Below are 144,179 nucleotides of genomic sequence, written 5' to 3'. Positions count from 1 at the left end.
CTCAGAGCAAACCCAAGGAGAAGAGCGGCAGCCCCTCAGTGTGTTCCACACATAAGGAATAGGGCAGGGCCCTGAAGGCCAATTAAACTTGGCTTCTCCAGACACTGCAGCTTTTGGTGTCCTGGGCTCAAGATCTGCGTATCCCCAACTTCCTGCTCTCTGCCTTCCTCCCCTGGAGATGCTGATTCAGAGGGTCTGCGACAATGGGGCCAAGGGATCTGTGTTTCACCAGTATCGTAGAGGACTCTAGCATCAGGCAAGTTTGTGTATCTAGGGTTGATGTGTGGATGGGGTGCAAGCTCACCAACACTGCAGCCCCCCATCCTCCAAGCTAGACAGGGCCCTAAGAACCAGGTCCCCAGGCCGCATCAGGACCACACCGAGCTCATCTGCCTCAGGCGGACAGTGAGGGTCTCTATTTCACATGATTGTTTGCAGGATTAAATAAATAGCATATGTAGTGTGCTGGGCACCAAGGAGGAGCCCCTAAATGTGGTTCCCTGCCACTTCCACCTAAAGGACCAAGGCTGGCAGAGCAAGCAAGCTCTTCCTACACCGGCTCGGTATCCTTCCAGTGATCCAAATTATCTGAGTTGTAACCCAGCTAACAAGGCAGATAAAGTGCTTTTTTCTTTTATCCAATTGAAGTCTACTGTTCTTCTACAGATTCCTTGCTAGGAAAGGCGCTGGGAGGCTCTAGGACAGACATTTCTGACACTTTCCAAAGAGTTGGCCCACTGCGGCAGGATGCAGGCATCTCTGGCCTAGGAACTTACAGCCTTTGGTGAGGAAGGACACAGCAGACTGGGGCAACAGAGATAGGCCTCCCCAGAGGAAAGGCACCTCAGCCTCCCTCCCAGTGATGAGCTAATGGACCAGAGGATCTCTGAAGAAGGACGACTGTGACCACCATGCCAGGGACAGCAGCCTGAGGCAGGTGTGGCCCAAGGAAGGCGCTGGGAGGCCTGCCCTCAAGGAGCAAGAAGTGCCTGAGAGGAGGACTGACCTTCCCTGAAGGTTATTCCTGCACAGGATGCAGGAGAGGGACAGCAAATACTGCTCCTCTTCAGACAGAGAACCACAGAGAGTGTGTTCTGAGACTGACGCCCAGCCTGATCAATCCCACTCAGGACAGGAGTCCTTCCTCTGTGTGGCTTCAACACCTTTGGCCATAGGGAGCTTGTCCCTCATGAGGCAGCCTGCTGCCTGAAGACCCTCTCTGGGGGAATTGTGGGGTGGTGATGGGCCACCCCCATCCCCAGCGTGTGAAGGGCCACAGGGTAGCTCTGCTCTGTCTACATGCATGCAGTGCAGGGGGCTCCAGGCTGTGACGAGAGAAGGGGAACCTACAGGAAGTCTCCCGGCTTGCATGAGCCCAGGCCTCAAGAGAGAAACCCCTAAGAGAAGTCCCTATTTCCTATTTCCCATGTCTCATGGTCAACAAGAAAAGATCCTCCCACTCTCCTTCCCTCCCCCCACCCTCCTTCCTGTCCTTTTCCTTTCTCTTTTTCTTCCTTCCCTCCCTGCCTCCCTCCCTTTCTCACTAAACATTAGGTAAAGTCCTACTCTGGGCTCAGTGTTGTGCTGACTGGGGTCCTGGAAAAGGTGACCAGAGGGGCTCCGCCCAGGGATGAGACAGACGGGCCATCGTGACGACGCCCTTCTGCTGCCCTCTCACCGCTTTACAGAGCACTGTCCAAGTGAGGCCCGGGGGTGCTGGGTGCATTCACTCACAGGCCACTGCCATGCTCACAGCCCTCCATTGCCCCGAAAGCAAAACGGAACCCCTTGCAGAGGCCCTGCTTGACCTGGCCTGCCTCCCTGCCCGCCCGCATCTCTGCCCCAGCCACCCTGGCTTCTGGTCCCTCCAACACGAAGCTTCCCGGCTCAGGGCTCTGCCTCCGCTGTCCCTTCTGTCGCTGCCCCTCCTCCTCCAGGCCCCGCCCCCTCCCCTTCGCTCTCCGCTCTCCGCTCAAAGGACATCTCAAATACAGGGCACCCTTGGCTCCTGTGGCCGGAAGAGAAACCCCGTCACTCTGTCCCCTGCTTCATTTGTCTTCATGTCACTTCCCAACTTCCTGATCCGTATTTCTTTGGTATTATTTCTCTTCCCCCCACTAGAACACCAACTCCAAGGGAGTGGAGCTTTGGCAGCTCTGTGCACTGCTGCATCCCTAGATCCTAGCCCAAAGCCCGAGTGAGAGGTGGTGCCCGGAAGTAAGTGGTGAATGATGGGGGAAGCGTGGGGTCTTTGCTAGATCTGTCTGCTTCAGTTAACGAAGGGGGATCCCTGACCTGCTGCCCTTGGGCTCAGCAAACACATCCTGAAAGTCCAGAAAGCCTCATTCTTTGGGAAAATGAAGGTCATGATACACATCCAACTGGAGACGCTGGGCAGCAGGATCTTTGTCCAGTTACTTCTGCTTGAGCCTCAGTTTCCTTCTCTTTAAAATGGGAGTAATATCGTTTACCAGTGATGGAGGTCCAAGCCCCAAACATGTATGTGTGCTTGATTCCCCAAATTCACAAAGAGGAGAGCAGATGTGTCATTCATTCTCTGGGAGAAGATGGAGCTTCAGAAAGGGTATCTAACTTGCCTAAAGTCACCCAGCTGGTAAGGGGCAGGGCCAGGGCGTACACCCAGGGCTGTCTGACCCCAAGGCCATGCTCCCCTGTGTACTTGGATTAGAATGGTGATCTACCTAACAGCGAATGTCACAAAGACCATGTGCTGTGAAGCACAAAACATTTTGCAAACACAAGTCATTATGTGGATGTTTTAGAGTTCTAACTCTCCGAGAAAGAAAGGACTAACTTTATTTAGATGAGCCATTCTTTCTTTGGATTTTTGGAAATCTCAGAATCCTAACTGGGTCCACTCTGTGGGCACTCAGCCTCCTTCTTGAGGGTAATGGGGATGGGACTGGGTTGGGGGGGGAGGGAAGAGGGGGCTCTAGCCCAAGGGTCCCTCCAGGCACCCTGCTGACCAACCTTCAGGCCAAGAGGACTCTCAGAACAGAACCTAAGCCACATGGAGATTTGTCCCTTCATCCACTGCCCTGGAAACAGCCATCAGGGGGACCAAAGATTGAACTAAAAGGACTAAAGCCCACACCAGAGTGGGGCTAAAGATTCAAGCACCAATAAATGACATATCAGATAAAGGGCTAGTATCCAAAATCTATAAAGAACTCATCAAACTCAACACCCAAAGAACAAAGAATCCAATCAAGAAATGGGCAGAAGACATGAACAGACATTTTTCCAAAGAAGACATCCAAATGGCCAACAGACACATGAAAAAGTGTTCAATATCGCTCGGCATCAGGGAAATCCAAATCAAAACCTCAATGAGATACCACCTCACACCAGTCAGAATGGCTAAAATTAACAAGTCAGGAAATGACAGATGTTGGCGGGGATGCGGAGAAAGGGGAACCCTCCTACACTGTTGGTGGGAATGCAAGCTGGTGCAGCCACTCTGGAAAACAGTATGGAGGTTCCTCAAAAAGTTGAAAATAGAGCTACCATATGATCCAGCAATTGCACTACTGGGTATTTACCCCAAAGATACAAAAGTAGGGACCCGAAAGGCTACATGCACCCCGATGTTTATAGCAGCAATGTCCACAATAGCCAAACTATGGAAAGAGCCAAGATGTCCATCAACAGATGAATGGATAAAGAAGATGTGGTATACATATACAATGGAATATTATGCAGCCATCAAAAGGAATAAGATCTTGCCATTTGCAACGACGTGGATGGAACTGGAGGGTATTATGCTGAGCGAAATAAGTCAAACAGAGAAAGACATGTATCATATGACCTCACTGATATGAGGAATTCTTAATCTCAGGAAACAAACTGAGGGTTGCTGGAGTGGGGGGTGGGGTGGGAGGGATGGGGTGACTGGGTGATGGACACTGGGGAGGGTATGTGTTCTGGTAAGCGCTGTGAATTGTGCAAGACTGTTGAATCTCAGATCTGTACCTCTGAAACAAATAATGCAATATATGTTAAGTAAGAAAAAAAGAAGAAGAAGAATGTAGCAGGAGGAGAAGAATGAAGGGGGGGAAATCGGAGGGGAAGAAGAACCATGAGAGACGATGGACTCTGAAAAACAAACTGAGGGTTCTAGAGGGGAGGGCGTTGGGAGGATGGGTTAGCCTGGTGATGGGTATTGAGGAGGGCACGTTCTGCATGGAGCACTGGGTGTTATGCACAAACAGTGAATCATGGAACACTATATCTAAAACTAATGATGTAATGTATGGGGATTAACATAACAATAAAAAAATTAAAAAAAAAAAAAAGATTCAAGCACCAATGGAAGGTGGAGGAAGGGAGCCATGGGCCACCAGGGGTGCTGCACAGAAGGGAAGAGAATGAATATGTATCAAGCGTCTATTTTCAGGCAGGTCCCAGAGGAAATCCTGCTTGCATCACTTACTAGCTGTGGCGCCTTAGGCAAATCATGGAGCCTCAGTTTCCACATCTGTAAGCTGCGCAGAGTTTTTGTAGGCATTTCCTAAAGTTGTAAGATCATCTCTGCAGAGCTCACGTCATGGTGTCTGGTACCCAACACATGCTCAGAACATACTGGCCATGTGGTGTCACCAGCTACTATGACACTCAGGGCACCATGTCCTTGTCGCCTGTCCTCATACCCAGCGGGAGGCATCGGCACCTGTCCACCCCTCCAGCAGGAGCCAGAGGGTCCCACGGCCTCTCCCCTCCTGCATCTAACCAATCCCAGTTCCTGCTAGCTTCGCATCCTGTTTCTTCACACCCATCTTGAACTCTGCGTCCCTCCACCACTGTCTTCACTCATGGCCCGACCTCCACTGCCACCATGACATGAGGAAATCATCTATTATAGATGAAGAGTCAATATCCTTACTATACAGAAAACCTCTACCAGTCGGTAAGAAGTCAAGACCACAAGGAGGAAGCCATTTCCGCAGGAAAAATTGCAACTGGCTAAAAGGCATGAAAAACAGTTCAGGATGACCAGTAATGGGAAAAAGAAGTAACTTTAAATGAGGATATAGCAAATTTTACCTTCCCATTAAAGATATGATCCTCCTAGGGTAAAAAATGATATATATATCTAACATATAATATATATACTATATACAGAATATGGTAATATATTTACATAACCTATAATATATATTATATATATTCCACTAAACTATTAATTCTGGTTATATTTGGGTTTGTAATTAAGAATGACTTCTTTTCTTTACGGTGATTTTCTATGGTTTCCAGATAACTACGGATTTATTTCATACTCTCTTCTCTCTCCACCTCCTGCATCTCTCCTTCCCTCTTTCTCTCCCCTCCCTCTTCCCTTTCCCTCCCCCTCTACCTCCACCACTGTCTGCACACCGTATACTGCTCACAGCTGCAGCCAAACTCAGGCCCCTCAAGGCTCTTATGGCCTGGTTGGGCCTGCTGGTCCACCTCTAGCTCCTGCCTCTCTCCTCTCATTGTTTCCTCACAGAAACCACAGTCCTCACAGTCCCCAGCACACAGTAGGCTGCTTCACTTCTACACCTGGCCAAACACCACCTGCCCTTCAGAGTCTATCTGGCGCCTTACCTCCTCTGTGAAGGCTTCGCTGGCCCTTCCCCACCGGCCCTCCCCGTGCAGGGACAGTGTCAACCCTTGGCTCCCAAGCATACACACAGCCCCTCCCTATGGCATTGTGCCCCCTGTTCTGCTGCCCATACTCTTCCGCTTACTTCTCCCTTCCCCCCAGGTCATGCACTTTTCTGGGCAGGGCCAAGAGTCTGTGCATCTGTGTGTCCTCTGAGCTTACAGCACCTGCCACCTAATGAGGTGCTCAGGAAATACTTGGGGAACTGAAACGAACGTGACCTTTGGCCTTGTTGGCAGATAAGTATGTATTATTACTCTCATTTAGAGATGAAGACATCAAGCTCAGAGAGGTTAAGTAAATTGCCCAATTTCACACAGGTCAGTGGAAAAGCTTAGAGTTAAACACAATTGTTTAGGACGGGGGAAGGTTTAACCTTAAGCCTTAGGGTCAGGCTCGGAAGCGCCCTCCTCTGCTGTAGACTTAATAGGTACCAAGACACACTTCAGGAAGCAATGGAAGGGAGGGAAGAAGGGTGGCTAAAATAATAGTAATAGCATCTAATAAATTACTGAACCCATGCCCAAGGCACTGTCTTAAACACTTGATATATCTCAGTTCATTTTAAAAACCCTATAAGGAAGGGAGCATTACTAGCCCCATTTTAGAAGTGAAGGAAAAAAATAAAACACTGAGTCATGGACAAGTTTAGTCCCTTGCCCTGGTCATTGACTCAGCATCTGGACCTCAGCAGTCTGGCTCACAGCCCGCACTCAGAACTTAAGCCATGTTGCCTGGTGGCAGGGACTACCCCACTGAGGCTGCAGAGGCCACTGTCATGCCACAGGATGGTACTAGTATGTTCCAGGACCGGAGCTGAAGTCCCCACATTGGTGACTCCTCCATAAGATGAGGGGTCCCTGCCCAGGCTCACAGCTCCTCACAGCTGGGTTGCTGGCTCACAAAGCAGGCATCTCTGAGGGCTGACGAGGGGCTGGGTGGGAGCCACTTAATAATGTGAATCAAGGGAGGAGGTGAGAAACCAAACCGCCTGGGCCGATGCTGTGTCAGGCAAAAACCCACCGCATCCCGCTGAATCACACTCTGCGCTGTGTGCACAGAAACCCATGCTCAGAGAGGGAAAGCTGGTGGGGCTGGGCCTTGGACCCAAGGCTGTCAAATGGTTCCAAATAAGTCGCAGACTGGTCCGGAATAATCCTGATCTCTCGGAGAATGGTCTGCTCTATCCTCTGTCTCCTAAGCCCTGGGCTGAGTTCTGACGGAGGTGGGGAGAGATGCTAGCAGTGGGAACAACACTGGCTTGGCACATGGGAGGTGCCAGCCCCTGCCACTGTGAATGGCCCCCTACCCCAGCCTCAGTTTTCTTATCCATAAAATTAGATGGCTGGATGTGAAGTACTGTCCTCAGCTCCTTTTCAGGGCTAACACCCTATGCGTCAATGTGATTTGTGCTACCCCTGTTCTGTGCAAATGGAAAGACAAGACCAAGCACCTCCATGCCGGGGGCTGCAGCAGTGAATGTGCTCAGTGGACATGCTCACCCCCGTTGCAGGATGGACCTCGCTGACCTTGCTTTCCTCAAAGACAAGGCTCTGAGGACTGAGTTAATGGATGCAAAGTCAAGTGTACACCTATCCGAACACAAATGCTTTGTATTTCCATGGGAACAACATGCACCAACACCTAATCTGGCCAGTGTTAGGCTCTGGGCAACCCCACAGGAAAGATACTGGTAAGACCTGCCCATTTTGTAGATGAGTACAGTAAAGTCCAAGGAGGTTTAGTGATTTGCCCAAGGTCATGTTCATGCTAGATGATTCTTGACTGGCTTAATTTAATAATGATGTTCCAGAAATGGACCCCATGTGATGAATCAAAATTACCAGGGAGGTATGGAGTTAGGCCCAGTTGGCATGGAGCCCCGGAACAGTACCAAGTGGTCTGCTCAGTGGAGGATGGGGGCCCAGGCCTCTCTGTGGCAGTCATTCCTCAGTACACCGTTATGCAAGGCCAAGCTTCCCAGGTAACAGGTGTTACCTTGAGTCACACAACCAGCAGTCAACAGGTGGCCGACCGGATCCCAGACTGTCTGGCCCCAATGTTGGGGTTGCTCCTCTCCGCCTCAGGAGGGGTCGGTCCCTAGAGACCAACAGTTTTTGTTTTTGTTTTTGTTTTCTCCTGATGAATGGCCTTTTCCCCCACTGGGGCTGCTGTGGACCCCTACCCACACTTTCTAGAATGGCATTCTGTGACCACGGGTGGTCTCCATGACAACCAGAGTTTTCCCGCCACCCCTGCCACCAGTCTGCGCCTCCTCTCTGCTCGCCCGGGGCCCCCAGGGGTAGGCCAGCGGGGCTGGCAGGTGGCTGAGGCTGCAGGATGGAAGTGCTCTCAGAGCAGGGCGAGGAGGTGCTCTAAGTGACCTCTGTGCAGCTCCATCCAAGGTGTGAGGACAGGGGAAAGAATCTGCCCGGGGGGGGGGCAAGGGTGGGAGGGGAGTATGATGCCCCCACTGCCCAAGCTTCTGGACCCTTCCTCAAACCCCCATGGTCTGAACATTTCATGTTAGTGCCTTCAGGCCTCAGTTGTGTGCACCCAAGACCAGACACCTGAGGCCCTTCTCAGTTCACTCTGTTTGCCCAGCCCTGGAACCTACTAAGTGCCCCCAGCTAGAGGTTCACGCCCCCTGCCTGGGTCAGTATCTGGCACTTTTATCCCGGCTGCCTTATGCCCACCTGACTGTTCCCACTCAGTGCCCTTCTCATCTGTCAAGAGCCAACACAACTGAGTCCTATGACATGCATACCACCAGTCAGGAGCTTCCCCAGTCCAGGACCATCTCCACCCTGTGCGTAAAGCCTTGTGTATGGGGTGGTCTAGACCAGCCAGTGTGGCACCCTCCCAGTCTTGGGAGCACCCTAGGGGCCGGAACTCTGGGTCACTGCCACTCTGGTGTCCCCACTGGAGGTCCAGGGCCTGGCACAGAGTGCTTGGTGAATAGTGAATGAATGAATGAATGAATGAGTCTATGAATAGAAGGAAGAGAAGAAGTGGGTGCAGTGGTGGGGAGGATGAACAAGTGAGGAAGGGGGAGAAGGAAAAGGGGGGTGTCTTGTACCCCCTCTACTTACCTAGCCGGGCGCGGAAGCTTCGAACCGTGTTGCCCCCTCCCGGCCTCGCGCCCCTCCGACTGTATTTCTCATAAAGCCGGAGCATGTGGACAGCGACCATGTCTTGGGCGCCGGGGCCCAGAGTGGCGGCAGCCTCCCCCGGGGACCGCCAGGGGTCTTTGATCCCAGCCAGGCCATCAGCGGCTGCAGGCGGGGCGGACCGGGCGGACGCCTGGTGGCTGCCGCCTGCGTCCCGGAGCAACAGCAGAAGCAGAGGCAGCAGCGCGAGCAGTTGGGGCCCCGGTCCCGGGCTCGTCCGAACAGGGCCACGGGCCATGGTGGGTGGCGGCGGGGATGGGTCGAAGCCGGGGAGGAGGAGAGAACGCGCGGGCGCACCGGAGGGCGCGAGGGCGCTGGGTGCCGAGATCCGCGCGGGGCGCGGAGTGGAGGTGGGCGGGAGCCGAGCGCTCCGGTCCGTCCGCGCCGCCCGAGCCCCGGGCCAGCGGTCACGGCCGTCCGGAGCCCGGTGGAGCCGAGCCAAGCCCGAGCCGACGCGACGCCCCAGCGGACTCGCGCAGCGAAACTTTGCAGCCCACAGCTGGGCCCGCTCGGCGGGTTCGAGGGGCGGGGCGGGGCGGGGCGGGGCGGCCGGCGGCGCCCTCGGGGGGACCGGCTGTGCGCCCCGGAGCACGCGGGGCCGCCGCCGACAAGGCAGTGCCTGGCCCGGCTGCGGTGTGCATGCGCCCGTGTGTGGCGGCGGCGGCGCGCGCGCGCAGGGCTCTGCGCCCGAGTGTGCGCCCAGGAGTGTGAGGGGCGTGGGCGTGGGCGTGGGCGTGGGCGAGCGCGCTCCCCGCGCCCCTGCGGAGAGACGGAGACCCAGGACCCGGCCGGCTCCTGTGTGTCGGCGCCGCAGCCTGGCCAGGGTTGCGCGGGGGCTGGGGCGGCCTTGGGAGGGGGGCCCGCCTGCCGGGTTGCCCCTGTAATGGCATGTGATGACTATGGGGTTGCAAGATGACAGCTCCCCCGTGAGGACCCGAAAGGGGATGTGTGTGCGCCCGGTTGCCTCTGAGCCGGCATCCAAAATGCAAGAGTGAGGGGAACACGGACCGTCCCTGGGCAGCCTCTGAAAAGAGAAATCCTAACCCCAAAGTTCAACCAACCCAGGGCAACTGGAACAAGATCCACATTAAAATTCAGAATTAGTCCATAAACTGACCCTGTATTTGGCAACAATGATCCCAGTCGTTGAAGAAGCACATCAAAGGTCTGTATTAATTTTTGGACATGTAGCCACCAGGATTGTCCGCGGTGGCGGGGAGGGGGGGGGAAGGGTGTGGTTTCAAATTGCCTTACAAAACCTTTCCAAAGCGTCAGGATAGAAGAAGAGAAAGCAGTAGTAGCTTTTCCGAGGTTTCACAATAAAGTGAGGGTACAGCGAATCCCTGGCCCACTTCCCCTCCGCTTAGCCCTGGGGCAGGAGGTCCTGAACTTCATCATGCCTTTAGTGCGGTTTCTTGTCCATGGATAGAATTTCAGGGGTTCTGCGAACTTGGATGGGGAAAATTTACATTTTTATTTTCAATAACCTGTAACTGAAACTTAGCATTTCCTAATATTAGAAATGCAGGCAACCAACCACAGGGGTATTAACTATGCCTGTGACTTCCATGAATTAATAAAAAGGCAGATATATTGCTATGTTGCAAAGTTATTTTTCACAATATTTGGATAAGTTTATTTTAATGTAATTGGCTTTCTTGGTAATATTGTATATTAAAAACATTCTTTTGAAAGGGGGTCCACAGCTTTCATCAGACTGAGAAAGGGGTCCAAGGGCCATACAAAATATTTACAAATCCTTGTGAGGGAAGGAAAGGACCTCTTCAAACCCATGTTCTCCCAGAACTATCTAGGATACTGCCTAGGCTACATTTCAAAGGACTGTTTGCAAACTTGTGAACACCCTGTTCCCTTTATTTGGTAACTCTGGGCTCGGTGAGCCAGAATCGTTACTTTTCTTGGAGGGCTCACAATGCAATAATTGAAAAATTGCTGGAAAAAGCTTCTGTTGGTGTGTAAAATACAACCTATTTGTAATTCTTTTTAAATCTTGCAGTGTCCAATTAGAGGTTATCCTATTGAGAGCCTCTGAACCTCAGGCCTGTCTCATTTGGAAAACTATAGAGAAGCATTTTATTTATTTCGATAATTATCTCACATGGCATTCAACTTCCCGTTAATGTATATCCCATTTGTTCTGTGAAACAGCTCTCAAAACTGCTTGCCTGGAGGTGAGATGATCAAGTCACAGTCTTAGACTCGATGAATCTGTCCTTATAAATGATCCGCACCGACTTTTATTGCTCCCTTTCCCCCACCCCCACCCCCACTCCCCTCCTTCTCCATGTGCCCCTCACTTCCCCTCTCCCCTCCTCTCCCCTACTCCCCCAGAATGCCTCTGACCTGTACCGGCTGGGGGTAACCTCTGCTCATGGGTAGTTTTGTCTCTGCTGGGGCCATACACAATCGAGGCCTGTGAAAAGGAGGGTTAGTCTGCAGGAGGCCGGGACAAGCTGGGCTATTCGGGATCTGTGTCCATTAAAGCCTTCTTGCTCTCCTTAACTCATTCCCCCTCCATTCAAGCCAGCCTGAGGGTCAGGCTTTAGCCAGCCCTAAAACCTGTAGGGTACAGATTCTCTGAATTGTTGGGAAAGAATTAAGGCATCAGCCAGGGACGGCTAATATTTCTTGCCTCATTTTATTGCTGAACAGCGGGACTGTAAAGTCTTGAACACTGGAGCACTATGGTCCCCTTTCATGTAGCCGAGATGATGGGATAAAAATGTGTTTGGTGAAGCAATTCAGATTACCACCGGGTCACATCCTCGCTGGCTCCCAGCACGGCCTGCAAACAGCATCGCCGAGACAAGAAGCAATCGCTGTGCAATTCAGCTCATGCAGAACAGTGTTTCTAGCGTGGAAATGAGGCTAATTGTGGAGCTTGCCAATGAGAATGTTTTGTTTTTAATAGCTCAGGCTGTAGCTCAAAATACGAGTTGAGATGGCGGACTCAGGACACAGTCCTGAGAGCTGTGAGTTCTGACAGCTTCCTCCTAAAATGATCGGGGTCCTGGGAGTGTCATACACTATTCTTACCAGGAGCACTGGGGTCTTGGACTTGCCAACTGGGACAGGAAGGGCTCTCTCCAGAGAGGTGAGGGGTTTTTTGGGGGGCCTTAGTCTTCCAGGTCTCTCTGCTGCACACCCTGGGTTCCTTACACTCAGAAAACCCCAAGGAAGAAGTGAAGAAGCTCAATCGTTAGGAAGCCCCATGCCTGGACAGTTCTGAGAAGCACGCTCATTTGCTTTCCTCCGAACCTCTCCCCAAATAAACACCCCATGAAATGTTCCTGAGCAACTGTCTCATGATATTGTCCAGGTAACTTGGGGTAGAGTCAGTTCTCAGCTCTCGCTAGCTCTGCCACCAGCCCCATTGCCTCTTTGGAACCCCAGCAGCTTCCCGTTTACATGAGAAGGCTGAGCCCTGGGCTCTGTTTCAGCTCCAACACTGTATACCTGGGTCTGTGGCCTCATGTCAACCCATTCTTGGAAGTGAGAGAGTCAATGTGACCCTTTGGAGTCAGTTGAGACTAGGTTTGCGTGCCTGTCTTCACCACTACACGCAAACTGTATGGGGACAAGAGCGAGATATTCTGAGGATCATTAGTAAGGGTTTAGCATGAGATTGTACTAAATAGCATTGCTCCTTGTTACTACCCTTTTATTTCTTGTGTGTTCAAAAGAGATTGTAGCCTATTTGAAGTGGACCCAGACGCTGGGAGATTTGGTGAGAGGTTCAGCCCAGCCTTGCTCTACAGAGGAAATGCATTTCTTAGTGCACAGTGCCAAGAGTTAAAAAGAAAAAGAAAAGAAGGAGAATGTTTCCATGATTGGGAAGTCATAGACCTCTACTGGCGGTATCTGTGGGTCCCTGTCCAGAGGTTGGGGGGGGGGAGATGACTGACAGCCCTTCATCTAGGCTTCCAATGCTCTTGGCCCTCAAGGACAAAAGAGATGTGAGCAAGTCCCTGTTCCCATTTGGGGTATGAGCTGTGAAAAAGCAGCTGAAGGGTTTGCAGGGACGCTGGAGACAAGAATCCCAGGGCCTCCCCAGGCCGCCGGGCCCGAGTGTAATAAATCTGCGAAATAACAAGCACAAAGGACTTTATAATCAATGACAGATTTTATTTTTGCTCTGGCAAAATCCATCCGTGGAGCTAACATTTTATAGGGAAATAACTACCCACTTTGTGACTCCTTCTCGGCCCATATTCTCTTTCTTAAAGTCGGGAAAAGCTCGGAGAATCAAAGTCAGCTCCTCCGAGAACTGTGGCGGGAGAAAGCATGACTTCCCCTGGGCGGGAACCCAACCTTCCCGTTACTTCCTAGGGTGGCTCGGGCCATTCATTTCTGTTTTGCTAAAATACCCGTGACATGTGAATAAACCAGGATTACAGAACATTGTCTCGGTCAGTAATCTGAGCCGGCATGGGCTCTGGTTTGATGAAATATGGTGCTCTCTGAGCAAACATGGGAATTGGTATTACTTCTCGTTAAAGCTGAACAGTGGGACTATTTAGAACTGATGCATGAATGCTGCACTGTGGGGAGTGACAATTTGAAGGGAGCCGATTTGGGGGAGGGGGCCGTGGTGTGTGTGAGTTGGCCAGAGCAAGGCAGTTAGGAGACGTCTGCGGGGGAGGCAGCCAAAGAGACACTTGGGAATTAGGACCCCCTTCGGGGCTGCCTGGGCTCCTGACAACCCCAAAATAATCCTTCTTAGAACCTTTGCAGGAGGGACAGAGCCTTACATCCTTGTCCTGGCATTTGAGCCCTTCTGGTCTGGCCTGACTGTCCCCTCTGTCTTGGTGGACGTCTCTCCAGTCTCTTCCCACCAGTTCTCTCGTGCCCTGGATTCAGAAGGACCCGCAGTCTCTCCATACAACTGCTAACCGCCTCTGGAGTGGCGCTGTGCTGACCACCTAGCACCCCTTCCACGACCTGGGTGCTCGTTCCTCTGGCTGCCAGGGTGGTGGTCTGCTGCTGGCCCACCGCTGAGAACGTCTCCAGGGCCTGCCTCACCCAGAGCTGTCCCCTTCCCTGGGACAGCCCCAATGCAGCCACTAGGCCCTGAAGGGTGGGGAGGCCTGATCCCCTAGCCCCGAGGCAGGACGGCTCTGAAGTCTCCTTAGCTCCAGGATTTGCCGTGGGCTCTGCCAGGGTCCCTGTCGCAGCCATATCACATTTGCCTTCCTGGTCTGATGAATCCCAGTTTCCACAAGCACATTCCCACGAACCTCTGCATGCACAGTTCTATCTCAGAGTCTGTTTCCCGAGACACCTGACCTATGATAGTTGGTGCCAGGAGAGATCTGAAGAAGTGGGCTCTAATATGGGACCCGGGAGCAGAGCTCTCTACTGCCTGATGGCAAAGAGGACTCTCTCATGGCAAAGAGGACTCTCTCTGACTGGTGTGGCTAGAGTCCAGATAGCCCTTGGCGTGCATAGTGGGGAACCCCAGGGTTTAGTAGCTCAGCTATTGAAGGTTCAGGGAAAGTGATCATTATAAAGACAATGGAAAGGGTTGGCTCCTGCTGAGTGAGACGGATTCATGGGAGATAGATAATGAAAGGTTGAGGGTGATCAATCACTAATTTAAGCCAAAGTGTGCAAATCAGAGAGCCTTCCCAGCAGCGCATAAAGAGCCCCTTGCAGGTGGTGCGGCTGAAGATCAGGCCCAAGACTTAAAAATGAAGGTAGCAGAGCTCAAGTGAGGGTTGAATTTTCAACCCCAGCAAGTCTGTTATGCCAAAGTCCGGGTCCTAGTTGGGAAGGAGTGGGACCCTGAGACTTGGGATGGGGGCATCTTGGTTGATGCCCTCGAGAACCTTAAAACTCTACCCCTACTCGCATGCTCTGGGCCTGAGGAAGTAGCTCACACTCCCCTTGCTTGAAGAAGATGCAGATATAACATGTGTCCCTTTCGTAATCTACCCATACCTCCCTTCCTGGCTGCCGGATGAATACTGGGGTCATGTCACCACATGTCACCACATGTCACTCAGCCAGGAGAGTGCTGGGAGCACCAACAGGGAAAGGTACTATAGATTGGAGTGTTTTAGTACAGAGTCAACATGCACCAATAGAACACGATTGGAACTGGATCTTGGGGGTGCTGCATCAGGGGGGGATATAGAGTTGGATAGGGGAGCGCTTCTCATTACAGAAGCACTGTCCCATGCTACAGGATTTATACCATGGCAAGGGCCCCAGTAGATGGGGCTAACATGCTTCTGGGTTGGCTCTTGGATGCTTGGGCAAAGCAATGGCATGCACTAAGTGAAGTACCAGAGACAAGTTGCCATAGTAAATGATGGGGGAACAGAGGCCGCAGTAGAAGTAGTATATAAGGCTAGAAAACCACAAGCCTAAGTGTTCCAGAGAAGGGCTTGGAGGGCTCTGCATTTCCCAAAGTGACAAGGAATTCAGCAGTGAGAAGAGCACCAAATCATGAAAAAGCTCAGTGATGGCTGTTCTCTGTGGGCTAGGGCTCAGGGCAGGAGATGGCTCTTAATGAACTAGGGTCTCTAGCAGAAGTGGGACAAAAGGATCCCCAAATAAGGGAATGCTTAACTGTCCAAATTGAAGTGAACACAATTTTCAAAACGAAAGGCATGTTTGGCGTATTGTTGGAGTGCTTAACTTACCCGGAGCTATGAAATACTTACTAAAACACAGAGGCCCTGGGGGGACAGATAGATGGACAGCGATCCCCAGTATAGCTTAACTTGTTCAATCAATTTGTACAGTCAAAACTAAATGAAGGATGGATGAACGAGGCTGAGGGCAGCTACCCCAATAAAAGTCACACTCCCTTGCCTAATTTCTGGACGTAGACCAATTTTTAGGCCACTTGGATGAGAGAGGCTGGGTCTCCGGGAAGAAGGAGCCTGCAACAGCACAACAAGGATGAATGGTGATGATTTCTCATCCTTCCCCAGAGGGACCTGTGGCCATTTACTCAGGGAACAACTATACTTGGGGGAAGGGAAGCATCCAGACACTTCAAGGATGGATGGACACAAGGTCCAAGTTGACATTCATACTGGGTGCCCAAAGCATAATTAGCCCTCTGTTAGAGTAGAGTTTTATGGGGCCTAGGCAGGAAATGGATCCTGGTCCAGCCCAGCTCACTGGGCCCACGGTCTCATGCAGTAGCCACCTACCCAAACCTCAAATGCATAGCTGGAATGAACATCCTTGGTAGCCTCCAGAATCATATTGGTTTCTTAGTCTGGAGCGTAAAAGACACGGTAGTGGGGAGGCAAGTGAAAGTTTACAGTAGAGAAGCCCAAGTGGGGGCCCCTGAAATTGTTCCCTCACTCCCGCCCTGGCCAGATTAAAAAATCAAAATCAGTATTGTGTCCCAAAGATTAGTATCCTTCTTAAAAACATCAAGGATGATTCTTCACCAGATTGGTCCCTACAGAAACCAGACAGATGCTGGAGAATGACAGTGGACAGCCACAAACTCAATCAAGTGCAGTGTTAATCACCCCAACTGCAGCAATGATGTCTCAGCCATAGCTCAGCTAGAACAGATCGACGTGGCCTTGTGTACAAGGTATGCAGCCTTTGATCTGGTGAGTTTGGTCCTTTCCATCTCCTTCAAGAACGACTTAGAAGCAGTTTGTATTTATGTAGGGAAGGCACCAGTATACATTTACTGGTATGTGTATTTCTTTCTTTAGGGCCATGTTAACTCTACTGTCTCTGTCACAATAGATCAAATGGACCTGGATCATCTAGATATTCCACTGAGCATCCCGTTGTCCCTTTGTATTGATGACATAGTGTTAATCAGATTGAATCAGTGAGAAGTGGCAAGTACTTTGGAGACCTTGTGCTCCAGAGGGTGGGATATAAACCCCATGAAGATTTAGGGGTCTGCAACATCAATGAGACTATTAGGTAATAGTGGTTTGAGCATGCTGGGACATCCCCTCCAAAGTAGATGACCCATTATTGTATCTTGCACTGCCTATCTCTGAAAAGGCAATTCAACTCCTGGTAAGCCTTTTGGGTTCTGGAGACTACAAATTCAGCTACTTTGACCCAGAGGGACACAGAAAGCTTTCAGCCTTGAGTGGGACCCGGAGCAGAAAAGTTTTCCGTAGCCCTACTGCTTAGAACATACAACCTATCAGGGCCTGTGGCATTAGAGGGAACTAGAGGAAAAACACCGTGTGGAACTGAGGGCAAACCCCAAGAAAAGCAATGTTTTGGAGCAAGGGCCAGCCATCTGCAGCCAAGAATTATCGGCCATTTGAACAGCTGCTCCTGATTTGTTGCTGCCCATGGGTAAGGGATAGAAAGCCTAACCATGCGACATTGGGTGATCATGCAACTAGAAGTGTCCATCATGAGCTACGTTCTCTAACCTCCACCAAATCATGCATTTGGGTGGGTGCAGGAGGAATTCTTCAAAGATGGAAGCGGTCCATCTGAGATTGGGCCCGAGTACTGAGTAGTGCCAAGGGTTTGACAAAGCTGCGTGAGCAGGTGGCTCAGACCTCCGTGCCACCCACCACTGTTGCACCGGTCTCTCTCTTTCAGTTCACACCTGTGACCACTTGGAGTGATCAGCCGATGGAGAAGGAAAATGCCTGGGCTTCGTCCATGGCTGCGTAGGCTTGGGTTGTGGGTACCAACTGAAAATGGATTCGAGCTGCCCTGCAGCCTCACTCAGGGCTGGCCCTGAAGGCCAGGAATGAGAGGGAGTCCTCCTTATGGGCAGGGCTTTAGGGGTCCCAGCTGGTCACCACCTTGTGCAGAGGAAAAGTGACCTAAGGTAAGAATGTAGGTAGATTTGTGGGCGGTGACAGATGGCTTGGTTGGTCAATTGGGGACCTGAAGAAAACAGACTGTAATATCAGGCATAAAGAGGCCCGAGGAAGAGACATGTGGATAACGTACAGGAGGGGGCAGGAAGTGAGAAGACCTTCGCACTGTGTGTCAGCGTCCGCCAGAGAACAGTCACTGTGGAAGAGGCACGAAACAGCCAAGGAGACAGAACGGCTTGGTCACTCGACGTCAGCCGGCCTCTGTCATCAGTCACCCCAGTGCTGGATAGTGGGTGCATGGACAGTGTAGCCAGGGCAGCAGTGGGGGCTCTGCACACCGCAAGAGCCTGAGTGCCCACTGGCCACAGCCCGTGGCCCACTAGGACACACAGTGCTCCTGAACCCTTAGCTCTGGAGGTCCTGGCACCCAGGGGAGGATCTCTTCTACTAGGGCCACATAGCAGGATTCCCTTTCCATAGCCAGTGACAGGTGCTACCCAATCCCTCCCAGCTTCTGTGCTTAGAGGCCAGTGGGGAAGGATAGGAGTCACCATCCTGCACAGGTAATCAGTCCTGTGCTGTCACACACTGGGGCAGAGGGGCTCTGTTCAGCACCCAGGTGACCCAGTGGGACATCTCCTGGTAGTCCCTGCCCAATTCCGATGGCAAATAGCCACTGGCAGGAGCCACAGCTTGAGAAGGACATGGTGGTCTCTTAGGGTGAGCATCTGGGTCACCCCGCCAGGCAAGGCCCTAGCCCAGCAGAGGTGCTAGCTGGGGTGCGAAATCATGTAGAATGTGTAGTAGGGGAGGAAGATGATGATTACCAGTGGTCCTAAGCCAAGCTAACCTTCCTTATCCCTGTATCCTTCTTATAACGTTTCCCAGGACAGGAGACCACACAAAATCCTGGGAGCAGTTCCCAGATAGGGTAGAATTATGCTAAGAAGCAAATGGACGCAAGCTCCTGAGAAGGCCGACTGTAGATGCTATCGTGCTGCCCAGACCCCCCTTCAGGACCCAGCTCCTTATTCCTCCTGCTCTCCGGAGCGCCGTCCGCTGCTGGCCCACTGCTGACACCCTCCCCAGGAATTGCCCCAGCGGCCTGAAGAACTGTCCCGCCCCTGGTTATGCCTCTTTATCTCCAGGGCCACCTGTGTCCTTTGGCTGGTCCACGTGATGCTACGAAGGCCTGGGTTCCCTTATCTTCACCTGGGACACTTTCGAGGGGCCATCCCAGCTCCAGAGGCCCCCATGGGAGCAACGGCAGCCCCCACTGTATGGGCTTCCCACTCACCTTTGCGCTCTGGCCAGCCCGCCTCCTCACCCCTCGCAGGCCGTGTCCCCGAGTGCCTACTGCACTAGCATCCAGCTCTGCGCCTGGTTCCTGGGTGGCTGGACAAGACACCACCATCCTCAGGCGTCCACAGTGCCGCCGTGGGTCCCCGTATATAACAACGGCTTGCTTTTCATTCCCTTTCAGCCCTTAGAGGAAAAATATTTTTCCTCTCTTATTTCCTTAGCACCTCTCGCAGACAGACTCACTAATTCCTCTTTTTAACAGAGAAGAGCAGGCCACAGGTTCAGATCTGGGAACGTATAAGCCCAGGTAGCTTTTATTTATTTTTATGGTTTACTTCTATTTATAATAAGGAATGCAGATTTTCTACTTATACTCGAGACAGAAAAGTTCTGTTTAAAGTAAATTTAAGTCAAAAGGAGTGAGTTGGTTTGAAGAAAAAAATACTAAGTAAATGGTAGTTGTGGCAGGAGCGGGGAAGGTGGTTTATTGAAGGTAGAAACGTGGCAAACACCTGCTTCTGTGGCGTCTCGTGCGTGGGGGGCCACCCCTCTGCATCCGGTGAGTAAGGGCCCCACAAGAGCCAGCCCCACGACTCCATTCTTTGTGAAGTCCTCAGGCCCTGCATTAGCAGAGATGCTGTGTGGAATGACCTGCCTCCATGTCTGATTCTGCAGCTGGTCAACAAGGGCCTCGAGTGCCGGGTCTCTCTCTTATTCCCTGTCCTCACACCAGCACCCAGCGTGGGCTGAGACCCCGGGTAGGTGTGGTGGGCAGAATTCTAAGAGGGTCCCAGAATTCACCTCCTGTGTGCATGTCCTTTATAATCTCACCTTTTGGGTGGGGGTAGGGCCTTTGGAGGAGGCATGTAATTCCTATAATTAGCTTTCATTATATGGCAAAGCTAAAGAGATTTTGCATATGTAGCAAAGGCCCCAGTCATTTGATTTTGAGATGATTGACAGGGAGATTATCCCAAGTGGGCCTGCCTTAATCAGGTGAAAGCCCTTTTAAAAAAAGCCCTGGGCCCAGGGTGCCTCGGTGGCTCAGTTAGTTAAGTGTTTGACTCTTGATTTTGGCTCAGGTCATGATCTCAAGGTTTTGAGATGGAGCTCCAAGTCGGGCTCCACACTGGGTGTGGAGCCCACTTAAGATTCTCTTTTTCGGTCTCCTTCTGCCCCTCCTGCCACCCCTTCCCCCCACCACCCTGTGCTCTCTCTCCCTCTCGCTCTCAAAAGAAAAAAAAATTAATTAAATTAAATTTAAAAGGCCTGGGCCCTTCGCAGAGAGAGAGCGCCTTCTGCTGGCCTTGAAGAAGCAAGAGGCCATGTTGTGAGGAGGGCTGTGAGGGAACCAAGGGGAAGCTCAAGAAGCCAGGGGCAGCCTGGCTGACAGCCAGCAAAAGAGCCGGGAACTCAGTCTCCCACCACAAGAGGATGGGAAGAGGCCTTCAAGGTCCAGAAAGGGCTGCAGCCTGGCCAGCACCCATGCGGCCACCCCAGAGACCCCGACTGGAGGACCCAGCGGAGCCATGCCAGACTCTGGACCCGAGCTAAAGCCATGAGATCATAAATGTGTGTTACTTTAAGCCACTGCATTTATGGAAATGCAACCATAGCAAGCCAGCCCAGCAAGCAGCCTTGGGAAACAGTGGCTGCATGAGCAGAGGAACTGGGCAAGTCTCTGCTCACCAGCCTCCGGTCTGTCTTCGGATTGCTGGGCTTTTCCCACCAGGGGAAACGGGGTAAGTGAGAAGGGAAGGTTAGTGTCTGCAGTATCCTGTGAATTGCCCCCTGAGCTTGCTTGGTGTAGATGAGGAACGGGCCCGAGCATTGCTCTCCATCATTTCAGAAGGGGCCCTCTTAGCCCCACCCTTGGGCACTGGCCCGTGTGCTCACTCCATGGCTCTTTCTGGGGAAGACATCCCAATCCCATCTCTCCCCCTGGCCTGCCCCCCTCCCCTTAAGGTCTGGGCTGGGAGTGGAATGTGCCCACCACCACTCTTATGGACCCTCCGAGGATGGAGGGCCTCTCCCTCACTGCGCCAGCCAGCCCTTCACCCTTGACCTTCAATTTGAGCACCCAGGATGGTCTGCCCTCTCTGGGACAGTCCCACCCTCCACCATCTACCCTGCCTCCAGCCAGCAGCACTGGACCTGCCCCAGGCCACCTGCCAGTCCCCACCCTGGGTTTCTCAGAGCCCCACACCAGGCCCGGGCCACTGGCTCCTAAGCCCGCCAGCCTCACCCCAGCATCTCCTCTCTGCTCGTCCCAGCAGGTCTCACCCCTTCTGCATGTGCTCCAGCTCCACAGCTGCCCAGCCTTCCTTTCCTGAATGAAGAACCCAGCATCTACACCCCTGAGGACACTGAGGTCCCTGCAGTGGCCAGCTGCAGTGGTCTGCCCACATGGCTTCTCCCTTTCTTGACACAGAACTCTGCTTCCTGTGGAGGAGGGCCGCCCCCCAAACCACGCATGTGGCTCAGTGGGCCTGCCTGTCTGAGAGGCCGCCCTCTGGCTATATCAGTGGGTCCAGCTCGTGACGAGCCAGTCCAGCACCCGTCCTGGGCACCGTGAATCTCAGGGAGGAATCCCAAACTGGGTCAGTCACTGTTGATAGGATGTTTCTGAGGGGATTTGATGGGATAAGCCCCATTTGTCAGGTTGCTCAGGTGGAATGACCTTAAGGCCAGACCTGGCTGTTGCTGCCATGTTCGCTGTCACAGAGAGATGCCCGTTTCTAACAGAGGAGACCCGTGCCGGCTGAGGGAGGAGGAGGTGGAGAGGGCAGAGATGAAGACAGGAGGGGAGAGGAGGATAGTGATCTATTCCTGCGTGACAAATTACCCCCAAACTTACAGTGGCTTAAAACAGTACACACTTAGCTCAGAGTTTCTGTGGGTCGGTCATCTGAATGTGGCTTAGTCCAGAGTCTTTCTCGAGGCCGCAGTCAAGGTGTTGGCTGGACCACAGTCATCTCGAGGCAAGTAGGGCAGGATCTGCTTCAAAACTCCCTTATGAGGCCCTTGGCAGGACTTGGCTCCTCGTGGGCTGTTGAGCCGAGCGCCTCTGGTTCTTGCTAGAGGCCAAGCTCATGCTTCTCTGGCGTTCCTCTACTTCTCTTTCTGGATGCCTCTGACCATTCCCATCCTGCATGTCCACCCAGACCTAGGTCCGGATCTCAGGTCACCTCTTGCTTCTTGTCCCCATCCCGGCCTTACCCCTTTCACTCCCCTCCTCCTGGACAACATAGTAATCCTCCTCATATCAGATTTGACCCCGTCACTCTCCTATTTATAAAGCATTCCTTGTTCCCCTCACCCCTGGCACAACAGACCCTCTCAGGCTAGTCCTTCCACACCTCCCGCTTTCCTCCACACCCTCTCTTCTTGGCACCCTGGTTTTGCTTCTCACCCCTGCCTATGCCCTTCATTCTCCCAAGCAAGACTTCCCTCAACCTAAAACATCCTCCTGCTCCAGACCCACCTGTGCAATCTTCTTCCACCTTCAACATTCATGGTTAAGTTCCATGTTGCCCCGGAAGCCCTCCCAGAGCCTTCCAAGCCTCTAAAGCCCTTTCTTCACCCTCAGAATAGGACTTGCTCCAGATGGCTCTGTAAAGAGGGGTTTGTGCTTGTGCCCCGTGCCTGTACACTAGGGGCTCCTGGGGAGACAGTGGCTGCCAAGAGTCCATCCTATGGAGGAGATCAGGGGCAAAGATGGGTTTGCTCCAGGGCTCTGGGAGGGGAGAGGGAGACCCAGAGGCCTGGGGGTGATGCTTCTCCAGTCACTCATAGCTCCCTGCCCCCTGCTTCCCTCTTGCCTCCCCTCTGAGCCCTTGAACACAAAGTAGGAAGGAAGAAGAGTAAGGGACCGAAGCTTCTCAGCTCTGAGCATGTTGGTAGTTTCCTCTGGTTCTAGAAGGGGTGCTAGTCCTCCATGATTAACATTCTGGTTACCATCTGAACAAAGGGTAGGCAATTTTTTTTCTGTAAGGGTCCAGATAGTAAATATTTTAGGCTTTGTGAGCTGTATGATCTACTCTGCCCACGGAAACAGTCATAGACAATATATAAATGAATGGGCATGGCTGTGTGTCGATAAAACTTTATTTATAGAAATAAATGATGGGCCGAATTTGGCCTATAAGCTGTAGTTTGCCAACTCCTGGTGTGGACATTTTCTTTCTGGCTCAGATATCAGCTCATTCTCTCCTATGCCAGAATAATGCAGGGGAGGGGGTGGGAGTGGAGGGGTCATGGGTCCAGCAGCAGAGCTTATGGCCTCTCTCCTCCATAGCTTATGGCCAATGAGGAAAGGCATGACTCTCTACCAGCCCAGTTTGAAAATCTTGGTGGAGGACGTTGGTTTGGCTTGTCAGTTGCCCAGCTCTGGAGCAATCTCAAGAGAGACCTGTAGGAGGGGTTATCTGACTGCTTCCTGGTGGTGGGGTGAGGTACCATGTCTTAGATGAAAGTATATAAAATGCTTTGTTTGAGATATATAAAATAATCAATGTTCAGTACATTCTGTATCCCTTGAACATAGGTCAGCTTTTGTGAAACCAGTCTTGATTATTACTATGACATAATTTTAAAAACCCAGATTTTTTTCACCTGTCATGTCCCATCATCTATGTTTTCCTCCTAAGAGTTTAGTTGGTCCCCTGACTACTTTCCACCTTCGTAAATACACCTCAGGCTATAGTATGTTTCTCCCAGTTGGTATTCTTTCATCCCGATGGACTCATAATATTGGTTTCCTGAGGCCTACTTGGTTTCTTATTGACATTTCTTCCTTTTCCCCCAGCCTTTCTCCAAGTCCCACTTCCTGCCTTTAATAGGTCAGATTCTAGGGGACATGAGGAAGCTCCTGTCCAGTCAGACCCTACAATGGCCAAAGATGTGCTCTGTGACCTTCCTGTTTCTGACCCTGATAGTAGACTCCCCAACCCTCACCCCCACCTGTGGACCTAGTGCAGCCCAATGCAGATGTGGGCATCTGTCCTGGCCCAGGCGAGCAGTGCTGTGGATTGAAGCTGTTGGTTGAGCCCCTTGGCACCTTAGAGTCCCAGGAGGAGACCCTACCCTGTGTCTCCTTCCCTGGCTGCCTGAGGTCCCCATGCCCAGCTTACCTCTGGGGTCAGCCCACCTGTGTGCAGTTTCCTCTTAGGCCTGCCTGTCTGATCTGGCTGCCTGCTCTCCCTTCTTTGGCTTCCATTCACATCTGGCCTCAGCTTAGACCTCAGTGCGTATTACTTAAATTCTGGCCCCCTGGGAAGCACCATGGCCCATTGGAAAGAGACCACATAGGGATCTGTGGACAAGGGTCTGGCCCCTGGCTTCATCCTGGAGCAGGTGAGGGACCTTGGCAAGCTCTGTTTCCTCTTCTGTTAAATGCAGATAATAATGAACTCTCCTCACAGGGAGGTTGTGAAGAGATAACAATTGAGATAACATGTACTGTTCTGGGCTCATCACAGGACAAGGGCGCCATGTTGATTGGCCGGGGACCTTCCTGGTTTTAGCAGTAGAAGTCCTGCGCCCGGGGAGCTCTCAGTCCCAGACGAATGACCACTGCAGTACCTGCCGCAGGGCTATCAATTCTGGTTTCCTCCTCTCCCACTGCAGCCCCTCCACGGGGGCCGATGTCCTCGCCCACCTCCACTTCCAGTTTGAGACTTCCCCAGGCCATCCCACGGTGCCCTGGTTGCTGAGCTAAGACCTCAGAGGCAGTCCCACAGTGTGGTGTCCTCTGTGTGCTAGACTCAGCCTTAGCTTTGCCTCTAGTGTGGCCTGTCCCAGGAGGATCCAGGCCGTGCTGGAAGGACTGAGGCCACGCCGGCTGCCACTAAGCCCAAGTCCAGGCTCCCCCCGTGTTCATGCTGATGCTCACTCCGGCCTCCCTGCCGGGAGACAGGGTGAAGGTGCCGATGGAAACCGCCAGCTCCCAGCCACCCCTCTGTCCTCCCCAGCATCCCGCTGCATTGCCAGGGCATCGTGTAAGCCATCTGCCCAACCAAGCTCCGTCTGCACTCCCTGCCTCCCCTGGAAGCCAGGTGCTGCGTCTCAGGGTTCCCTCTGGTCGTTTGTGCTCTTCTGTGACGCCTAGCTATTTTTAGGGAACAGTAAATGGTTTGGTGGGCTTGGTATGGGGAAGCACTGGGTGAAACAGGATGGGAAGGACGGGACTGACAAGGCAGCTGGATGTCAGGCCGCAGCTTCTGTGGACGTGGGAGCCATGGGAGGCTTGTGAGCAGGGACGGGCTGACCAGGAGGGGCTTGGAGGACTGACGGGGGAGAGCCTGGGCCTCGGGGGCCCCAGGAGGGAGGTAATGAGGGACTGCCCCCCACTCCCGCTGGCACGGCCTGCTCCCCGGAAAGGACTCAGACTCTAAGCCTTCTGTCCTCCCCTGTTCACAGTGCCTGGGGAGGGCTGTGGATGCAGCATATCACACCAAGTTACAAGGCCCTCAGTTTCTGCCACTTCTGCTATCGCCAGGGCTGAGTGTGACAGGGTGAAAGCCAGTGCCCCTCGAAGCAAACGAGACTCATAGGCCGTTCTGGTGCCAGGGTGCCCAGAGGTGCCCTCGCCTCAAATTCAAATTAGTCAAGTTAACCTTTTGTACGGGAGAGGATCACCCCACACGAGACTGGCAGTAATCTCTTAGGAGTTTTTCCCTGATTTCTGCTTTGTGAGCATTTGTTTCTACCCAACCTTGAACTCCAGTATTTATTACATTTGTCTACTTCAGGTAAAATTCATCAGATTTAGTGCTTCTCAATATGTGTTCCTTTGCGAGGTTTAAGGCTCACTCGTGCTCACTTTTGTGCACGATGCAGATCTGGGTGTCCGTCCCTGCTCTTGGGGTGGCCTTTGTGACCAGGGACTCGGAGCCCACGGCTGTATTGGTCCCAACTCAGCACAGCATCGGACTGTCAAGCAGAAATGCTGACATGGACAGAATCCTTTCAGCTTTGCTGAGAAAAGGTATTTGCTTATTTATTATAGATACACTTAAAACTCATTGGCGAGCATATAGAAAATATAAAAAGCAGAGATAAAAGGAATGCCCTATTTTTGAAACACCCAAAGTCACTGTGGATGGGTTCTTCAATTCTCTTCCATCCTTACTTTGTGAATGTCTTCCTTTTCACACAGCTGAGATCCTTCTGTGTTCACATCTTTGGATTTTCCTTTTGTCACTAAACATTGGAACGTAAGCATTTCTCTATATCACAAAGAACTTTTCAAAAGCAGATTTTAATTGACTGCATATTTCACTGGTTAGCTTTACCATTGTTCGGCTAACCAATCCCCCCCTATTGATTATTGCAGTTTTTCCTATTATAAACAATACCAAAAGGAACATCTTTGTGCAATAAATTTTTCTCCACATTTAGAATCATTGTGGTTTTGGCAAATAATTTGCTAAATAATACCAAATAACAGATTTACAGAAGTGGAATTATTTGATCAAAGAGTAAAATATTTACAGATCTTATACATATTTTAAACTGTTTTCCCCCCAAAAGTGACATTACTAAGATTTGTTTTTTTTAATGTACCACATTTTGCATTTTTTATAAAATCAGGTCTGGTTCTTCTGGTACCATTGATGCTTCTAAGCCTGTCACATCCCTCCACCCCCATAGGGGTTAAATATTGAATTATACTTTCTTCCAGTGTGGTTGATTTTATTTCTTTTATATTATTATATATTATTTCACTTGCTGTTTGGTCTGGGTGAGATTTCTCGTGTGAGGTGAGGCTTGTGGGCTGTGATTGCTGGCTTATCTCTTACCTGGGGTATGGAGGTCAGAGAGAAACAGACTTCCCAAGCCACATTCCCTCCTCTGAGCCCATTGTTCAGCCTTTGCACATCCTCCCTGGTGATGCAGAGACCTTCCTATCAGGGTTGTAAGGAAAGATGAGATGCTGCCATGCTCCATGGAGCCCTCCAGCAGAGCTGTGCCATGGAACAGGCAGCCTGCACACCCCTGTGACAGAGGAGGCCTCCCGCCTGTGTGGTCTGCCTGTCTCTTCTGCCTCCTTCCACCCCGCCTCATTCTGGGGGTCTCAAAGGTCCCTGAGGAGCCAGGCTGTCCCCTCACCCCCAAATCCTGGGCAGCCACTCTGCCAGTGTGGGGTCTGGGGGGAAGTTCCAGCTCTGGTCCCACAAGCAGATGACAGGAGATTGGTGCTGGTGCCAGAATGCTCCCCACAAGCAGCTCGGGGTGATGCTGGCCCTACCCTCACCCCAGCTGGCCCTTTGGAGTCCTGCTTCTGGACTCTCGCTGTGCTCAGTGGGATTTAGAGATTTTTCCTTTTATATATCCATTTGACAATGTTTCCCAAAGGCATACAATTTGCTGAGCACCGGGGCAGGTAGTTCTGGGGATGCAGAAACAAAGAGCGGGGAGCTCAAGGCTTTAGGCAGTGTGGCAGCTTCTAGGAACTGAGGCATGGTGGGAGGGGGCACAGATGAGAGAATAGAAAGGTGGGTGTGGGGTAAGGAACAAGCGTAGATATCTCACTGGGAGACCCTAACTGAGGCTGGGTGAAGTCCAGGAGGGCTTCCTGGAGGAGATGGTGGCTGGGCTGAGAAGGAAGCAGCATAGGGAATGAGGAAGAGAAAGCATTCCACGTCAAGGGCTCAATACAGGGAGGCAGAGAGAGGGAATAGGCATGGTCTTCCCAGGAAAGGCAAATAACTGGGTCAGATGAGAGGCAAGAGTACCCTTGACTCTTGCAGACCTTTCAAATAATCGCAGCCACCAGGACCACCGAGTTGGACCATTGGGAGAGGAGGAGGAGGCGTGTGGCGTTGCTAAAGCAGAGGGCGGCTTTGCAGTACATCTCAGAGGAACACAAGGACTATTCGTGGGCGGAGGCATAGAGCTGGGGTCCTCCTGCAAGGCAGTGAACCCAGGGATGCTTGAAGCAGGACTTGGGTCCGGTCTTGGCATCCATCCCCCTCCATACACAGCCTTATCAGGGGCTGGGATTCTAGAGCTTTCTGCTCTCACTGGGAAGGGTGTCTGGCCTCTCACAGACCCCGAGAAGGTTCTCTGAAGCCTGGTCCATGGAGGGGAGCAGGCAGGGAGAATGGCCATCCCTACTAGACAGCAAAAGGTGGAAGACAAGCCTCTGCTTGCCGTCTGTGTGACTTTGGACAACCTTGAACTTGCCAAGCACAGTGTCTATGTTTGGTGGGCTCTGCGCCTTGCTGGTGCATGCCAAGGTTGCACCATCATTCCCGCAATCACTTGTGGTGATGCCACGTCTCTTCTGCCCCACAGACAGAGGGCAGCCAGGTGGTGTTCCTGAAACCTGCCACCACAGCCTTACCTTGCAGCCTTCTGTGCCAAGGTGCCAGGTGTCCAGGGATGATCCTGTGGAGCTGGGTGTCACTGTGTCCCGGACCCTCACCACCTGTCTCGGGCTGGTCAGCACCTCTGTGGCCAGCAGAGGCATCCGGCAGTGGGCTGGCAGGCAAGTGGCTTTTATGTGCCCAGTTAGGGTTTAATGGCAGGACCAGGCGGATCTGTGTCGACAGGGCATACGGGTGGCTGCAGGCATCTGTCTGAACTCCTGGCTGGCCTGCCCGGAGAGCAGAGGGCCCCAGGCCATGCCAGCAGGCCCAGCGCAGTGTGGCCCAGCCACAGAACAAGGGCACGAGGCCCTCCCCGCCCTCCCCGGCTGTGGCTTTCCTCTCCTGAGATACTCGTTTCCATTCAGTCATGAAAGAGCTAGACTGAGCCGGGCCCAGGAGTGGAGAAGGTGGGGGGGGGGGGGGTGGGCAGGCCCCAAGTAGGAGACTTGCTGCATCTTCTTGTGCAGGCAGAGGGTAGGCTCCTGGGGGCCTGGGGCTGATGGGGAGCTTCAGGGCTGCAAGCATCTTAGAGCAGGGGCGTGTGTGGCCATTCAGCCAGGTTTCTCCAACCCCCCGCCAGGGCCAGTGCTGGGCCCCAGGCACTAGGGACAAGCAGAGGGTCCCGCCCCATGAACTTGTATTCCAGTGGAGGTAAGCAGACAAAGTACAAGATCTTTTCCAGCGGGGTAGGCTTTAGGAAAGGCTGGAAGCAGGGCCATCTGGAGGGGCATGACGGTGGCCGGGTGGTCTGGGGCCTTCTGGGGAGGAGAGACCTGCAGAGACTGGATGAAACAGAGAAATTATATTAAACATATCAGAATGGATGTTTATGGGGGATGGGATGGGGGAGAAGGACTGCGGATTGTGGATGCAGGGAAAACAGACTGACACAAAGAAGGCTTGCATGAGCCAGTGGTGGGCTCTGAACTGGTGAGTTTCATATACTCAAATTTGTCTTTCTAAAATCAGAACCAAACATGAAACTAACACCCAGACTGAGGCACCAAAACTGATCAGAAACTCTGGGTACAAGGAGTATGTGGGGGTGAGGATTGGAGCTGGTCAGTGGAGGGCCTTCCAAGAGGTGTGATCATGTGGAGACCTGGCTGTTCCGCCGGGGGACCCAGAACGTCCTCTCCGGGGACGGGCGCGTGTGGCTGCCAAGGCTGAGCAAGTGGAGGGAGGGAGGAGCTGAGGACGAAAACTTCACCTCTAGAAGTCACCCCCTTTCAGTCAGGTGACTCACCGAAGTCCGTGGCAGTGACTGCTGTCCCTGAACTCAGAGCTGCTTCCCCTCCGTTTCCCCAGAGAGGACGCTGCGCGTGTTCTGAGGGAGGGCCCCTGGCTGTGCGGGGTGGGGCGAGGATGGGACAAGAGAACCTTCCCTATTCCGGGTTTTCACAGTACCTCTGTCCTCAAGCCCCACTCCTCATCCTCACCTTCACCCTTCTAGGACCTCCAGCTGCAGAACTTTCCCCATGTTTTATTGTGGGATAAATCAGTGGATTTCTTATTTCTCCACTTTTCTAACTTCCCCAAATTTTATTGACATCCCTCATCTGCCGCCATCCCTCTTTTTCTTTTTTCCTTTATAGGTTGATGGCTTTCATTCCTTTTGGCCATTTTATTGGAATTTTGGGGAGTAAATGGACACAAGGCCACGTCTACCCACCATGTTTGATTGAGGTCGACAGACCAACATTTTCTCCCTAACATGGGGGTGATGGCATCACAGTCAAATGAGCTCCTGGAAGCAGCGGGCTGCAGGGAGGCCGGATGGGATTGAAGGTCAACGTTCCTGGGTTTGGGTCTGGCCCTACCACACGCTGACTAGGTAGTGTGACCAAGACCCCTACCCTTTCTGAGCCTCAGTTCTCCCAGTTGTCAGAAGGAGATGTTAACATGGCCGCTTCCCAAACCAGCAGGCAGATGGTAGGTGCTCACTAGATGCTGTTTCCCTTCTATAAGGGACACAGAACCCAGATTCTCAACACCGTCCTGGAGAGGTCTGTGACATGTCCCAGTCCTGGCAATGTGATCCATGGCAGGGCAGAATCTGCTGGGGTTGCATCTTTCGTCTTTCGTCTTGTGGAAAGGCTGCTGGTTTGCTTTAAGCGATGTCTCTCCCAGCTGTTCTAGCCCCTTACTTAGGGGCAGAGGCAGATTCCAGACCCACCATCTGAACTCTGGCGCCTTCAGGGATTTCAGGCAGAAGGTGGGCTTGTTTCCACGCAGGAACTCATGGGGCTGAGTGTCATGGAGCAGGATGGAGGAATAAGGGGTTTCTTTCCTTTATGTGTTCTTATGTGGAGGGAAGGAAGGAGTAGGTGGCCCACTGGCTGGCAACCGATGACAGAGGTTCCAGGGTGAAAATTGGAGCTCCTTGAAGAGCCCAGTGATTCTAGAAAGACTTCACCATCCAGAAGTGATATATGAAGTTCCAGGTATCTGTCTCTGGGTCATTTTCCTGCTGGACTACATGCATGGGAACATTGGCCCTTTGCTCCCCAGGATGCCAATGGATACATCTTAGACCCTGCCCTAGTTCTGTAAGGCATTTGAGCCAGCCGCTCCCCTCCCCCCAAGCCTCAGTTTCCCCACCTGTAAGAGAAGCAAGTGCACAGCATAAAGACTCCTCAAGGAGGCAGCTCTAATGATCTCTGGCTCAAGGGGCCCCACTCTCTGTCAAATCTCCAGCTGTCCTAGTTGGAAATGAGTCTTTGTGTTGATCAGTAGGAGATTTTGTAGCTAAGGACTTTGCTGATGGTTCCTAATCCCTTAAGAGACAGATGCTCTTTTGGGGACTATAATATTATTTTTGCACAAGTCTGCAGGGTCCGGAAGCACACCCAACTGAAGGACAAAAACATCCTCCTTTGGTGGGGATAACAGGAAAATAACAGTGGTGATGAAGAAACCAAAGAAGCGTGCCAAGTTCTGCCAGGCATGAATCATCTTGTCACTCCTCTGGCACAATGGTCAGGGTCTCTGGGGATGGTAAATGGAGCACATGTGACAACTGTGCCTCTCTGTCCTGGGGCCAGACCCATGGAAGAGTGAGGAAATTTTTCATTCTGTGACTGTCCACCTGAGGAGACAGAGGTAAGACCTAGTGGACTAAACACACCTCAGTCCACTGTCTGGGTTTGTCCATGAGGGGCTGTATCCAGAGACACCCAGGAGGGTAGCCACATGGGGGCTGAGCATCACCCCTGGAGAATGGTCAGGTTTCTCTGGGCCATTGTGGGGACTTCTGTCAGGAGGGCAAGGTGAAGCTCTGACCAATGGCCACATTGTGGAACTAGCACCTTTGTCCTCAGGAAGCTTTCTATGGATTATGAGTCTTCAGGTTCCTTTAAACCCCATCAACATGCAAACCTTCTGCATTGAAAAGCTTCTCTATTCCACCACCACCACCACCACCGGCCAAGGGGCCACTTACAGAGGCACGGAAAGGCTGCTGGTTTGCTTTAAGCCTGAAGTTCCTTTGCAAAACATCAAAATAACTATCAGACATATCCGCTCATTGGAGGCAGTTTGGAAAATACTAAAAAGAAAAATATAATCATCATTCCTATCACACAGCGTTGACTACCACTTTGATATGATTCCATCCTTGACTTTTCCTGTTTGTGTTTTTGTCCTTTTATACAGTTATGATTATGCAATTGTGCACTTTCATATCATGATGTATTTTTTACAAATGTTCCCTAGATATCACATTTAATGGCTGAGGACATGTAGTAGTTTAGCCAATCCCGATTGTTGGTTAACTAATGCATTTCAAGCTTTGGCTGTTATAAGTAATAGTGTACTGACCATCTTTGGGTATTTTAGTTTTTAAACCTGGGATCAATTCTTTAGGGTCAGTTCCCAGAGTGGAGCTGTTACATCAAAGGGTATGAACACTTCTGGATTCTTCATCTCCTGTGGGAAAAGCTGACCTTAAGATTCCACCTACCATGTACCCAGAGGGACAGGGAGAGTCCTCTGTTTGCAAAACTCTTGTCCCTTTGTCCTAGACCAGCCAAGTGGCCTGAGTCTGACCATGATGTACTCCATAAGACCCTCCATCTCTCCCCCTTCCCTCCCTTTTCCTCTGTTTTCCATGACTGTGGGTAGCCATGGTCTTGGGAAACCTTGAAGAACATTCTGGGCTGGGGGTGCTTGGTAGTGTCGGACAATTCCTCCAGAAGCCACTGCTCCTGAGTGCGCTGGTACCTGCCCGTGGAAAGGTCTGTCGTGCCTACGCACGCGAGCACCCATTGCCTCGCAGCATGGCCCCACAGAATCTGAGCGACTAACCACAGTGCCTTCCTGTCTCCTCAACGTTCAAGCCAGGAGTCCTGGGTTCAAAGAGCTATGCCTGACTCATTTTTTTCCCATTCCCCAGAGGCAAGTACAATTTGAAAACCCTGAAAGCACCTCCCACCTTGCCCAAACAGAAGCCCATCCCTGGGGCTGGCTTGGTCCGGGGTCCAGGCAGGGCTGGCAAAAACAACATCCAGGCCAGGCCAGGCACTCGCTGTGGCCCCAGCTCAGGGGCTTCGCCCCAGCCTGTTGGAGATCCTTCCAATCTGCCTTACCCCTCTGCCATCCTCACCAGGTGCTGCATTTTCCACTCTTGGCTTTAATTTTCCTTTGTGTTTGGGCACTGGAAGGAGGGCTGGTATGGGAGTCTCTCTGAGTCTGATAGGGGGGTCAGGAGCCTGACGTCACTGGGTCCTGGGGAAGGATCAGGAAAAGTGAACTTTACTAAAGGGACATGCATTTCTCAGGAGAGAAGAAGGTTCCAAACCAACTTTCTAACTTCACAAATATGCATGGGTAGCTGACGGTGGGCCCCGACACTTAGGATACTGAGGAGCAGGTAGCAGGTGGGCCCTCTGGGCTCCATGGGGACACCCCAACGGCTGTCAGAAGTTCTGTCTGCACTTCCAAGCAGAGGGTTGGAGGTCCTCACCGAAGAAAGGCCTTCACTCTGGAGGACACGCAGCAACCACTCATAAGTCTCCAGCAACACAGAGCCTACAGCCTCCCAGAACAGCTTGCTGCATTGGGCAACCACCCTGCTCCTTTCATGTACTTTAAATCTTTTTAGGAATACGGGACGGCATAAGTAAATAAATACGTTCTTCCTTATTGGAGCGAACCATCTCTCTCCCAGAAAGCCCACCTCCTGGCCATTCTCCCACCCAAAGGAGCCTGCCAAGTGAGGCTAGAACTTTCTTCACATGCTGTGACTCCAATATTTATCAGCTCTTTTCAATAAAACACTCCATACCTCCAACTGTTTCCATGAGGCTTGGTTCCTACCTGTTTGTTTATCTTGCTTGGGACAAGCTCTGCTTTTCAGTTTCCCTCTGAGAATGTGGTGTGGACAACTAAAGAGTCATTCAGATGAGGCCGTCCTCACAGGAGCTGTTGGTACCCGTGTTCTGGACACCCCATGCTCCAGACTCCATCTGCCGCATCGGGCCTTGTGGGCAGCCGCCGCCCAGCCTGGGCTTAGGCCCAGCTTAGAGTCACAGCCCTGACCATGAACGGCCCGGCCACGAAGCCAAGATAAAACATGACAGGATATTCGGTGTATCTCAACTCTACTTCATCTCAATTATATTTTGCAGACTGGTTCTATGAGACTGTCCATCTCTAGGGCCCGAGGAGGGCCATCACGTGTGGTTCCCAGAGCCGCTGTGAGGCCCCTGTGCCCAGGAGGTGAGAGCCCCACGTGAGGATTCTGAGCTTTGCGGGGGGCAGGGGACGGGAGACCATGCTCTGTGCGGTCGTGACTCCTTTATAACACACAGCACCAACACTGATCTGCCACAATTCTCTACTTATCAAAGACAGATTCTATGTTTTAAAGAAACACAAGCAGATGCAGTCAAATAAAAACTTGCCCTCAAAACTCAAACCTTTTCACACGGAATAACACTGAGGGCTTTCTCTGTGTGGTTCAACCCGTGCTCACTCACTGTGCCTGCTCAGAGCTCCGTCTTTGCGAGGCCCCCAGCCCTGCGGTGGCGCCAATTAAGAGAGTGCGGACAGGGGCGCCTGGGTGGCTCAGTCGTTAAGCGTCTGCCCTCGGCTCAGGTCATGATCCCAGGGTCCTGAGATTGAGCCCCGCGTTGGGCTCTCTGCTCAGCGGGAAGCCTGCTTCTCCCTCTCCCACTCCCCCTGCTTGTGTTCCCTCTTTCGCTGTCTCTCTCTGTCAAATAAATAAATAAAATCTTAAAAAAAAAAAAAAAAGAGAGTGCGGATAGCCTGCTTTTCCCTCCCTGCTAACGAGGGGGTTGGAAACAAATAGTTATGGGATTTCTCCTAGGTAACAACCCCAACTAGGCCTTCTATGTGCCTGATTCCTCCCGATCCTCACCACAACAGGGTGAAATGCATTCTTATCTCCGTTCCACATATGGGAAAACCAAGGGTCATGGAGGTGAAATCTTTTGCCCTTGTTGACGAAGCTGGTAATGACAGTTTGGATTGGAGAACAGACCTGTTGACTCAAAGGCCCGTGCTTTGTCTATGGCCTCAGCTTCTACACCAGCACCTTCCAATAGAAATAGAATGTGAGCCACAAATATAAGCCAGATATGTGATGTTGTATTTTCTCATAGCCACATTAAAAAAAGGAAAACCAGGTGACTAATTCCAGTAACATTTTTGAAAGCTCAGTGGATCCAAAATATTGGCACTTGGACACAGTAATCGATATAAACATTAATTTTGCATTCTTCTTTGGGAGTAAGTCTTGGAAACCCATTGTGTAGGCTCCCACTTACTACACATCTCGGTTTGGACCAGCCACATTAGAAGTGCTCAGTCACCAAACGTGGCTAGTGGCCATCACGTCAGATAGCTTGGCTATTCAATATATAAGTACTGTTTCATTTTCTCTCTCAGCCATTCTTTAAAGAGAATTACATTTTTCTCTTAATGCTCTTGAGTACATTTGCACTTTTTATAAGAAACAGGCAGTGCATTCCTAATAAAAGTGAAATGAAAATGGTTTCTTACTCGTCTCAGTCTGCTCGGGCCGCCATAACAAAACACAACACACTGGGTGGCCTAATAACAGACATCGTTTTCTCACGGTTCTGGTGGGTGCAAGTCTGAGATCAAGGGGCCAGCACGGTTGGGGTCTGGTGAGGACCCTCCTCCAGGCTTGTAGACAGAGACCTACTCTCTGTCCTCATGCGGTGTGGGGAGAGAGAGAGAGAGAGAGCAAGCGAGAGAGAATTAGCTCTGGTGCCACTTCTTATAAGGGCACTAATCCCACCATGAGGCTCCACCCCCATGACCTCATTTAATTCTAATTATCTCTCAAAGTCCCCATCTCCAAACACCATCATATTAGGGCTTCAACTTATGAGACCTTGAGTCTATAGCATCACTGAATAAAAGGTAGGATGAGAAAATTGCTCAGTGCTCAGTGCTCAGTGTCCTTGGAGGTACCTCTGAGGACAACTTGGAAACTCCTCTTTGTGTGTACTGTGAAGCTTGCATGATGCAGAAATGCCCCTGCAAAGAAAAGACTTGCATTCAAACCCTGTTCTTTGTGACTCTTTACATGTTTTCTCCCACAGTCTTTATATAGCAAGGGGCAGTATCCTTAACCTAATGTTTACGATTCAGAGCTGGAGGCTCTGAGGTTTGGTGATACGTTGGCAATCAAATGGGTAAGTAGAACAGGAACCGGGCTTAACCCATGGCCTTCTGAGTGTAGTGTTCCCTCCTACAATCTGCTCTGTGAAGACTTGCTGATGACCTATTGCTCTTGCCCAGGGAAATTGGGGTTACCGTGGACCCCGTTCTGTGCACTCTTGTCTTTGTGAACTTTTTTTTTTTAAGATTTTATTTATTTATTTGAGAAAGAGAGCACAAGCCGGGGAGAGAGGCAGAGGGAGAAGCAGGCTCCCCGCCGAGCAGGGAGCCCGATGGGGGGCCCGATCCCAGGACCCCGAGATCATGACCCGAGCTGAAGGCAGATGCTCAACCGACTGAGCCACCCAGGCGCCCTGTGTCCTTTTTGAGCTGTGAAGAGCTTTAACAGGTGTTGGATCATCATCCGTGCCAAGGGTTTGGTGGCTTGGCCCATAGGCTTCTGTGCTGATGCCCAGGAGGACAAGATCCCTTTGCACATGACTGGGGGAGCTTCTTGGGAGGGACGCTGTGGGGAGCAGACACTTGAACAGGTTTCACCTTGTTATTGAAGCTGCTGGTCCATTCCTATATCCTTCAAACCCTCACTCGAACCTGCCAGATCCTGGCTCATTTGGGGGTGCATAGTGATAGCGTGGCAGATCTTGGCTTTCAGCAATCACAGGATGGGGACATGATGAGGGACAGAGGCAGATTTGCTCCTACACAGAACCTGTGTCAGCAAGGCATTGCTCTACCAGCAGATGACAGCAGACAGGAGCCCCTGGGGCTCGGGGTAGATGGTGCTGGCTGCCGAGGAGGCAGAACACCAGGATGGCCTCATTGAGGGGGACACACACAGGACAGGAGCAGAGTAGATTGGGGATCACCCTACCTGGAGATGCCACCTCAGACAAGGAGAGTCTCTTTCCCACCTTCATGGCCCCTTTACACTCAGAGGATAGCAAAAGGAAATATGATAGGACAGTCATTTTACATACATCACTTGTTATGGGTTAAATTGTGTCCTCCAAAAATTCATATGCTGTAGTCCTAACCCTTAGTACCAAAGACTGTGACCTTATCTGGAAATAGTCATTGCAGATGTAATTAGTTAAGATGAAGTTATCGGCCGCTCATCCATTACACTGTCCTTATATAAAAGGAGAGATGTGGAGACAGATACACACATATAGGGAGAACCCCACATGCAAATGAAGGCAGGGAGTGAGGTTATTCTTCCACAAGCCAACAACATCAAAAATTGACAGCAAACCACCAAAAGCCACAGGACTGGTATGTCACACATTCTTCCTTAAAGCCTTCAGAAGGAACCCAACCAGCTGACACCTTGATCTTGAACTTCTAGGCTCCTGAGATCAAGCCTCAGGCCTCTATCTGGCTCAGGTCTCCTATGGTGTAACTGAGACAATGAGTTTCTGTTCATCAAGCCCCCAGTTTGTGGCACTGTCTTAGGGCAGCCCTGGTAAACTAGCAAAATCATGTCATGAGTGTCCTTAGGGAACTTATGGAAGGGCCAGACCATTCCCTCATGAAAATACTACTTTCTCTTAGGAACCTTCTCCAGATTCTTTTGAAAGGCAAGACGACCCACTGAGAACAGGAGCTCTGGATCACTTTTCAGGAGCCCAGCTCCTGGACAAGCCAGCTCCACTGGTCCCCCCGACCCGGGCAATAGACCAGCAGTGGACAAAATATTTATCTTGTTCAGGCCTCCCCCAGATGGAGCTGTGCTCCTGTCTCAGGACCCGCCCTGGATGGAAGTCCCCTTCTGACGGCAGAAATGTCCCTGACACGGATGAACGGATGCCCCGATCGTGCGTGGTTCATGAGTTTCATTTACTTGGTCCCATTATAGGCATGCACGTCTTTTCATCTTCTCTACAAAATGGAATGGAAAGTGAGGCTAAATCTCTAAAGAATTTTTATTGGCCCTGCCTGTCATTTACTTTGGCTTCATAAATCAAAGAGATGTCAGGTTGCAAAATACAGGCAGCCCCCTAGTAATATTCCATCAGGATGTGCTGTGGGCACTGTATATTGTGCTTACTGGGTCAAGCAAACATCTTTTCAGCTGTCTGTGATTCCGTTTATTGCATGGGGGCTTTCTTTCTAGTTAGTTTCACTCCTCTGATGGCACATTAAGGGACCAAGGCTGTTCTTAACAAGTTAACTATTACTCTTTTCAGTGTTTCCCCCATTAGCTGGACCTAGACTCAAAAGCAATTTTTCTGAGGCCAAAGGATAAAACCAGGTGCCCCTTTAGCATCCTCCACCTACCCCTGCAGGAAGACATAGGACACAGCGGAAGATCCGACCCATACTCAGCCTCCTACGGGGCAGGTTCACAAGGACACATGACACTGTTGGAGTACTCCTGGTGGTTTATCCCTAAAAGGATATTCCTGTTGACTTCAATTCCTTTCTATTTCTAATTTTTCTGAAAAATTGCAAGAGCACAACATGCTCATTTTCTAATATTACCTGTTACAAAGGCATATGAGTAAAATACGATCATTGTTTTGATGAGAAATTGAATCATACCATATAGAATATTTTGCAATTGCTTTTTTTGTTCCACTGAATAAACCAAGGAAACTTCTAGATCAGTAGAGATTATTAACACATTTGAATTCCTTTTGTGTTTTCCATATTTTGTTTAACCATTCCCCTGTTGGTGATATTTAGGTTGTCTACAATTTTTGACTCTTATAAATAATCCAGCTATTAACATCTGTGTGTTTTGTTCAAGTATTTCTATAGAATAAATACTTAGAATTAACATTTTTGAGTAGAAGAAATTCCCACTTCAAGTACTGGGAGATGCCACTCACTTTCCAATCCAAGTCATACTTCTTTGTTTTCCCCAATGCACTGTAAGAGAGCCTGCCTTCCACCCTGTTACACCGTGAATATTATGTATTTTTTACATATTTTGCTAGCCTGAAGGGCAAAAATGATATTTTGTTGTTTTAATCTGAAGTTAGTTGATTATTAGGGAAATTGAGCATCTTATATGTTTATCAGCCTTCTCTCCTCTATGATGTGCCACTTAATAACTTGGCCCTTCCTTTTTCTATGGGATTGTTTCTGATTTTTGTGGACTTTTAGTCAGTCCTTTATTTCCAAACTAATATTTCTGGTTTCGTGCCTTGCTTACCAGAAGCCTGTCTTTTACTTGAGATTAGAAAACTCTTTGTGCCATGCTCTTGGTTGCAAGCAATAGAAACCAACTTAATTTAACTGAGGCAGAAAAGGGATTTATCAGAAGGATGCTAGATATCTTAGTGAAAGGATGGGGTGTTTGGAAACAAATTTTGGGGGAAAAGAGTCAGATTGGAGGGAGGTCAGAGAACCAAGAGTGCAGCAAAATGATACTGTGAGGACAGTGGGAAACTGTGGATACTGTGGGGACACTCTGGTACTCTCGCGCCCTTTTTCCCGACGCTCGCTGCCAAGACACTGTTCTCTTGATTCTGCTGCCATTGTCGACACTTGACCCTGGCTCCTGGATGCTGCCATCCCATCATTACCACCCTCCACCACCTCCATCGCCATCGCCCCCACACCATCACCCCCACTGCTCCCAGCACCTACCACACTGTCTCCATCACCACTGCTAGAGGGAATTCCGAACTGTCCCCTGATTCTGGGCAGTACTGGTTTTGGATTCAGCATTCTCAGTGGGAGTCTTAAATTGTCCATATACAAGCTTTAGCTGCCAGGAGTCAGGGAGAATAATCTAACATTTGGGTTAATTGGGGGAGGATTGGTATCCTTATTAAGTCTTCCCAACTAGGAACATGCTATGTGTTAAAGTCTGCCACATTTCCAGTAATTTTTGTTAATGAAATGCCAGTCTGATTTTTATTCATTTATAGGTGTTTCTGTTTTCTCTCTCCGTGTTCGTGATTTTCTCTTTATCCTTCATGTTTTAAAATGTTATACGGTGTTTTTTTTCATTCATTCTAATAGGATATATGGGTCATTTTAATATGGAGTTCCTTCTCCTTGCCTTTCTGCTCTATGTTCTGCCAGATTTCCTTGACTTCATCTTTTGGTTCATTTACTGATGATGATTTGGGGGATGGTGGCATGGCGGAACACATTTAAAATGTCTAAGAGGATGTTTTGTTTTCCAGAATGTTCTTTTATGAATGCACTATCTGCCTGAATTTTTGAGAGTCCTAATTAGAATTTTTAGAAGTTTGTTTTGTTCACTGAATTATTTATATGTCCACTGAGTCGATTCTACTCTCTGCCCTTATAGTCCTCATATTGCACATGCTCACTTGCTTCATCTGCCTGTTTGCAAACTAGATGGGTTCATCCGATGTTGGTATAGTGGCCCTTTGTCCAGGAGGCTTCTCCTCTGATTGAACTGGCTACTTCGGGGATCTGGGCACTGGGCCAGGCCAGCAGCCTCCCCCCGTGAGAGATGGGGAATAGGTGTTCAGACTCAAGGCACGGCTACTACATGAGTCCAGTAGTGTGGAGGTCAGAAAGCAGGAAACTGCCTCTGGGTTCACCTGCCTCCCCTCCAGGCCCTCCGGCTGACCCGGGGTATGCCTGGCTGCAGAGGGAAGACCCCTTTTCCTGGATACATCTGTCCAGAGGAGCTGACAAATGGCTTCCTCTGAGTTCCCACTTTCTGCTGGTGATTTTCCATTCCAGTCTCTGGCCTGTGCCAGTAATAACATTTCACACTTGTCTGACACCTTTTCTCCTCTGAGCTCCAAGCACTTTACAAGCAAATAGTTACTATTATTGCCCTCTGAATTCTGATGGAAAAGCTGAGAGTTACCAGATCAAAGCTGCCACAGTTGGGGGTGAAGGTGAGGCTCCCAGACGCCCTGACCAGCCCCAGCCCATGCAGGACCAAAGAGAGCACCCTGGCCCCTGGGAAGCAGGGCGCCGGGCCTTTAATGAGATCCTTAAGGCGAGGTGGCCCAGGGGAAGGTTATCAGCCCTGGCTCCCTGGAGGCCTCCTCAGGGCCCTCTGTTTCCAGGGTGAAGCTGGAGCATTTGTTCTTTGTGAGTGACAGCAGAAGAGAATGGGGCTTTGGAAGCCATTCCCTGAAAGGAAAAGTGGGTCGATGGTTTGTGGGTTTTTCTGGGGATGAGAAGACTCACAGAAGCTGAGGGTGTCATCAGCGTGTGTGTTGAGGAATGAGGAGCAGATATGTGCTGTGTGGCCCCAGACAGGAGACTAAGATTCAACTTCTCAAACCTTCATGGGTCAGGGTTCACTGCCTAGAGGCCTTGCTGTCACAGTGAGCTGCCCAAAGTGGGGTGAATGCCTGTCCCTGGTGGGGCCCCAGTGCAAGCTTCTTTAGCTCTTGGTGTGGACTTGCGTCACCACACAGGGCTCGGGCCGAGTGACACGTAAGATCTCTTCCCACCCAGATGTTTGCATCATAAGATTTGACTCCCATACTCTCTCCTCCAGGTGGGAGAAGTACTGGGGCTGAGACCCTGAAACCCCGGGGCACGCGGCATCTTGCTGGATCTGCATTGTTTCTCGGTCCCTCCTCCTTCTTTCATTCAGTAAGCCTTGATTTGGGGTTTGCACTTCCCCTCTTTGTAGGCGGTTTTGCTGAGTGGCAGCTAAAGGTCTAGCTAGAAGCAACACTTGTAACCATACGATTTTCAGCAGCCAAAAAAGGCCCTGTTGATTCAAGTGTCTGCTGAGCTGGGTTGAGAGTTAGCAGTGAGCAGAGGGGGTGGTGTGTGTGCTGAATTCAGCTGCCCCCAGTCAGATGGCTGGGAAGTGGCCCTCGTTGACCTGGGAACACATCAATCTCAGGAAGGATTCATGGAACCCTGAGGTTGGAGGGAACACCTGGCCAAGGGGCAACAGAGAACAAGCCATCCCTACCCCATGGAGGTAGGAGGAGGCAGGCAGCCGGCGCACGCATGTGCGGGCATGGATGTGTTCGTGGGTGCGTGAGTGTGCGTGCGCGACTACATTTGCTAAGCGGATACAATGCTGGAGCATGTTCGTATACGTTATAGCTCAGTTAAACCTTTCACCACTGAGAGATGGGTCTCATAATCCCATTTTACATGTGGGAGATTGGGGGTTAAGTAGCCAGCCCAAAGTCTTAGCACCAGCTAAAGCAGAGCTAGGATTTGAACCCAGCTGTCCCAGCTCTGATGCTCTTTCTGTTCAGTAACACGGCCTGGCTTGAAGTTAAGTGCCACAAACAAGGTCCCACAGACCTCGTCTGACAGGCCTGGAGTCTTTCCTGGCCAGCAGAGCCCTCCCAGGCCCCAAGTACTCTTTCCCAAGGGCTGGCTGCCCCCCGAGTCCCGGGCAGCTCCTCTTGGGTCCGCCCCAAGCCTCACAGACGCTATAGAATGCTCTGGGCCCAGGCCCAAGCGCAGCAGGGCAGCCCTTGTCCAGCCCTGCGGTTTGCGATCTGGCCATTCATAACTGGCTCTGAGCAGGCACTTATCATTCTTCCACGACCACCCAGTCAGCCCCACGCTGCCTGGAAGTGAAGCCGGGCTGCCCAGGCCAGTGGCTGCTCGGCCCGGCGCTCTGCCGCTCCCGCCTCTGTCTGCTACCCCCTCTGCAGCTGGCCCGGCCTGCCCAGCCCGGGGGGAGGCCGGAGCCCAGAAACAGCAGGGCCTCAATGTCCCCCCACAAACCACAAAGGGAGATTCACAAATCAAAGGGGTCTGAGAGGACAAAGCTGTCACATCAGCCCATCATGGAGCCGGATCTCAAAATAAGGCTGGGGCCAGAGGCCTGCCGGTTGTGAGTCACCACCCAGCCAGAACAGCCAGGCGGGCCCCGGCCGCGGGGGGAAGACGCCGTGGTGGCCAGCTGGTTGCTCCCGGCCAGACCTGGGAGGTGCGGGTGTCTACGGGGTAGTTCCGCGCCTCACATGGTGGGGGTACTAGGAGCAGAATTGGGGGGGGCAGGAAGTGACCACAGCCATGGTTCCTCTGCCTCTCCCTGAGGACACCGTTGGGCTCCCTCCATGCCATCCACTGCCCCCAGCCTCCATGATGAAGACCATGAGGCTGGCGCCGCCTTCGAGGTCACGCTCTAACCCGACTGTGGCCCTAGGCTGCCGGCCCACTTCCTCCTGGGGACTGAGGGGAGTCGAGATGCAGGAATGTGTTGAGCAGCTTGTCGGATGTGAGGCCTGTGCCAGCCTGCAGACCTAGGGCTCGCCCTCAAGCGTCCTGATTCCCTCACTATGTGCAGGCCCTTCCTCCCTCCCCTCGATGCCTGATGGCCCATGGCAGGGACGGGGTGCACGGCGAATACTTGTGTGTGTCATCATTTCCCTCTCCCCCAGTTTAAGAATTTCCCTGACATTGTTCTTCTCTGTCTTCACACCATCCTGAAACCTTGTTCCTTCCTTCCAGCATCCTTTACTTCTGCTGCCTTCAAAGCAATGACTTGCGTGTCCGTAAATATGAAATGGCCTGGGTGACAAAACACATGGTTCTAATTGTTTTTGTTCCTAGCTCCTTTCTGCTTTCTAGGCCTCATTTCCTCATTGCTGGAATGACGAGGTGATCTCAGAGACACGTTCTGTTCTAAAGTTTCAGGGGGCCAGGAGATGGTCGTTAGTGGACTGAACATTAATTAGGAGAATATGTTTAATCTTGGGGAAGGAGGCAACAAAGGGTTAATCTAAGGAAGGGTAAGAAATCCATCCCTCCCCTTCCCCCTGTGAATCCCCTTGCTGTCTGTTCTTCAGTGGTTTTTCCTAGCCCCCACCTCTACCCCCAAAATGGGGCTACACCCCGTCAGAGCTGACTTTGGGCACCATGGTGATGGGGTGGAGGGGGCCAGGGAACTGATTTGAGTGAGGTTTCACTCACCACTAGGTCCCGGACAAGTGACCAGGACCTGCCTTGACCTTCTTCACCTGCAGCCAGAGTCCACCTGTCCCCAGCTCAGAAGCGAGCAGGTGGGGGATGTGAATTACAATGTCGCTTTCAGACTTGGCTGGCCTTTTCCATCCTCCTGTAGTCCTTCTCCACACAGCGGACAGGTGACATTCACATAATGTCATACAATTAACAAAGTGTACAATTCAGTGGTGTTTCGCATATTCACAATGCTGTGCAACCATCTGCTCTCTCTAGCTTCAAAAGTCTTTCATTACCCCATAAAACACCCCATATTCACTAGTAATCACTCTCTATTCCCCCCTTCTCCCAGTCCCTGGTAACTTCTAATCTGCTTTCTGTCTCTGTGGATTTGCCTATTCTGGATAGATCATATAAACGGAAACATACAATATGTAACTTTTTGTGTCTGGATTCTTGCACTTAGCAAAAGGTTTATGAGGTTTATCCCAGTTGTACCATGGCTCAGTACTTCATTTCTTTTTTACAGCTGAATACTATTCCAGGGTCTAGGTAAACCATAATTTGTTTATCCATTTATCCATTTATAACACTCAGTTGTTTCTATCATTTGGTTATTATGAATAACGCTGTTACAAACCTTCACATGCAAGATTTTGTCTGGACAGATGTTTTCATTTCTCTTGAGTATATGCCTGAGAGTAGAATTGCTGGGTCATATGGTAATTCTCTGTTTAACTTCTTGAGGAACTGCCAAAGTGTTCTCCAAATGCAGCTGCACCATTTTACATCCCATCAGTCGTGTATGAGAGTTTCAATTTCTCCACATCCTTGCCAACACTCATTATTATCGGCCTTTTTATTATAGTCATCATAGTGGCTGTGAAATGATATCTCATTGCGGCTTTGGTTTGCATTTCCCTAATGACTAACGATGTCAAGTATCTTTCATGTATTACTGGCCGTTTGTTTATCCACCTTGGAAAAATGTCTACTCCGCTCCTTTGCCCATTTTTAAATTGTTTTTTAAAATTATTACATTGTAGGAGTTCTTTATATATTCTGGATACTAGACCTTTGTCAGATACATGATTTGTGAATATTTTCTCCCATTCCATAGGTTGTCCTTTCACATTCTTGATAATGTCTTTTGATACACAAAAGTTTTAAAGTTTTACGAAGCCCAATTAACCCAATTTTTTTGTTTGTGTTTTGAAGTCATTTCTAAGAATCTTTTGCCAAATCTAAGATTATGAAGATTTTCCCTTATTTTTTTTCTAAGAATGTAATAGCTTTAGTTCTTGTATTTAGCCCATTGATTGATTTTGAATTAGTTTTTGTATATGGTTTAAGGTTGGGTCCAAACTCATTCTTTTGCATGTGGATATCAGGATGTTCCACTCAAATGGGTGTTTGGATGAGAAAGAGAGCTTGTAAACTAATTTCTCTACTAGAGTTCTTAGGTATTTTTCTATTTGGGTAAACATAAGTATCCACATAAAAATACATGTAAGCCACTTCACTTTTTGTTTGTTTGTTTGTTAGAGAGAGACAGCGTGCATGCACACAAACTTTTGGGGGAGGGTGGTGCAAAGGGAGAAGGAGAGAATTTCAAGCAGGCTCCAAGCTCAGGGCTGAGCCCTACTCAGGGCTCCATCTCAAGACCCTGAGATCATGACCTGAGCCAAAATCAAGAGTTCGATGCTTAACCAACCAACTGAGCCACCCAGGCGCCCCACCACTTCACATTTTTCCAAGTTCAAGTTGTTATGCAAATTAAATTAGATAATGTATGTAACACTTATATAGCCAGAGTTGCGTGGGATCTAATAGTGGCAATTACAGTCAGTTTAGGGGACATAAATTGTCAGCCTCTTAAGCAGAAAAAAAAAAAAAAAAAAAGAATCCCTCCCTTCAGGAGAGCTTTGCCTGCCTGTGCTATGGTTCTCTCTGTTTCTTTCTGAAACAATGGCTGCTCCAAAACCCTGTGTCGTATGTCATCACCCTGTGTATGCTGATGGCACGTCCCCTGTTGCTGGGTCAGTTGGGAAGACAAAGCCAGCCCTCAGAGATGGTCCTTGCCCTGGAGCGTCCCCCAGAGACCACAGTGCCTTGTGTCTGACTGCAGGCTCAGCCCGGGGTGTCTCCCCGTTAATGGAGGACTGGTCCCCAGGTATCACCACCCCACACGGGGCTGTTCTTCAGCAGGAGAGGTGCTATCCTGAGAATGTGATTTTCTATGGGTCCACATCCCGGGAACAGGATGCTGGATGAGTCTCCACTGAGCTGAGAGATTCCGGAGTCCTTATCCTAGGCAGCACCATTCGGGGTGATGGTCCCCCCTCACGGACTCCAGCTTCTCACCCAGCAGTGGTAATGACTCACTGCTCTGCACTTCCCACTTACCTTATCATGCAGAACTAAATGCTCATAACATCGTCCCTACAGCTGTCTCAACTGATCAAGCTGGAATCGCAGCATTGGACGCCCCTCACCCCTGCTCCCTCTGCTTTCTCCCTTCTCCCGGGCTCCCGCCTGCCTTCATCCATTCCTCTCCCGCTCGAGTCCAGGAAGCAATTGCAGGCTTTCCCTTACAGGCATCTTTACGTCTCTGTCTCCGGCTTTTCTGTCCCGAGGCTGAGCGCCCCTGGCCACACCCCAGCCATGGACTGACCCAACTACCCCTTCTCAGAGTGGACATTGGACTGTTCCATGCTGCTGGAGAAAATCGGACCACCCGGGTGTGCCCAGCCGAGCCCTCGGAAGCCCGTTCTCCACCATGGCTACCTCCCATCTCCCTTTCGCTCTCACCTCCTACCTTGCAGCCCCGACCGAATCCGGGGAGCCCTTCTTCCAGGGCATCCTCCTGCACGCCTCCCAGGGCGCACGCCTTCTGGGGCTTTGCCTTTGGGGGGCCCGTTTCTGCTCTTGTCATTTCCTTTATTTACCCTTACTTGTGGGTTTCTGCTTCACTCTACCTTCTTACAAAGAAAAGAGACCCAATTGCCCCCGCCCCCTTTATTGCTTTCACTCTTTCTCTCTTTTCTGACCAAATTTCTTGTTTTCCAGCCTCGTTCCCACGCCCCTCTGCTCACTGGCTTCCACCCCATTCCCCCCAGCAAGGGAGGGGTGCTGCTCTGCCGGGGTGCGGGCTGCAGCCTCGCAAGCTGAGTGAGCACCTTGTTGAACCCAAGCCAGAGGGCACCTTTCAGCCTTTGGGATGCCGCCGCAACATTGGCGCATCCGCACCGTTTCCTGCCTCGTTTTCACCAGCACACTTTACCAGTGCGTCTCTCCGCCCTGCCGGTGTGCTTCTTCCCCATTTCCTTCGCAGACTCTGTTCTCTGCCGGTAACTTCGATGTTGGGTCTCCTCCAGACCTGTCCCTGTGTGTCCCCTCTCCTGCACCTCTCCCCTCCCGGCACGCCTTGTCCACGCTGAGGTGTGCCGCGGGAGGCGTGCCCGTGGGGGTTCCCTTCCCGGCGCGCGGCGGGTCACGGCCTGCCAATTCTCTCTGCACGGCGGCGGGGCTGGGAGGCTCTGCTGCCTCTACCAAGAGTGCCATGAAGACTTTGGCCTCTGGGGTCTGAGCAGAGGACCCTCTGGAGAACAGAGTTCTGGCGAGATCCTCCACCCTTGCTACTGTGGGCCCCGTGGGCAGCAGCGCGGGCACCACCTGGGACCGAGTCCGACGCGCAGGGTCTCAGCGCCGGCCCCGGGGGCCTGAACCAATGTGCGTGAGCAGGCCCCTGGCGGATACACCCGCACAGCAGAGCGTCAGGGGCTGCTGGGACCTCCGTCGGGCAAAGCAGAGGAGAGTCCCCGAACTTGATTTCTTCAGATGCTTTGCCTCCCAATGGAGGCCTGGTTTCCAAGAGAAATTTGAAGGAAGGAGCCCTGTATTTTTTTTTTTTTTTTCTGATGGAATGGAAGCTTATGCTTAGTAAACAAAAGAGATTCTTGTTTGAAAATAACTCTTGCCCCAGCTTTGTGGGCTACCAAGGGAATCACATTAAAGGGGAACAGGAGCAGCATAGATGTCTCGCTGTGCTGGAGGCAAGCAGATCACAGGCCTGAGCTGTTCCTATCCAGGGTTTGGGGCCAGGCCTGGGCCTGAGAGCAATCTGGGGGAAGGAGATGAGGAGGAATTTGTTTGAAGGGCTGGATGCACCCCTAAATTCCAGTAAAGGACAGAGCCCTGCAGGGTGCTGCTTCCTCCCCAGCCCTCCTCACTCTGGCCCTCAGGGCGGACGCCAACAACTTTTGCTCACCCCAATGAGGCGTGCAGAGTTCCAGCACATGGCTAAACATGACCAAAATCAACCCTGGCTTTTGAGCCGCCTCCTGAGGCCAAAAACAATGGTCCCTCCAGCTGAACATTAACAGGGTGGTTTGGGTTGAGCTGGTAACTCACCCCGTCGCCAGCCCTGCCTCCATAACCAGCAGCCCCGAGCCAGGCAGACAAGGCCAAGGCTGTTTGCAGGAAACAGGAGCCCTGCTGTGGGGCCTGCGTGCTCTGATTCCACACTCCAAATAAAGATGACGGGGATGGAGAGGAAGTGAGCTTGGGACAGCCCCAGGCTCTATGGTTTCAGGCAGATTTAAGAAGCCTGAAATAGAAAGCCCCTGCCAGCGTCCCGGAAAGGGCCAGGATCTGAGTTCCAGAACAGTCCTGCAGCCACAGTCCAAGGCCTTCACTGTGACTAACTACTATCTTGTGACCTTGTACGCACTGATCCCAGGTCAGTGGCCTTTTCCCCTTTCCCGCTGGGCACCTGTCACTCACTGTTAAGCTCAGATCTTAGCTGTCACTCTCAGAGAGCTTCCCTGTCCTCCCAGGGCAGGTGCTTCTGGAATCTTCATAGCACCTTGGCCCACCAGCTCCCGGGGATGGGGCTCTGTCGTCACTGCATCTCGCCTTCAATTAGAGGGCCACCTTGGGAGGCTCTGAGGCATATTGCTGGTCCCCCTTTAAGGGCGGCCTCGCCTCTTCCCAGCTGCCAGAGGTGAACTTAGTTGGTGGCCTTGGCTGCTTTCTAGCCTCCTTACATTCCTCCTGGGGCAGGCTCTGTCACGACCGGGCAAGGTGGTGGTACCAGGGCATGGCTCATCCCGCCCAAGGTCTCCTCAATGGCAGCCATCTGCTCTGGACCTCGCTGGGCCTGGCAGAGACATGGTCACGTCTGCATCACAGCCTGACCACTCCCTGCCCAGTCCTGTGGCCCTGCTTCCTTCACAGGTGGGGCTCCCCAGCCAGTCTTATACTCTTAACTCCGCCTCAAAGCTGCTTCCCAGAGAACCCGGCTGGGTCAGTCTGGCAGGGCTGGGGCTTCAGAGGGCCTCAGAGAAGATGAGGCGGGAGGATGGATGGATGGATGGATGGATGCCGAGCTGAGCACAGCATGTCCGCCCCAGCTTTCCACAGGCCCAGGGAAAGTTCTGGGCCTCCGTCCTCACTTCGGAGAAGAACTGACAGCCTGGAGGACCCTATGAGCGGCTTGTTTTTGAGGGTGCAGCTGCTGAGCCCAGCCAGGAAGGTAACAAAACAGACACAGGGAGGCCAGCAGCAAAGCTGGCGTGGGTGATGTGGCCAGGCTAGAACACACAGAGCTGTAACCCTCACCGCAGACCATATTCCCACCTCCTGGGAAGGGAGTGAGGAGCCAGGCTGGCCCAGAGCCCTCTTTCCTGCTTAGGCTGCCTGAGGCACACATTCCCTGACAACGCGCTTGCAGGATACCCAGCGGTGTGTCCTCAGCATTAGGGGCCGTCTGAGGGAGGAAAGAGTGTGATGACGTGTGTGTGTGTGGACGTGTGCGTGCATGCCCGTGTGTGGTGGCAGGCAGGAGGTGGTGGAGGGGCCTGCACCTCCGAACATGGGCCTCTGAGGTCTGGGGAGTGGGCTTGGAAGGTGGTAGTGTGGATAAGCTCCAGGCTTCAGCCCCAAGCCCTCTCCCAACACAGGCTGCCAGAGTTTGGCAGGAACCTGGAGGCCCCGTCTCTGTGGGCAGAATCAACCTCACACAGCTCTGTGTCCCCACTGGGTGTGGCAGAAGAGAGGCCTGGAGAAGGTCCTGACCCACGGCCATCTCCCTGCCTGTCCTCCAGGACCTAAGACATCACACTGGGGAGGCTTGTCTTTGTACCTGCAAGGCTCCGCTGTTTGGGGGGCAGAATGCTGAGGAGGCGGTGCAGCTTTAGGACATCGACCGGCCTTGCAAAGGCTGCCGTAGCCTTCAATGGCTGAGCCATACGCCCTGCCCTGGGCTGCCAGCCCCTTGTCAGGGCACCGTGGCGGTGATGTCCCTTGGCCGCAGGTCTGCTCACAGTCTTGGTCAATTACACGTCTGCCCCCTTCGGCTGAGGCTCCCTCGTTTCTCTCTCCCCTTGCCTGGCACTGCCCGGCACACAGCATAAGCTCATCTGATGGAGACTGGGGGCAGAGGCAGACCGAACGGGATAGGAGATAACACAAGGAGTTAAGGCTCCGTGTTGAAGGCTGGTTTACCACGTATGGACGGAGCTGTCCAATTGCTTCACCTCATCCTCTGGGCTTAAACCTCAGAAGTCAGGGCTAGGATTATCTCCATCTCCTACCAGAGGGCTGAGACACAGAACAGGGAGGGAACTTGCTTGGAGTCACACGGCCCGGGGGACAGGACACAGAAGGGGAGGGAAGGGCTCCTGGCAGGCTGATGCTGGTTGGCCTGCGTGGGCTCCAGCTGCAGCTCCGAGAGGTGTTTGTGCCCTGGCCCCGTCCAGCCTGCACTGTGCGGGATTGTCTCGGAGGCCCAGGCAGCCTGGTGGAGGTGAGAAGGAGCCCTTCGGTCTGGGGCATCTGTTTCCAATGACGCACGCACACTCCGTTGACTGCACCCTGACCTCCCTGCAGACAAAGTGCCGGCTTCAAAGCGCTGCTCACCGGACATGCCTTCTTGGGTCTGTGCTATGCTCCGAGGCCCCAGCTGCCTAGTTGTCCCAAGGAGGCTGACACTGGGGACACTGTGACGCCGTGGGTGATAGGAGGCCCGGGCCTCAATATAGAAGCAGCGCTAGCCCACTCCGTGCGTTCAAGTGGCTCAGGCCCCTTCCTGGAGTTCACGGGCACAAGCGTCAGCTTGAGCACAGGTGAGGTGCCGTCACCCGTTTTGCATCTTATTGAGTCCCATGACACCTCTGGGAGCCCCCTTTTACAGATGAGGCAATAGGCTACGAGATCAGGTGATTCTCCAAAAGCGTCCCAGAGGGCGAGCAGGGCAGCAGCCGGGGTTTGGAGCCAGCACACAAACAGACGTGTCTATACCGTGTGTCTGAGGCTCTGTGGTGAGTTACTCGGGGGCCAAAAAGCAACCTAGATCATACTCACCTAGATGAGACATGTCTGTGGCATGTGGAGGGACGTCCAAAGAGCCCTGAACCCCATACGCAGGAGGGGCTGTGCTCCAGCTCCCTGTCCTACGTGTTTCATTTGTCCTGGGCATTTCCCAGGACCACGTCTGCATGCATGGAAACAGGGGTTTGGGGGGGCCACCATCATTCAGGCTGGGAAGTAGACAAACAGCCAGCAGCAGAGGGATCAGCGACAGAGGGGTCCACGTGGGGCACCAGGTCCCTAAGTCGATGCCCTCGCAAGAGGCAGCTACAGTCCTCCCTGAGTCTCAGCTTCTTCCTCTGTAAATGGGGAATCACCACACCCCCTCACAGGGTGGCAGGGAGGATGGGAGGCATGGTATACACTCCAAAGGGCACAGACGTATGAACTGTTACTATAATGAACAGCTGAGAAAAGCATGGGGGCGACATTCAAGTGTGCAAAGTGAGTGTTGGTCTTTAGAGCCGTGATTTCCAAATGTCTGGCCAGGTGCTCATCCATGCCCTGCCTGTGCCCAATGTCAGGAGAATCTTCGACGGCCCTGCGAGACATGCTTGGCTTCCATGACACACTGGTGAGATGCCATCTGGGCTTTTATCGAGCCCATCAGCGGCCCTAAGCCAGGCTATAAAACCAACACTGGGCCTTGCTTTGGACATGGCTGAATGGGTGGGCCTGGTCCGGGGGCTCCCCGGGGGCTCCAGAGAGGAGGCTGGCCATGCTGGGCAGAGAGGCCCATCCATCATTTTTCATCCTTATTAGTGAGAACAGGCTGTTACTGGTTCTGCCCAAGAGGACACAGATGACACAGCCCAGTCCCTGGAGGCCTGTAAGTCAACAGAGGCCTGAGTGTCTTGCCTGCTGTTGGCAAGATTTCCCTGAGTCCTAGGCGGCTCCTCCCGGTTTCCTGTTCCTTCTTTGGGGCCTAGTAGGCCCCTTCTTTCTGCACCTGGGGCAAAGGGACTGGAAGAGCTCACTTTCTATGCCTGCTCAGAGCCCCTAGCTTAGGCCTGGGTTGAAGACTTCCCTGTGTCTGCCATTTACCCCTCCCCTCCAACAGTTTGGCTAGTCCTGAGGCTCACTGGTGGCCTGCCCTCGTCAGAGAGGCTGCCACGTTGGGTCACATGGGCTGAGGGGGGAGTGTCAGGCAGCCCCACTGGTGTATTGTGGGGGTCAGAGGCCCCGGCTGTCCTCAGGCAGGAGAAGCAGCAAAGGGCTAGAGAACCACACAGAGAGCCACAGGTCCCCCTGTGGGTAATGACAGATGGCACGTATTGTCCCCCAGTTACAGTAGGGAGAAATAGAGCTCAGCAATCCAGAATGTGGGCTTTGATGAGACAGGACCTGGATTCAAATTCACATTCTGACTTTTCAGCTGCATACCTGGCCCTGCGAGTCTTGGTGCCCCCGTGTTCCAGCTGGGGAAAACGTTTGTCTCCCAGGGCTCTGTATGAGTATCCTGTGTGCTAAGAGAGATAAACTCTTTACTAAAATGTCTGAACCTTGCATGTAAAGTCGGGGGAACACCACGAGATTATTACTGGTGTCATGGCAGGCGTTGTGGATATGGGTCATCTCAGTCCTTATGATGGAGGGAAAGGTATTAGGATACCCCTTTGACAGATGGGGTAAGCTAAGGAAAAGAAGACTATAGATGTTATAGATGCTATTTGCCCCAAATCTCACTGCCAGTAAGAGGCAGAGCCAGGTTTGGAGCCCTGAGTTATTTAACCCAAAGTCTGAGCTGTTATTCACTATGTTTTATATTATCTCAAGGGGTTGTGGCTTTAGGTACTCGATATTCAGGATGCTAGTAGAATCGGGTTTCTCCAGGGTGAGACTTAGAGTGACAAGTTTTGTTTTGGTATAAACCCAGCCATTATTGAGCATTTGAGAGAGATGAGGAGGTTTTGCCTTATTCCACCCCTCATGCCAACTGTACCCCCATCCCCAAATCTAGGTGGCTTCTAAAAAAGATACCCAGGAAACCCCTCCATCTCTGGCAAACTGGGATAGCTGGCCCTACTGAATAATAGTATATGATACCACAGAAATAACAAGCCAGGTCTAGGGAAAAATCAGTGAAAGTAGAGAAGCAAGATGAGATAATAACATACATATATCAACTGTGAGGACCAACCTAGGTGCTATAATTGAGCTTTGAGTTTCACTCTGAGCTTTGGCAGCAGAAGAGAACTTTATTGATTACATCATTCTTATGGTCACAAAGAGAGCCCACCAGTTGCTCAGAAAACCCAAGGTTTCCACAGTAGAACTTGGCAATGCTCTTCTTGTGTGGCACTTACATAGGGGCTTCTAGAACTTTCCAACCACAAACACAGCAATAGGTCTCATTGGCCACCCTAGAGGTATTTCCTCCATGGAAGCTGAGGCCTCCAACTGCATGAGGTTTCTGTCCTGTTGCAAAGGGACAGGCCTACTCCCCTGTTGTAGAACACACCCAGACAGCTGGTCAATTCTGTCCAAACTCCGTCACTGGATGGGGGGAGTGATCTAGTAGGGAATATCCACCAGAAAGGCTGTTTGGCTTCTAGACAATGACAGCGTATGTCCCAGAGGATCCTATTTTCCAAAGACATTCTGGTTTCATGGACACCCATGGCAGCACCCACACAGAACCAGGGAGGATATTCTGACTTTGAACTTGGCTTCGGTGGGTTGAGAGGTGGGCTTTGGGGCATGTGGGGCCAATGGTTGGGAAGGTGATGTTGTTGATGAACCAATTCATATGTCCCCTTGCTTCACCCTGGCACCTCAAAGGGAAGTCCAAACATTTTCTCAGCAACATGTACTTAGCTGCGTGCCAGGGGGTGTTTCCACTTGACCTTTCTTAGGGGTGATGCCACAGAAATAGTCCTCTGAAATGCAAGTCTGTTTATTTCAGACTCCAGAGGATGTTCCAAGTTCAAGTGCCTTGCTCCTGGTTACTCTCCTGCCCTTCCCTAGAGGGGCCTCTAGTATTCCAACAGAGAGAGAGAGTGAGGGGCTGCCTGGGCTCTCTGCTTGAGGAATTCTCCAAATTTCAGTCTCAAAATAGAAGTGTGAGCAAGGCGGGCAGGAAATAATTCCTGAGCACCCGCTGTGGTTCAGTAGGGCGACCAGCTATCCAAGTCTGCCCGAGATGGAGGGGTTTCCTGGGACTTTGAAGCTGGGACCACTCAGGCTCCATCACTCCCCTAGCATTCCTGCCAGGCCAAAAAGTGTCACTGCACATTGCAGAGGAGAAAACGGGCTCGAAGAGGCCATCTCACCCACCTGGGGTCCCCAAGGTCATGTTCTTTCCACTAGTGCATGTTGTTACTCTGAGGGGGTGGGGAGACATTCAAATCCTGCTAAGAAGATGAATCTAAGTTCTCTGGGAACTCCCAGCTTGCCTGGGTTCTTCTTATTTGCTCGTGGGGCAGATTTTCTTTTCCTTGACTTTATGTGTCTGTGGAGAGGCACCCCCACCCCAGTAACACTCCGGGCCTCACTCTTCTCCCCAAGGCTCAGAGTGGGAGTTGCCAGGCTGTGCTCAGACTCCCCTCCCTGTCTTGGGATCCTCCTGTCCTGCAGAGAATCGGTGTTCTGTGTGCACTTGGCCACATGGGATTGGGGGAGAGGAGAAATGTCTAGGGGCAGGTCCATTTTGCTGCATAACTAAGGTCATCTTCATCAATCAGCTTTGCCAATGATAGAGGTGGTGTTTTGACATCCTTTGGTGTGACTCGTATGTTTATCTCCCAATGGATGTATAAGAGAAGTACTATATTTTTAACCCCCAACACTTCGGGTTTTTTGTTGGTTTGTTTGTTTTGTTTTTCATCTGTCCTGAGACCTCTGGCAAGATTTGTGTGTGCAAACCTTCACAGTTTGTCCCAGGGGTCCCATGGAGAAAATAACTTCCTTCCTTAGAAAAGAGGAACCCAGTGCAGGAACCAGTGTGGGTCCTGTGGGAAGCCCAGGAAAATAGACTCCAAGCAAGCACATTGGGGCCAAATCCTCCTGCTGGGCCCAGAAATAGGAAGGAATTGAGAACCTATGGGGCTGCTCAAGAATGCAAGGGCTTTAGAAACTTCCTCTGCAGAAATACCATGTGGGGCTGCAGGAGATCTCTGTATGTTTCCTGCCCTTAGACAGCCTGCCCTTCTCATCTCTGGCTGGAGCCAGAAAGAATTCTGCCTTCCTTCCCCTTCCCTCCTCCTCACCCCTCTTCTCCCCCACCCCCAGAAGATCCTGAAATCAAAGGGGACCTCACGCCTGGCTTGCACTTATCCTGATTGGTACCCCAGGTTGCCCAGCTTTGCATTTTCTATTTTCAGAGGGCTTAGGTTAATCTGAAAGTCCTGCTAGAGACCACCCACCTCCCTTAAACAAACAGCTCACCTTTCAGCCCAGAGCCAACCTCGCTGCCTGGGCTGTCTGATAGGCCTGGTGGCTAATTAGCCCTAACATCTGTGCTGCTTTCACAGACATCAGAGCCAAAGAGCTGGGTCAGTGGAGTCACTTCTTCTGAAAGCCATTTCTTTGGCCAGGCTCCTTGCTCCTGGAGAGTGAAGGTCAAAGCTGAGGAGGCATGCAGAGGTGATAAGCACCACAGACTCTTGGTTGGAGGATGGACATGCGAACCAGGAATGCTCCAGACCCCAGAGCCACTCATGGGGATCCTCACTCTTCTCTGTTCCAAGCTGCTCCTGGGGCAGGGATGTGGGGGTGAAAGTCAGAAGGAGCTCAGAGTTTGTTTGCAAGTCTTTAGGAGCTTCTCCCTGCTGTCATTTAAAGAGGAAGTCACCACCTCAGGCTAGGGATGGCATGTATGGGGCATGCTGGATCCTTCTGAAGTCACTTAAATGTGCATGTCCCTCTGTTATCTCATTTTTGCTCCTGCAGGGAAGCTGTAGAAAGAGACTTAAACTGAGAAGTCTCCTGGGGAGTGATGCCAAGGAACAGAGTGAGAGGAAAAGCTACAATAGGAAAATGATAAAGCAGTTCAGATTCTAAGACTCAGGCAGGGGAACCAGGGAGCCCAGATGCCTGTAGGTCTATGAAGAGCTGTTTCAATTAGATATTCCACTTTAAAACTTAGTGGCTGGGGCGCCTGGGTGGCTCAGTCATTAAGCGTCTGCCTTCGGCTCAGGTCATGATCCCAGGGACCTGGGATCGAGTCCCACATCTGGCTCCCTGCTCGGCGGGAGGCCTGCTTCTCCCTCTCCCACTCCCCCTGCTTGCGTTCCTGCTCTCGCTATCTCTGTCTCTGTCAAATAAATAAAATCTTAAAAAAAAAAATAAAACTTAGTGGCTTCCAACAACACTTTATTATCTCTTCTGGTTCTGTTCTGGGTTGACTGGGCTCAGCTGGGTGGTTCTTATTTGGGGTGTCTCATGCCATTGCAGTCAGATGGTGGTTGTGCTGAAGTGTCTGAGGGATCAGCTAGGCTGGACATCCAGGATGACTCACTGAAATGGCCAGCTGTTGTCGTGGGCTGGGAGCTCAGCTGGGATTGTCACCCCTACACCACCTCTCCATGTGGCGTTAAAGTGAGCAGCTAAGGGGGCATCCCCAAAGCAAGTGTTCCAAGAGACTCAGCTGGAAGCTATAAGCTATCTTTTGGCATAACCTCAGAAGTCCTTGAATATTACCTCCACACACCGTACTGGTCAGGCGAGTCTGAGGTCAGCTTGTTCCCAAGAAAGGGGATTAGACTTCATCTCTAGACATGAGGAGGCACATGTGTCTACAGGTAGGTAAGGACAAGATGGTGGCAGTCTAGAAGCTCTCTGCTCCTGGACTTGCCAGGTAGGATGTGGAAGGCTGGTATGAGGGGTTTCTCCAGGTCCTGTCTGATGGTCCTGTTGGTTACAGTGATAATGATGAAGGTACTTCACATATGTACTCTACAAAGCATTTTTCACATCTACATGATTTGCCAAAGAGTAGGCAAGAGGTTAGTAAGAGGCAGAGTAGTCTTAGATCTACCTATGTTGAAGAGGAAGAGATAGGCTCAAAGCAGCTGAGTGACTTTCCTCACATGACATGAGTCTTCTGCTGTTGGCCCAAGCTCAAAACCCATCATCCTGGCAGGAGACGCCCTCATTGGATTCAGGGTCCTCTTGCCCTAGCCTCCTCAGCACTGTCAAGACCTGGTGGCTTCTCTCCATGCCTCCTGGGCAACAGGGTCACTCCTGGGTTCTCAGCTGGCTCTCTTGCTCCTTACTGAATGCCCAGCTAGCTGGCTTTACTTCCCTGTGGCTCAGTTTTTCCATCCTTAGTGAGGAACTGGGGTTAGGACTGGGAAGCAAGGAAAGGAGTCAGAGAGAGAGAGCAAAACCTCCCCGGGTGGTGCAGAGTGGGCTCTGGGAATTGCCAAGGGGCAGACGAGGCCGCCATTTCCAGCTGGCCCCACTGCTCCCTTCCTGGCTGTCACTGGGTTGCTCTTTCTATCTATGTCCAAAGGGAGCACAGATCAAGGGCTAACTGCTGGTCAGATCCCCAGCCCAGGGCAAGCTCTGAATATGCAGCTGTGTGTTTAGCCTGCAAACCATGCCAGTTTGTAGGCAGTTGAAATATGAAAAATAGTACTGTCAAAATGCACTTAAATCATTGAGGGATGCCTGTGTGTGTGTGTGTGTGCGTGTGTGCACACGCACACATATGTGTGTGTGTGTGTTTAATGAGTTGGTCGATATTTTTAAAAAATTGCGTGATGGACTATTTGCATTTATCATTCCTGCTCAAGCCCTTACCCTACTCCCTCCAGGTCTTAACCATCTGGGGTTGGCCTTGGGGAGCAGTGGGGTAAACACAGGTGAAGACCATCAATAACACGGGCTGGAGGTCACTGAATGTGGCAGCCCGAATGCCCACCATATTGATGGCTGACCCCTCAATGTCACATACTAATACTTTCTGGGACCCTGGCCTTGAAACTCCAGAGAACACGGTGGTGACACCCACGAGAAACCACACCATATCCACACCCATGGAGGGGGGCGGCAGGAAGTGTTTCATTGATGGAGTAAGTTAGTGTGTCTCCCAAAAGGGCCAGGCATGGGGTAAAAATGGAATTTTCACCCCAAGGAGGAAGCCCTGGCACAGGACGAGGAGGCGAAAACTGACAGCATACAGAGACTACATCTCTGAAATATGACTTTCCTCCCCCAAAAACGCAGCCCAGGAAATGCCACCTCCCTCCCCCCTCCCCGCCCCATTGCATCAATGCTTAGGTGCAGCCTTGGCCCAGCGCCAGCAGTAATAAAATGTAGAATACACGAAGCCCAAATCAACAGGCAGGGAGAGCCAAGATGTGTGGTGTGTTCCAGTCTGGCCTGGAGGATTCTGTTGGGCACCAATTCCTACAGCCTCTTTCCTTGCCAGATCTGGACCAGATTTCCTCAATAAGGTCTCCCAGTGCCTGGGACAGACAGCAGCAGGGCATCTCCCAGCTCTAGGGTGAAGAATTGGAGACTCAGCCAGGTGACAGATGACAGGGTCCTAGCTGTTGCCCAAATCCTGTTGTGCTGCCAGGGAAGTTAGCAGCCAGAAGCAGGCAAACCAGTGGGTTCTGTGGACTCTGGAGACGCTCTCAGGTCAAGAGAGAAATGTGGAGAGGGCTGGTATCTATGGTGCTCCACATCTGGGGAAGCTTTTAAAGCCACTAGGGGGCAGGGTGACAGCTCCCCTCTTTCCCTGATCCGTGGGAATGGTCTGAGTGTCTGCAGAAAGAGTGACCCTCACATGGCTCCTTAGGGTAATATTCCAGTTACCTATTTCTGTATCATAAACCACCCCAAAACTTAGAGACAAAACATTTTGTCATGCTCTTTCATGATTCTGTGGGTTGACCGGGCTCAGCTGGATCATATCTCTCTCATTCACAGTCAGATGTCATCTGGGCCTAGAGTCAAATGAAGACTGTCTTAGGCTGGACATCCAAGACGGTTTTTCCACTCTTGGGCCTGGTGCTTCAGTTGGGATGGCTAGGACATCGTGGAGCTGGCTGGCAATTTTCCCTAACATGGCCTCTTCATGTGGCTACCATGGGTGTCCTCATATCATGGTGGCTTCAGGATAGTTGGGCTTCTTACATAATGTCAGGCTCCCCCTCCCAGCAAGTATTTCAAGAGGCCGAGGCAGGAACTTCAAGGCTTCTCATCACCTAGTGTGGGAAGTCACACTGTGTCACCTCCGTTGCATTTCATTGGTTACATTGGGCTAGCCCAGATTCCACGAGGGAGTGGATTAGATGAAGATGTGAATATTGAGAGGCATGATTTACTGGGAGATATCTTTGGAGACCAGTTATCACAGATAGAAAGAGGGGGACTAAGATTGGGAAGGTTTGGAAACCTTATTCCTTCTGACACTCACCACAGAACCAAAATGGCCAGTGAGGGTGTCACCTGATTCACCACCTCTGACTGACAGGTGGGACTTCTGGAATCCTCAGGGTTCTGGAACCATTGTCTGGGCAGACTCCCTTGTCCCTGGGTCAGCCCACTATCACTATATCCTGAAATGCTCCTCAGACAACTCTGTTCCTTGTTTCCATGGGTCTTGCTATTCCGTTTCCATAAAACTTAGTTTTGGTCCTTGGCTCTTTATCTTCTGTGGCATTTTTCTCTTCAATTGCTTTCATTGTTCCTAGTCTCTCATCTCTCTTCTCAATCTACGGGACCCATGGTTACCAGGATAATTGTCATTAGATGCTGCTCTTAGCCTCATGTTCTCATATATATATGAAATATAATTCATATAACCACAAAATTCACTCTTTTAAAGCTTACAAGGGTGCCTGGGTGGCTCAGTTGGTTAAGTGTCTGCCTTCAGCTCAAGTCATGATCCCAGGGTCCTGGGATCTAGCCCTATATCAGGCTCCTTGCTCAGCAGGGAGCCTGCTTCTCCCTCTGCCTCTGCCTGCCACTCCCTCTGCTTGTGCTCTCTCTCTGTCAAATAAATAAGTAAAAATCTTTTTTAAAAAACATAAAGCTTACAATTTGGTGGTTCTTAGTATATTCACGAAGTTGTGTAACCCTCACTCCTATACAGAATATTTTCATCACACCCCCCAAAAATCCCATATCCATTAGTATTTACTTTCCACTTTCCCCTCCCCCTAGCCACTGCCCACCACTAATGTACTTTCTGTTTCTGTGGACTTGCCTATTCTGGACATTTCCTAGAAGTGGAATCAACACATGGCCTTTTGTGACTGGCTTCTTTCCCTTAGTATGTTTTCAGGGTTCATCCATGTTGTAATGTGTATCCCTACATCATTCCCTTTTTATGGTGGAATCATAGTTCATTGTATTGATATACCACATTTTGTTCGTCTATTCAGTCATTAATACATACTTGGGTTGTTTCCACTTTTAAGCTGTTATGAATAATGCTGTTATGATCATTCATATACAAATATTTGGGTGGACATATGTTTTCATTTCTCTTGAGTATATACCTAGAAGTAGAATTGCTGGGTCAGATGGTGATTCTATGTTTAACTTTTTGAAGAACTACAAGTCCATTTTCCAAAATGGCTGCACCATTGTACATTCCCACCTGCAAAGTATGAGAGGCCAACTTCTCTACACTAACACTTGCTGTTTTCTGTTTTTTTGATTCTAGACATCCCAGCAGGTGTGAAGCAGTATCACATTGTGGGATTTATTGCAATTAAGAATAGGACATGAAAAGAGACAAGTACAATCGGTCCAAATATGAACAACTGTGGGATTATGAGGGCAGAGTTGTAGTCTAAATGCTCAATGGGGAGCATTCTGGCCTATATGCATCATCAGGTCCTTGATGGCACAGAGCTGAGCATGAGAGCTCAGAATCAGGTCTCACAGACTCCTTTCCAATCCTTACAGCATTGACTCCCTTCAAGAAAGCCAGAGTCCCAAACCCTTTTAATAGAACCAGCTGCCCACTGTTATCACTGTGGACAAGACCTAGCCCACTGAGAACTTGACATTTTGTAGAGGCAGGGGCCTCACCTATGCATTTGATCCAAAAACAAAAAAACAAAACAAAAAAAGAAACAAAAACCAAGGCAAGATGCTATATGAACAGGTAGATGTGGTAGGACCAGCAAAGTAAGCACACTGACCTTGAGGCAAGCATTCTGGGTTCACCTGGGCTCCTCTCCGGCTCAGCTGATCCATCTCACAGGTAAGCAAATGGGATGGTCAGCCTTTAAGCTCCCTTCCAACTTTATTGCATTTGAAAGAAGAAAATCAATATTCCTTGCCTATGTTAGTTTTCTAGGACGGCCGTAACAAAGTGTCACATGCTGGTGGGCTTCTGGAGACCAGGAGTCCAAAGTCAAAACTCCCGCGGGGCTGTGCTCTTTCTCCTGGCTTCTAGTGGTTCCCAGGAGTCCTTGGTGTTTCTTGGTTTGCAACTGCCTGCATAACTCCAGTCTCTGCCTCTGTTGTCACGTGGTATGGTTTTCTTCTTTCTGTGTGTGTCTTCACATGGCATTCCTCTGTGTGTGTCTGTCTCTGTGTGCTTCTCTTCTTTTAGGGACACTGGTCATGTTGGATTTAGGGCCCACCTTACTCCAGTATAAACTCGTTTTAACTTACATCTTAATTACATTTGCAAAGACTCTATTTCTAAAAAAGGTCATGTTCACAGGGTCTGAGAGTTAGGACTTCAATATATTTTAGAGGACACAATTCAATCCACAATACTGCCCATGGCCCAATTTTTCTTACCATATTTTTTATATTGCTTCTCGGTCCAACACAAATGCCTTTTTTCCCTCTATTTCCCCCACTCCCATCATAATTCCATAGTTGGATTCCTTCAAACTCCCACCATGGTGGTGCCTTTCTCAAAGTCCTAATGGCAAAAGTCGTAGACTTGGCCACCGCCTTACACCCGGAACTAAGTCAGACCTTGCCCTGAAGTTCAGCAACACAGAGAGTCTTTGGATAGTCTCTTACTATCTTCAATTTCAGAAAGCTTGCAGTCCTTCCTTGCACTGACCCTTGCTTTTCAGCAGGTGGAGAAATGTAGAGCTGCCTATAGAAAGGTATGCACCTGGTTCTGTGTTTGGACAGAATGGAGTGTTCCCCAAACCACCAGCAGCATCAGCATGCCTGAGACCTTGTTAATGATGTAGTTTCTCAACCCTACCCCAAACCTACTGGACCAGAAACTCTGAGGGGGGCTCAGCATTCTGTCCTACCAAGTCTTCCAGGTGATTTGAGTGCACATTAAAGTTTGAGAGCTGTTGGCACAGGGAAGTGCTTTAGATTTCTTGGAGAGGTTGATAAATCAGAAGATAGGGAATGAAATGCAAAAGATAGAGAGCCTGCAAGTGATGAACGCTAGCTCTCTGCTGTCTGGAGTATAGCAGGACCAGCATGAGCTGGCCTGGCAGGAGCTGTCCCTGGGGACTTCCAGGCCCTGGGGGCACGGGAAAAGGCAAGCCTTCAAAGAGCTGAGGAATTGGTGGCCTGGCTCCAGTCGTGTTGCCACAATGAGACAGCTCATCATCTCTACTTGGGGGAGGATCGGAATTGTGGGATGGGATGCATCTATTTTCCTTGCTCTGAATCTCAGGGGTAAGTGCTGACGTCTGGCATGTTGAAATAAGTACAAAGCGTAGGAAAACCCAGCCTTGCCCTAAAGAGACAAAAAGGAAGCTCCTTGAAAGGCCCTTTTTGGGTTTTTTTGGTTGTTGTTGTTTTTTACCTGCAACAGCAATGTTAAGTTCTCCAGCAGAGTTTATTCGTTTATTCTTACTCAGACCCATCAAAATCCCTCAGTCTAGGGGAATTACTCTTTGATGTCCCCAGGCTCACTTTCCTTCTGTCACCTACTGCTGCCACCCTGGCACCCCCAATCAGAATAATGCGACATGCATGTTCTGCTGATGGAAGGTTTGTGTGTTTGAGTGTGTGGGGGGAGGGGAGAGAGTGTTCACTGCATCAGCAGGGACAAAGGTAATGACCACAATAATTAACTATCACTTCCAATTAACAACTGAAATAGAATTAACCTTTTCTTAGAAGAGACCAAAACAAACAAACAAACAAACAAACAAACAAAAACCCTCTTATTATAAATAATACTCATTATAGACAATTTAGAAAATGCAGAAAATTTAAAAATAATTTTTGTTAGTACCACAACTCTAATATTTAAAAAATATTTCTTTCCCTCTTTTTGATGCAACCTCTTATTTTTACATAGTTGCTTCTGAAATTAACATAAGTTTGTATCTTGCATGTTTCACTTTTATATTATTAGGATCTTTGAACTCTGCATAGATTTCATTTTAATGGTCTAATAATATTCCATAATGGGCGTGCCAATTTGGGGGCATAAGGTCATTTCTATGGGGTTGTAGGAGGAGCGTTTGGCTTCTGTTCTCAGCTCTTATAAATAACACCTCCATACATACCCTTGAGCATAAAGTCTTTGTTATGTAGAATGTTACTTAACTTCCCACAAGTGGAAACAGTGAGATGAAATATACACCTGGAATTGACACAGAATGCCAAATTGTTTCTGCAAAGGGTCATGCCTGTTTACACTTTCACCCACAGGGTAGGGGAGACCCACTTCATTAAACACCACTCATCCTTTGAGTATTTCTCCAGAGGAGAGAAATCATTCTTCAAGGGGCTCTGGCTCTTTGTTCCATTGATAGCTAATGAGGCTAAAACTTTCCCTTGTTCATTTGTATGTTTTGCAAGCACATAATTTTCTGTTTCTATCTTAGTGGAGGGGTCCATGGCGGCAAACCCCAATCCAGTTTAATTCTGCTCAGCTTTTCAGCAGTCAAGTCAGGAGTCAGCTCTCCCTTCCTCCCTCTGGGTCAGCTTTCTGAGCATCCTGGGAGACTCCTACCTTAAGATCTGTTAATGAAATGAACTAAATGCAACCTGCATCGGCGCATCAAGAGCTATCTTGCTCTCCATGTATCCGCAGTGCCCTCACCTTCTCTGTACTCAGTGTTGAGGCAATGCGTGTCCTCATCCCTGTGGTATCTGATGAGACTTACTTTGAACTGTTATTTCCATCTTGGCATCTTGGCCTCTGGGTCTAGAACTGTGGTTTCTTCTAGCTATGGAAGTCCCTCCAACCCTCTTCCATTTTCTCACAAAGTAAGTCTTTCTGAGCTTCAGGAATCTCCAATGCCTTCTCTAAAGCACCCCCCACCCCCACCCTGGGCACATGACTGCTCAGTTAATCTACCTGGGAAGCCTGTCTGTCCCAGAGAGTTCAGTAAACCAAGATGATCACATTTATCAGTTAGTTAAAGGCTTCATTTAGCTCCTGCCCTGAGGCATGCACAGAGAAACGTTTTCTTAGGCAAACTTAATTATTGCATCAGAAGAAAAAACATGTTCTCATGTTAGTCTTGGGGAGGTAGCAAGAGTCAGCAAGGCTTCCTGTAATTTTCATTACCAGTAATGACATTTTCCACGATCCTGAATTCATCGGGTTATTTTTATTCTTCTTACATTCCTTCTCTAAATGGCAGCAGAATCTATCAAGGGAAGGCTTGATAGCAGTTTATATAAATTCAAGGAATTGTCAGAAATTTTGAAAGGTCACCTACTCCATACCTCAACCGTCTGGCAGCAGAGCCATGGCTAGGTCTTCATGGCTAGAAACTTCACTGATGGGTCCAGATTTCCAGAGAAATGACTTCTTCTGTCTCCCATAGAAAGAGCCATTTTATGGTCTAGGAAGTCCCAGTCAGGGAGGCCTCCTGAGGTCTGACAGCTGCCCTTTAGACTAGCAGCTGCAATGGAAGGCTGCCTTTCATGTTGTCACAGGACTCTCAATCTGGGCTGGATACTGAAATCATCCGGGAAGCTTTAGATCCTAATGCCCATGTCACCCCAGATCAATTAAGTCCATCTGAGATGGAGCCTGATGTGAAGCCAAAGTTGAGACCCATGGCTCTGTCTCTACTGAGCGGTCAAATGCCTTACCTGGAAAGGACACTAAAAAAAGAAAGACTTCAAAAGTTCATCGTTCCCACCCTGTCTGATACTAGAATTACACAGAACGATTAAATAACCTGTCAATGTCCAGCCCATCCTCACAGGTTCTGACTGAATTGGCCTGGGGCTTGGTTACTTTTTGAGAGCTCCCAGGGATCTCTGTCCAGGGTTGACGGTCCCCCAGTTGATTCTTTATGAGCCTTCTTTGGCCCCAGGCCTTCAGAGGAACTAAGGGGAGCTCTAAGAAATATCCGTATGTGCATGAGAACCATTTGCAAGGGGCTTACAGATGCCTTGAGGCCCATCTAGAGACCCTGGTGGTTCATGGAAACTGATTCACTTCCATCAGTTCATTTAAGAAACAGAAAGCAAATACCTGAGAGATCCAGTGACTCACCCGGGACCAGGACTCAGTGATAGCAGCACATCAGGAATCCTCAGTTCTGCTGTCAACTAATAGCTCTTCCAGAAGCAAGCTGTCACTCCATGTGTTACTCAGAAAGATGATGTCTCATAGCCTTGAATGGTAGCCTGAGATATGGCCTCCAGAAGATACCCACATCCTAATTCCTATGAATGTTAATTTATATGCAAAAACAAGGTCTTTCTGGATGTGTTTAGGTTAAGGATCTTGAGGTGAAGAGATGGTCCTGGATTATCCCCATGGGCCCTAAATGCAAACACCAGTGTCTGCAAGAGGGAGACAAGGAGAGATTTTACACAGAGCGAGGAGAAGGTGATGTGAAGACTGAGCAGAAAGATAATTGAAGATGGTGGCCTTGAGGACTGGAGTGGTGTGGCCACAAACCAAGGAGTGCCGGCAGCCACCAGCAGCTGAGTGAGGCAAAGAACAGATAGTCTCCTTGAGCTTCTAGAAGGAGCAAGACCTGGTGACACCTTGATTTTGGACTTCTGGCTTCCAGAACTGTGAGAGAATAAATATCTATCATGTTGAGCCACCAGGTTTGTGGTAAATTGTTACAGCAGCCATAAGGAACTCATACATCCAGATAATGGAACTTTAGGATTATGACATGGAATTTGGAATGTATGTCTATATGACTGCTACATAGTTCTAACCCACATTTTCATGGGGTACCAACTCAGGGATGCAAAGTTACAGTCCATGCGTGGGGTACAGATCTTTTCACAGGGTCCCCTAAAGTTGAGTTCTGGCCCTCTTGTTGCTTGCCTCGGCCTTTCAGGGAACATCCCTCATAACCTGGAGCACCAGACATCAGCCTCCACCAGGTATACCCGTATGGAAGGTCTACCCATATGGAAGGTCTACCTGTATGGAAGGTCTACCCGTATGGGCTCCAGCAGCTACCTGGTCCCTGCAGTGCTGAAGGAATGTGAGTTGCCTCTTATTTTTTCTTATAGCTGAGCCCAGGCCCATTGACACCTTGTCCAGATATGTCTAGAAGAGGGAGGGCTTCATGGGGTCCTCCTCTGCCCCTCCCACCCCCTTCACTGTAGCCTCAGGCTCACCAGGACTCCCCTTACTGACCAAACACACATATTGGATCTGCCCATTAAGAAAAATTGGAATTTCACCCTCCAGAGCTCAGTTCAAATATCCTTTTTTCTGAAAGCTTCCTTGACCTCCCAGTCTAGGTTGTTGTGTCAGTTGGGGTCCCAGCAGGAAACAGGTGGTATATTTAAATTGGGTAATTTGATGACGGTTCAATGAAGGGACTGACTATAAAGTGTAGGCTGGGGTTAGGGGAAATTTCCAGGGGTGGGGTGGTCTCCGAGGCAGTGGGGTGAAATTATCGGGAGGGGATCACTATCTTTCTCTACCCACAGAAGCAGAGCAAGAGTGGCTCTCAGAACCCGGATGCAGTCTGGAAGCAGAGGGAGCAGAGCCTTCTGTAGAGGATGTGACCAGCCTGGGCCTGCAGCGGGCCCACTTGCCACCTCCTTCTTCCACCCTTTGGTCTCCCTTGGTGCACCCATGGGTGAACCCAGCTGTAGGCGACAGGTCCTGCAGGGACTCAGCTCTGCACCCCTCACCTGTGGGCCTTGTGAATCGGTGTGACTGTGTGACTCCTGCCTGCCTTACCCACATGAGTGTGAACTCCTTGAGGAAGGGAGTGTGCACTTGTCTTGCTCGATGTGGCATGTGCTGTGGCTCACCAGATGTCCGCTGACTGACGGGGGCTGCCACAGAGACAGGTGGGCACCGGACCAACCTGGAAGACAACACTAAGGAACCCAGTAGGTGATCACAACCCCTCATGTCCTCTGTCCTCTCTCATCTCTTCATGTACCTCAAGAGGGCCTGGTTGAGAAAGCCAAGGGGCAAGCTCTGCCTCATCCCCAACCCCATCAACGTAGCATGTTCACCCCAAAACGCTGTTTCGTGCTGACAGGCCATCAGCAGGGCTTGACCTTTCCCCAAACATGTGACCACTCTCCTAAGATGTGTCGGTTCTTCCCCTGCTCATTCCCCTTACGTCCCCTGCTATGGACTGAATGTGTCCCCCCAGATCTGTATTTTGAAGTGCTAACCCCTGTGTGATGGTACTGGAAAGTTGGGCCTTTGAGAGATGACTGGATTTCAATGAGGTCACTGGGGTACAGTCCCTATGATGGGAGTAGTGTTCATATAAGGGGACAAAGAGACCAGAGCCTCCCTCCCCCACCCCCAAGTCTTTCTCCACCATGTGAGGACGCAGCAAAAAGGAGGATGTTTGTGAACCAGGACAAGAGCTCTCACCAGAACGGGCCATGCCAGCATCCTTGCCTTGGACTTCCCAGTCTCCAGAACTGTGAGAAATAAATGTCTGTTGTTTAAGCCACCCGATCTGTGATATTTTGTTAAAGCAGCCCAAACTTACTAAGAGCCCCTGACAGCCTCCTGCAGGCTCCCGGCTTCCCCGGGCCCAGCCCCTGACTCTACTCAGGAAGTTTCTCTGCTGTCCCATGTGTGCAGCTCCCTAGGAGGGGTTGGTGTCCCTGCCTGGTGGTGACAGTGTCCCTGCCTGGAAAGGCTGCTGAATGATCAGAGGAATGGCTCTGGCTTCCCACAGAGCAGAAGTCAGCCCTGGAGTGAGAAGTCTGCAATGCAGGGAACAGACCCTTCCATCCGCGGGGGAAGCCACAGGCCCCCAAAGATGTCTCTTCACAAGCCCACCGAGTGATAAAAGAGAAGCAACCTCGGCTCCAGCTCTGTGGGCTAGCTTGGAGCTGAGTGTTAGGGACAGGAGGGGAGCAGCCTCAAGGGGCTTACACCTGACCACCAGGCAGAGAGCCAAAGGCCATGTTAACCGTGAGTCAGGAGCAATCAGGAGAAAGTGGAGGACTTGAGCTGGACCCCGAGAGGACCAGGCCACTTTCCAGACTCAGGGAAGATTCTGGCAGAAGCCCTGAAGAGAAGCTGTGTCTGCTGAGACCAACAGAGAGGCTGCCTACAGGGTGGACACAAAGGCATGATGACCTTGATGCCCTAGGCATCAGGTAGGTCTCTGACATTCTTCTGTTGTCTCCAGCCTCCTCTCCTTTGACTCATCCAAATATTAGCTTCAAAGTCTCCTAACCAGGTGTCCTCAGTCCTGGCTACCCACTGAAGTCACCCAGGGACCTCTAGGAAAAGATGCTGACCTGGGACCCCTCCCCCAGAGATAAACATTGACTAGGCTGGGGCGAGGCTGGGGGATTTGGCAGTTTTTAAACCTCATCCAGTGATTTAGGTGTGTAGCTGGGGTTGAGATCCACTAGTCCAAGGGATATCTAGAAGGAGAAGTGAGCTCTTTCCGTGCATGTCCCAGTCTATTAGGTGGAAAACACTACTCCAGAGTCCATTCTTTCCACCTTGGAAAACAAGATACCATCCCGCGGATCTTATTTTTGTGTTTTCCAAATCAATGGTCTTCTGCAGAATTGAGTGCTTGCAGGTCAGGGAGGAGCAAAGGCTGAGTGCCGGCTTTTCTTCTCCTGGAACATCAACGTGTGGGAGCAGGCGGAATGTCTGCGGGGTCGCTCGGCGGGGCTTGGGAGGGAAGCTTTGACTGCACCCGTGAGAGCTTTGCAAAAAAGTCGCTGTGAGATATTAAATGTCATCACTTTCAAATGCCATGATTATATACGTCTATAAGTTGGAATAATTTTAAAAGCCACTTGAGAGATCATCTGAAGACGTGTGGACAGAGTATTAGGCACAGATACACACATCCGGAGCCCCTGGCTTCTTCAGGAGGAAGGCGGAGGTTGTGCAGCGGAGAAGAAAGCTGGACAAGGCGAGATTATGTCTAATGTCAGGCCAAAGAAATATAAGATCCATGCATAAAATGGCAAAAAATATCATCTCAACTAAGTAACATACAAGGAAATAGACCACAATTTGCAAGTATTGACGTCTTTCATGGTGTTACGTGGGAATGATGACTTTCTTTTTCCTGTGCTTTAGTATTTCCTAGATTATATATCAGGCATGCATTATTTTCATAATCAGAAAAGAAATCCTCCTTGAAGGTAAGTTTCTATATTTAGCAAATAAAAAGGGTATTCGGTTACATTTGAATTTTAGACAAGCATCAAACTTTCAGTACAAGTACATCCCGAATATTGCATGGGCCACACGCATACTAAAAAAGGTATTTATTACTTAACCTGAAGTCAATTTAACTAGGCATCTTTTACATTTATCTGGCAACACTACCTGGAGGAGAAGGTGAGTAGGCCCAGGCTAAGTGGGGAGATTTCCAGCAAGGGCCCCTGAGAGCTGCCAGGGCATGCAGGCCAAGGGCCATACTGGCCTCCCTGCCCAGGACGATGGAAGGCACTGTCCAGACAACAGTGGTACTCTCTCCCACACTTTCCTCCAGGTCCTACGATCGATGCTCTCCTTGTTTCCTAGACTAAAATACACCTGCTTCTGCAGGTACGTCTACTTTATGCAAATGGTAAAAATCATGTTTATTTGTGTTATATGTTAAAATTCCCAATGGGCATCATGTTCTTTTTTTTTTTTAAGATTTTATTTATTTATTTGACAGAGAGAGACACAGCGAGAGCAGGAACACAAGCAGGGGGAAGTGGGAGAAGGAGAAGCAGGCTTCCCGCTGAGCAGGGAGCCCGATGCGGGGCTCGATCCCAGGACCCTGGGATCAAGACCCGAGCCGAAGGCAGATGCCTAACGACTGAGCCACCCAGGCCCCCCGGGCATCATGTTCTTAATCACACTTATGGATCTGTATTTCTGACAGGTCACTCAGCAAGGGTCAGCTTCTTAACACACCTTCTCTAAGGTAGGGACTATTCTCAGACCCATTTTGAGGGTGAGGAAATCAGTGCTCAGAGAGAAGGTCAGAAAGCTGCCCAAGGTCACACAGCTGGAGGATGGCAGGACTCACTGTCCCACCTCAAGTCTGGAATAGGAAGCACCTCTAGGCATGGTGCTGTGGCCCCTCATCATTTCATCACTTTGGCCTCTGAAGCAACCTTGTAAGGTAACTAGGGGATGCAAAAGCTAAGGCCCCTGAGTTCCCTCCCCATCTCAACAAGATTCCATTGCTCTCTCCCTATCTTTTCCCCTCCCCTTCCCTCCTCTCCTCTTCTTCCTCCCTTCCTCCTCCCTTCCTCTCCCTTCCTTCCCTCCTCTCTTCTCCTCCCCCCCTTATACCTCTCCCTTTCCTTCCCCCTTTCTCTTTCTCTCCCTCCATCTCCCCTTGCTTATTAATGATCCTAATTAAAACACACAAAACTGTGTTCATTATGTCATTGAATTTCTGGCTTGATTTTTTGCCAATCTTACCTTGTCTAAAAGGAACCAACAACAAGACGTTTAAGGAAAACCCCTACATACATTCAATTGTACTTATTTCTTGATGAGATCCTTAGACTGAGTCTTGTTGCAAACAAATTGCTTCTTGTTTTTCTTATTTCTCTTAGCCCTTTCAAGGTCACTCACCAAATCAAATCCTGAAACTTTCTTGGAAATCTAGAAAATTAAGTGAAACAAGAGCACTGTAGAAACCTAAGAATATATTAAATAGTCTGGCACAAATTAATGAAAACCTCTTTGCTTGTAAAAGAAAAATAAAGATTCAGTTCATTCAAACAAGGAAAGCTCTGTGGAGGAAGAATACATTTTCCATTTGAGTCCAACACCTCCAAATGCCGTGAGTAGTGAGAATCACATGAACGCATGCCGTCCACACGTGTTGGGGGGGGGGTACGGGCCAAATCTTCTCGTGCATGGTGAGAGATGGAGCATCAGTTTCACTTTCTCATCGAGGAAACAGGCCCCGAGTGGTCCAGCGACTTGCTCAGGGTCACTCAACCAGTAGTCATGATGTCAGACCTGTCCCCAGGCTCTGACCCCACCCTTCCTTCCCACAAATTTGCCTCCCTAGGGGGTCAGTGCTTCCCAAACTTAAAGAAGGAAGGCTACTTCAAAGTTTGGTACTGACCCCATGAACCTGTGGTTGGCCATGGACCATCTTCAGGGCCTGCCTTTTGGGCTCCCCCTCACTGCTCTGGGGAAGCCCTGAAGATTTCTTATCATCCTCATGGTCATTCTTGGGCCCCCTCTCCACTTCATCCAATTATAATATCTTTTCTAGCTTCAGTGTAGGGAAGATTGCAAAGATCATAGATCCCCGACCAACAAATAAACTCTTTATATCTTCTTCATGGACTTGGTGGCTTGGGGCAAGTTATTTGACCTCCATGACTTAATCTCCTCATCTGCAAAGTGGGTACATTAACTCTCTCCCAGGGCTGGTGTAAAGTTTAATTAAATGCTGCTGATGCTGAGTGGCCTCCTCCTGCTCCACTGCAGAAGCTACCTCCAACTCCTCCCAGCCTCAAAATGTTCCAGATCAGCCAGGGTCCTGCATGCATACGGAAAAGAGCCTGTGGATGAAAGCCGGCACAATATCTCCCTCTTGGCACAAAGTAACACACTTCTAGTCCTGAGAATCAGCCTTGAGTGCAGCTATGTCTAGGGTAGAACGATGTGCGAGGATCTTTGGTCTCTCCCTGGGGTCAATGGGGAGTCAGGACATGGAGAGATGCTCTTTGTACAATGAGGGATCAGATCCAACAACCAAGCACCTGCTGCCTGGTGCTCAAGTAACTATTGGGAAGCTCTTGGAAAAGGGAGGTCCTGGTGACAACCTCAGACAGTGGTGTGGCCAGTTCAGGTGACAGACTCCCAGGGCCCAGGGAGCAGTGGTGGAGGAGCTTCAAACTGTTTCCTGGCCCCAGCCAGAAGGAAATGCCCATGCCAGGAGTCCTGGCGCTGGTCTGGCTCCGAGGCCCGTCCACAGCCCTCTGCCAAAGACTGAAGTCATGGCCACCTTCTCTTCCAAGGCCTGCTCAGTGGCTGTGCCAGGAGTTGGGCATTGGCTTCCTTTCACTTATTCGGAGAGGATGAATTATGCTGGGGCCGTGCTAACCATCATTTAGAGATTATTTTTGGAGACAGAAAACTCTTTAGCAGCAGACGTTGGAGGTCACACAGTGACTGTGGGAGTGAGACTCTTGGATGGTCCAAGCAGCCCTGCCAAAGGGAGACCGTCATCAGATGGCACCCTGGGGACTGCGTTCGCAGACTCACCTTTGGGATAGGCGAGCGTGCCGTCACTCCAGCCAGCATGGGGCCTGTTCTGCTAGGACAGGACTCGCCCTCATTTATGTCGGGGTGGTGCTCAGGGTGGACTGATGGAAGGAAATGGAGCAGGATCCAGAAGCACCTACTACCTCACTCATGTTATCTCATCGCACAAAGGACCCAGTGTCAGGAGACTGAGCACCTGACCCTGATGTTTCAGAAGTCCGGCTCTTTTTTAATCCTTTGCTGCAAAGCGCTGTCTGGCCCCTGGACTCTTTTGGTTGGTTCCCACATGCCTTGTGTTCTTCCGTCTCCAAGATCACAGCCGTAGCTACAATCTCATGAAGCTGCTCAGAGGCCCGCTGCATGCCGTGTCTCTCCCCTGCACGCAGGGCATGGGGGTACTCTCATGGGAGGGGCTGAGGGCTTCTGAAAACCCCTAGGGAAGCTCCCTTGCAAACTGAAGAGCAGGCCTTTGTTCTTTTCAACCTCCAGTGAATTCTAAAATTTGAAGAGCCCTTAGAGACAACCTAAACCAATGACCGTCTAACCTTTTCGACTGAACCCACCATGAGAATTGCATTATCTGTATGAGTTTGCTAGGGCTACTGTAACAGAATACCAGACCGGGAACTTGACCTACAGAAACTTATTTCTCACAGTTCTGGAGGCAAATAGTCCAAGATCAAAGTGTCAACAGGTTTGGTTTCTCTGAGGCCTCTCTCTCTGGCCTGCAGATGGCTGCCTTCTCCCCGTTTCCTTGCATGGCCTCTCCTCTGTGCATGCGTGTCCTTGCTGCCTTTTTGTGCTTCCAAATTTCCTCTTCTTACAAAGGCACTAGTCAGACTGGATGAGGGCCCACCTTAATGGCCTCATTTGACTTACTCACCCCTTTTAAGGTCTTATCTCCAAAATACAATCACATTCTGAAGCACTAGCTGTTTGGGCTTCAATTATGAATTTTGAGGGGACACAGTTTAGTCCATAACAGTGTCAAAATTCAGTACATCAAGATAAATTTTATATGAAATATGTTTTATAAGAAACCATACTTACACTTACATGTGTGAAGCGATTTAATATTTGCCATCCTATTCAAAAATAGGATTCTATTCTATTAAAAAATGCTGCTTATGACCCACCAAAATGATTTCACAACCCACTAATGGCTGCAACCCACAGTTTTTCAAACTGTGGTCAAGGCCAAACACTGTAAGGATTTATTTCAACACTGATCTAAGGAGATACGCAAACACTGATCAGAGCCAAAGCCCTTATCTTAATGACAAGGGAGCTGAGACCAAGAGTGGTTTTGAACAGGCCTGGCCCGGGAATGTTTGTTCTGTCTATGGCCCAGGGTTGGAACCTGGGGATTTGGGCTTCTTCCAGAAAGGAGAGTGACAAGGCAAAGTCAGGATAAAGGGTGATTGAGAATGTGTCTGAGACACAGTACCAAGGGTCAAAGTGGACCAAAGCTGTTCCCATTCAAAAAGCAAATGAATGGTAGAGAGGACGCCCCCCCAACACACACCCTGTCCCCAAAGGGGTCAGAGCCTGGACAGATGCAGGGATAAAGAGACAAGTCAGGGACAAGTGGCATGAGAGCATCCTGAAGAAAGTCAAAGCTTATTTGTATTTGGGGCTGGCAGGTGGCATGGGGGTCAGTCCCTCTATGCCCTGGGCTTAAATAACTGTTGTCCTACAAGACCACCTCATCTCATTAGCCTTTTGCTAAAGGACAAGGAAGAGTTCTGGCTGGGGCCAGTGTGACAAGGCATCTCATAACTGAACAGTGCCCTAAATTCTTCACAATGAAATGCTCAGGTAAGCTGAGGAAAGAAGGCTTTAACTTCTAGAAAGTCACCAAAGGATGTCAAACACCATAGAAAGTCATTTCTAAAATTCCAAAATAATTATCCTAGTACTTTGCCAATTACCTTCCTAAAGCCTAGATATAATTCAATCACTTGCTTATATATACGTTTATTGTTTCTTGATTCCTGTGGAACAGAGTAAAAATTCTTTAGCATGGCATTTGAGATCCAGGGCCCTTCGATATCCCCCTCCAATGTAAATTTTTCCAGCTTTCTCACTGGCCATGTACAGCCCCCACCACTACTACCATATAGACATGTGCCTGACGTGATTGTAATAATACCAGTTAGAGGGCGCCTGGGTGGCTCAGTTGGTTAAATGACTGTCTTTGGCTCAGGGCATGATCCCAGAGTCCTGGGGTCCAGTCTGACATCGGGATCCCTGCTCAGTAGGGAGTCTGCTTCCCTTCGACCCCTCACCGCTCTCGTGCTTTCTCTCACTCTCCCTCTCTCTTTCTCTCAAGTAAATAAATAAAATCTTTTAAAAAATTTAATACCAGATAGATGGTGCTCTGCTGTTTTTCATAATAAAAAGTAATTGCAAGCAATACCTGGCATAAAAGAGTATAAGCTGCTTTTTTAATAATAAAATAATTTAAAAACATTACAAAATTACAATTACAAAAACAAATCCTACCTTTAAAAGGGTGCAAAAAGAGTAACTGTACAGTTGAAACAAGAAAAATAAAATCGACCACTCAGCTTCCGAAACAAACTCTTACAGATGTAGTAGAAGCCCCCTGTGTATCCCTCCCCAGATGTACTTCACCTACTCGCTCCCAGGATTGGTCATCCTGAATATTGTCTGAATCGTCTTTCACTTTTCTGCATAGTTTTCAGGATATTGTATTTCTTAAAAATTACATTTTATAATTGCATATTGCTGGTGTTTGGAAATGCAGCTGACTCTTGTGTACTGATTTTTTTTTTAATCCAACAAACATGGTAAATTCTTTTATTAATTTTAGAACTATATCTAGGAGTTCTTTTGGGTTTTCCTAGAAAGTCTTAACGTCTATAAATAAACACAGCTATTATTGCTGCTTTCCAATATCTTCAACTTTTCTTTCTTTTTCTCTTATTGAACTGGATGAGGGCTTTACTATATTACTGAATAGAAAGGTGAAAGCAGGAATTCTTGTCATTTTTCTGACCTTGAAGAAAATGCCTTAAACACCTTTACATATAATTTGTTGTAGGTTTTGTTGGGTATTCATAAGCAAGTTAAGAATTCTTGTTCCTCTCATTCTTTGTTCCTCACAAGTTTTGTTTTGTCTTGTTTGTAAATTATGAGTGCATGTCAAATTGTATGAAAGAAATCTTTGTGTCCATAAACGTGAGTATTTGATCTTGCGTCTTTATCACTTCTCGGCCTTTTGGCTAAGATCAAGTGTGATCTTGAGTCTTTCACTGGCTGATATAGTGAATTACATTAACTGACTTTAAAAACTAAACCCAGTGTTGTATTCCTGGGATAATCTCAAAGTGGTCATGATGTATGATTCTTTACCCATTTTGCTTTAAAGTATTTTAAGTTCTTTATAGTATTCTGTTTAGAAAATTCCATTTCTATTTATAAAAGAAATGAGCTGTAGCTTTATGTTCTTCCAGTTCCTTGTCATCTTAGTATCAAATATCAGATAGCCTCACAAAATAAGTTTGTATGTGCTTTCACTTTTTCAATTCTTTGGAATGATAGATATGAGGTAGAATTATCTGATCTTTGATGTTCAATAGGAGTCAACCTTAAGGCTGTTTAGGTCTGTTGTTTCCTTGGTGGAAGAATTCTGGCATCTAGTAAGGTTTCCCATTTTCATCTTGAAGTATTTTTTAATATCTTGTATTTTTGTAGATATGTACCATCTCCTCATTTTTGCCATGAAATTACTCATAATGTTTCTTTGTATTAGTTTAATTTCTGGAATATTTCGTTCCTTCCCAATCCTAATTTTGATATGCATTACCTCTTTTCCTTGATTAATCTTGCCCAGAGTATGTCTACTTGATTAACATTTTCAAATAATTGATTTAAATTTTGCCCATCCTCTTTACGTTTGCTTTTATGTCATTAATTTCTGTTCTTGTATTTGTTTTCTTCTGTCTATATTCTTTGCTGTTATGTTTCTAATTTCATATTTTGGATGCTTAATTTTGTGCCTCTTTCTTGCTGTAAGCATTTCAGGCTATAAATTACCCTCTAAGTACAACAAAGGTAATTTCTCATTAACATAAAAATTGTCTCATTCTTTTTTTCTTTTTTATCTTCTCTTTTGTGCTTTAATTTAGATGCAGTGCCTTAAAATCTGATTCCATTGTTTTCCCTCTACTTGTTCTATTAATGGTTAACTTAGCTTTTTCAATATGCATATTTAAGAATTTCTGAAGTTTATCGATATCTTTATTGTCATCTCAAGTGATACACTTAATACACTTTTTCTGGGTTTGTTACTTTCTAGAAGTAGATTTACTGTGAAGCAAATGAAACATGAATTTCAAGACTTCTCATTTTCATGGGCTCTTTCCATGATGCTGAACCTCTTTTTGTTTTTAAAATTTAGTTTTCTTTCTCTTAAAGAGGTCCTTCAAAGTTTATAACTTTAAGATCTTACAGGAGCAGGATTGGTCTCTGATATTTCTAAATCATTCTGTGGATTTCTAACTTCTGTGATAGCTCAGCACTACATTTGACAAGATGTTTCTTATATCTATTGTTTTTCTGTTTTGGTGAGGAGATTCATTCAAGGGATCTAAATGGCCACACTGCTATAGCAGGGACTGAGATGATGAAAATCCCAAAAAGACGTCTGGACCCCTAAATATTTCCAGGCAGGGATTAGGCTGAGAAAGCTGCTCAGCTGCAAACACAGCCATTTCTTATATAGAAAACAGAGGACATCGGAGAGCATGGCTTCAAGAGCTTGGGAGAACAGTGAATTAGAAGTCACTTCCAGGGAAAAGAACCAGTCTATAATCAGAGTATGGTCCTGCAATCCAGTCTGCAGGAGCCCAGCTGGATTTCAGGATCTGTGATGTGCCTCTGCTTCATCCTCTTCTAGTGGAAGGGTCTATTGAGTTATCCTGCCTTGTCTCATCCTGTGTCTTGGGGTGGGGATCGGAGCAACCAACTTGTCTTTTTAGTTTGCAAGTCCCTGGGCCTGGCAAGTCCCTTAAGACCCTGGCCTTTGAAGGGTCTGATTCTGTAATGAGATGAGAGTTTTGGGGGTAAGAGTGGGGATATTTTACCAGGTTGCCCCTGCTCTGGGCTCAGGAATGCTCCTGACTGCAGACTGGTTGTGCTCCCTGGAGTGGCTCCAGAGTTGTTCTCAGGGGCTCCTGGAGCTGCTCCTAGTTTGTTTCACATCAAAGGCTGATGATTGCTGGTAAGAGATGTCCATCCTGGGCTTCCTTTTCTTAACATTAAATACAATAAACAAAGTATTAAATATACTTCAATATATTTATCCATGGTGTCATATCATTTTTAATAACTGAACACAATATGTTTGAGTGATTACCAGAGTCAATTAAATTGTCTATTTAATTTAAAATATCCATGCCCCTCTTTATATAAACCATAAACATCCATGCCCCCTTCACATAAATAAATACCCATGCCCATCTTCACATAAACAACTATTAGAGGTGTTCATGAAAACGAATATGGGTTAAAATGAAAGTCAGTGTGGGTTAAGAGGGTGGAAATAATAAGATGAAGCATGGAATGTCCACTGCAAGGTCCTATACATTTAGGAACTTAAAGGTGTTTCTGAGGTTCCAAGCAGCCCACAAGAAGAGGAAAACATGATCGTGTGACATGATTTACAATATCCTCAGTACCAACAGACCATGACAGCTACCCAGGAGAAGCACTTTGACTTATGCTGCTGAGACTTGGGACTCCTATCCCTGGGAGCACTCACTGTTCATGGCAGGGGACAGGTCCTTTACCAACGTCCTTACAGGGCCAGTAACTGGGAGTTTCCCTGGTTGTCTTTGGGTTTGCTTTGCTTGGTCCTGTGCTCTAACCCCAAACTGAGTGTCTTAAACAACAGAAATGTATTGTTTCACAGTTCTGGAGGCCAACAGTCCAAGACCAAGGTGTTGGTAGTGTTGCTTCCAGGCCTCTTCCCTTAGCTTGCAGATGGCCATCTTCATGTTCACGTTCACATGGCATTTCCCCCGTATGCATGTCTTTCTCCAAATTTCCCCGCTTTATAAGGACACCGGTCACATTGGATCAGGGTTCGTTCTGACTGTACCTTAACTTGATGGCCTCTGTAAAGTCCCTATCCGAATAATATATATTTAATAATTTAAATAAATGTTAATATAAATAAATAAATATATATATAACAACAACATATACATTTTGGGGGGACACAATTCAACGCATAGCACCATTGTATCTCCAGTTCCCAACAGTGTCGGGCACAAAAGCGACCTAAAAGAATATTTGGAGAGTTAATGAATGAAGACATAAACGGAGATTTACTTTATCAATAGACAGAGGGTGTTCAAGACGCAAGATTTTTACATTATAGCTGTAATCCTAGGCTGGAAAAGCTAAAAATAGGTGTTACTAAATGCTCATGTTAGTCATAAAAGCTTTAGTAAAGCTTAGCAAAGGATGTCTCACTTTAAGTTATGTGACTTCCTGTTGAACACTCCAAGATAAACCAGTTATAAAAAGTACCTCTAAGTAAATGAATGAGTTGAACCTACACAGGGTCATTATCCAAACACAGTTAAATATGAGAGGAAACCTTCCAAAAATGATGATTTGGGTTTCAAATGGCTGGTCTTCATCTGAGACTAATGAGATGTCTGGTTAGCTATCTGGCCTCCTGGCTTCCAGCGAGCACACCTCCTCCAAGATACTCAGTTCTCTACTCTCTAGACCATTAAGTCTGGGAGGCTGGTGGTGGGGAGGCAGTCTTCGTTTCTTCCCTCCTCCCCCAAAATGGCTGGGTTTCTTTTTTTTTTCTGATTAAAATGGTAATGTACTGTGAAGCAGAAGTCTAACAATTCTGCAAGTTAAAAAGAAAAAAAATATTACAGTTAAGGTATATGAAATGCCAAACACCATCCACATACATATTTACATTTGGTATATGATATTTATATTCACCCAAATGAAATCAGGTCAGACACACTGTTTCATCACTTGAATTTTGAACTTAATAAAGCAGGACCGGGGCGCCTGGGTGGCTCAGTCGTTAAGCATCTGCCTTCGGCTCAGGTCATGATCCCAGGGTCCTGGGATCCAGCCCCGCATCGGGCTCCCTGCTCAGCGGGAAGCCTGCTTCTCCCTCTCCCACTCCCCCTGCTTGTGTTCCCTCTCTCATTGTGTCTCTCTCTGTCAAATAAATAAATAAAATCTTAAAAAAAAAAAAAAAGCAGGGCCATGAACCCACCCAGAGGTACTGAAACATGCTGAAGCCTGCAGGTACCCCTGTAGGATGTAACTCTCCCCAGTGCCCCAGCTCTTTGCTGAAGGACATGTCTCATTTCTAGTTTTTTTGCTACTGTAAGTATCATTTAATAAAATTCCCAAGATGTACATATTTGTATAACTGCTGGATTGTATCTTAATGTGAGACACCTAGATGTAGAATTGCCTTGTCAAAATGAGTGCATTTTATCCTAAAGATTTTTTTAAAATATCCTTTGGAAATGCTGGGCCCATCCTCATTCTCACCAATAGAACATAAAATTGTGTTTATCCACATCATAGACAACATTGGACATTATACTTTTAAAATGTTCCCAGTTTGATGGACAGATCTGATACCTCATTACTACAATAATTTACATTTCTTTGATAACGTGATTTCTTTGTTGGTCACTTGTATTTTGTTTCTTGAATTTCTTCCCCATTCCTTTGGTATTAAACCTTTTGAAGCTGTTTTTAGTTTTTGTTATAATAAGTAGTATTAGAGAGAGCACTTTGCATATGTAAATTTTCTTGTTTGGGAATTATTTCTTTCAGACACAGTTCTACACATGGAATTTCTGAGTTAAAGGAAATGGCTTTTCTTGTGGTTCTTAATATCAAATGATTTTCAAACAAATTAAATAAGTTTGTTTTAGACTATTATGAGAATATCAACTTTATCACCACTTCTTTGGATTTACAAAAAAAAAAAAAAAAAAAGAATCCCACAACTGTTTATCTCTGTTCTTACTCATTTTTTTCCCTTACAAAATATATACTTTTGTATTCTCCATTGCCCCATTTTAAAATTTTAATTCTTCCAAATTGGGATGTATGTATTTTTTCCTTTTGCTTTATATTGTGAGAGATTTCTCCCCCTTTATTTTCAAGAATGCCTAATGAATTTGTTGTGTTAACAAATATATCTGTAATCTCTAAGAAGTCTTTACTGTTTATTGTTCTCTTTTCATGATACCCTCTTCTTGCTTTAGGTTTATGTTATTTTTTCAACTTTTGTTGCTTCTTAACTAGTTTTTCCATCTCTCTCTGCCTATTTTTTTGTCTTTTGATCTTTTAATTATTTTGGTTTCAAAAGGAACAGGTTGATATATCAGTGCTATTACTTGATGTTAGGTTGTCCATGCCTTGCATTTCTGGCAGGTTCTGCTCTATTTGCAGGTTCCATACTCCGCAGATAGTTTTTGAAAGCGTGGTGGAAGAGAGAAATTGGTGGATCAGTGCCCACTTTATAGTTCCCATGATCCTGTTTCTTCTTTCTTTTGCTATTGAAACATCTGTTTTCAGAGAAGCCAAGATTACTGTATTAGTTAGGTTCTGCATTTTGCCACAAATAACAAAACCCCTCAAGAGTAGCGTAAACATATTACAGTTTTGTTTTTTCCCTCATGTGCCAGATCGTGGTTCAGTGGCTTGGGACTGACAGGACCACGGTGTCTGAAATCCTGTGGCCTTTCTTAATTGGAAACAGACAATGTTGTTTTCTGAGAGGGAGGGGGAAGACGAGACAAGGAAGAAGGTGCAGCACAGAGCAGAAAGCAAAACTTGCCAGAAAGCCCCTGCAGACATCTGCTTTCATCTCATTGGCCTTTGAAAACGTTCTTTTCCAGCATCCCTATAGCTCGAGGTGACCATGTGACACCATGGCCATCGCAGATGCTGTCGGCTTCCTGTCTATTGCCCATTCTTAACTTCTTTCTTACTAATAATCCTTGGATTGTTGCTTAGTCTAGTTTTGTGGGGTTTTTTTTCAGATGGGGACTTTTGGGGCATTTAGAGGAGGCCCATGAATTACCTTATTCTAAACCCCCTCCCGGACTTGAGCACACAGACTGTTCACAGTTCTTGGAATTTGGTTGGCTGCCAGTCAAGAACTTAGTAAAACATAAATACTACTTCTTGAATACTTACCATATGCCAAACATTTTTCCAAATGCTTTACATATATTAACACATTTTATCCCACCACTGCCTTGCGAGATAGATACCATTATGATACCCACTGAACTGATGAGGAAATTAAAGCATATGGTGGTTAAGTAACTTTCCCAAAGTCCCACAGCCAGAGAGAGAAGCAGGGAACTGAGATGTGAAGGCAGGCAGCCTGCTTTCTGAGCTTGTACTCTACTGAACTATATCAGTAAGCCATAAGTAAATACTTTAAAAGGAAAGATGACAGATGTTTGAAGCAAGGGAGTTAAGGAAATCTTTGTGCTGAAGACTATATATGCCTCATTTCTCATCAGTGTAGAGGAGGTTAAAAACGTAACCATCTTCTTCCTCATTCATTCTGTGTTTGTGGAAACTTCATAGTGATCAAAGCTGTCTTGGGGCAAAGTGTGAGCCCTGCTGTAAACGGAGCTTCTGTGAGGAGTGCTGCCTTTCCTCACCAGCCCAGGGCGGTTGACATAGTGTCTGGGGAGTGTTGTTTGATTCTTCTTTGAAGAGATATGTTCATTGTACATGGCCATAGCATGGCCTGGTGAGAAGACAGAAGCTCAAAGGACCCAGTTTCGAGCTCACTGGAACCTCTGAGATCTCAGTTTCTACATCTATAAAATAAGGGTAGTATGGATTATTTGAAAAGAACTCGTTTATGAAATCAGCAGGATTCTGTGTAGACCCAGATGTGCTTTGTTTGCAGACACAGTGCTGTTGGCTTTTTCTCACAAAGGAGACATCCTTGGTCTTTGCACAGAACAAGGTGGCAACTCCAGAAGACTAGTTTACTTCACTTCAGATCTGGGGGACTCTCCTGGGCAGCTCTCCTCCATATTTAGCAATTCAGATGATTTCCTTCTTTTGGCCTCTTTGTCTCAACACCCGTCTGTTGCAGATGATGAAAGAGTCAGAAGGTCAAGCATCTGTAGTTAATTGCTTTGGGCCAGAGTGACACATCATTTCCATTCACATTTCTTTGGTAAGAACTAGTGGTATGGTCAACATCACTTCAAGGAATAGGACTTATACTCCTCTGTGTAAGGGAAAGTAGAGGAGAACTAGATATTGATAAACATTAGCTCTGTTGACCATAAAGACCAAAGCTCTCTTCATTAGATTAAGAGTTCATCTGGCTAATCTCTGAGTGTCTATCTTTGGGTTAGCCAGATTCAAGGTTATGGAGTGTTGGCAAGGAATAAACTTGAAAACCACTAGTTCAATTCATCCTAAATCAGGATCCTTGGGATCAATCCTAACAAACTACAATCAAACCTCTCTTAGGCCACTTTAATGTTGGAGTCTCACCACCTCATGAACTGGAAAAAATTCATGCTGAGACAGCTCATTGGAAAATTCTTCCTTGCTCTCCACCTATCTTTTTTTTTCTGGCACAGCCAGTTCCTAGGATTAGTTCTCTACCCTTACAAGGAGCTGGTTCTGTACACACTGCCTCCCCCATGACCCTTCAAATGCCTGAGGTCATCAACACGTCTCCTTCCAATCTAGGTTACATAGTTTCATTTTCCTCCACCACCCCTACGTGACCTCAAATTTTCATTGTCCTGATCACCACTCTTTGTATCACCTCCTTTTAGTGTGAAGCTCAGAAGCAAGCACCATTTCCCTATAGTCTGACCACTGCCAAATAAAAGGTTAACACTGCTCCTTTCTGGGGCTCTACACAATTCTAACAATGCCACCTAAGATAACACTAGTTTTCCCAGCAGCCATGTCACACCCTGGGCTTAAATTCCATTTAGACCTATTGGGAATGGAGGCCTAAGACTTATCCTTCTTCCCTTCCAGGATTCTGTCCAATGGTGTATAGACAAAAACAGATGAAAATAAAAGTGAAAAATCTTTATTAGTGGTTGGGCATGCATCCCAAGATTGACAAAAGGCAGGCGTCTTTGATTGAAACTGGAACAGAGAATTCGTTTTGGTTCACCAAGGCTGAGGGTGACCTCAGTTCTCTCCATCCTGTATTGAAGACAACTGGGGGTTCTTGTGCAAGGAGAAGTGTACTTATACTTGTAGATCTTGGATTTAATAAAAAAAATAAATACAAAAAATTAAAAGATTATTAATCTTAGGATTTTAACAATAATATATTATTTTAACAAACAATATATTATATATATTAACAATCAACATTTTCTCCAACTATACATTCCTAAAATAATCTTTCATAATTATGAATATGATTAAAATATGAATGAAAGATTTCCTAATATGTATACATTATTAAAAGCCTCCTTAATCAAACTTTCCAAATATTTAATTAAAAGTACAGGTCAAATACATATAAGATTCTCTTTAATGTCTTAAATGCTTTGTAGTGAAGGCTTATAGAAGTTGTCCATATTTGAGTCCTCTCTTTTCCTGTGTGCAAGGGAGGACTCCCTGGCTCTTGCAGTTTGGCATGAAACTTTGTCCAATTCTGGCTAATGAGATGAGAACAGAAATTAAATGGGCCATGTTTGGGACAAAACACTAACTTGCCAGAAGAAGACCCTTCAATGCCCTTTCACCCTATCTCAATGTATTAGTTATCTATTACTATGTAACAAATTACCCCTAACGCTTAGTGGCTTAATATAGCAAACATTTATTATCTTGCAGTTTCTATGGGTCAGGAATTCAGAAACAGTTTATCTGGGTAGTTCTGGCTCAGGGCCTCTCCTGAGGCAAGAGTCAAGATGGTGGCCAGGGCTACAGTCACCTGGAGGCTTGACTTAGGCTGAAGGATCTGCTCATATGATTGTTCACTTACATGATTGTTGGCATGAGGCCTCAATTTCATGCTGACTGTTAGAAGAAGGCCTTAGTGTGTAGCCTATTGGGCCTTCCCATAGAACCACTTGAAGGTCCTCACAATATGGCAACTGGCTTTCTCCAGAATGAATGATACAAGACAGAATAAGGAGGAAGTTACAATGCCTCTTATGATCTGGTCTCAGAAACCACATGTCATTACCACTGCAGATTTGTATTCATTAAAAGCAAGTTATCCAGTACATTCCACACTTAAAGGGAAGGAAATTAGTCTTTACTTTTTGAAGGGAAGGTATAAAAGAATTTGTGGTCACATTTTAAAACCAACACACTCCGTGATGGAAGAGGCCGCATGTTCCAGATGGTGTAACTACAAGGCTGTGGAGTCTCTATTAGCTTGGGTTGCTGAGTGACTTGGTGGAGCAGAGAGCCCTTTGCTGAACTAAGATGAATATGAGTATGAGAAGGAGTAAACCATTGGGATTTTGAGATTATTTGCAATCACACCATAACCTGGGCTATCCTGACTAGTCATTTTAAGACATAAACATTAACAAAGACATAGTAATTCACAGTAAAAGTGGCAGCACAATTACAAATTCCTTACATTGACATGGTTTTTACCTTTACTTGTAATATTCTAAAGGTTTCATCTTTCACACCCACATGGGACTTCAGTAATTCTATCAGATACTAGTAAGTGTAGTAGACCCCAAAGTAAGTGCACGTATACCAGCATACCATTTCAGAAAAGAAGAGGTCGCAGATTCTGATCTAGGACAAGTTTGTACATTCCAGAGTGATCCAAACAAAATTACTGGCTGAGTTCCTCTGGATAATGAAGTTCTATTTGTTATATCTGGACTTTAGAGCCACTGCTTTTCAAAATGTAAATTCAAAGATTTAGTTTTTTGAAACTTGGTGTCTTTCCCAGAAATGATGTATTTCTAAAAGTTTCTTATGGTTAGCAATACCTCAAGTATTGTCTTGTCATTATGATAAATTGGCCTACTCTATAAATATTAACTGGAAACTTATGTATGCCTTATCGATATTGCATTATAATTAGTAGGGTCATCTTGAGGTTCCATCTACTACGAGTTGAGAGATGGAGTATGCTCAACGTTCAGCTAATTAATCATCTTAGAATACTCTTTGGGGTTCTCTGTTTCATTAATTTCTGTGTAGGACCACAAGAGCAATCAATTTCTTGATTTTTCTTCCACCTGCTTATTACACGACATAGTACCCTTGGTTGAGGGATTATTTTATTTTATTTATAGCTCCCTGTTTATTCTTTCTTATTAACAGAGATGGTGAGAAATAGAACTCTCTACTTTGAAAATAGACATATGATTCGTAGAAAAAATAAATACAATACACTCTCCTACTTATTAAAATTAATACAATTAAACATCATACGTGCATTCTTCTTTGGCATACATTATATTAACCATCTTCTTTTGAATACTGTTATGATTTCATAGTCTTCCACAAAATCAACTTGTTTCAGGCAACCTTCATGATTATTTTTTTCTTCCTGATTGGCTTGGTTGATGGGATCTCTTCAAACTGGCTGTTTCGTCCATTCTATAGCAAATTTACTGTCACTTTTTGAAAGTGACCTTATTTATTGGCATTAAAAAACATCTTCCCTACTCATTAATACTTTTCCTGCTCCCAGATTTGAGAACAAAATTCCTGATTCCTTTTGGTGGTACATAGTATTGAGGACCCAAGTCTGAACCCCGGGGCACACAGGAGCTATGGCAGGCTCTGTAGCTGTCCCACCTGGATTCCTTCCCACCTCCTCCTTACGAGAACTCTGATTACATTCAGGTGGCAGTATGCTCTACTAGACATATGGACCATCATGGACGCTTGCAGCTGAAGACGGCCCAGCCTGGCCTGGTCTGGGCCACCTTCATCTCTTGCTTGGATGATTATAGTAGACTTCTGTTTCTTCCTTGCTCCCCAACCTCAATTTTTCTCATAATGTGCAGATTAACTCTCCCACAATGCAATCTGGGTCACACCATTCTTCTGCCAAGACTCTCCAGTGGCCTCCATCCAACAAAGTAAAAGCAACACCTGTACACTGGCCTCCAAAGCCCCTGACCGTCTCTCCCACCTTGTTGTCCATCATTTTCCTTCTTACTCAGTCGTGTCCAGAACCACTGGTTTTTTTACTGCTGGTCTTTGACAGCTAAGCACATTGGGGCCACAGGAATTTTGTACTTGCCATCCCTCTGAAGGGAACTGCTGAAATGCTCTTCTCCCAGTGTTTCTGTAGCTGACTGCCCTCTCCAAAAAGGTCCTCTCCCTTCTTTATCCTCTGCTTCCCCTCAGCCTGCTCTGTCTTCCTTTATAGATCACATCACCGTTTATTCATTGCTGCTCCCCCCAGGTAGATACTGAGCCTCGAGATGATAAGGACATTCCCCGCCCTATCCCCAACTCTGAGGACAAATAATAACCCAAATGCAGTGTATGTCTTCCATAAATACTTGTGGAGTGAATGAACACATGAAGGCGTGTCTCTCATGGTTGTGAGACTTCAGGCATGCGCTGACTGTCCAATAGCACACGGAGCATGCTCTCACACGGTAACCTGGGGTGTCCTGCTCCGCTGACAAGGCTCTGCAATGGCCTCCATTTCTACAAAATGAGCACGACTTCCGTACAGAGACCTCCAAAGCCATGTGGTGATCTGAACAGTAAAAGCCTGCCTTGAACATAAAAACATATGAACTCTACTTCTCATTTCCCCCAAGTAGCCCCTTCGCTGTTCTTCCGCAAAACAGCACCCTAGAGGGAAAAGCTCTCAAAGGCCCATGGGATTCACACTCCTGAGGCCCGACTGTCCTGTACTGAAGAAGCTCCGTGTCAGCTGCACCCTGTGCCTTGTGCATCTCTTGGGGGTAGACCACCCCCGTGTGATGGTCCTATGAGCTCTGGCGCCCCCGAGGAGAACCACCGGTGTGGAGAGTGACCCACAGACAGCGCTCGGCCTTCTGTGTTATGGCCTTGGACTCCAGGGGGACAGCATGACCAGTGGGGGCAAGTAAGAATGATGTCAGCTTGGTATTTCTTTCATTTTGTCCCACAATGAACCGGAGGGGGCTGTTATTCTAGCTTAGTATTAGAAGGAGCGGCCCAACCAAGAGTCCTAACGGAATAGGAGATTTTAGGAGATGGTAAGTTCCCCATCTCAGCAGGGATTCAAGCACAAGCTGAAGGACCAGCTGAAGCATCTGCCAGAGCTGCTGGAAGGTGTACCAAGAGCAGCTCGCAGGGATGCTCCATCAGCTTCATTATCCTCAACGCCAGTCCCACCTCTGAACTCCCTCCTTCTGCACTCCATTGGCTAAGTTAAATGGCGGTACTGTCCCTTGAGAAAACCCAGAAGAGCCTAGGACCTGCCTAATTACCATGAGCACTCTCGTAAGCGGGAGACACTCCCCTGTCTTCTGCAGGCTCATCTGCCTGGTGCGGAGCGGAGGGAAGCGAGAGTAGCAGACCTCCCGATCACATTACATCAGCAGCACGGGATGCATTAGAGGCTAGGCTGCGCTCCAAACCAATAAAATGAGTTTGATCTTTCCATCGTTTCTCAAGAATGCCTCCCTCCCCGTGGCTTATTCTAGAGGATTGATATTTAAAAGTTATTTTTGGCATTTGTCGATATACATTCCTTCCAGATGTTACCCAAAGGTCCCAGGCCAGTTTAAATGACATGGGAGGCTCAAGTAAGTCATACGGCTTTGAATAGAGTCTAAATTGGTGGCAAAGCTACACTGAGCAGCAAAGGCAGTTTTAGCTTGTCCTCAACTGTCTCTTGGCCAAAAATATTATTTACATTTAAAGAAAAATAATCAACTGCTTTTTTTGGTGCTCACCCTAATTTTCCCTCTGTTTAGACTGGGGTCAGTGTGGCTCTGTTTTCAGCTAACCTTGACATCCCCAGCCTTCTGGCCTCCTCTCTAATTAAAGAGATAGGACCAATGGCATTTTCAATTTCTTTAAAAGCGTTCAATGAACAAGCAACCATTTCAACAGGCAGCATTCTCTTTATTCTGAGATATTCTCTGTTCCTCCCTTCATATTATATGCCTTTAAGGAAATTATCTCCATCTCCCCCCCACCCCCCCCACACAGGCTTTCCAATCTGACGTTCATTCCAATTGGGTGGGATGGAGATCCTGAGTTGAAAAACAGTGTCTCTTTTAGCTTGTCCAAATTCCTACAGAAATGAACAGTGGAACCTGGGAGTTCTTGGCTGGAAGGGATTTGTTGATGGAGATTAAGACCTAATGTTCTTCTTTCAGTTTTCAAACTTAGATCAAGAAACAATCTTGATTCTGGAAACTACCCCGCAGAAAAGATGGAAGAAATAATTTCTTTGTCCCAGGGTCTGGGATATCATATTTTAAATATGCACAAGGACATGTGCTTGCAAAGGAATTTTGTTTTAACATATTTTTGGAGCCACAAATAAGCTCAGCTCCATAAGTCGACTGGTGCTTGCCTTCTTTCTTGTGCTGAATACCTGATTTTGGAGTTTGGGCCTGGGGGGTGGGGGCACATTCTACAGAGGAAAAGAGGAGAACATTTCAGTTGAGTACACACATTTTCATTTCTCTCTTATCCATTTTGTGACAGATTGGAATTCTGAAGACAGGTGCAACAATCTCATCTGTCCTACAAGCTCTTCTTTTTTTTTTTTTTTTAAAGATTTTATTTATGTATTTGACACAGAGAGAGCACAAGCAAGGAAAGTGGCAGGCAGAGAGAGAGGGAGAAGCAGACTCCCTGCTGAGCAGGGAGCCCGATGCGGGGCTCGATCCCAGGACCCTGGGATCATGACCCGAGCCGAAGGCAGCGGCTTAACCAACTGAGCCACCCAGACGCCCCTTTACAAGCTCTTCTATACGGTGACCTCACCACCCTCACGGGGGCAAGCAGGGTCCATGTCTCCTCCTCTTGCCTCTGGTGGACTTAAGAAAAAAGTAGAAAGGAAAACAAACAGGCAAAGCAGCTTCCTGCTTTTCCACTGGGACGCTGATGCTTGAGACCAGAGCTGCTGTGTAAAAAGTCTGACCAGCCTGCAGCTGCCATCTTGTGGGGAAGCCAGGGGCACATGGAGAAACCACATGTAGGAGCTGAGTGAAGGGGTCATCAGGTGATTCCAGCCTTCTGCCATCAAGTCACCCCCATGTGTCCAAGGTTTCCCAGCAGAGGTCACACACCTCTCAGGGAAGAAACAAGCCATCCGACTGCATTGTGACTGACTTCCAGACCGGTAGCATCCATGGGCACAGTAAAATGATAATTTCCTGCTACCACATTTGTGACGGTTTGTTACCCGGCAAAGATGACCAGAACACCTGGCTTAACTCAGACAAGCGGCATGCCCTCAATACCACCCAGGGGCAGAGCCCACGTGGGACCCTGTGGCCATGGAGACTGTTGCCCAAAGCCTGTCAAGCTAGAGCAGGGACTAAACATGTGGACGGATGTGGAAGGGCAACCCTAGAGGTAGAACCCAGTAGAACCCAGTGAGAGCACAGGGCTTGGGGTACACAGTGGGGTTGGGGGAGCAGGGAGGAAACCATCTGAAGAAGATGACATTGAATTAGTTTTGAGTAGGATTTGGTCAGCAGAAGAAAACGAAACAGTTCTGGGGGAGGCCACAGCCTGCTCATGGTGCTAAATCATGGAAGACTTGGGATGGAGCGAGAACTGACCTTTCCCTCAGCTCAGGCTCAGTGTACACGGGGAGAGGGGAGTACAGCAGAATGCAACAGTATTGGACATGGCTGAATCACCAAAGGCCGAGGTACTAGGATAAGGAGGTGACACTCGCTAGTGGGGCGTTGCAGAAGATGAGGGGGTGGAGAAGAGAGTGTCCTGCATTTCTCCATGGGAGCCTGTGTATGGGGAATACAGCCCATGCCCCAGCCCATTTTCTGACTTGTTATGACCATGACATGCCGGGAACTTCTGGGCACACTCCTGGGAAGAATCCTGCGTCCTGGATTCACCAAATGACCTCCTGGCTCCCCCCGCTCAGGCTTGGGGGTCCTCTGGCAGGGGGCATCATGTCCTCCTCAGCAAGGATGATGTGGACACATCCTTCTCTCATGTGGGCCTTCCCAACTGTGTTACTTCCCCAGGATAACACAGGGCTGGTGTCTGGGGCTGCTCAACAAAGGCCCCCATGACATTCCTGTCCCCAGGAGCCTGAGGGGTGGGGGAGCTCTGTTGCCTCCCACATCCTAAATATAAGCGTGGACTAGCCTCAGGCAAAGGCCCCTGAGCAGCCTCTCTGATGAGCTGTCTGCCCCCAGGCCCTCCCTGCTTTTCAACAGAAGTCTGGGCCTCCTGCAGAGACCCTGACTTCACTGCAGTAGATCTGTCTTAAGGCTGCTTTGCTTTGAACTCTAGGGCAACTCCAGGAGTTAAAAGTGCCATTTACCTGAATGACTGATCCTTGCATTCATGTGAGAAAGTCAGCATCATGGTTGGTTTACATTTATGGAGGGATTGTGAGTAAACCCACATTTATGAGCACCCCCTCTGTGTCGGGGCCTGGGGTAAGAGTCTCTCAGCTGCAGATCCTGGACTATAAGCCGGGGACCTCAGTTTCCTAGAGTCGCTCACTGTGTAGGGCCTGAGGCTGGCAGGTACATGAAGCGTCTGGTGTGTACCTGGTACCAGACAGGGAACGAGGAGTAGTCACGGCTCTTACTAACCTATTACCAAAGGCGACTGCACAAAGCACTGTCATTTCCACTCCAGAGTTAGCCTGCAGAAGCGGAGGACCGGCCTGGGGCCACAGCGCTCAGGGTGTGTGGGCTGGACTTCAAGGCCAGGGCTGCCCTCCAAGCTGGGCATCTGCTGGCGGCCCTGAGGCCTCAGGGCAAGCAGGCTTGTCTTTTGCTGGGACTCCTATGACAGCCACTGGTGAGAACTTTCTCCAGCCCACTTCTTCTCCTGCAGCTACAGCGGTGGGCTAAACCAGGCCCCTGCCAGGTCACACTTCCCAGGTTGAGATGGGGGCCCCTTACCGGAGGGTCACATCCAGAAGCAGAAAGGAGGATGACGGCGGCCAGGGCTGGGAGGAGGCGTGTACAGGGCTGTTGTTTAATGGGTGTGGAGTTTCAGTTTGGGACACTAGGAAAGTTCTGGAGATGAATGGTGGGGACAGTTGCCCAATGGTGTGAATGCACTCGATGCCATTGAACTGTAGAGTTAAAAATGGTGAGAATGGTAAATTTTATGTTATGTATAATTTACCACACACACAAAAGATGCATCCCCTAACAGAGGAAGCCCAGCCTCCTCAACTTGGCACTTGCAACCTTTACAGAAGGTCATTTAGTCAGGCTTCTGCTTCCCCTACCAGCTTCATCTGTCTGTCTGTTGGTCTGTTTGTGAGTCCTCCCAGTCGCCCCATTATGCTCAGGAACTCCATTTTCTTGGGCTTCCTTATGCACACACACAGCCCACACTATTTCTCCTTCTTTTTATTGTTCAGGTGGTTCTGGGGATTCTCCTGAATCCCCCCTTACCTAACTTCTGGAAGACTCTTCCCCAGGCAGGACCTTAGCAAGGGAGCCTTTCCTCACCAGGCCTCAGGGTCCTTCCTACCCACACCCTGGGCTCTGACATGTTTGGGTCCACCCTGCTGAGGACTGATCATGTCTCTCTCTCCCCACTAAAGGGGAACTACCCCTACTTCCTCCTTGCGACTCCAGCTCCTCGTCCCAGGGGCTAGCCCCACGTCCGACAGGCTAGGCCAGGAGGCGACCCAAGCAGCAGTCAACAGAGTGGCGAACCTTGGACAGTGACCTGGAGTCCTTCCCTGGAAGCAGGGGTCTCGGAGGGGACCAGCCCACTCTGGCAGTGAGAACCAACTCCCTTTGGGCAGTGTCATCACATGGGGGCCAGCAGGCAGAGCTCCCGGGTGGGCCATAGGCAAGGGCTGGAGGTGCCCCTTCCCTGCAGTGTGACCTGGCACCCTGCCCAGGCCGGTCCAAGCCCACCATGCTGCTGGTTACAGGGAGGCAGGGGATCCAGAACTGAGTGGTGACTGCCTCGCCAAGTAGCTAACACAGAATCCTTCCCCTAGCACCCTCCCACAGCAAATCTCTTTGGGCAAGGCATAGAAGTGCTCGAGAGCATGAATTATGGAGCCAGCCCTCACAGGCTGGAACTCAGTTACTACCACTATCTGTGTGACCTTGAGCACGTTACTTAACCTCTCTGTGCCTCAGTCTCAACAATAAAATGGAGATAATAGTCACAACAACTACGTCCTAGGACTGTCCCATCAGTTGCAGACCCAGAGGAAACGCCATGCAGACCTTCCCCTGGTGTCCTTATGACTGTGGTCCTGGCATGCCCCTGACAGGCTGGCAGGAGAGTTTCGAATTACCATTCTGTAGATGACGGAGCCAAAGAAGCCGTGTGATTTGCCACCTTGGGGACAAAGCCAGGTCACGGTGGCCTCAGGGTCGCTCACCTGACGTCTCACAGATGGAGACTGCCAGGCGGGTGGCGCAGCGGGGTGTGGAGTGGGGTGGCCGGTGGCCGGGCGGGGCTGGGGGGCTGCGGAGTGGGCCGGGGCTGGGGGCGCAGCCGGCGCCCTCCCCTCTCTGTGCTGGCTGGCCCACGCAGCGCTGGGGGAGGCTGCCCGCTGAGAGCCAGAAGATAAACATATTAACTGAACTTTCCATCTGTCATTTCAGAGAGTCATTTACTGCCTAGCTGTGGTTGGAAAAATTAAGTCCTTGTAATTTAGAGTCAACATTTCTCGCGGATTCATGGTAGACAAGTTGGCTGAGTTCACAGCGTCTCCGCAGAGCCGTCTGCCATCACAACAGGCTTGCAGCAGCGCGCTGTCGGCTCCCCTGCCCCAGGCCCCGCCGGCCGGCGCTGGACCCCGGCTACTGCCTGCCACAGGGCGGCCCGGGGGCCACACAGGGTGCGAGGCAGGCACAGCAAGGCTCAGGAGGCGGGAGACGCGAGGCGCTGCGAGGGTGGAGCTCCAGCCCCCTCTGCCCTTCCCTCCCTGCCTCAGGAAAACAAGTCTGGCCTGGGGTCTGGTGACCTGCGGCTGTCATAACAAAATACTGTAGACTGGGGGCTCAAGCAACAGATATTTATTATCTCAGTTCTGGAAGCTAGAAGTTCAAGATCAAGGTATGGACACAGTTGGTTTCTCCCGAGGCCTCTCCCCTTGGTTGGTAGATGACCATGTTCTCCCTGTGTCTTTGCATGGTCTCCCCTCTGTGTGCATCTGCGTCCTAATCTCTTCTTACACAGACACCAGATTGGATTAGGCCCACCCTAATGACCTCATTTTACCTTAATCACCTCTTTAAAGGCCCTATCTCCAAATACAGCCTCATTCTCAGGAACTAGGGGTAGGGCTTCAACATAGGGATGGGGAGGGTGCATAATTCTGACCATAACATGCTGTAAACTGTCCGTTCCGGATTGGTTCATTTTCACCCTACCCAAGAGAAACGGTTTGTTGGTTCCATTTTGCAGAGGGTCTGGAAAGGCCGGGGGTTGCCCCAGCTCCCACGGCCAGCAAAGGCACACGGTGGGCCCGGGGCTGGGATTTCAGGTCCATGAGTTTTGCATCACAGCACAGCTGTGCCCACCCCACAGCCCCAGGCTGGTATGTGCCAGGAGTTACGCAGACTCCTCGAACCCCACAGAGGTTGTCATGCAGAATGACAGGGAGGCTGGCTTCAGCTTAGGGCAGAACCATCCGGCAGTGAGGGAAATGAAGGCTCTGGGCATCCCTCCTTCGGAAGAGTCAAGCTGAGTCCCCTGTTTGGATTGGGATGGTCTCTTCCATGATGGACTCTTCTAATATACAGTCTACTCTTGCTAGAGCCACAGATTTATCCAGCCTGGGAGTCTTCCCCAGAGATTTTCCTGCTCAATCTGGTTTCACTAAGCAAACCTTAAGGGCCTACCAGGGGGCTAGATCATTTCGTTTTTAAAAGATGGTTAAAGTCACAGCAGGCTGCCCCCAGAATCAGGGAGGCTCAGCCCTAGACCTCAGGAAGCAGAGTGGATATTTTAGGACTAGTCCAACGTCCTCAGTTTGAGATGGGGAGACTGAGACACTAAGTACAGCCCTGATTTATCAGACCTGAGCTGCGGCTCAGGCTGTGGCTTTGGCACAGCCATGTGGCCTACTGGTCATGGGGCCACCTCTGCCTTCCCTGACCCCGTCTGGCAAAGGTTGTCACAACTGTGTGGGTGAGGCAGTAGGTGAAGAGGAGGGGCAGCCTTTCAGGTCTGCCTGGACTCTGTCTCCCATTCACCCGAGCAGAGCTGAGCAGGCCACTGACACGGATCTGCAGTGGGATGCCCAGGAGCAAAAGGTGTGGGAGAGCGCACTGACAATGTGTGAAGATCTAGAAAGCTACCTTCTCGAAGGAACCTCATTCCATCCTGCCTCCACCCTCTAAAGAACTAGAAACTAAAGCTCAGACATGCCCAAACCAACAGCCCCCAAAAAGGCAGAACTGGAACCCAAGACCCCCAGCTCCAACCCAATATCATCCCTGAGACTCAACATTACCTTTCAGGCCCCCACATGGGTTCCCAGCTGCCAGGGGGAAGGTGGGGGAACATGGGATGGCCCATGGAGACTTCTGAATAGAGACCAGAGAGCCTGTTTTCAAAGAGCAGGGTGTGGGGGAAGTTCTCTGACATCCCTCATATGGTCAGCCGTCAACCAAGGCCCCACATACTTCTGCTATCACTACACCCAACCCCCTCCCCCAGCCCTCTGCTTCCCCTGGCCGGTGAGAAGGAAAAATTGGTGTGGCTGGTCAGAGTGGGTGGGTGGCCCTCTGTGGGTGGTGTTGCCCTGCTCCGATGGCCCTTCCCTCCGCCAAGGCTGCCTGGTCCTCCCTGTGCTTCCTCAGGAAGCCGCACAAAAAGGAAGGGCAGTGCCTATGAATTGGAAGCCTCCCATTTTCTGCTCAGGGATGCAGAAGTCTCCCCTCTGACCGTGGGCCTGGCATGTGAGAACGAAGAACTCTCCTAACAAATGGGGTGGCTCTTTTCCCTGTCCAGGACAGCTGAGGGTGCCCTGCTTGGAGGCTCCCTCTAGCGCTGCCCCGAATCTGATCATCACGTAAGTGTAGACCCTGCTGTGGGAATGTGAAGATGGCCTCGAGATTCCTGTCCTTGCTGTTTATGCCTTTTGTAATTCATTTTATATTTCATTGCATGTGGGCAGGACCCATGAACATGGTGCCATATTGCTCCTGTAGGTTAGGTTATACGGCAAGAGGGACAGTGCCGATATGATTAAGGTCCCTAGTAGGTTGACTTGGATTTAATAAAAAGGGAGATTGTCCTGGACGGGCCTGACCATATCAGGTGAGCCTTTAGGAAGACAGGCAGCCGCAGCCCTCCCCCTGGCCTGGGAGAAAGCACACAACCATGCCCATGGAGGAGACCATAGTGAGGAACCACGCCATCTCTAGGAGCTATGAGTGGTCTCTGGATCATAGCCCCCAGGGAAATGGGGACCTCAGTGCCACAGCCACAGGGTCCTGAATTCTGCCAACAACTTGAATGAGCCCCAGACAAGAATGTGGATGGCGGACACCATGATTTCAGCCTGATGAGACCCTAGGCAGAGGACCACCCCCAACCTGTGCCCAGACTCTTGACCCCAGGAAACTGTGAGATATCTGTGTTGTTTTAAGCCACTAAGCTTATGGTAATTAGTTATCCAGAAATCAAAACCCAGTGTAGCCTCTTGCAGACTTCTACTGACAAATCTCTCAGCACCTAGGAAGTAAGGTTTGAGCGAAGCCTGGCACCTCAGTGCTGCCTCAGTTTACCTCAGCTTAAGCATGTTTGATAGGAAACAACCATGATATCTACAGCATATAGTTGAAACTCTGTTATGGGACAGAGGTGGGAATAATGAGAGAGGGGCAGGAGGGAGAGAGAGAGTGAGAGTGAGAGAGAGAGGCTCCTGTAGCTTTCCCAGACATTGTGCTTTTGTTACAGCAAACATTGTCATCTTGCTTCTTTTTTATTTATTCATTTATTTTTATGTCTACAATAGCCAAAATATGGAAAGAGCCCAGATGTCCATCAACAGATGAATGGATAAAGAAGATGTGGTGTGTATATATACAATGGAATATTACTCAGTCATCAAAAAGAATGAAATCTTGCCATTTGCAACAACGTGGATGGAACTAGAGGATATTATACTAAGTGAAATAACCCAGTCAGAGAAAGACAAATACCATATGATTTCACTCATATGTGAAATTTAAGAAACAAAACAGATGAACATAGGGGAAGGGAAGGAAAAATAAAATAAGATAAAAACAGAGAGGGAGGCAAACCATAAGAGACTCTTAACTCTAGGAAACAAACTGAGGGTTGCTCGAGGGGAGGTAGGTGGGGGATGGGGTAACTGGGTGATGGGCCTTAAGGAGGGCATGTGATGTACTGAGAACTGGGTGTTACATACAACTGATGAATCACTAGATTCTACCCCTGAAACTAATCATACCCTATCTATTAACTAAATTGAATTTAAATTAAAAAAAAGAAAAAAGAAAAAAAAATTCATTTATTTTTATTTTTTTTCAATCTTGTTTCACCTTTATTTCCCCTCTCCCCCATTACTGTTGTATTAAAGACACCATGTCTTTGCATCCATAACTCCTTCTGTATGAATCTATAAAAGATAAGAAATTTAAAAAAATCACAACAATGGTAACATTATCACACCTATAAAAATAATAGTTCCCTCTACTGTCAAATATTCAGTCAGCAACCCAATTTCTCAAAATTCATTTATTTTTAAACCTTTTTTCTAATAGTGTCAAGAATGAAGCAAAATTCAGTGAATTAATCTTCACAGCCTCTAATTAGAACTTTTTGTTTGGAGCATGGAGCATCCCTGCAGATCAGGTTACTCTGGAAAGAGAGCCCATCTGGGCATGGACCCCGTGCAGCTCCATGCTGGTCGTGGCCTCAGGCCATGTGGGTATGAAAGTGTTGCACACTCTATAAATTGCCCAAGGATGAGTAATTTTATAGATGGTAAATATCTCCATTTTGCAGCTGAAAAACAAAAGCGGGGGAGGGAAATCATTTCCTATGGTTTCTGGAATCAAACGTCTGGTGTTGCCTTTCTTAGGTGGTGGTCAAAGCAGTGAGGGTGATGCTGGACCATCAGCACCGAGAAACATTCCCAAGGAATTTCCTGGGGACCCTTGGGCTCCTGGAAGCCCCTTGTGGTGGCCAGTGGTGCTGTTCAGAGGCAGCAGGTTCTCTTCTTCCCAGCGCAGAGAAGGCCGACCTTCCCGATGGGAGAGAGGGCCACCTGACTAGTTCTGTACCGCACGGTGTGAGAGGAAGTGCTGTGTGTTGCTTCTGGGTTGGAGCATTGAATCGTGGGGGGGCCACTGACAGTTCCCACCCCTCTCCATCGGCTCTGCAGGTGGTAGAGGCCATCAGCTGCATTCTGGGTGAGGACAGTGAGGAGCAGAGTCCCCTGTCGCCCTGCTGTGGCCATGTGACCTGAATGAGGAATCAAGCTGTGCTGTTTGAAGCCACGAGGTGTAATGGTTGGTTGTCACTGAAGCAATGCTTCACTCATACTGACGAATGGGGTCAGTCAGGGCCACTTGGGGCAGGTGTTCATCCTACGGCCCAAGAGTCTGGATGACAGGCCATAATGACCTGAGCCATGCAGCCGTGCTACTTTAGAGAGGATTATCTGGGGTGAGGGTGTCCTGGACAGCTAGATTTTTTGGTTAATAGAAGAATATCAAAATGTATTAGAATTCTGAAGTCGTGGGATTTCATTTTCTCTTGTACACAGATGTAAACATATAGGAATTCTGTTTCCCACTTTTTCACTCATTTTAAACATTTCTTTATGTTGTTATAGATTTGTAAGCATCACTTTTAATGACTGAATAAATATTTCACAGTGGATTATGAAAGAACTTACTTAATCATCACCCCCTGTGCTGGGACATTTAGATTGTTTGCAATTTTGCACCAGCGTAAGTACCACTGCAATAAACATCTTTGTGCATAAAGCTTGTTTTCTGTTTAATATTATTTACTTTGGCTAAGTTCCCAGAAGTGAAATACCTGGGCATAAATGTCATGAAACCTTACCTTTTTCAAACATTCATTTTGAAAAGAAAGCATTCATCCGCCCTCATGCCACAGACTGGCCGGTCCCGTGAAAGCAACACACTCTTTCATTAAGGAGGAAAATGGAGTCAGGCCTTGGCCATCATCCTGTCTGTTGGTTATCACTCTCCAGGACCACAGTGATGTGAGCCAAGCCCCAAAAGGCCAAGCCAGCCTGGGGGGTCTGACCAAGGAATGAGGCCCCAACAACTTCAGCTCAGTACTCTCTGGCTCTAGCCTGAGTTGCGACATTCCTGAGGGCCCACCACCATCCCTTCCAAACACTTCCATTCTGTCCATGGGCCCCTAGGGTCCACCATAGCCCTCGTCTTCCACCCTGTGGACCCCATACCCTCTGCGTCCCCAGTGCCAATATCCCCTTTCTGGACTCCCGGAAATGGGTCCCAGTCATTGCTTGTCTCTCCCAGGGACAATGCTTGCCCTGGGCAATACCCCAGCCCATAAGACTAGGGTCTTATCCTCTCTCCCCCACTCATGCAAACACCTTGATTGGGCTATATGCCAGGATCCCTGGGGCCCAACTTTCCTGCCACCTCTTCTGGACCCTTCCTTTAACCCATGGACCTAGCTTTTATCCCTGGGGGCCTGAGAGACATGTGAGTGGCTTCTCCAGGTGCTGAACTCAAAACTGTTCTCTCCTTCCATCCCCAATCCCAACCCATGGCCCAGGCAAGGCTTTCTCTTCTTAGGGGTGACAAAGACAGCCTCCTTGACCAAGCTGTAGTCAGGCTCCTCTGAGACTTCATCTGGACTGGGTCTTATCCTTGGGCTGCCAGGCCCAGTGAGAGCAAAGAATCCTGCTCAACCAGTTTATCGAGAATTCCTCCCTACCCCCACCCCCAAGTTCTTCTTAGCAGCTTTCTATCCTGTCCCTCACCCTGCCTGCTGGCTATAAATTCCCACTTATCCCTGTTTGCATTTGGGGTTGAGTTCATGTCTCTCCCTTATTGCGGTAATCTTGAGTGAGGTTAACTGGTGTTGGGGAGTTCTTCAGCCCTGTGGGATGGTTGCCAGCCTCACCCACCAGGTGTGTCCTTCCCACAAAGGACACACCTGGTGGTCCTTCCTTTGCCCACCATCACTGGGGCAAAGCCAGCACTGGCCAGCTTGTCATGCCTGCCTCCTTGGTGATGCCACCCTGGCCGTCATATACATGCTCGCACGGGTGAGTCGGGGGATGGCCGGAGCTCTTTCTGGCCCATGGAACCTTCGGTATTTCTCTTAGACATCTCTGCTGTGGAATTTCTGGGCCGTGTACCTCCAACTGTTGGAGAGGTGGAAACCCTAGTAAAGGGATGTTCTGAATGTCTTCCCCGGAGAACCGAGAAAACCACACCACCCTTATGGGACATCCCAGCCTCACCTCCATCTCACAGCATTTCCTTTAAGGTCAATTCATTCATTTGCTTGACACACATTTATTGAATTCCTCCTGTATCACCTTGTCTTAAATTATCCATGGAGATTTGATATCTTCAGAGGGCTTTTTTTTCCGCCTTTGCCTTTAGTTTTATTGCATTTATTCAGCAAAGACTTTTGAGCAGCTGAGAATTCTTGAGATTCTGGGGCCACCACTGTGAGGCTGCCCTCTTGCAGCTCCCAGTCTCAGAGGGAAGTCTGCAAGGAGCGGTGGTCTCATGCCGAGAGGGACAATGTCTGGCCTCATTGCCAAAGATCACTCTGGTCCCCAGGCAGAAAGTGAAGCCATTAGACAGGTGTTCTTTTGTTCTATATGATGCCAAACATTTATAGTAGATCCATTAAGATGATTTGTAAAGTGTGACTAACAATAAATGCTTAATATAGTTCCCACTTCCTTCCCCACTCCCCACCTCCTTCTTTCTCCTTTCACTTCTTTTCTTCCTTCCCAGAAGGTTCTTGAGGTTGTTCAACTCTGGTCACGTGCAAACTTCCGCTCCATGGTAACCTGGAAGGGAGATGGGGTTCCAGATGCTCCAGCAGAAATTAAAATGATGCAGAGTCTCCCAGGGGGAAAGCCTCACCGTGGGGGCTGGCCCCCCATGAAGCCCCTCCCTGGTCCTGTGACGAGGAGACACCCACCTCACTTCCTTTCCTTGTGGCCCTAGAGCCCAGGGATGCTGTGGTTCGGGCTCTTGGCCCAAGTCTCTCCCTTGCCAGCTAGCACCAATGTCCAATCTTCTATTATTTACTCAATATTTTCTTTAAATTGATTCACTTATATTGCCTAAATAAATAAAATTTAAAAGGAAACTTTATATCATAAGTATAAATATTAATATTACTATTTGCCATAAATAGAAGAAAACTATATTAAAAAGACAATGAAAATAAAATAAGTTTATTAAATTCTGGCAAGATACTATCTTGCCAAGTTTTTCAGACAGAAACTGTTCTGTCTTTATTACAAAGGGAAATTATCATGTGTTAGAGCAGTGTTACAGACATGCTTTTATGGATTCAAAGAGAACTGGAAAGAGAATAACATTCACATTACAAAATTCAGTGTTACTTTATTCATTCATTTATTAAATATTTATTGGGTGCCTGAGTGGATGGTCCTTGGGACTAAGAACACAGCATTAAATATAAGATGAGTAAAGTTTCTTCTCTGCAGGGCTCATAATCCAGCAGGGAAGACAGACAAGGAACAAGTACATAGATAAAAAACATCTAATTGTAAGAAGAAAATAAAGCAAGGAAAGAGAATAGAGAATGTAGTATATATTTGAAGTAGGGGTATGTTTTGCAGCAGGGGAGGTGTGAAAGATCAAAGTTACGTTCTGGGCATATTGAGTTTGGGACGTATTGCTTCCAAATAGGTGTTCAAATGATGATTTGAACTAGGCCAGTGTGAAGAGGTTGGGGCTGACAGGATTCATGGAGGGGTGTTAATTGCATCGACCGCTTGAAGTCACAGCCCCAAATGGGATTTCCCAGGGGGTGAGTGTCAATAGATGCTGGAGCCCTTGATGCCCCACCCCCATATTAATGGGCCAGGGTGATGAAGGGAGGCAGCCCACAGTGGCCAGCCTCACCCACCAGGTCTGGTTCAGTGGAAGCACAATGAGGGGAAGGTATTTACAAAGGATGAAGTGATCACTGACAAATGTTGCTGAAAGGTCAAGCCAGATGGAGACAAAGAATCCACCAGTGGGTTTGACAAGACGGCAGTCATTGCAGCGATGTGGTGGAACAGTGGTGGGGAGAAGGGAGGATGAACACCTGATTGAAGTGTGCTCAAGACAGGTCAGGGGTCTAGGGAGGGGAGGCTAGGAATGGAGAGGAAACGTGCTGGTCCTTCAGAACTCATGTATGTAGCCGCACCTGGAATATCTCATGAACCACCAAAAATGCAGCTGTACAGAACTCGGCCTAAAAATTCATCCTGGGAACCCCAGACTCATGGAGCTCCTTTCCTCCCCTCCCCAGAGACTGGCAACGCTCCTGGAAGGGTGCCCCCGAGGTGCGCTCTTCCCTGGGCAAAGTCCTTCCTCCCTGGTGAGCCCACAGGCAACACAGACGTGCTGCCGGGGAGCCGGCTTGCCTGGGCTGCAAGGCCGCATACAACCAGGGCCCTCATTCCAGAACACAGAGAGGCGCCGGGGCCAGTCATGCTCCAGCACAGATATTTATTGATCTTGATTCGCATGATCCAAGAAAAGCTTGGCTACAGAGCTTTCTGGTCCAGTTGCAAGGATGTGGGGGTTGGGCAACAGGGAAGGAAATGGGATTTTAAAAAATCTGTCCTTAAGAAAATAACTCTTTGTAAACCTGCTCTCCGTGAGCCCAGTGCAGGCAATAGTGAAATGCTCTGTTCCTTGCAGAGGCGGCAGTGAATAGGGGCTCTGTTAGTGGCTGCTGGGGCCTCCAGAGGCAAAACATGCCAGGCGGGTCAGAGAACAGCCTTCCTGGAGTCCATTGTGAGCAGAACCCATGAGGAAGCGGGCCTTCCTCCTGCAAGCCTTCTGCCTAAGTGGGACAGAAAAGCCTTCATGTTCATGTGCATTTCTATTTTGTCCTAATAGAGCAATTAAACTGCCCCAGGACCAGATCCGCATTTTCTCCCTGGGCTGATTTGGGAGGCTGCCTTCGCACTGGCCTCCTCCGTACCTGCCTATGTTTTTGGATTCGTGGCCACCAATATTAAGAAAAGCCTGCACTAACCTTCAGAGAAAAATTGGGGCAGTTTGACTTTTCATTTCGTGGCAAGAAAAAGACAGAAACAACTACTGAGAGCTTATCATGTGGCAGGTGTCTGGAAACCGCACCTCCTTCCGTGTTCGCTGACACGTTGTTCAGCAGATGGCAAAGTACAGCTTAAGGAGGTGAATGACTTGCCCAAGACAATGGTGACCAAGGGGTGTGCACTCTCTCATAATGGTTTCTTCTGATGTTTTCTAACCCATCTGACTTATTGGCAGCCAGCAGAGATTTCCGTCCTTGACTGCAAGATTTTGCAGAATGATGTAGAATGCAAAGTTGGAAGCACCAACTGTCCAGAGGTTAGATCTTAGCCGCCAGTGGCCGGCCTACTCTGTCTGGCTCACACAGGGAGTGCGGTTCCTGCTGGGGGGGTGGGAGGGTTGTTTGTAGCAGTGAAGGCGAATGCCCTCGGTCCGGCATGCAGGCCCCAGTCCCCCTTCCCACCATGATTTCCTCCCACGGGCTGTCCCCTCACTCCTGCACCTGTCTGACCCCATAGGTGCTGGCTTTGTGGCTCCTGTGTAGAGTTCTACCCACTCTCATATCCTTTCTCTCATGTGATTCTTAGGACAGTTCTGGGTCTTCTGTACCATAAGCCCCCTTTCTCTAGATAAAGAAGCTGAGGCCCAGAGAGGTTCAGCAACTCGTCCCAGGACACAGAGCCAAGACTCAAGCGTAGGTCTCAAGGCCTTAGATGGCTCCACATGGCCCTGCTCTGTGAGCTGGGAGGACCTCTGCTTTTACTCCTTTCAAACGCACTAAGGCGGAGAGAAGAGCCCTTGAGACCTCAGCTCACAGGGCCACAGAACCCTACTCACCTACCGATGGCAGCCTCATTACCATCTCCATATATTATTGTCTATTAAGCTCTTTGTATTGTTTATTAAGCAATTTGTATGTTCTCCCAATAGCCCCAAGAGTTTAATATTGCTATACCCATTTTACGGAGGAATAAACTGAGGTGAAAGGATTTGCCCAAGGTCACATAGCTAGTAGATGGTAGATTCAGGATGCACACCCACATTTGTCTGGCTCTAAGACCACCGTCTTTGTTTTTTTTTTTAATTTTTTTATTGTTATGTTAATCCCCATACATTACATCATTAGTTTTAGATATAGTGTTCCATGATTCATTGTTTGTGCATAACACCCAGTGCTCCATGCAGAACGTGCCCTCCTCAATACCCATCACCAGGCTAACCCATCCTCCCAACCCCCTCCCCTCTAGAACCCTCAGTTTGTTTCTCAGAGTCCATTGTCTCTCATGGTTCTTCTCCCCCTCCGATTTCCCCCCCTTCATTCTTCCCCTCCTGCTACATTCTTCTTCTTCTTTTTTTCTTTCTTAACATATATTGCATTATTTGTTTCAGAGGTACAGATCTGAGATTCAACAGTCTTGCACAATTCACAGCGCTTACCAGAACACATACCCTCCCCAGTGTCCATCACCCAGTCACCCCATCCCTCCCACCCCACCCCCCATAAGACCACCGTCTTTGTACTATACCCTGCCCTACAAGCCCCATGGCCTGGGCGGAAGTGAGACAGTTCCCAGCACCATGCATTTGGCTTGCTGATGCACCTGTTTCCTTGTATATAGAAACACTGGGTGATCGTGGCACAAGCAAGGGATCAGGACAGAGCCTCAGTGGCACATTTCACACTATTCCTGAAATGATCTACTGGAAGGATGTGCCCTTGCTCTACCTCCCTCTTTCCTTCCCTACTGCATGGCTCTCCAGAAAGACCACGTTTCCTTCCATTCTTCTTCCTGGCTACTAATACTAATTTGGAAGGACATGAATTCAGATCCCCAGTCATGTTCCTCTGCCCTGAACCAAAACAGCGATGGATATGACGTGTTGACAGTGTGGGGACTGATCCAACCTGTCAGCTTTGGAGACCATTGCGCCTCTCTTCCCAATGCCTCAAAACCAGAAGGCAAAGTCACCAATTCTCTGCCAAAGCTTCATTTCCACCACCCCCGGAAGATCACCCATGATCGATGAGAGCCTTTTGGCAGTGTTAGGTTTTATCTTAACACGGCCAAGGCCCAGGGGAGCTGCAGTGAGTAAGCATGAAGTGCGCAGAGGCTTCAACCCCTCCACCAAGAGCGTCTTCTCTGAAGTTCTGACTCTGGGTGGAGATGCAAGCACTTTCTCTGAGCAAAGCTTCCACTCAAGCCTTATGGCTTCAGTGTTACAGACCCAGCGTGAACCTTCTGAGACGCCAACTCATTTACTCTTGGCAAAGCTCGGCTTCCTCTCTCAAAAGAAACAAAAGCGTAGAAGACTTATAAAGCGGACTCCAAAAGCATCATGCATATCTACAAACTCTTAAAATCCAACATTTGGATGAGCTGCGTGAAGATGGATCAGAAACACATGGAGTGGCTTTTCTTTAAACTGCACCGTGGGCCTCCAAAATTAAGGGGAAAGAGCTTGGCATGGTCCACTGGGGAGTCATAGATCTCTGAGCACTGAAAGCCTCAGCAATTGTCCCCCAGGCAGAAGATCCTTTGGCCGACTTCCCCTGGCTCTCATTTTCCTCCCAGTGGGACCTGTTAGGAGGGAAAGGAAATGAGGAATGGGAGAGGTCATGAGCGGGTAAGGAGAAGGTCCTCAGGAAGGTGGATGGTGAACATGGGGATTATAAAGCTGTGTGGATGATCTGAGGAGTTTGGGATGAAGCTCAAGAGTTTCTTAAAATCCATGTCTGTAAACAGGTTCTATTGTCTTCTTCCTCAGTGATTCAGGCAGCGTTCCTTCTGAGCTGGCTGTGGATCTTGCAAATGAGTGTGCACATCATTTAGAAACTATTCACATCCTGGAGTGGCCAGAGCACGTAGGGTGATTGGAACCATGCGGACCATTTCCATGAAGCCTGGTAACACATAGGTCGTGTTGTCAGGGGCTATTACTCGGCTGATGTTTGAAAGCATGATCTGTTATTTTCCACCTGTTTACTTTTAAAACAAAGCCCTATTGACTAAGTGAATTCTATTTTGAAGACCTCAAATGAGACTTTGAGATCAAGTCAGCTTTCGACATCCAGCTAAGACCAGATCCCATATGTTCAAGGTTAATGGCCATCTGGGCTAGAAAAGTCCAGAAGAATCACAGGATGTGTGGAGAACACATTGCCGACAAGCTCTGCCTCTCTGAAGCCCTTGCCGACCCACCCCAGAGCTGACAGCCCCCTCACTGAGGCCACCACTGCATGAGTCACGCCGATTTGCAATGGTCTGTCTAGATGTCAGAGTCTGGCACCAGGCTCCGAGTCCCATCAGGATAGTCCAAGGCTTGTTTATTGCTGGGTGGGGGCAGTGTGCAGCCTTGGGCAGAGCAAGAGCTGAGACACCAAGCTGGCCTGGGGTTCAGTTTCAGTGGAGTCTTGCAGCTTTGGGAGAACTGATGGCTCACCGTGTTCCTGTTCTGCTCTCTGTGGCATGTGGCTCAAGAGGAGCGACTTAGCCCTGCTGCCCTTGATCCTGGGTCAGAGGTCGAGGTTGACACACTTTCCCTGAGCCCGTGGGCTTGAACATCAGAGTTCTCTGTCTCTCCGGGCTAGACATTTGCTGCAAGCAGGCTGCGTGGGCTCTGTGTCAAGACATCGCCCTCCTGCTGTCCTTCTCCTGGGGCTTACAGTAGGAGGGCAGGGCTGTAGGAAAGACACTCCAGCTTCTGGGACTGAGGAACCGCAAGGTATAGGCTTTCGACATGACCCCGAGAGTGAGTGGAGCCCTCACATCTACTGTCTCCAGCTCTGCCCCAATGACTGCCACCAGGCAGGGCTCCAGAGGGGAGTTGGGTGATACAGCCCCTCCAGGAGCGTCCTCCGTGGGGAGGCAGACATGTAAACACGGGGATCACCGAAATACGCATGGCTCGGTAGCTGAGTGACAGGGCTTGGCCACTCTTAAACTTGGGGGTTCCCGTACTTTCTATTTTATAGTAAACACGTAGCCCTTCAGTAATTAGAAAGAAAGGATTAAAGGTTTAAAAAAGGACAACGGAATACACAAAGTGACAAGACAGAAGAAGGAACAGATGTACAGCGTCACAGTGGAGTGAGGGGTTTAACTGCTGGGGTCAGGAGAGGCTTAGGGAAAGAGGATGAGTGGGGGCTTGTCAGGCCATCTGCAGACACAGGGACACCAGGAGCGTGGGTCCCCACCCAGCAGACGGGGTGGCAGGGCCTGGGGCTAGCATCAGCTCAGAGCTGCCGAAATGCCCAGGGAGGGGCGGCCGGAAATGAGGACGAGATCAGGGCGGGTCGGAGCAGCCTGGAGTGCGGGCTGCACTCTCATCCTGAAGGTATCTAAGGAAAGGCCCCTAGTAAAATGGTCTAAGTAAAAGGTATCTACGCGGGGGCCGGACCCAGGGCCCACATTTGCATTTTAGAGTCTGTTTGGGGTGTGTGGAAACTGGGCTGGGGTCAGAGACAACTTTATTGGGGTTTATTTTTAACCCGGTTATAAAGGCCAGCAGTGAGAGAGCCCATTCTGCGAGCGGTCTGTGTCTGTTCGAGGAGTCGGGGCGGTGGCCCCATCATACCTGCTTCCCCCAGGCTCCTCACAGTCCCCCTTCCCACTGTGGGGACGGGGCCCCAGCGGGCTTCAACGGGCCATCAATCTTCATTAAGTTGGGCATTATCTTCAAGAGGGCGGCAGTGCTTGGAAAGGCTATTTGATGGAAGCGCTGTGACCCCAGGGTATTTAGAAATAAAGGCTAATTGACCATAGGAAAATCAAACAGATAGCATCACTGGTGCTGTGGCTGTCTCCCAGTCACACTTCCACCTCAGCCTCGACCATGGAGATGACTGCGTGAGCCCCGAAGCCCCTCCCAGCCTTGGAACGACCCAAGGACGGACGGACGCCTCTTCATTGGATGTGGGATGGTGGGATGGAGAGCACGCTGTTGACGTGGGGCAGAGGGTCTCCACAAGGGCACAAGGCCCTTCCCTGCAAGTAGTCCAGCCCAGTGGGACACTCTGCCCCATCATTTGGGAGATTTTGTCATCAGAATAAAAAGCCCACTGCTAGAGGGACTTCAAAGGCAGGGCCGTGCTAGGTGTTTTATTGTTCTTGGCTGGATATTTGATAGCATTCAACCTGTATAGAAATTGACCATTGGAGGCACCAGCGTGGCTCAGTAGGTTGAGCGTCTGACTCTTGATTTTGGCTCAGATCATGATCTTAAGGTCATGGGATCGAGCCCTGCATCCGGCCCTGTGCTCAGTGTGGAGTCTGCTTGTCCTTCTCTCTCTGCTCCTCCCCCGGCTTGTGCTCGCTCCCTCTCTCTCTCTCTCTGAACTAAAATATTAAAAAAAAAAAAAAAAAACAAAGAAAGAAAGAAAGAAGCTGACCCTTGACAAAGTGCCTTCTCTTATATCATGTAGTGACTTTTCACTGGGCTGGGACTAGTGATTCAGAGGTAAAGACCGCTCCCAAGTAGCTCAAGGTCACTGTTTGGGTGTGTGTGTGTATACACATATGTGTGTAGGGGACATTAATTGGCAAATGTCACCACAGAAACTCAGGTTTTCTGAAGGAAGCTCAGAGACAGATTGAGAGCATAGATAGGGTCAGCTAACTAGACCAGAACCCATTTTACAGTTGGGGAAACTGAGGCACACGCTGCCTAAGACCACACAGTTAAAGCAGAGATTCGAATCCAGGCAAGTGACTTAGGCCCCTGTGAGCTCCGTCACTAGAATGTGTCATATCTCGAAGGACATGAGCACCCCAGCCTCGTAGAGTGGTCACCAACCACTGCTAGAGCAGCTGAAAAGAACCCGGTGTGGGTCCACGCTTTTACCACCAGGGGCACGAGGGGGTCATTCCTAACTTCCACGGCTGCTGCTCGACCCGGCAGTGTGTTTTGGGGAGGGGTATGTGTGACCTCCGATGAACCCCTGACTTCACACGTTCTACCCACCTCATAATCCACAGAGTGGCCTCGCTTTCCAACGTGCTTTTCCCTCATTGATGTGTGTCGCACAGCATGACTTTCAAAGGGCACGCCCTGACCAGGTCACACCCCACCTGCGTCTCACAGGTCTACCTGACGAAGGCGAGTCGTCGCAGGGTCTTGCTTGGCTTTCATTCCATTGCTATGCATTCAGCACGTGCTCCTGGACAACTGCCATTGTCAGCACCGGGGACGGAGCAGTGAGTGAAACAAAACCAACCAAGGAAGTATTGCTTAGAGGGTTTGGGGTCGGAGCCGACTCCAAGAGAAGCACAGAAAAGACACCGTGGTGACTGGACCCTGTACGCATTGCCTGCCAGGTGCTGTACTGAGAACTTCCTGTCCTCTCTAGGGGGCAGAGGGTCCCCCCTGCCTACCCGCCACTGGCCCAAACAGCAGTTCTCAAGTGCGCATTGGCTTCTCATGAAGGGCTTCAGACAGCACTGATCTGATCGCGGGGCCCTGCCTGGAGTTCCTGATGCAGTGGGTAGGGGTTGGGGCCCGAGGCTGCCCTTTTATTAGCAGGTTCCCTGGAATCTCGATGCTGCTTGGGGGTACACTTACAAAAACACTGCTCTGAGCACGCTCTCAGGAGAGTAGCATCAGAGGGGGCTGGGGGCCCCAGGCAGAGCGGCCTTGGAAGAAGGAGAAAGAGGAAACACAGAGAGCCCCACAGACTGCTGCCACACAGAGAGACCTGGGTCAGGTGTGCCTTCCATCCTGGGAAATGCAGCCTCCGTGCGGTTCCGCTGTGTCTGCGTATTTCCAGGGAAAGCATCGCTGGACAACAGCGGACGGAATTTACATTTTGCAGGATCTCAGATGAGAAGGGGACCACAGAGCGTCCTTGGTCGTGTGAAGGGCAAGGAAGGAGCAAGGAGTGAGTATCTGTGGGCTGCACGCTTTGCCACATATAACACTGCCCGCCTGACACATGGTATCTCCTTAGTCCTCCCCACAGCCTTGAGACCGGTGTTGTGCTCCCCATGTTCCCGTGAGGGAAGGCAGGCTCAGAGAAGTTAGACAACTTGTCCCTGCTCACAAAGTAGTGAATGGGAGAGCCTGGCTCCGAGCTGACAGCCGTGGCCTCGTGGCCACACAACGTTAGTCCAACATGAGAGAACTAGATAGAAACCAGAGGCAGCCACTATTCCGTTTTGAGTGGACAGAAGTTGGGTCCCCTAAAGCCTTTTTGTGGAGGAGGAGTGGAAACAGGCTGTTAGGGTCAGAAACAGGCTAGTTGTATGCCCAGTGAGGCAAGAGAGAGTCCCAGGTCACTGCGGATCTTGCGAGATATTTTTCTTCTATCTTCCACAGATAATGGCCACTTGTCTCTGTGCACGTGGCCCCTAAGGCACTGCTATAGACAGAATTGTGTCCCCCCAGATTTGTTGGAGCCCTAACTCTTCATGTGACTATATTTGGAGATAGGGCCTTTAAAGAGGTGATAGTGGTTAAATGAGATCGTAAGGGGGGGAGCCCTAATCAGACAGATTTGGTGTCTGTATAAAAGAGGAAGAGAAAGCCGATCTCCCCCCTCCTCCCCCCTCTCCCTCCCCCTCCCTCCTTCTCCCTCTCTCTCTAGCATATGAGCACGCAGTGAGAAAGCAGCCTTCTGGGAGCCAGGAAGAGTCCTCACCAGAGCCCATCAATGCTGGCACCCTCATCTTGGACTTCCCAGCCTCTAGAACTGTGAGAAAATAGATTTCTATTGTTCACATCACTCAGGCTATGGTATTTGTGTGGTAGCCCAAAGAGACCAGCACAGGAGCATTTCAACTGGGCACTGGTCCTTCAGTTTGAGGAGCTGACTGAAAATTGAGGCCATTCAAGGGTTTCGGGATAGTGGGAGGGGCTTTGCTCCTGAAACCCTTGCTCACCTGTGTTCGCTCCACAGATAGGGTCCCATGTGGTTGGAGAAAGGGAATCCTATCTTTAGAAAGACTTCTCTCTTCTCCCTGAAAATTTAATTAACAGACACTTTATCCAAATATTGTTCTGTTTCTTAGTTGACATGCTGTGGGTCAGCGTTTTCCAAGCCAATGTTTTCCAGCTGTAACCAGAGGACTTTACACACAGCCTAATGTGCAACTGCTTGTCATTCGGAGAATAGCGTAATTATGGTGCCTTATTGGTGGATTTCATTAACCTCTAATGACCTTTAATTTATTGACGTAACTTGGTTATAGACAAAGTCACGTGAGGTCAACAAAGACTTTTGCTTTCGAATCATGGGCCAAGCTTGCAAGACGTGCACCATGAATAAGGAGGAACGATCTCTTGGCAGAAACTTAATTTTTCCAGCAGTTATTCTAGTTCAAAACAGTTGACTATCTACTGACCTATTATCTATCTATCTATCTATCTATCTATCATCTATCTATGATATTCCCCAAATTGCTAATGAAAAGATGATAAAGAACACAGAGGGAAAATGTTCACAACAACAATGAGAACAGGAAGAGTAAGCCCCCGCCGACTAGGAAGGGTTGTGCCTGGCTCTACAATCATAATCCTAATTCAATCATAAATAAGAACAAACAGCTGAAGGTCATCCGATTCTTGGGGGGAATCACTAACAAATGTAAATACGCGGCCAGCAAAACTCCTGGGTCCAGCTTCTCTTTACCCTCACTTCCAGAGGCAACTGGGGCCACGTGTGCCCAGCCTGCGGAGGGATTGGGATGCTCAGCCATTTACCACTGGAGGCTTGGGATTCTGCTTAGCCACTGAACATTTATTGTTCCACTTGTTAGCTTACAATAGTTGTTGATATTTACTACTCTCTTGTCCCTCAAAAGTGTACTTTAAGAAGTTACTTTATTGTCCTTTCAGTGGGGTTTGGTAAGTGAGCTGAGGTAAGTGAATATGCATAAATGGAAACACACATTCTTATTACTCTTCTGAAAAACATTACATGAGGATGTGCTACAAAAGCTAGCTCAGGGTGGAAAGGGGTGGAAAGGGTCTAATGAAGAGGAGAACACGTATTCATTTCAGGAATATGAAGCCATAAACCAGTACTCGGTGCTGGGAAATCTAAGGATGGCGGCTATGTGGCAGGGCTAGAAACGAATCGGCCAAACTGAAGTGTCCCAAGAAGAATATTTTCAAGAAAAAAGTGGATTTCACAACATAGAGAGCGTGATTTGGGGGCCAGACCATCTTAGTGCTAAAGTGAAGGCAAAGTATTCTCTTTTTTTATAACAAGAAAAATATATGTAATAGACATTCCAGAAAAGGTATATTAGGAAACCATATGAACAGTAATAAAATGTTGCATGGTTTGGGGCAAATTACAGACTATAAGAAAAGACACATGGAACAATTCCATTTGAGAAGCACCAGGTTAGTGACAGAAGCTTATATTCCTTCCTTATGGTCCCAATCACCTACTGGAGTGTTATGCAGTAATAATATAATAAATGTGATTTATTTAGAATCAACCTATAAGGCAAAGCTCCAGAGACTAATTACCATCTTTCATAGATTCTAAGACACATTTTTTTTTTTTCATATTTTAGCCTCCCTGAAGTTGGGATGTACTTTATAATGGGGAATCATTGACAGCATTTATGTATCTATTTACTTTTACTTCCTGGAACATAAAACAATAGTGTGTCCTAGAACTCATGACATGTTTGAGTCGATAAAGTATATTGACAGAAGAGAAAGAAGATATTCTAAGCTTTAACCATTTGAAGTAAGAATAGAAATGACAGCGCATATAATGGAGAAGGGAGGCAAAGAGCAGGGAAAGCAAAGGTTTTAATTTCTTCAGCTTACAAGGTTGAGTCTTAAAAGGTGCTCTGTAGAGATCAAGAAGTAGCTTTCAGCATATTTTAAAATCATAAGGGTAAGCTTGGAGAACTGAAAAACTGACTTGTATACAGAGATGAAGTGTAGGCGGAGTAGAATCTGATGTAAGTAATCTAAATTTTCTGTTTTTTTGCTTTTTGTTTTTTAATGGGGAGAGCCAGGAGGTGCTGTTGAGAGATGGCAGGCCAAGAAAAAGAGCTCTGGACATATTATTTAGAGCTATGGGGGTCACCACCAGGAAAAGCAGAATCAGACATTTTGAAAAGTGATTACCCCTGGAGCACAGGATCAGGAGGGAAGAGGGGGGAGAGATTTATTCTATACTTTCAGCATCGTTTGGCTCTTTTACTACTGTCTCACTGGTATAAAAAATTGAAGCATTAGAAAAATATATTCTATCACTGAAAAATATACCACCAAACTTGTTACTTAATTATCTTATACTATCCCCGGGTGAGGTGGATATGTAATTGCCTGGCATAGGGAATGCAAGTAATATAAACACATGTATTCCCTTCTATGTACATGAGGGATGTTGTGTCTCAGTCTATCTGTGGCCCAAACAGCTAGGCATTGTAGCCACGCATTCCTAAAAATAGAACATACTACTCGAAATTTCCAGGTATAGTTTATGTTGACAATCCTCTAGCCTAGGTGGATTATAAACAAATATCTCTTTAAATAAATCCTTCATTTCACTAAAAATCTGCTTACCATCCCTGGGAGGAAGCACTGTTCAAACCCACGTTTGGAGTGCTAGAATTTATGGAGATTATTTGATTGGGGTGGTTCACTGATTTCGCTGGCTCTGAACATTCTTCAGACTAAAACTATTGTGACCATTTGATAAGGTGCATATGTTAGGGCCTCGATCCCTCGTGAAAGTCTATTTTCTAGTGGATTCAAAATAATTTTCTATGGCGGATTATGGAACACACAAGACACATGCACACACACTCCTAAGCAAGAACCCGGGCCTGAGTCATGGCCGGGCATCGCCGTTTTCCCGGAAGGAGGCCAACGCTTCCTGTGCTCAACTTCTTGCCAAAACTTATGGGGTCTGCTTTTAATCAGCAACCAAGAGCTGCTGCCCATCCTGTAGCTGTTGGAGAGGACAGTCTTCAATTTGTTGACATGTAAGAAGGATCATTTCTTGAAAGATCATTCTTCCCAGCACTGTGAAGTCTACATCTCTATCAAGTCAGCCTAGCAACGAGTTGGCACAATCAATTTCACTGAATTGCTTTGCTATGTGATGCTATTTATCCAGGCCGAGAGGTTGCCCTATGTAAGAACTGATAAAATTTTCCTGGGACATCAGTCATCATCCCACACTACATTCTCTTTAAAAAGACCAACAGGTTTAATTCCTACCTCATCTTGTTACCAGGAACTGTTGAGATTCCGGTGGGGACTTGTTCTGCTCTGTGAACCGTGGAATACACTGGGTCCCATTCTCACATTGGGAGCAAAAATTCATCATGCTGTGTGATTTTTTAGCCTCATTCCCAGATTCATTGTTCTCTCCTTTGCTTCTCTTCCCTCTTTTATTTTTATACCATTTGAGTCTCTCTTTTGTATCCTGATAAGTCATTCTAAACTTTTTGTAACGAAAAGGAATACATGAATAACTAAAATAACCTCCACACCAAATCCATAAAGGAGATATCTTTGTGTCCATTTCACAGGTAAGAATACTGATGCCTGGAGACTGAGTCAGCCAAGAAGGTCTAATTTTAAAGTCCACTGGTCTTGATACCCTTTCCTGTCATATGAGAAAGGGCCTCAGAGATGCTGTTTCCCAGAGCCTGCAAGGAAATTATTATTATTTTTTTTTTTTTATAAAGATGTTTGCCTTTTTTATTTTTTTTATTATTTAAATTTTTTCATTGTTATGTTAATCCCATACATTACATCATTAGTTTTAGATATAGTGTTCCATGATTCATTGTTTGTGCATAACACCCAGTGCTCCATGCAGAACGTGCCCTCCTCAATACCCATCACCAGGCTAACCCATCCTCCCAACCCCCTCCCCTCTAGAACCCTCAGTTTGTTTTTCAGAGTCCATTGTCTCTCATGGTTCTTCTCCCCCTCCGATTTCCCCCCCTTCATTCTTCCCCTCCTGCTACATTCTTCTTCTTCTTTTTTTCTTTCTTAACATATATTGCATTATTTGTTTCAGAGGTACAGATCTGAGATTCAACAGTCTTGCACAATTCACAGCGCTTACCAGAACACATACCCTCCCCAGTGTCCATCACCCAGTCACCCCATCCCTCCCACCCCACCCCCCACTCCAGCAACCCTCAGTTTGTTTCCTGAGATTAAGAATTCCTCATATCAGTGAGGTCATATGATACATGTCTTTCTCTGTTTGACTTATTTCGCTCAGCATAATACCCTCCAGTTCCATCCACGTCGTTGCAAATGGCAAGATCTCATTCCTTTTGATGGCTGCATAATATTGCAAGGAAATTATTAATGAAGTGAACACCCTAGGGGATATTTGTTTATGAACCACTAAGGCTAAATGACAAACCTAGTAACTGCTATGTGTGACCTACGTCCACGGCACGATTGCTGGCGAGGCCAGCTGTCTGGGCCAGGGCTGGAGCACACTGTGCTGCGGCTCTTGCTGGTGAGGACCAGAAGAGGAGCCCCACACCCTGCACCAGGGATGGGGGCGTGGACCTCCCCCAGGCAATGTAACACTGCTGGCCCCCTCAGGCTCTCAGGATGTCTTTCCTCCAGCTCCTTACTGCTCTTCTCTGTCCTGCCCTGGGCATCCGTGTTCTCGCGCGGAGCTCCCTGCGACTCGGCCAGGCACACATCCACCTGCACACCGACGGGGGGCAAAGGGAGATGACTCAGGACACCACACCTTGGCTTGCACAAATTCATCGCACCTTGATCCTCGGGGGTGATGTGAGGACAGAGCACCAGTACCCGCTCAGCCTCACATGCCCACACAAGCGTTTGCTCATGGTCAGGATTCCCCCTGCCTTTCCTCTCTGTGCCTGTAACTAGAGTTCAGAAGCCCTCTCAGCAGGAGTCAGGACAGGTGCTCCGCTCACTTCTCTCTTTGGCCCCCGGCTTAGCCCAGCACCTGGCACGTAGTAGGTGCTCAGTAAACGCTGGTTCCTTCTTGTTGTCCAGTCCTGATTTGGCCCAAGCCGCTCTTGCTCTTGAGTCTTCCCCACATGGATTTTGGGGGCTGTGTTGGCTCCTCCTCGCTCTCCTGGCTTTTACTCTCATACACTGGACCTGATAAAAGCTCCAACATGATTTATCAAACACCTCTCTCCTCCAAGCTTGAGACTCTTGGGGATTTTGAAAGGAAACAGGCTCCATGTGCTTCCAATCGGGCTCATCACGTTGTTCTGTCGGATCTGGGGGATGTGCAGAACACCCTGGAACTAGTTCATGGCTCTGCTTAAAGATGTTTTTCTTAGAAGCAGGAAGTTACGTCCTGCCAAGAAGAAATGAAAATAAAGCCCCCAAGAATTCACTTGGGGTTCGCTGGGAGCTGTGCTGAGCTGTTGCAGTGAGCTGGGCCCTGCCTGGGAGGAAGTTGAGATGGGGGTGCAGGCAAAGTGGATCCTGGCAGGGCACCGTCTGGGGCAGAGCGGGACACGTGTCCTCCCCCTGGCCCGGGGGCTCCGTAGTGGCCCCTTCCTTCTCTTGGGTCACCTGCACATTCAGCATTGTTGGCTGCTCCATCTGTCCCTCTGAATTTCTGGAGAGGCCCAGGGGCATGTGGGAAGGGCCCAGGCCGACCCGGGAGTCCAGACCCTGGCTCTTATCTGATGAATGTGAATCCTTGGACAAATTGCTTCACCCTTTTGGCAGCAGACTTACACTAGGAACTCAGAGGCTACTCTTTCCTGCCCACTCTTCCTTACACGCTCACCACCAGTCTCGGCCCCCCAGCCAGGTTCAGATGAGGCTATGTGTTCAAAGTCGTTTGCTGGGTGAGTGGAATTGAGCAAACAAACATCCCAGGAGTGTGAAGAGGAGCCCCGTGGGCCTTCCTGGGGAAGGGAGGGAGGGATTCCTCCCTAGGCTGCGGGCGGCCCTGGCGTGGTGCTCCTGGGACAGGCCACGCAGACCCCGGGGCAAGAGCCCCACCAGCCTCTGCCCGAAAGGGTCAGGGGTGCGATTGCTCTTTCTCTTCTTGGCAGACCCATAGAATTTATTTCTACTTTTCTACATTCATTCAATAATGCCAAGAGCCTTCCGTTTGCTCAATGAAAAAAAAAAAAAAAAACTAGGGATTTGGCATAAAGCCCAAACCAGTTCTGTCCTTTACTGACTTTGCAATTTTGGAAAAACTACGTAAAAGTCTCAGTTTTCTCAACTGTAGAATGGGGGTAAACATCTCTATGTTTTGGGATCCTCCTGTAGATTAAGCATTACCCAACATCCTTTGCTTACCAGGGAAGCCAGGCCACTGGATCCATGTAGCGTTCTGTCCAGAGGCCCATCACAGCCCTAATGATTCATGAATGCACATTTGTCACCTATGAGTGTTTCTGAGCTCCTGGAGGACAGCGGCTGTGTTTCATTCCTCTATCTGCCTCCAGACTCCAGAAGTGTTCCTGCTCCCTCAAGAGTGGGTGAAATGAATAGATAACTATTCTTATTTAAAATGCTAAATGTGATTTATTTGATTTCCCCTGTCCTGTCCTGAGAGAGTAGCTGGGCAGAAAAGAGGGACATGCCAGACCTGTGTGACAATGGTGGGGCAGAGGGGCGATGGGAACACTGGCCCTGAGAGGGGGCCCCAGGACTTGGAACTGGGGTGGGAGAGAACCATAGATTTCAGCTCTGCCAAAGGAAGAGTTTTCAACAATCGGAGCTATTTGACTCTAGAATTAGCTATCTCAGGAGATGGTGAGGTTCCCAACCCTGAACATTTTTACATAAAGCCCTGATGGCTATGTTTTAGAAATGTCTTCTTGGTGAGCCATGAATCATGGAAGATTGGATTGCATTCAAAGTGTGGTGCACACATGATCAGTGGTATAGGAGCTGATTTTACAAAGTACACAGACCAACTTTTAAAAACAAATTATGTGTTTTGTTTCACTTATATCGTTTGTGGTTATTCTCTGCATACCTGTTTTTCATTTATCGAATAACAAAGTTTCGTTTTATAATAAATATACTAAATATAGTACCACTTATGAATAATCAAAAAATGAAATACTTTGGTGCAAATCTAGGAAAATATGTATAGGGCTTGCATGCTGAAAACTAGAAAACATTGATGTAAGAAATAAAATAATAAATAAAGGGAGAGACATACCATAGATTAGGGACTCAACGTAGTAAAGATGTCAGTTATCCCCAAGTTGAAGTACGATTTAGTGCCATTTTATCAAAACCTCGGCAAGATTTTTTTTTGTAGATACAAGCAAAATTATTCTAGAATGTATATGGAAAGACAAAGGATCTTGAATAGCTAAAACAATTTTTAAAAGGAATAATAAAGTGGGAAGAATCAGTCTACCTAGTTTTAAGACTTATTACATACCTACAGTAGTCAAGGCTGTGTGGTGTCAGTAGAGAGACAGACACATACATAGATCAGTGGAATGGGATAAAGAACTAAGAAACAGATCCACACACATGCCCATGTGATTTTTTGACAAAGGGCAAGAGCTATTCAACAAAGGGAATGTGGCCGTTCAAACAAATATTGCTGGAGGATTTACATGTTCATAGGCAAAAAAAAAAAAAAAAAAGATGATAAACTTAAATGTAAAACATTGAAACCACAAAACTTTAAAAAAAAAAAAACTGTAAGAAAGTCTCCAGGAGCTAGGGCTAGACAAAGAGTTCTTAAGACTCGACACAAAAAAACCGTAATTCATAAATTTAAAAACTGATAAATTAGACTTCACAAATATAAAAATATTTGCTCCACAAATGAACCTGTTAAGAGGAGAGAAAGATAAGCTGGGAGAAAATATTTGCAAACTGTGGATCCAACAAAGGACTAATATTGGAAATATACAAAGAACTCTTGAAACTAAGCAATAAAAGATCAAACAACCCAGTTAGTAAATGGACAAAAGGTATGAAGAGACATTTCACAAAGGAGGATACACAGATATAAAATAAGCATGTGAAAAAATGTTCAACACCAACAGCCATTAGGGAAATACATATTAAAACCACAATGATATATCACTGTATACCTATCCGAATGTCTAAAATTAAAAAAAAAAAAAAGTAGTGACAACACCAATGCTGACAAGCATATGGAGAAACTAGATCACTCATACATGGCTGATGGGAATATAGAATAATACAGCCATTCTGCAAAAGTATTTGTTAGTTTCTTTCAAAACTAAACATGCAACTACCATGTAACCCAGCAATTACTGTCCTGGGCATTCACTGCAGAGATATGAAAACCTATCTTTACACAAAAACCTGTACATGGATGTCTGTAGCAACTTTATTCTTAATAGTCAAAAGCTGGAAATAGGGCGCCTGGGTGGCTCGGTCGGTTAAGCGACTGCCTTCGGCTCAGGTCATGATCCCAGGGTCCTGGGATCGAGTCCCACATCAGGCTCCCTGCTCCGCGGGGAGCCTGCTTCTCCCTCTCCCACTCCCCCTGCTTGTGTTCCCTCTCTCGCTGTGTCTCTGTCTGTCAAATAAATAAATAAAATCTTTAAAAAAAAAAAAAAGCTGGAAATAATCCAGATGTCCTTCAGTGGTGAATGGTTTGACAGTGGAATATCAAAGAATACTACTAACTTTTATTCATAACACTTATCAACCTGGATGAATCTCCAGAGAGTAATGATGAAGCAAGAAAGCCAATTTAAAAAGATGGCATACCAAACAATTCCCTTTATATAACACTCCTCAATATGACAGGATTGTAGAAAAGGAAAACAGATTAGTGGTTGGTTGTCAGGGATCAAGGTAGGGATGAGGCAGGCAGGGAATGGGTATGGTGATAAGAAAGCAACATAGGGAATCCTTATGGTGATGGGAATATTCTGTATCATGGCTATATCAACGTCAATATCCTGGCTGTGAGATCGTACCACAGTTTTTCAAGACGTCCCATTAGGGGAAACTGAAGGATATAGAGATCACTTGCTATTGTTTCTTACAACTACATATGAATTTGCAATTATCTCAAATTTTATTTATTTATTTGACAGAGAGAGGCACAGCGAGAGAGGGAACACAAGCAGGGGGAGTGCGAGAGGGAGAAGCAGGTTTCCCACGGAGCAGGGAGCCCGATGCGGGGCTCGATCGAAGGACCCTGGGATCATGACCTGAGCAGAAGGCAGACGCTTAATGACTGAGCCACCCAGGCACCCCGCGATTATCTCAAATTTTAAAAAAATAATCAAAAACTAGTAAATATACTAAAGTTGAAATGAGTCCATTTAAAAAAAAAGTAAGTGAAATGTTGATGACAAGTGGTACATAGATAGGGCAAAACTTTTTAAGGCTTCACTCGAATGACTGAGCATGAGAAGCACACCCCCCAAGAGGATGGTGTGGGGCATGTGAAGTCAGAAATCTGGGCTTCAGGGCGCCTGGGTGACTCAGTCAGTTAAGCGTCTGCTTTTGGCTCAGGTCATGATGCCGGAGTCCCGGGATCAAGTCCCACATCAGGCTCCTTGCTCAGAGGGGAGTCTGCTTCTTCCTCTGCCCCTCACCCTATTCTCGTGCTCTCTCTCACTCTCTCTCAAATAAATAAATAAAATCTTAAAAAAAAAAAAAAAGACTTAAAAAGAAAAAAAAGGAATCCTGGCTTCAGGCCTGCCATCAACACTGAATAGATTATAATGCTAGGCAAGCCATCGAAGTCTTCTAAGATAGGAGTGAAATTCAAGATAGATAAAGGACTAAGATATATTTTAAGATAGGAATGAAAATGATCTTTTAAGCCTGCTTCACAATATTGTTATGAGACTCAAGTGAGAAATAGTAGCTATTAATATCAAGGTCCTGTCTCATTCTGAGACTCTGTGATTTTATGTTAAATCGGCAAGGTCCTGTCAACACTATTTATTTTAGTGACTCCATAAGATGCTGTGTGCAGGTCCAGGTGGATATCCTTTCTTCCTCCCACCGTTCCTCCCTCCTACCGTTCCTTCCTCCCTCCTACCCTCCCTCCATTCTTCCCTTCCTTCCTTCCTTTCTTCTTTCAGCAAACATGTATTGTATTGAGTGCCTACTATGTATCAACTTCAGTGCTGGAGGCATGAGCTACAAAGCCAAATGAGCATATTCCATACATTGAGAAACTAATATGTATTCTAGTGGAGGTAATAGATAAACCCCAAATTACTACATGGGGTGGTCATTTCTATTCTACCAAAGTACAAAGGAGGGTTCCTAATTCATCCTGGTGGGTTAGAAAAGGTTCTTTGGAGAAAGGGATGTTTAAAGTGTATTTTAAAGGTGAAGAAGAAGGAGGAAGAGGAGGAGGAGGGATGGGGCAGGGGAAGAGGAGTGAGCTCCATGTCTTTCATTATCCAGAAGGTTCTCATACTTCATCACATGGCAGGAGAGGTCCAAGAGCAGCAAGAGGGAAAGCCCTAATGGGCAAGCAAATCTCTGCTTAGGTCATACCCGCCACTCTCCCATTGGCCCAAGCAAGTCCCAAGGCCATGCGGGGATTCCAAGGCTGGAGAAAGACTCCAACACTCCATGGGAGGTGCTGTAAGCTCTGTGGTCATGTTGTAGTCTACCACAGGAAGTGAGCTTAATAAAAACAGCTGCAACTCCACCGGTCACTGGACCGCATCTCTCCGGGGCTCTGGACTCCTCTGCCCCTTACCTGCCCCTGGTATCTCTTCTTGCCCCTCAGTATTTATTATTTTTAACTTGACGCACAGCCTCATCCTCCTCTCAGCTTTTCATGCTCCTTTATGGATTGGAGGGCTTCTCCTTTGGCAAGGTCCCCATCTCCCCAAGGCTGCAGACCCTCACCTGCCAGGAGGATTCTCTCCAGGCTGCTTCTCCCACTGTCCTCCCTGGATGTCAGGGCTCCAAGAAAGTCCACAGCCAGAGACCCCTATATGAAAAGGCACACATATTGATATCCTTTTTATAAGGATTGTACACCATTGAAAAAACTCTACTCATGCCTTCCTACCCATCCAATCATGGAGGAAGCGTGTCCCTGGTCCTCAACACAGGCTCACCATTCCACCATTCCCCCTGTCTACCCCGTCCTCCATGCTCTTGGCCCCACTGGGCACACTCTGGACCCCAACCCTGGTGGCCCCAGGGTCTACAAGGCCTCTGCCAGATGCATCTGCAGCTTTCTTTCAGGTGCCCCAACTTGGTGATGTCCCTATAAAACCTAGATATCTGGTACACACCTTCAGGGTTCCAGGTGGCCCCTGTCCGTGTTAAAGAGCACAGCCCACACCCCACTCTGGCTAGGCCCATTTTCTGCCTTGTCTCTCTGCCGGGGGAACATATTCAATCATTGAAAACTCACTCCTTTCTGCAGTGAAGGTCTGGATGCTGGGATTCAGCGTAAGACATGCCCACAACAAACGACACGGATGGCTGTGTTTTCACATGTCCTCCCAGGTGCCTGAGCCCCCTCCACTGCCTCCGTCAGAGCAAGGACGGTCACCAGCCATCCTATACATTTCTGTACCGATGCCTCTGCTTCTTGGAAAGCCCCTTAGGGCGTACTAACCCCACAACAGAAAGATGGTGTCAGAACATTTCCCTTTCCAACACACCCTAATGCTTTTGAGATCCTGGCTTCAAACAACACCAACTCACCAGCAACACCCTCAGCCAGGGGTGTGAAGCCTCTTGGGGTCTGTCACTTGATTGCTGACGTATGTGATGGCACAGAAAGCTGCTTTTTCTGTAACTCATTTGGAGAGATGAGGAACAGGTTTAGCCAAAGTCCTCTGACAGCAACTTAAGAAACTGTGGGATGAGGGATCCCGGATGCTCCCTGATGCTGTTAGCGTTATCCCTTGTGGGTACCAAAATGTGATCTGTAGACAAGCAGAGCCTCGTTATAACCCAGACTTCTGCCAGAGAGCATCCTGCAGCCAGCTGGGGCCCAGAGAGTGCTCTGCTGATATGGACCAGATTGCTCTGGGAATCTGAAACTCGGGGCGGGGCTTGCCAGCACCGGGACGGCACCCCCAGACCCAGACAGATATCGATCTACTGGCGTGCCCACTCAAGGAGCTTTGCCCTTCAAGCCTCCTTCACAAAGGTGAGCCTCCTGACTCTGCAGCAAGCAGCGGCGATTGTGAAAATGCTTTGTTAGCAAGCGGGGATGTGCCTGGGAGGGAGGGCAATGGAAAGCAGATGAAGGCAGGAGTCGGTGATGGGGCTCCTTCTGGAGAGCATTCCACTCTGGGCAGAGGGGCCTGCAGGCTGGGGAGGTCTCTGTGTCTCCAGCACCAGCTCTAGTTTGGCCCAATTTGTGGGAAATGTTCCTGCATGGGGGGGAACATTTTGAGGGCAGGACGGAGAGTTCTGGTGCTGGAGCTCGCTGCACAAACATGCAACGCCCATCAGTTGGGGTGGGTGACCGCCCGCTCCTCCCCGGAAGCATCTATGGTCATGGACTGGCTCAGGCCCACCCACTGGAGGGGGCGCTCTTACTTTCAAAGAAGTGAAATAAAGACACCCGGCTCCTGCCTTTCCAAAGGGAGCCCTTTCTGCTGCTCTCATCACCTTCTTCCAGCAAGCTCTTATTCACTCCTCAAAGCCCTGCCCAGGGAGCACCTCCTCCGGGAAGCCCCCCTTCCTGACTGTCCAGACTTTATAGCATTGCACACATCATGTGGCATTGGCACAGGCAGTAGAGGTGCTTCCTGCCAGACTGGGCACTCCTTACAGGCAGTGCTCATGCTCTCTGATAAATTGGTACTAAATAAGCATGTGTTCAATCCACAAATATGCATTTTTGCCCTGGTTTCCCTAACTTCAAAATTGTAGAGGGCAATTCATGAGTGTGGTCTACAAAGTGAAGTCTTGTTGCTTCTAATATTTAAAATATTTTAAAATAGCATGTGTGTACCCACCTCTCACCCTCCCCAAGGAGCATCCTGCCCCCTGAGACCAGATCATCAGCCTTTAAAGACCCGGGGAGGCTGGCCTAGCCTCAGGTCAGGCTGATTGCCTCCCCCCATCTGCCCCGGTGCTGCTCTCTCCTGAGCGTCGTTCTTGCTGCTTCACCCCATTTCTGCAATCCTTGAGTAGAGAGTGCTGGGGCTGGGGATATGGGTGCATGGGGCGCTAGGGCAGGACAGGGGGCAGGGGACGGCTTCCCTGGCCTTCCTACGAGCTCGGCAGTGCTGGACCCGTGTTCGGTGGGCCTGACTCTGTGTTCAATGACTCAGGCAGACGGCTGCTTCTATTACCCACACACACACGCGCGCACACAGACACACTCACACCCAAACCCACACATGTTCCCAAGACCTGCCCAAGAAGCTCAGACAGGAGGTATGTCCAGGCTCTGCCACATCTTTTCATGCCACCTGGGGCCTGTGTGGGACCAGGACAACCAATCCCTCCTTCTCTGCCTCACAGTGAATTTCCCATCGGGGACCCTTGTGAACCTCTCCTGTCAGCCCTTCAGTAGGTTCCCTGTAATCCACTCCCCAACATCAAGGTTCAAAACAAGAGGGCTTGGCATTTTGACTCCTTCCCGTGAGTAATATTGGGAAGAATAACCTTCTCGATACAACATGGTGAATACGTACAGTAGGCACTTGCCTGCTAACACCATTACCAAAGGGGCCCTGGAAGGTCATTAGAACAAAGAAGAACAAAGACAGTCTGTTCCATCCATTTACCCTCACACATGATAGAGATGTGTGAGGATGACAGGATAGGTACACAAGAGACATTATGTGTGACCTTCGAATCACGAAGGGTGTCACTTTATTCTTGTTGATGACCACTGACTCCAAGATGAGAAGCACCAAACGCACGGGAGTCCCTAATTCCCACACTGTCTCTGTTTGTTTCTCATACAGGTTCTAGTAGGGACCTGAGCTATGGACTGAACTGTGTCTCCCTCCCCTGACCAGTTTCATATGTTGAAGCTGTAATCCTCAAGGTGACTGCACTGGGACCCAGGACCTTTAAGAAGGTAATAAGGTTAAATAGGGTCATAAGGGGCGCCTGGGTGGCTCAGTTGGTTAAGCGACTGCCTTCGGCTCAGGTCATGATCCTGGAGTCCCTGGATCGAGTCCCGCATCGGGCTCCCTGCTCGGCAGGGAGTCTGCTTCTGCCTCTGACCCTCCCCCCTCTCATGTGTTCTCTCTCATTCTCTCTCTCTCAAATAAATAAATAAAATCTTAAAAAAAAAAAAATAGGGTCGTAAGGGTGGGGCCCTAATCCAATACGACTGGTGTCCTTATAAGAAGAGACACCAGGGAGCACTCTCTCCCTGTGCTCTCACTGAGGGGAGGCCGCGTGAGGACCCAGCCAGAAGGCAGCCTTCCACAAGCCAGGGAGAGACGCCTCAGGAGAAACCAACCGGGCCAGTACCTTGATCTTGGATTTTCAGCCCCCAGAACTGTGAGAGAATAGTTTCTCTTGTTCAAGGCACCCAGTCTGTGGTATCTTGTACCCAGCAGGCTACGGTAAAAATCTGACCTGCTTGTCCAAAGGAAATGATACCCAAGATGCCCAGTGAAAAACTAGGAGAAAAAGAGACCACGTGCCAAATACCACAGACCAAATACCCACAGGGGTATGTGCAGGGGATAATATTCTCAGCTGTTTAGAGATGTTTTCACCTTTAGCTTCAGTCTTTATGGGCTCATACAATGGCCATAAAACTAAAATGCAGGAAAAAAAGGAAGAGTCGGTCCTTGGCTTTTGAATTACAAACTAGATTCGTGAAACTCATGGGAGTGACAATAGGGGAATAAAAAAGTATTTTTAGAAATATTTTGAAGATATTGAGAAGATAGAACCACACTCACAAACAAGGTAAGTATCAGACCGGAAACAAAAACCTTGTCTGTAGGGAGACAGACAAAGCAACTTACGTAGTATGTTAGTCGATGAGTGTTATAGACAAACAAACAAACAAATAAACAAACAAAAAATGGAAAAAAGTATGGTAGGTCAGGAATGTGGAGCTGAGGGATAGTAGGTTACAACTTAAATTTGACTTAAAAATAAAGATACTTAATATTTTCTAAGAGATAATGAAAGAAATACTATCAATCAAAACAACAGGTTTACAAAATAAAAACAGGTGGCTATGAATCAAAAACAAATGAATGTATAAAAGAAAAATAATTAGATGTCCATGAAATGAAAAACGTAATCCTTAAAATAAAACAAACCTTAAATCTCCAGACCTGTACCTCTGAAACAAATAATACATTGTATGTTAAAAAGAAAAAAAAGAAGAAGAAGATAGCAGGAAGGGAAGAATGAAGGGGGGGAAATAGGAGGGGGAGACAAACCATGAGAGACGATGGACTCTGAAAAACAAACTGAGGGTTCTAGAGGGGAGGGGGGTGGGGGGATGGGTTAGCCTGGTGATGGGTATTAAAGAGGGCACGTACTGCATGGGGCACTGGGTGTTATGCACAATGAATCATGGAACACTACATCTAAAACTAATGATGTAATGTATGGTGATTAACATAACATAATAATAATAATAAAATAAACCTTAAATCTCAATAGATGGGATAAAAACAGGGCACAGTAAAAGACAAAATTAAAAAAAAATGGAAGATAGTATTGTAAAACGTATGCAGAATGTCTTACAGAAATACACAGCAATCAAAAAGGCTAGTAAAAATTGAACAGTTGAGTAAAGCCAAACGTCGGTAGGGATAAGGGATACAGGCACCTCATGCACAGTAATGGAAGCATATGCTGTACTGCAACTCTCAGGAAGGGCAGTCTTGCACTAATTAAATTAGACCTGTTCCTGGAGATAGGTAGGGGATAGAGATGGATAGATAAAGTAAATTAGTAACACATGCTCTAGGCGCAAATAGCACTATCCTACGGCAGTTAGAAGTAATGAACTGGATGAACACACAGTATGGATGGCTCTTACAAAATACAGTGCTCAGTGAAAAACTAAGAAATAAAATGATCTAAATAACACAATATTTTTCCAAGCATTAAAAATTCATGTTCAGGAAACAATATGTGTTTTTAAGATCACATGTGAACAAAGCGCTACACATGAAATAGACTGGAGGGGTCCCTCTTGTGGGAGTAAGGGAAGCGGGGGGAATCACGTGAAACAGAGTAACTACATGAATAAAACCAGAGAGGGACTTGAGTGGGTCAGGCAGCATGAAGTAGGTGTGTGATGACCTTGATCCTCTGTGTCTGAGCTCCATAAAAAGGGGAAAAGTAAAAAAGGAGAAAGGAAGCATGGATGTTTGGAAGGGAAGTCAAGATACAGGGAGGGGCCTTGAGAATCTCAACATTCATCTAATGCGGGTTCCAGAAGTAGCGGGGAAAGAGGAGGGGCAATGTTTGAAGTGGTAACAGGTGAGAATTTTCAAGAGTTAACAAAGGACAGGACCTTCAGATTGAAAGCACATACTAAGATCAAAATAAATCTATATCTGAATACACATTGTAACCGATACATGAAATGTCGGAAGTAAAGCTGAAATCTCAAAGTTCACTAAGAGATTGCCCACGAAGGAATCACACGCAGCACCTTCCAACCAGCCACAACAGGGGCAAGAAGACATTGAGGATTATCTTTAAAGGAACTGTCAGCCTAGAATTCTGTTACCCCGTTAACTCTTATTCCAGAGTACTCAAAATAAAGGCATTTTCTGACATATAAGACTAAGGGGTGGTTTACCACTTACTTACCTTCACTGAAAACCTACTAAATGATGAGTTTCAACAGAAAGGAAAACAAATCCCAAGAAGAGTGGGTTACAAGAAGAAATGGTGATCAAGATAGCTGATAAACTATGTTGGTAGATATAATTAACTCTTTTTTTTTTTTTTTTTTTTAAAGATTTTATTTATTTATTTGACAGAGAGAGACACAGCGAGAGAGGGAACACAAGCAGGAGGAGTGGGAGAGGGAGAAGCAGGCTTCCCGCGGAGCAGGGAGCCCGATGCGGGGCTCGATCCCAGGACGCTGGGATCGTGACCTGAGCCGAAGGCAGACGCTTAACGACTGAGCCACCCAGGCACCCCTATAATTAACTCTTGATACAAAGATCCATTGATCTAAAACATGGATCTAAACTTATGGAAGGTGAGGGGGCCAGAGTGTTTGTGGGCACTGGAAACATGCTGAAGCAATGTGCCTGGGATGCAGATAGAGATACTGAATAATTTTAGACATTGCTAGAAAAATATAAATGTGATTTTGTAAGGTGAAAAATCTAGAGGATACTCCCTCAATAGTAATAGAACTTACAACTTCCAAAGCAACCAAGTGAGAAAAAGGAAGAAAGAAAGCATTATTAATCCAACAGACAACAGGAAAAGAGAAAAAAAAATGTAGCAAAAAAAGGCATAATAAGTGGAACATAACATTAAGTGGCAGAAATAAGTAAAAAAAAATAGGAATGATAATGCATATGAATGAATTAAACTCTCCCACTAGAAAATACAGATAATGAAACTGGATTTTTCGAATTATAACATAAGCTGCTTACAAAAGATTTACCTTAAACTAAACAGCCCAGAAAGGTTGCAGATAGAAGTGTGAGTGGGGCCGGAATGGGAGTGAGGGTAAAACGAGAGAATCTAGGCTAATGCTTACTCCATCAAGGAATTAAGGTCACCACGAACTTATAGATACCTAAAATACAGTTTTGATATATATCAGTTGGATATATGTATTTATAAATATATATATATATATACACACAAAATGAATTATAATGAGTAACTGAAAAATTAATGGCTACAGTGGGGGATTTTAAGAAACTTTTCTCAGAAGCTGGTCAAGGTCAAACAAAGACCTTCTTCCAAGGTCAAGAAGACGAATCCTCAACCTGATGGTATGGTGTGATCATAATACTTCAAAAGCTTTGTGGTTGGCTTCCAAATGTGATGCTTTACTCATCAGGCTAACACCACTCATCTGTCCACCCGTATGGGGCAGGTGCTATGGCCGGTACTGGAGGCCCAGGGGTGGTCAGGGCCCATCATCTGCCTTCCAAGAGCTCACAAACCCTCAAACAGACAAACTCATTAGAGTCAAGGATGGTACTCTGGCTGGCAGAGAATAGGAGGCTTGGGTGATCCAGGAAAGATTCCCGGAGGAAGAGTCACCTTAGCTAAGCCGTGGAGACAGGTAAGGATCAGCCAGGGGAGGAAGGCAGGTGGGGCCATAGGGCAGGTGGACAGACTCCGAGGTATGAAAGAGTGTGGTACGCCAGGCAACTGGGCTGTGTTTCCTGGAACACAGCAGGTGGAGGGGAGGGGAGCGGAGAAGTGAACAGAGGGAGCAACTCGGTCGTAAAGAGATGGGTTGCCTTGATGAGCCATCTGGACTGTCCCCTGAAGGTGATAGGCCAAGAGCATGAGATGTGACAAGCCCTGGGTTTCCCCATGCCTCTGGCAGTGTCGTGGGGGGAGAGGGATTGGGGCCAGCAGACAGACTCCATATGGGCCTGCTGCCGCTAGGGGATCCTGTCAATCAAGCAATTCCGCGTTCCCTTGTTTTTCCTTCCCCTCAACCTTTTCCTAGCACCTACATTGTGCTAATCTGTGCTTGCCACTAGGGGAATGGAGAAAAATAAGAGCTGGCATGTTCTCTGAGGGTTAATAGTTTAGGTGGGGAGCCTGGCACGTAAGTTAAGCGGTTGCTGGATAATGCAATAAAAGCTATCATGCGCTAGTGGCAGGGTGTTTGGGACGATTGAAAATGAGCTGATAACTCTCCCTGGGAGAAGGAGGGAGGGCTTCCTTGGGGAAGCAGCATCATATACGCTGAGTCTGGAAGGATGGGCAGGCTCTGGCAGAGGGAACTTCACACAAAGGCACAAAGGCGTGGACACGGACAGTGGTGGGTGGGGTTATGAGAGTTCAGTGGTGGAGGTGGCTTCATCGTCTACATTTTTCACCAATATGGAAACGGAGAGCCAGACGGGTTAGGCTGCTTCTCAAAGGCTTTGCAGCTTGTGAAGGCAGCCGTGATCGGAACCGAGGTCTCCTGACCCAAGCCTTTGCTCCTTTCACTACTCCAGCTATATCCCTTTCTTCACTGCTGTCTTAATTTTATTCAAAGAAATGACAATGAAAATGTATTTTCCCGGAGTGACACATTTGGGGTGTGTGCATGTGGGTGTGGGTGTGTGCATGTGGGTGTGGGTGTGGGAGTAAATATGCTGCAAATGAGTGTGGTTCTGGGTGCTGTGTAAGCCAGATATCCATTAGCCGACCTCTGAAACCATGCCTTTGTGGGTGACAGATGTTTGGATTCAATTATGGTGATGGGAAAGTTGCTTTTCCTTCCAAGCAAAGAAAGCATTATTTGAGGGTGAAAGGCAGCCATATATAACACTGGTGATGAATATTGTTCATTGTGGAAACACTCTTTAAAAGTGCCCTGTTTAAAAGAGGGTTATGCATTCAGAAGCTTTTACCCACTGGATTTAATTGCAGCTGAGTGCCAAGATAAACCCCCTGTTAACAAACCTCCAGCTTTCTGCTGATTGCTCACACTTGCTCCCAGCTGTGAGTGGAGAATGGAAGTCAGATGCTTGGGTTGCTCTCAGTGCATATAAAGATTTCACATGTGAGCCTCCAGCTGTTGTACAAACAGGAAAATGTCCTCTTGTGGAGAGGGTGTCCAGGTTGGGGGAGGAGGGGAAACTAGCAGAGCACTGCAGGGTCATCTGTGGACTAGCTCCACGGTCTTGCCTGGGATCAAGACTCAGCCAAATAGCCACCCGTTACCGAACGAAATGTGACTAATTTGCAGCTCACCTAAGGTTCGTTGAGAATAAATATTTTTCATTAAACATCTAGCATGGTATTTTCATTCATGTTCCAAAGTTGTCCCAAAGGGCTTGACTTGAGTTCAGCCCTTATTAAAGTACATTTTGTTCATTTTAACAGATATTCATCGACACCAAATACGTGCCAGACACTCTGAGTTGCCCAGTGTTTGTCATCAGAGAGAACTGTAGGGAACGGAACAGAAAAGTCTAGTGCAGAATCTTTTACTGCCCGTCTTGATTAGTTCATCAACCAGCATTTTAAGAATTAAGAGCAGATTGAAAAAGTTGAGAGGGGAGGAAATGGGACCATTGTCTCTGTCCAGCTTATGGTCCTCCACGCTCTCTGGCAGCTACAGACACGTGCTGATATCTTTAGGGTGGCATTCAACACTCTCCGTGGTCCACCTCTGGCTCCTTTTCCTACTTCATCTCCACTGTCACCTCTACATTCTTCCAACCTCCAATGCTCATACCATTCCCCCTTGCTAGATGCATTTGTCTTCTTAGATGAGGCATCCTTCAAGACAACACAACAATGTGAACTTTGCCTGGGTAATCTACCTTTGCCTTCCCAGTACTTAATATGAATTGTTCATATTTTATATTCTGAGAGCTCTAGGGCCGTGATGATATCCAAAGAGTAAATATCCCCCATAAAGATTTCAGACTCAGAGTCTCTATGTTTATAACCAAGGAAGTGCATAAGAAGAGGGTGGTAGCATGCCTTTCTCACCTACAGTATGTCAAGCCCTTAGTCCACATTCTCTCATTTAACCGTCCTAACAATGGTGTGGAATGGGTGGTTTGTCCCCCTCCCCCGTATAGATGAAACTTGAGGAAGTTCACTTGACCAGGGTTACACAACAAAAAATGGTGAGGCAGAGTTGATCCTAGGTCCATCTGCCTGCCTCAACTATACCACTCTAAGTAATAGGCTGAGATGCTATAGCTGATGCTCCCTCCTGGGGATCTCTCTGCCGTCCGGGAGTAGAAGGGACCCTCCGTGCTCCCAGTCTGGAGTCGCTGCTTTGATAGTGGGTGGCCACACCGTTCATGAGCATCATTCTGTGCACTCGCTGTTGTGGCTGAGACAACGTACCCTAGAAGGACAAAGCAAGTGTTTGGCTGAGCATGTTTTCAGCTCTCCTCTAGTTTGGGCAGTCAGAAAGAAAAGTCATTTCCAGATGCTCGGCTGGCTTTCCTGGGCTCCTTGGGCTGCTCTTAAGAGGTTAGCCTGAGCCTTCACTAGATCCAAACAATGCTGCCGATTCGATCCTTGGAAATTGCAGTCTGCCACAATGGCTCACTCTGTACTGCTTCCAGAGGGACTGGAAGAGAATGGGAAGTGCTCATCAGTGAGCCTGGCTCATCTGAGCTGCAGGCCGACCTCAAAAGGATCTTGCTCCTAGTTTAAGAGCATCCTGATGGCAAAACTGTCACTAGGCAGCTCAGAAAAGCAGTTAGGCGAGGGCAGCCCAGAGCGGCCACCCCACCTGACCGCCCCAAAGCCACCCTTGAATGTGGGGGAGCAACCTGATGGTTGAGCAGGTTATATTCTGGGAGCTCAAGGCACAACCTTGTCCGAGGAAGGACCCTGCTATGGGAGGTGAATTCATTCCCATGGCAAATCTTTTCAAAGATCAGATGGTGATAAATTGAACTTGAAATTTGGTGTACACTGACAGGTCGCCTAACTCAACCCAGCGAGGGTGAGACGGTATCATACACCTGGATGGAAGGCCCTTCTCCACGGACCTCACCCCCGCCCATTCGATTAGGAAACGGAGACCTTGTCACTTGCCCAGGTCACATGTGAGGGGTGGCAGAGCTGGACTGTGAACTTGGGCCCCTCAGCTCCTAAAGGACACCCTTCTGGGTAACTTGTGCTGTTTCCCAGGAAAGGAGCAGGGCTGCATGGGCTCAGGGGTCTGGAGGGGGGTGCGTGTGGTGGCGGGTTTATGGCTCCACCCCGTTTGTGTATGTGTATGTGTGTGCTTTAGTGTCACCGTGCCCCCAGATCCCAGAACATGTCCACATTTCAAAAACCCCATCACACAATTGGCACATTCAAAGAGTCTCGGGCTCCAGTAGGGACTTCAAAGGGCTTTACAAAAGTTCTCTTATTCGGTTTATAGGTCTCTAAGGCTTCATGTGTTTTTATTTTTTTGCACCAAGTGGTGGAGAATGTAATTAAACATGAACATTAAAATGTCAGGTAGTAATTAGCAAAGAAAAAGGGCCTGTGCTGCCTCCCAGGGGTCCTCCTCCTTCAGGCGGGTTAGACTGAGCAGGGCATGGCCCCCAGGAGCTTAGGCTGAGCCCAGACCTCCCAAAGTCCACCACACCTGCCCACAGTGGGGGTTGTCAGGGCCCACCATGCTGGGGCCAAAAGATCATCTATTCCTGTGCATTGATTATTATTACTGAGCACCTGCTCTGTGTCAGGACCTGGGCTGGACTTAGGGACAACAGAGGCCACAGACCTGGTTCCAACTCAATGAGGCCTCACCAGGACTCGCCAGGACCTTACCAGGATCTCACCAGGATCTACGAGGACCTCACCAGGACCTCACTAGGCCTCAGCAGGCCTTCCCAAGCCTCAACAGAACCAGGCCTCAACAGAACCTCACCAGAACCTCATGAGGCCTTACCAGGCCTTACCAGGCCTCAACAGATCTCACCAGGCTTCACCAGTCTTCAAAAAAACCTCACCAGCCTTCACCAGGCCTCAAAAGGACCTCACCAGGACCTCATGAAGCCTCACCAATGCCTTACCATGCCTCCCCAGGACCTCCTCAGTCCTCAGCAGGACCTCCTCAGTCCTCAGCAGGACCTTACCAGGCCTCATGAGAATCTCATCAGGCTTCAACAGGACCTCCCCAGGCCTCCCCAGGCCTCCCCAGAGCCATCAGGACCTTGCTGCCTCTTCAGCTTTCACTCCTCCTGCCCCTCGCCACTGTTCACTCTCCACTCCTCCAAGCACGTGTGGTTCACCTCCACGGGGGCTCAGTCTATCTTGTTCCCTCTGCTGGAAGGCTTTCCCTCACACTACCCACCAACTCCTACAAGTCTTTCAGGATTTGGCTTAAAAGCCACCTCCCTAGAAAGCTCTTTTCTGACTCATAATCCTATTAAACACTCCCCCTACCCCATCTTTTTCTCTCAAGGCACCGTATACTCCGTATACTCCGTTCCTTCCCAACACTTACCACAGCTTGTAAATCTATTGTGTTTATTCTTCAACATCCCCTCCCTGACTGCAGCTACCCATTGGGTGGGGCCAGTGGATGAAGCCAGGGCATGGGGATCCACGGCCATTCGTGACAGCTGTAGGCTCTGTTAGGAGGTTAGGTCAGTCCTGAGCAGGCAATGGGCTCTGTCGCCCCTGTAGCCAATGGCAGTGGGGTGCTGGGTTCTGTCTTGCCCTTCTGTCCCTACTGCCTTCCTTCAGCCAGGCCTCCCTTGTTCCTGCTGCCGTGTGGCCACAGCCTCGTCCCCTCTCCCCACCCCAGACCTCCCCTATACCCGCTGGGAGAGTTCCCCATGGCGGCCAATCACAGTTCCTACAGCAGAGTCTGTTTTAAATCCTTTGGTGGCTCATTCTGTGCTTCCACCATACAGCTAAGCCCCTTCTCCCAGCACTTCCTTCGAAGGCCACCAACAAGGTGTTCTGAATATGTCATGTGTGTCCTCTACACTTCCCCACCTTTACCTGAACCCCCTCCCCAGTGCTCCCCTGGGTCTTCCCAGAGGCTGTCTTGCCTGCCTGAAGACAAAGCTCCAACATCATCCAGGACGTGTCTGAGCGTCCCCTGCTCTTCAAACTAGCTAGTGGTGATAATTATTAGTGCATTTTCCCTACTCGCTGGGCTGAAAGGGGATGAAGGCCCTGAAGGCAGGTTTGGCCCATCACACTGTGGTTTTGAAATCTGAGCTCTAGGTTACAGTTCAGACCCTACTTCAGAAGGAGACCAGGCATAACTCAGTGTTTGTGTTTCACACTGTCACAAAGATGTGACCCCAGCCACCACCCGAGTGTGTGCTCTCGGGAACCCCGACAGGGAAGGCCTCCTTCAGCAGCTTTCTGCTCCTGTTTCCATTCCTGATACAAACCAGGAATCCTCACGTCTTCTCTGGACTCCCAGAGGTGTATCCAGAGCAAAGAGGGGACTTTCTGCACAGGCCATTTCACGGAAACATAATAGAGTACATGAAAGCCACTCGTCTAAGATGGGCAAAAGCTGTAGAATCCCAGTAAGACCCCTGGGCCCAATGTTCTAGCTTCAGCGCTTCCTCCTGTGTTCGGCATGGGGCCTTGGGGAACAGGGGCTCCTGCCCTCATGAAGATCACCTTCTAGTGGGAAAAGGAAGCAGATATTAAATCAAAAAGGAACCCCCCCAAATAAAATAATACAGCTGTGGAAAATGCTGTTAACAGAGCATATCTGTTGTGTGTGTACACGAACACACACTTGAGGACTGTTTCCTCATCAGGGAGACCAAGTATCTGAAGAATGAGACAGAAAACCATGTGAAGAGGAGAAGGAAGGAGAACTGAGTGATGACAACAGCATATGTAAAGGCCCTGGGGCAGGTGGGAATGTGGTGATGATTCAGGAGAGAAAAGGCTTGGGAGGCTAGAGAGGAGGGCAGGGCAGTCCACAGATAGACTCTGGCCGGGGGCAGGGATTTATGTCCATCCCATAAGCAATAAGAAACCCAGAAGGGGTTGAGAAAGGAGCAGCCCACTTAGAGTGAGGTGTGGCTGCTGCATGGGAAGTGGGTGTGGGCCTAACACAGGGGGTGGATATAGGCTAAAATGGAGGGTGTGGGCATGGAGGAAGGGGGTGACGCATTAGCCCTGGGATGGGTTGGGCATGGGACTTGGGAGAGCAAGGTGCCAAGGGTCACGGGGTCTCTGACACACCTGTTCGAAGACGGTGGTGCCCTCTACTGACCTTGGAGAAGCCAGTTCTCCAGCAGGGGCCATCCCCCGCCCCCTGCACCCCCGGGGAATGAAGACTCCTTCCCTCTGCCACTGCTCTTTCTCCCATCTCTCGGCTTCCCTCCTGTTCTTGGCCTCCTTTCCCTGTAGGACCCCGACCACCTGGGTTCCCACTTCCTCTTCTGCCCCCAGAGCAGCCTCTTAGCTATCCTACAGGGAGGCAGCTATCCTCGCTTGGCAAATAAAGAAACAGAGGACCAGAGAGGTTGTGGCCCGACCTCAGCTGGGCCACCCAGCCAGGCAACAGCAGCTCTGGAACTCCTACCCCCACAGCGTGCCTCCCTGAGGAGGTGGGCCAGACCCCAGTGAGAACAGTTTTCTTGCTCTGGACACTGAAGACCCAGCGCAGGCCCCCAAGTCTGCTAAGCAGTGGTCTGGGCACTTACCCACCTGACTTGGGCAGCTGGGGGTGGTGTGTTGGTCCCCGACATGCTCTAGGCTCAGGCAGGAGGGCTGACTGGCTGGGGTCCTGGGCACAAAGGAGCAGGCTAGCTGGGGATATTTGTTGGTTGAGAAGTAAAAATGGAATATTGTTTGTTGGATATTGTTTTAAAAACCCACCCTCTGACAAGGCGTAGAGGTCTACGGTATATGGCTGTCTCGTCCTGCGGTGGGCTCTGCCTCCTTGGCCTGCCCTGTCTTTTGTGTCTCGGAACCATGAGGATAAGATCATCTGACAAGTGTGCAGGGACGGCAGCAACCCTCAGAAGGACCTCCCTAAATTGCTGGTGAAGGACATCTCATGGCCCTTGCACAGCAGGTAAACGTCCCCCACACTTAACCTGCTTTTCCTTCGGTTTCCCTGTCAGATTATTCACCTGGGATGGCTTGTGAGTAATGTGCACTTCAGCCACTTCCTGCATCTGGAGAGTGTCAGGGGGGGATTTCAAAAATGAAATATGTCAGCCTTAAAATGCACCACATCCTCTCACCCCCAGACCCTCCCTCCGTTGGTGGCATTCTGCCCTGAGAGGTCTTTCCTCCGCTCTGCCGGGCTGGGCCTCCTCCGCTCTGTCTCCAGGCTCCAAAAGAGGGAGAGAAAGAGCCGTGGAACCGGCCTGTCGGAGGGCAAACCCTGGGTTCAAGTCCCAGCCCCCCCGGATCCTTGGGCGAGCCCGCCGCTCTGCGTCTCCTGTGTGTCATCTGTCAGCTGAGGTGACCCCCATGCCTGCCTCACAGAGACGTGGTGACTGTAAATGGGCTCGTACCTGTGGGACGGGGCCTGCGCAGGGTAAGAGGAATGCTCGCGTTAGTGGCTAATTTCTCAAACACATTCTAGGTGTCGGGCACGGTGTAACTTATGCTCCGTACTCGTCCTGACGAGTCCTCTCTACAGGCGGGGGTGGGGGGGGGGTGGGGTGACCATTGCTGCTGTGACTCGCTGGTTAGCTTCTCTCAGTTGCACAGTGGCTGGGATGGCCCGTCCTTCAGCTTTGCAGTGAGGCACAGCTGGGTTGGCTCACATGCCAGGTGACCTTGGACTCTCACTGAACTTCTCTGGGGCTCCTTTCTCCATCCGTATAATGGGTAGATCATGGAATAAGGAGTCGGTGCCACCGACTTTGGAGATCACTGTGCGGATTCCTACTCAGGATTTGGAGAAAACAGGGTCCCGGTGACTGCAGAGTCCTGAATGACGGGGCCCTCTGGACTCAGGCAATTCTCATCCACAAGCCTCCGGTTTCAGGGAGGGAGAGTGCCCAGGCTGTCTGCAGCCAGGATCACACACATGCACTGTCCCCGGGACCCCTGTGGGGTGGGCTTTCTGCTGCCTCCCAGGTAGGCCGCTTGGGAAGTGGGGAGGGCCCTCTGGGTCCACTGGCTGGAGGCCTTGGGCATGTGACCAAGCTTCTCTGGACCTGATTTTCCACACTGGCCTCGCAGGGCTGCCGTGAGGATGAAGTGTGTGCCTGGCACTTGGCACGAGCTTGGTAAACAGTGGCCCTTTGTGCTATTCTTTTCTGAGGGAGGCTCTCCCTACCAGCTCACTGCCCCCTGCAGATCCTGCCAGCTTTCTGGGCTGACCCCTGTTGGTTTTGTTGCCGGGGGAGGGCTGGCTACCCAGGTCTCATGAGAGTGGGCGGAGCAGGAAAGAGACATCAAGGCCCCCATCCGCCCCAGTGGGACAAGAGAGAGAGAGACCAGACATCTGCTCTCAGATTTGGTAAGGACTATAGAGACCCCTTCCTCAGAGGGGAAAACAGAGGGTGGGAGAGGGCCTGTCACTTGTCCAGGCCACAATTGTGCCAGTTGCTGGGCTCAGCAGGTCCCAGGCCTCATTTCCTAGTGCTCGGCCCATTCAGCTGGAGACACTGTTCCAGAATCCTGTGTCTGCATTCATCAGTGCCTTTTCTTGGTTCTCAATGTACTTTTCTCATTGAAGTCAGGGGTCCTGGAAAGAGCTCGGCCAGCCCTGCTGGGGCCCTGTCCTCAGACCACAAATCACAACCCAGAAATCCTAGTGACCAGAAGAGAAGCACGGTCTTGGGCTTTCTCCTGAGCTTGGGTAAAAATTGCATTTGTATTTTCTCTTTCTCTCCTTTCTTTTTTGGCCAGGCATAGAAATGTGTCAACACATTTTTTTTTTTTTTTAATAAATCACTGAGTTATTATCCTAAGCTTCAGCAGTGTGGGGTAGGAAAGGCTGTTGTGTTACTAAAACTTTGATTACAGAGTAAACTTTGCTCTGCAATGTGGTAAGTTGTTTCTGGAATTATAGCACCTCGTGGGAGAATTGTTTTAGGAGTCATGTTCTCCGTGCAGAGGGCCTCCTGAGGAGGGAACTTCAGTGGGGCCAAGAGTCCTGGACACACCCAGGAGTCCATAAGCCTGCAGCTTGAGGCCACTGGGCCTCAGGCTTCCCCGCCTGGAGGAGAGCAATGTCCTTGGTCAGGGGCATCAGGGGACAATTCCGGAGAGATTGTGGTTGAACTAGCAAGGCAAGAACAGGAGGAGAAGGACAAGACGCCTACAACGCGCTGGCCTCCACCAGGTACCTTCCTGAATCCCCCTCATGGAGTCCATCATCCTCAAATCAGCCCTAGTGATCTTCTCCATTTAATGGAAATAGGAAGGTGTCATTCACTTGCCACAGACACTCGGTTAAGAGATGGGCGAGCCCCCAAAGCTGTGACTTCATGAAGCGAGGTCCACTGGTTGGTGTGGGAGAGAAAAGCAAGTTGACAAAATCTGTTTGTTTGTTTGTTTTCAGGACAAATGAGGGGGGCAAAGCAAGGACGGCAATGGGGTTAGGAGCACTCCAAGCTTAGGCCCAGCCTCTCTCACCCTTGCAGAAGGGCCCAGGCATGGGAGAGAAACTGTTCTGCAGGGCCCAGCTGAGACATGGCATCAGATTCTAGGAGGAGCTGGGATGAATATGGGGGATGATGACTTGGCAGCTTCCCAGACCTGAGGTCCCCAGCCCTCAGGGAGGATGGCCACCCCAGCTGAAGGGGGAGGAGGAACTGATTTCTTGGTCTTTCACCTCACCTCTTGAAGAATCTCTAAGCCAATGTGGAAGCACAGGTGGGGGGAAGGGCAGTTCCCACAGTGTCCGCAAGAACTCCCAGAAGGCACTTCCCGTGACACAGTGGGCTTCTGTGCTTGCTCCCGGGCTGCCCCAGGGACATCAGAGAAGCACTCGTTCCCTTTTGAGGTCCGGTCTCTCAGGCGCATTCAGATCCTAGAAGCTCACAGAAGTTTATCAGCAAATCCTCTCTACCTGCCTGTATCTATCCCCACAGAGACTGTCTGGGACAGACCCACGAGGTCTCAGATGCCACCGTCAGCGCAGATGATGCTCCCAGCCGTGCCAGAGCTGTTGCCCAGAGCAATGCGAAACGTGCAGGAGTCAGCCTCTCTATGGTCTCAACCGTGGCCTAAACCTTTCTCATCTGGGATCCCCAAAATATCTTTTGAGTTTCCTTGGGATTGGTTGTCTAGGAAGAGATCTTTGTTCCGAAGCTATGAGAGTCATGAAAATCACAGGAGGAAGGGGCAGAAAGCTTCACAGGTGCAGACACTGTACATTTATGGCCAGAAATTCAGGAGTCTGGGTGGACCGGGGGTGAGGTAGGGCCTGGCCTCTGCCTAGATTAGGGGGGTTGGCCGGCTCTTTTTGGGAATCCAGAGGTAAGGTTGTCAGGCAATCCATCTCACTGCCTCACTGTTTTAATGAAAAAGCCTGAACTGAGGGCTGAACAATTCCTCTGGGCAGATAAGTAAGGCCACAGGACGGAAGGCCAGGCCCTGGATGAGCGTAGTGAAGAAACGTATCAAACAGATGGGTCCATTGCTGCTCCTTTCTTTACATCTGTCAGAGCCCTGAGCCATGGGGCAAGGTGAGACTCAGGTCTGGAATGTTCAGTGACTTCAGAAGCCAGTTAACGACAGAGGACCAGGTGCAGACTCAGCCAGCCAGGTGGCCCCACTCCTGTGCACCCTGGGGCCAGGGGCAGGGTGAGAAGGCAGTGCTACGGGAAGGGCTGTCGCCGCAAAGCCCTCACAACCCCCTTGCAGCCAAAACCCACAGAAGGCGCAGTGTCGAGCCCAGCAGATGGCCTGCCAAGCCCGAGAGGCCTGATGAGTGATAACCAGACAGAGGCGGCCCGGCCCGGCCTGGCATTCAGGCTCCAGGCAGAAAACCAAACGAAGCCAGAGTGGGTTCGGTTTCTGCCAGGGCCACTCTCTCCTGCGGTCGGGAGAAAGAACGGGTTCTTGTGAATTCAGGCAGGAACTGGGAGTCACTGATACTTGTTTTATCTGAGCTTTGTGTGAAGGGGCTACAGTAAGGACTTAAGAAAGCCAAGGCCTCACCTGGACAACCAGGCCCAGTTCTGGGCCTTCCTGCAAGGACAGCAGGACGGAGCACAAGAGCTCCAGTTCTGAGAGGGCTCAGACGTTCCTCAGCAGGTCGTCGGAAGGTCCTGAGGGGCTCTGGCCTGGAGAAGAGCAAATGTAGTGGGAAGTCTGAGGCAGACGAGAGAACAGACCTATTTCTTAGGACACCCAGAGGTCAAGTTAGGGCCCACAAGTGCAAGTTACAGGGAGCCTGGTTCCCGTGGGATCGATGTGTGTCACTGAGGCTCACCCAGAGAAGCAGAACCAGTGAGAGATACATGTTTTGTTTGGTGGAGGGGACTGACCTAGCCCTGTCATGGGAGGTGGTTTGGCCACGCGGTCTCTGCCAGGCGGCCGTCCCCACAGCTGCTGCTAGAAGCTTGCAGTCCCTGCGGCAGGCTGTCAGGAGGGGGAGGGCGCAACAAGCAGGCCAGAGCCTACTAGCGGGAGCTTGGGCTGAAACCGTGTCCATCATGTGGCCCGGGACCTGGTGACAAGGGTGTCCTGGGCCCTCCTTCGTGGGGTTGGGCACACACACTTGGCCCATAGCAGACTGGGCCGTGGCTTCACGGATGTCTGCGCCACTTCCCAGCAGACCTTCCCAGCCTCCCAAGAATCTTCCTGGGAGCCACCCTATCCAGAAGCATAGCTGAAAATAAGTTCTGGGAAATGCAGCCAAGCTGACACGTTCCAGAGCCATCGCAGTAAGGAAGACCCTTCTTGCTGTCGGAGCCGCCCTGAGGTGGAGTGGGCAGCTTCTGGAGCACCTGCTTGGAACTCACGGCTTAGGATTGGCCCACAGGGACATAAACCTGCTCTCCTAAGCGATCCCCTAAGGGGCCTCTGATGGAGGGAGGGAGCGGGGGTTTCCTGGAGTGAGAGTCAGGAAGAGAGCAAGGGTCCCCGCCAGCCGCCAGCCCCCACCACGAGCATCAGCCTGGTGGTACTGAGTCTGCAGCCATGTCTGAGCCTCCACGTGTGGGTGTGGCAGCCACTCCGGGCTCCCAGGACTGCAGCCTGGATGGACACCACTGGAATCCAGGCTTTCCCACCTTGAAAGCTCAGGTAGTACCTAAGCTGGCTCTGCCCCGACCCCCCTCAGTACCACCTGACTCTGAGCTCAGTAGGACAAACCCTGGCCAGTCCCAGAGCCGCAATCCTGGGTGGGAGGTATGGAGACGTTAGCTGCTCCTGGGGAAAGGCCTCAAAAATCCCACAGCAGGAACCCCTTGGAAGGAACTCTCCTGGTGAGGGGAACATTTGTTTATTGATTTAAGGAAAACTGTTGGAACTAATTGTATCTCTCCCCCAAACTCAAATACAGCACTTGGCTACCTCCATGCACGATAAAAAGGCGTCAGCCAGGCTGGCCCCATCCATCTTCCACTTCCCAACTGGAGATGATGGGCACCTCCAAACCTCAGTTTTCATACCTGCCAATGAAGAGAATAAGCAAATAATCAGTGCCCCTGCACAGGACTGGCTGCATGAGCTGCAGGACCCAGCAGAAAATGAAAATGCAGGGCCCCTTGTACAAAAGTCACTAAGAATCTCCAGACGGTAACGGCAGAGCATTAAAGTGTGCATGGAGCCCCCTCAACTCAGAGCCCAGTGAGCCCACCCCTTCCATGCCACTGGAGCTGGCCCTGCCCACGCGTATTCATTGCCCACGGTGGTATTTCTGAAGCTTGTAAAATGTGCTTCCAAAAAGAAGCAAATACACACACACACACACACACACACACACACACATATATGATCTCATGAGCCTGATGATTTGGATACTATAGCACCACGTCTTTGCCTAGACATATGGGTGTGGGTGAATCTATGTACAGAGAGAGGGAAAGGGAGAGAGAGGGAGAGGGCCGGGGGGAGCAAGTTTCCATAAGACTTTTGATTCAGAATTTCTGGTGACCAAGAATCTTAGTTGAAGTCATCCTACAGGACCTCAACTTAGGAAACTAAAATCTGAATCAATCAAAATGTCTTCCAAATGCCAACTACCACTATAAAATAACCTTTTAAAAATTAGGCCACAAAGCCACAAATTTACCAAATATTCACGGACTGTGCTCCCCCTAAGAAGCTATCTGTGAACCTAATAGGGGTCTGCAGGCTCTGACCTGCAGGGCCAAGTCTATGGCCCCCGGCCCTCCATTCGCTGCCCACCACAGGGCCCTTGGCCTCTTCTCTCTCCATGCCTGCTCCATTAGTACCAACCCCTTTACATTTCTGTGAAGGCCACATGCGTCTCCTGTCTCTGGACCTGCGCACATGCTGTTCCTTCTGCCCAGAATGTCCTCCCCAATCTTAAATAGCACTGAAAACATTGCTATTCCCCTCTGCAATCCAACTCCTGCACCACCTCTTTTGAGAAGACTTCTTAGATTCCCAGTGGTTATTGTTAATAATAATAATGAATAATAATGATGAATAATAATAATAAATAACTTGCATTGAGTACTAACCATGGGGTAGTCCCTAGCGTAATACTTCCAGGAAGTATTTATACTTCCTGGAACCCTGGAGCCAAATCTATTCTATTCTATTATTTATTATATCGTATTATTTTATCTCATATAAGCTGACATAGGGCTTGATCCCAGGACCCTGGGATCATGACCTGAGCCTAAGGCAGACACTTAACTGACTGAGCCACCCAGGTGCCCTTATTTTTTATTTTTTTTAAAGATGTTATTTGTTTGAGAGAGAGAGAGAGCAGAAGTAAGAAAGGCAGAGGGAGAAGCAGACTCCCCACTGAGCCCAGAGCCCGATGCAGGGCTCGATCCCAGGACCCTGAGATCATGACCTGAGCCAAAGGCAGATGCTTAACCAACTGACTGAGCCACCCAGGCACCCCATCATTTAATTTTCAAAAGCTGAGTTATGTTGTGTCTCAGCCTGGATTTCTTGGAGTTTATCTTGTTTTGAGTTTGCTCAGCTTTATAAAGCTGTGCCAACTTTGAAAAGCTTTCAAGCCAGTATTTCTTCAAAGATTTTTGGCCCATTTCTTTCTTCTCTTCTTCTGAAATTTCAGTAATAAGAACATTGGATCTTTCATTATTGTCAATGGGTCTCTGAAACTCTGTTCATTTCTTTTTTTTTTTTTTTGGTCTATTTTATCTCTGTTGTCAGATTGAATAAATTCTATAGAGCTGTCTTCAAGTTCATTGATTCTACCTTCTATCATTTCCACTCTACTACTGAATTCATCTAGCAATTTTTTTTAAATTTCTGATACTGTATTTTTCAATTCCATAGTTTTTATTTGGTTCTTTTAAATAAGTCCTATTGGTTTGCTGAGATATTATATTATTCCATTTGTTTTAAGAAATTTCGTGATTGATTATGGAAGCATTTTTATGATGGTTGCTTTGAGATACTTGTCAGATGATTCCAA

At 48.8% G+C, this 144,179-nt stretch overlaps 1 protein-coding gene across 1 annotated transcript in view; it reads right to left on the bottom strand.

Moving 5' to 3' along the window:
- Positions 1-9,366, bottom strand: part of GDF10 (growth differentiation factor 10) — a 14,723-nt gene extending 5,357 nt beyond the window's left edge. The window contains exon 1 of the mRNA XM_036103172.2: positions 8,758-9,366. Within this exon, the coding sequence (XP_035959065.1) occupies positions 8,758-9,073 (316 nt within the window). The 5' untranslated portion in view covers positions 9,074-9,366. The remainder of the gene's footprint in view (positions 1-8,757) is intronic.
- Positions 9,367-144,179: the final 134,813 nt, after the last annotated feature.

The sequence above is a fragment of the Halichoerus grypus genome, chromosome 7 (assembly GCF_964656455.1).
Source record: "Halichoerus grypus chromosome 7, mHalGry1.hap1.1, whole genome shotgun sequence".
Lineage (NCBI taxonomy): Eukaryota > Metazoa > Chordata > Mammalia > Carnivora > Phocidae > Halichoerus > Halichoerus grypus.
The sequence above is the reverse complement of the archived record's forward strand: the minus strand, read 5'-3'. Positions and strand labels throughout refer to the sequence as shown.